Here is a 144179-nt window from a genome sequence, read left to right as displayed (position 1 = left end):
CAAACGCAAGTCGTTCATCACTTGGGGAGGAACAACATCACCTGCCTCGCGCTCCACATTGCCGTCCTCCTCTCCTCTTGGTCCTCCGTGTTGCACCTCCTCTCTCCGTCCTCGTTCTTGCGTGGCTTCGAGCACGCACACCTTCCTCTCCAGCATGGTCATTCTCGCCTCGAGTGTTGTGATCACTGCCCTAGTGTCTCTGGCCTCCTCCCGAAGCCTGGCGTTCTCCGCTATCAGGTCCATGTTCTGTTGGAGGGTAGGGTTGCCTGGGTCATGCCCGTAGGTAGAGCGAAGCTTGGTGTGTCCATCGTCAAGTTGCCGCTCGAGGGTGACGTGTCCCTCTGTCAATTCCTCCGGGGTGATCGGAAGAAGCTGGCTGGTTGGAATGTCGCCTTGAAGGTTGGCCGGATCTGCCTCGGCAATGATAACTGCAGCCTACATAGATATACACAAGAAACAAAGGGGAAGGTACACTCAAGACACGCAAAAGGATGGGTAAACATTTTACATTTTGCCAGCACTCTTCTTGCATGCTTCAATGAATTCGAAACCAATTTCTTATCACTGCCAAAGGATTTTTTTTTTCTAATTATTTTGTCATAGCTTCTTGCAGAATAGAATGTAAATACTATATTTGTGGAATTACGTGTCGTGATCGAGTGGTGGACGCCCGCGCCTTCATCTCTTGTCGTGCATTTGCAATTTCAGCACCGACTAGGTCTACATCATGGTTATGTGGGTTGCCTGGGCGCGGTTGGGCCAGGTTGAGATCAGTTTTGATAGTTCCCTTACATCCATGTGTACGCCGTACCCATATCCAAATGACTGAATTCTTGCCCTCAACTTGTTTCGTATGTGCATTTGTCCGACATGAATGATTTTCAATTGCATCCAATAAGGGTCGCTTAATAAGGGTCGCTTAAGCGACCATTATTGGATGCAATGACTTCCATGTTATTTTCCTTCCTCTGTATCAGCTGGAAATCACCTGACGGTGTATTGATCGCATGCAGTAATGAGCTCAGATTGACGTTTTGCATTGAAAAATCGAGGAACACGAATAGCGCGAATTCTCCGGAATTCGATTATGTGGTAACGTTTGATATGCATGTAGTACATATGGACGGCTAGTTCGTCGGCATGTTTTGTTACGACAGTCACCACTCGAAGCGTTGGACGGCCCGCGCTTCTAATGAACGTGACTAATTATGTGCGGTAATCCTCTGATGTTATGTGCGGCTGGTTGCTCGGCGTACATTTTTGTTTTTGTTTTTTTCGTAGTCAATTGAAGAGCGTCGGAAATCCATAATCATATATGCGGATTATAACGGCTAAACAACAATGACCTACGCACTTTAAAGAGGGAACAATTAGGAAGGGGGGATGAGAAATTCCCAGCAATTTTGCCACTACATAATTTCCATTATTCATCAGTACAACACAGCATAAGAGCAAATGTCCATTGCGACTCATCGTTTTGTATATGAGTCATTAATGATTATGCGTCAGCGAGCGAAGCGGCCAGCGCTTTATTAGTATAATATAAAAATCATCGTAAATGGTCAATGTCAGAGGGAGAAATATATAATTGTCTTAATCATAATTACCCTAGGGGTGCGTGTCCTGGCCAAGGTACCTGTGCGTGAGCGAACACACCAGAATAGATTTTTAAGACAAATACTTTCCCCCTAAAACTAGATATAAATGATTTCTTCTAAATTATATTCTTGCAGGTTACTTTGTTACGTCTTAACATTCGGTGTAGTTTCCCCTCTAGAACTTATTGCGTGATAATCATCTTCTCTAGAACCAGAAGTGAGGAGCTAAGATAATATACTATGAGTAATTGCATTGATAACAGTAGTTTCAAGTTTGTTCATGGCGGAATCAGGGGTGTCCCCCTTGGGACCCAGCGAGAGTAGTGGGGAGGGATCCTAATGGGGCCTAAGTTGTACCTTTTCAGCTTCTTCTTGAGAATCCCATGACCGATTTTTACCAAACTTGGCAGGTATAGTATCCCTAGGGGCAAGGGATCTCAATTTGTTCAAATGGGCACCGAGTCCAACCTGGAGGGGCCCCAAGGGGCCCAAACCTCCCAAAAGTAAGGAATCTTCTCTAAAATCAGAAGTGATAGAGCTACGATAATACTATGAGTTTAATACATTGATTACTGTAATTTCAAGTTTGTTCATAGCAGATCCAGGGGTGCCCCTCTTACGGGTAGGGAGGGGTAGGGAGGTCCAAATGGGGGCCTAAATTGTACAATCATCTTCTTCTTGAAAACCTCATGGATTGGCAGGTATAGCATCCCTTGGGGGTTAGGATCTCAATTTGTTAAAATGGGCACCTATCCCACCCCCGAGGCCCCGGGGGGGGGGGGGGGGGGGGCTCAATCTCCTAAAATTTACAAATTTTCATCATTGATACATTTTCATCTTCTACTTGAGAATGCTTGGTCAAATTTTGGTAGAGCTGTGAATAATTGAGATTAATGACTGCGTGAAAGGCGAACTTGCGATACTCGGGTGAGCGCTAGACCCGCGGGTCTCTTGTTCAATTCACGATCACAAACATCTTTAACCTTTCGACCGGTGTGAAGGCATCTGCGCCTCCCCAGAACTGTTTTGCGTCGTCTTACAGCAACTGGCTGAACCTTGATGGCCACTCCCTTCCTTCGACCTTGTTTCATTTTGTGTGTGTGTGTGTGGAAGAGGACATATCCAGGGAAGCACCAGTGTATTTCCCGAAGGTCTTCAGGACACAGGTTCCCCTGTCACAAAGGACAATACCGTGCGGTCTTGATGCTTTCTCGTCTGTGCATGAAAATATGTCAATTTTCATATCCAGGCGCGTCAAGTTTTTGTCCAGGCGCTAATCTGGTTTTTCAAATTTTACCCGGGCAGAGCCCCCGGATAGAACCGCTAGTGGAGAACTCTCCTACACTACGCGGAAGCAGGCAATACAGGTGATCAATGAGAGTTAGACGAGCGTGAGTCAAATGTTTACAACACAGTTCAGCTGAGCTCCCAGGCCTGCCAGCTGACATTTGGCACAGCGGAAGTCATTCTTGTCGTGGTGAAATACCAGAGTGCAGCTATCAGATTTTTGATACGATTTTGACACTGCAGCTTTCTGAATACAAAGATTAATTTGTGGATTGTGGAAGGCATACTTTGTAAGTGATGTATGAGGAGGGATCCTTTTTCACCTGACCCCTGTTTGCTGCTGGCTTCAATCCAAAGATAGTGGTGCCCTAATAGCCAGTTCCCTCGTCATGTAAAGCGAAATTGTATGGAGAAAGCTTCCTCTTGTAGTACAGAAAAGATACATTTCCAGGGGCAGTTGAAAGAACCTGTTGTAAGTCTATTTTATCCTATATCTTGTAAAATCTTCCTCTTAATAGCTCTTGCCTTCTTGCAACTTTTTTTTTTCTCTACATGGCAATGTTTCTGATGTTCCTGATGTTTTTTTTCTTTCTAATTGGATTCTCTTGACTTGGGTTTCTTGTACTTCTTCGTTTCTGCAGCCATTTGAAATGGGTTGTGAGGAAAAGAATTCAAAATTTGATAATGAGTGTAGCAACGTACAACTTTTCATTACCATGCTGCTTTCCAGGAAAAGTGGTGATGGTGTTCACATGACCCCTCTGCGCACCCACTTTTGATTTCTCAGGTTCTTTTGTTGTGTAACGACACTGTACTAAAACCTGAACTGGATGGAACACCTAATTGAACATGTTGTGATTTTCACTTCAATGCAAAGATTAATTGACAAGAGAAAAATGAAGACTTGAGGTCATTAAGAAATGCACGATAGAATCAAAGAGTGTATACATATCTATCACTAAGGACACATAAGTGCCATTACACGTGTACTTATATGTATTACTAGAATTTGGTGATAGAATTATCTAAAGAGGGGGATGATGTGTTATTTGTTTATTGCTATAAATTAATATTTGCCATAATGGATTTTATGAAATCCTGGGGTACTTGCACTTCTTTATAAACTGAGTGGGAGGCAGGTCATCATCACTGTCTGGTTGCTGTCCCTTGTGCAGGTCCTTATCACTCTCTGCATGGTTGATCAGATGAAGGCTCATATGAAACGCTGTCAATATCAAGAATTCCTATACACATGTATTTTCCACCATCCTGTCGTCGCTACAACACCACTTACACCACTTACCTGTACAACTACAGTTGCTTTCACTACATTATTTTCTTCTGGAAGTCTTCTGTCTTACTAGAAGGATGTATTTGAGTCGCTATAAAATGGGAGCTTTTGTATTAAACAGCTTTTGCATTGTCAGTGTATAAACTTTTCATTGGAGCTGTACAGTTTCTTAGAAACACCCACACACATAATGGACGTCCACTGATTTCATATGGCACAGCATAAGGCTAATCTTTCTTCACAGACTTTTTGCAACACGTACATGGATAATTATGTGCCATTTTTTACATTGACCATTACTATAAATACAAAGTAGTCGTCGGTTCACAGTTTGTTGTTGATGCCTGCGAGGGAGGTAATGGTGATCTTCTTTATGCTTAGGACTGTGTAATTCTGCTGTAAAGAGTCTATGCCTTCCTTACTTTGTCATGAGATCACAGTTTGACAATGGTTTGTCTCTTTGCTGTGGGGTCTTCGTGCACAAAGATGTTAGTGCCTCTCAGCTTTGGTCTTGTCTTGTAGATGTCCTGCCACGTGTAGTATCGTGAGAACTTGATGATCGGTTTTGGCTTGTGCTCCATGTTCCATGATCTCAGGATTACAGGATGGCTGTGATTGACGTGCACAGGGTCAAGTGTGATGCCAAGATGACGATGCGCCACGTCAGTGATTCTATGGAAATGTAGGCATTGTCTCCGGAAATATAGCTGTATCACCGTACAATCTCTGCATTTCACTCAGCTACCTTGACATTTCCTGCACCAAGGACGTCAGCACTGCAAATTCCTCTCTGTATTTGTGGAGATCTAGTTGAATGGCCTCATGCACTTGTTGCATAACCACCTTGACTGCATCAACAATAGCTTCAACAAGTCATAAATGAGTCTCTTCGTTGATAACTTTGTTGATGTGCATATGAATGTTACTGATCAGGTGGTGGTCTTCTAGGGTGCCATCAGTTGACTGACCATCTAGACTTCATTGAAGGCGGTTTCCTGACCAAGACTGGTTGGCACACTCTAACCAAGGGCTGTTGATGTCAGCAATCTTTGCTCTTCCCTTCAATCCATGTCCTCTCACTAGAACATACCAGTTGTCAAACACAAAGAGGCCTCTCAAAAGCCTTTTGGGCCTCTGCTGCTTGTCTTGCGATGGCTGCTGCCTCTGCATTCTTCACTGCCACTGCTCTTGCAGTCTTCAGCTGCTGCTGGTGCTGAGGAAAGTAGGACTCGATACCTCTGTGCAGTTTGGTCTGCCCTTCCCCACTTAAGACCTGACTGTCTGGGAGCACAACATCCTCTGTATTCTCATTGCAGACAATTGGGAAATGCCCTTCCTTTACTCCAATGATGGAAGACTGGGTTGTAACTCCTGCAGGTATGATGACATTCTGCTTAGGTTCCAGGAGTTCATCAGACGGCTGCGTTCCCGGTTCAGTTGGGCTGCAGGTCTCAAGTGACACTGCCTGCTGAGCAGACAGCACAAGACAGCTACTGTGTTAAAGGTTTGCCTCTACAAAAGCATCTTTGTGACGCCACTGAGGCTGTTCCATAACAGATGATGCAAGGTGACCAAAGACTCCACAATGTAAACATAGACCTCTATTTGGATTACCAGCAGTTAGTGGCTGTCTCAGTTGTCCTTTCCAGTCAAGGGGGTGGGCACATTGATTTGGTCAGACCATTAACATCTCCTACATATCGGTCAGCCATGTTTCTAACAAAATTTAGGACATCTAAACCTGCATGGGTGGGGAGGTTGAACTTTCATCTGAACTGCAGCCTGGTGGGCGGCACCTAACGAGCTGGATTTAGACCTTGCCTTTTCTTGCTGCTCCCTCTTTCTCACAAACTTCCTTATCTTTCTGAACGGCTTGAGCTCATGTATGTCTCCCAGGGTATAATTAAGGTACAGATCAATGCCCTTAAAGGACTGTTCCACCAGGGTGGCCTCTGGGTTTACACATTGCTTGCTTTCCTTCATCATAAGCCATTGGAACCTTCTCTCCAGGTCCACTGCGTAGTCCCTGACAGTGCAGCTCTCCAACCTGCACGTGGTCTGTGTACGACATCTCCAGGGATGTAAAGAGTTCCTTAATCGTTTTGCTTTCTTCAATGAGAGACTTCACTTCTGAATTGGGGTAATCCCTTAGATTGTCTATGAGAAATGTGCCTTGTTTGTCTTCTGGGGCAGCGTACCTTACGAAAGCATTTCTCTTAGCACTGACAAAAACTGTAACTTCTCCTTGTTCAGTGAAGCTAGGCAGCCTCTTCTCAGGTGCCATAACCAGCTGCGTTTGGGGAGGAGATAAGAGATCTTCCAATGTGGCCTGGACTCTGCTACTCTCTGGGCTCCTTTCCTCTGGTTGGATAAGATGATGGTATTCAACTTCAGCCCACTTCCATATGGGGGAAAACAGTATATATGTTACATACACTCAATCATTTACTTGATTTTCAGTCGAGCAAAAACTTACAAATTTCAATGCAAATTTGATACAAAGTGCAAAACTACAAGCTTGCTCGCTCATAGTAACCGCCTCTTGTCCAGTCGTCTGAAGCTGAATTCCCATCCTCGCCGCCAGTTGTAAGGGAGGGCATTATGAAGTTGTGTTGGTAGTGTAGTTTGTGGGAAGGCACTTATGTCCTGCAGGTCTCTTACTATATAGACAATGGCACACACGGATCAATACACACCAGTTCCCGCACCATGGTTTTCAATTACGACGTGTCTGTAGAGGTAATGCAGAGAGGTGCTCTACATCAAAGCACTCTGCTCTGAGCACGCCCCTTAAGGCCGATAAAGAGTCATACGTTGACTGTGTACCTCTTAAATTTTCATAGTAAATGTTCATATCCATATTTTCTTCACAAGTTTCTTCTTGACCATTTCTTCGTGGGTCAGTGTCTGGCCCTTTCCTTGCCACCGTTCTTTTGGATTTCCTAACCTCACCGGTTCCTGTCCTTTTACCTTTCCTGGATAAGCAATAGTAATGCTGACAGTATGTCCACAATCTTTGCTTGCGCCTTTAATAAGTGGCCAATAAAATGGAGTCAGGTTGGTGTTGCCGAGCTATAAAATGCTGGATGTCATCCTATTGAGCTCTTGTACAACTCTTTCAATGGATGAGCCTAACTGTTCAAAGTTAACATCTTAAAATTATTCATTTATGTATTCATTTCACATCTTTAAAAAGAATGGCCCAAGTCAGCATTGGCTGGTTTACATCGCGGCGCTTTAAAACACAACACATAAAATACTGCAGAATTACAGTTAACAATAAAAAGAAAAAAAGAAAAAGAAATATATATACACTATAAAAAGAAACCTATAACGCTGATACAACAATTTCAGGACATGTAAATACTACAACAGTTTCTAAATTAAGAAAAAATGAGATTATTTCGGGAAAACAATGAACAATAACATCTATTGCACAAATTAAACAACTGATATAACTGTGTGGATTTAGTCATTGATTAAAATATTTCTTGATATGAAACACACATATCATAAACTATACTTTACAACAATCCTAAATTAGGGGAACAGCGTGTCTCTAAAGGCGAATCATTCCAATAAGATACTGCTGAGTATACAGATGATCGCCTGTAAAATTCCATAATCTATAAGGGGCTCAAGTGTGAATTGATGTGAGTTACGTGTTATGCGTTATGCTATATCATCATGCAAAGCAAAATTGTTTACTAATAAGGAGGGTGCAAGGTGGTACACACATTTAAATTATTTTTCTTATTGATCATAAAAGCCATCATGTTGATAGACATTATTGCAGCTGTGGCTGTGGAACCATCCCTTAAAAGGTTCATTTGATGGATTGGATGCCATACCCGTTGAACATTAGGGTTCCATCTCTTGGCACTTCTTCATACCTCTGTTTTGCTGGGCCGGTTGACCTCGTGTACATTCTCCCTTCTTTTCAGGCAGATCATGACTGCCAACTGATATCTCAGTATTGTCCTGTCTTCAGTTGGGTCTTTGCCCTCTGCTGTTCTACTTATAGCTGATGTCCCAATTCTATAGCATCTGCTGATGTCTCCTCAATCTGTTTATTTTCTCATGTGCCCGCTTGAATGTTCTCTTCCTCTTCTAGCTATAATTGCCTTTTTTTTGTTTAGTTTGTATTTATTTCCATCCATCCAAAAAGCCGTAACAGAATACAGAGTACAGTGTATACATTGCACAATTATGATGAGAGATTTTGTAGAAACAATTTCGTTTCTTCCAGTTTGTATGTCTCTGCTGGTGTCGGCAGTTTCACATATAACTCCAGTGTTTTTTTGTTTTTTTGTTTTAAATTTCATGTTGTCCTCTGTAGATGAGGGTGAGTTACTGTATCCAGAGAAAGGATCTGATGCTTTTATGATTTCAATCAGTTGAACTACCAAAATCAAAAGAGAGAGAGAAAAAAATAATTCCATTAGTAGAACTACAGTATATAATACAAAAACATTCAGCGTCATGTTCAGACGTGGATGCGGTTTACGGAAGTAACTCATTTTTTATACCCCCGCCAAACGAAGTTTGAAGGGGGTATATAGGAATCAGCGGACGGTCGGGCGGTCGGGCGGTCGGTCCGTTGCAAATCTTGCGTCGCGAACTACTTCCTCAGTTTTCAACCGATTCCCATAAAACTTGGCACAGATGTGTGCCTTGGGTTGTAGATGTCCAAGACGTATTTTTTGACAGTACCCAAAAGTACGTTGCCATGGTAACGGCATATTATGGGCAAAAATGGGTACAAATCTTGCGTCGCGAACTCCTCCCACAGTTTTTGATCAATTTTTATGAAATTAGGTACAGATGTTCGTCTTAATATGTTAATGTGCAAGACACATATTTCCGCAGTGGCAAAAAGTGCGTTGCCATGGTAACGGCATGTTATTGGTAAAATAGGGCAAAATGCTTCATGGCAAAACTGCTTCATCAGTGTTCTTCCAATTCTCATGGAATTCATATTGAATGTTTGTCTTAGGATATAGGTCAGCATGACACATTTCTTGACAGTGACAAAAAGTATGTTGCCATGGTAACAGCTCACATATTATGAGCCAAAATGATGGAAAATTTTGTGTTGCAAACTACTTCCTCAGTTTTTGCCCAATTTCCATGAAACGTGGTACAGATGTGTGCCTTTGGTTGTAAATGTGCAAGACGCATTTTTTGACAGTACCCGAAAGTACGTTGCCATGGTAACGGCATATTAATGGCAGAAGATCAAGGAAAGATCTTGCGGATTTAACTACTTCCTCAGTTTTTTGACCAAAGCTTATGAAATGTGGCACACACCTTGATCTTGGTGGGAAGATGTGGAAGACATATTTTTCGGACGTGTCGGAAGCTGCGTTGCCATGGTAACGGCATATAAATGGCAGAAGATCAAGGAAAGATCTTGCGGATTGAACTACTTCCTCTGTATTCGACTGAAGCTCATGAAATGTGGCACACACATTGGTCTTGGTGGGAAGATGTGCAAGACATATTTTTTGGACGTGTCGGAAGCTGCGTTGCCATGGTAACGGCATATTAATGGTGGAAGATCAAGGAAAGATCTTGTGGATTGAACTACTTCCTCAGTTTTTGACAAAAGCTTATGAAATGTGGCACACACAATAGTCTTGGTGGGAAGATGTGCAAGACATATTTTTCAGACGTGTCGGAAGCTGCGTTGCCATGGTAACGGCATTTAAATGGCAGAAGATCAAGGAAAGATCATTCCTTGGGTAAGACTGTCGTCACGGGGCGGGGGTATTAGTCACCTTAAGTGATATTTCTAGTTTTTTTCTGAATCACCACTATATCCCGCATGTGTCAAATCTTACATTAACTCTTCTCATTCAAGTAGCTCATGTGCTGTAGTTAAATTTCCCGAGAGTTATAGATGAAAAAGCGGACAAATTGTTATATTCAAATTTTATTCAGCCTTTAGTTCAGCGCAGATTTTGATATCAGCTTGTTGAACTCTCTTCAGTTTTCTCGTGATTATTCATAGTCGTCAATGGCTTGGTGACCTGCAGCCCAAGCTCATATTATCGTTTCACCCTGAATTGTGCAATAACAGTTTTAGCATTTTCATTTTGAATGACATGTTTCTCATCATTCAGCGAACATTCACGATCCCGAGTAACCATGATTGCCTTATTTGAGGTCATATTTTCTGTTTAATGTTCGTCACGTACTCTACATTTCAGTGTCATGTCTGTTCTTTGTTGAGACAGTTATATGATTGAAATTTATTTTATAGTGTAAGAAAATACATGTATAGGACCTACAGTATAATGTGAATCTCATGCAGTTTTGCTGTAGTGCTCACATATCAGTCGTGTTAGCATTTTATCATATTTATAGAAATAAAAGATGTTTGTGTGTAAATGTACTTGAATATACATGTATGTATTTGTGTAAATGTCAATTCTGGTGCATGGACCGGGTCCACTGTATTTCTTTCCTTGTACGTAACTGCCTGTGGGCAGGTAGTATCCTAGGATTATTTATCACATGCTTTGATTTGCAAAGGAAATAAAGTATGTTATATATATAATAATTTTGAATTTAAGGTTTACCTGCATAAATATATTTCATTTATCCAAACATCAAGTGAATGATCGTACATGAATAATCGAATGATACCTGTGACTGATAATGATAACTCCAGTTCCGTGCATTAATATATGCACTAAGTCACGTTAAGATAAAATCAGAGCAGGTGCTTTCAGGCTGTGTGGTATGTCGTCACTTCATTTAATATCCTACATGCTGTCTAAGACGGAACATTTCTCAAACTTACTTTTACAACTATTATGTGTATACGTGTTGAATTAATTGTTACTGCTGTGTGAAAAGATAAAAAATGGAAAAATACAGAGATTGTTTTCGCTTTGCCATTATTGTAATAAAAAAAAATATTGTCAAGTTTGCTTTACTTTACACCTTTATTGAAGTCAACACGAACAAGTTCTTAGTTTCCCCGTTCTATATACTTCCTTTGAACGTTGACCCTTCAACTGTTTCATGGTCGTAAAATGATTTTTGTATGTGTATTTTCAAATTGATATAGCAATGTCAGTTTGCTTTCGAACACGTCCTATGTTTGCTTGACGGAAATAATGCCACTTTATTAACACGCTATATGCCTCGGTTTGTATGTTCTTTGCGGTGAATCAGTAAAAGCTATTCTGGAAAATGAAGTCATTGTATAAACGCGGTGATAATATTGATGGGAATATACACATTGATGGTCGAAGAAACATTGCATACCTCTCTATTTCCTTTCGTTCCATTTTCTGGTTCATGATGTTCTTTTTTGCAAAGACTGATCTCATAATACGCGAAATAAGTCTACTTGCTGTCCACTGACAGTAACGTGTTGTACATGTCATTTGAATTATATATATATATATATATATATATATATATATATATATTATATACATATATATTGCATGTTGGTTACATTGTACAGGAGGACAGGCTTAATCACGTCAGACATTGTCGAGAATCAAATCTTTATTTCAAAAACAGACACAGAACCTGCATACTTAAGATTGAAATTTCTAGAGTAGTACTACAATGCATTTGAATTTCGCCAGAAATATTGGCCAGGAACTCGGTGCATTTCAGATTGTGGCAAGAGTACATTTCCACACCATTTAAACAGTTTGATTGAACGGAGTAAAATGAAATAGAATGAAGATAATAATTGGACGTACATGAGTTAAAATCTTTTTTTTTAAGGAATCACGGAAGGTTAACGTTTCACATAGTGAGTATAATATCAATAGTCTTGTGTGAAGGAAGACTCTTCAGTGTATCGAACTTATCACTACTCCCCAGGGGGCTCTTTCGAACTACAAATGTATTTCTACTACAACGTTGTTGTCTATATGATACCCATTACATCTGGGCGAGAGGGACCATGATATAGTAATACACAATGACCCTATAAATAATATCGAATTCAAATGCTAATTTTGTAAGACTCTCCATGTATCCACGTACAGAATTGTCACAGAAAACTGTTGCTATTCATTCCATGCAGGATATTATGAGTTCAGTATGTCAGTTTTTATGACTGCATTGACCCCATATACCATGCCCACGACCTAATTCTGCAATCATGCATAGTGCATGAAATCAGCAAAATCCCGCGAAGATGATTCTCCTCTTGACATTTTTCATGCTTCAGATTCATTTTAAGATATCAACTTAGATTGGCTGATTGACTAATTGACTGATTGATGGATGGATGGATGGATGGATGGATTACTTTATAGTCCACAGTGTAATTTTTTTATACTGGATAATATCACAATAAAAGAAATATCATATACATGTACATCACAGGTACATCACAGACATATCGCATGCAGAATACGACTGAAACTCATTTGAATATACAAATGATGCACAGGATAGAGTGTGTTAGTGTAGGCGTGGTGCACTCGAGGGCATTTACAATTGTGAAACATGCACGAGGCGAAGCCGAGTGCATGTTGCACTACATTGTAAATACCCGAGAGTGAGCTACGCCTCCACTAACGCCACGAAATAATCCTGTGCATCATTTGTTTTATAAAATGGGTCGAAAATTCGAAAACTGACATCATTTTTCAGCGTTTTTCACGTACCTTTGTGGGTCAAGACGTCCGAAGATGTTCGTCCCAAACATTTACGCACGTCGCACTCGCGGAAGTCCCGCACGTGCACATACAGTATAAGTATAATGGGGGGTTGGGTTTCCGGACACTTAAGTTCCCGCATGAAAACTTACTTATTTTACATAGAATATGCACCCTTTACCTTAAAGACTTGATATAGACTCCTCATATAGGCCTACTAGACAACATACTCTGAAAACGGCGTGAGAATTAACCTGCTAAATCGTTGGATTTGCTCTTCAAAGTGACTCCATGTACGCGCCCGGTCCCATAACGCTTGGTCTACTGTACTGTACAAAGTGTACGTATAGAGTATACGTACGTACGCGCAACGCCACATGCACAAGGGAAGACAGGCCGGCCGGCCGGCAGCCCGAACTAGAAGTTGTTTACAGGATTGACAGCGCGTATGCATGCAATTCATCAAAGGAGCCGCCGCGCGCACAGACGATCGGCAATCTACCATAGGATTACAGGCAGTGCAATTGTACTGAAGTAAAGGAAGGAGGTGTGTCTCATTTCAGCGCTTCCTATTGGCTACATTCTTGAACCCATTTTATAACATACAATATCACATACACCATAACAACATGATACATTAAACCGAAGTTTACAACTATACAAAAGCTATCAACATGAATACATTAATCAACTCATAAATGTATACTCATTAATATCCATCCCTGAATCATCACTATAATACACTAAAAGATATCTCACCTCTATGCACATCTCATTTTATTATTGTATTTTCCAATATATAAAACTCATTAGAAGCCTCATAACTTTTAACCTTATCTATAACTTCACCAAATACCCAAACTTATCTGGCATCTTTTGATAAAACACCATATTTATATAATTTCATTAAGATAATCACTGAATTAACAAGAAAAAGTGAAAATAGACTTTGTTGTCCCCGCCGAACGAGTTCGAGCAGGGGACTTTGAAACGGGCTCCGTACGTGTGTGTGTCCGTGTGTCCGTCCGTCCGTCCGTCCGTCCGTCCGTCCGTCCGTGTGTCCGTCCGTCCGTGTGTCCGTTTGTGCGTCCGTTTGTGATCAAAATCTTCAATTTGCTACTTCTCTGTCATTTATGAGCCAATTTTGATTCTGTTTGCTTTATATGATAGCACTACATGGGAGCTTTGAAACTTCTACACAGAATTTCAGTCGTGACCTTTGACCTTGACCTTTGACCTATATTGTACATTTTGCTACAAAATGCTAGGCCTACTCCTTCGCCATTTCTAACCCGATTTCGATTCCGTTTGCTTTATATGATGGCACTAGGTGAGGGCTTCAAAACTTCTACACAGAATTTTGACCTTTGACTTCTTTGACCTTTGACCTTGATTTTTTACCTATATTGTACATTTTGCTACAAAATGCTACTCCTTCACCATTTCTAACCCGATTTCGATTCCGTTTGCTTTATGTGATGGCACTAGGTGAGGGCTTCAAAACTTCTACACAGAATTTTGACCTTTGCCTTCTTTGACCTTTGACCTTGATTTTTGACCTATATTGTACATTTTGCTACAAAATGCTACTCCTTCGCCATTTCTAACCCGATTTCGATTCCGTTTGCTTTATGTGATGGCACTAGGTGAGGGCTTCAAAACCTCTACACAGAATTTTGACCTTTGCCTTCTTTGACCTTTGACCTTGATTTTTGACCTATATTGTACATTTTGCTACAAAATGCTACTCCTTCGCCATTTCTAACCCGATTTCGATTCCGTTTGCTTTATGTGATGGCACTAGGTGAGGGCTTCAAAACTTCTACACAGAATTTTGACCTTTGCCTTCTTTGACCTTTGACCTTGATTTTTGACCTGTATTGTACATTGGCTACAAAATGCTACTCCTTCGCCATTTCTAACCCGATTTCGATTCCGTTTGCTTTATGTGATGGCACTAGGTGAGGGCTTCAAAACTTTACACAGAATTTTGACCTTTGCCTTCTTTGACCTTTGACCTTGATTTTTGACCTGTATTGTACATTGGCTATAAAATGCTACTCCTTCGCCATTTCTAACCCGATTTCGATTCCGTTTGCTTTATGTGATGGCACTAGGTGAGGGCTTCAAAACTTTTACACAGAATTTTGACCTTTGACCTCTTTGACCTTTGACCTTGATTTTTTACCTATATTGCACATTTTGCTACAAAATGCTACTTCCGGCGGGGACATATATTACGCACCGCGTAATTTCTACTTTTCCTTGTTTATCTTCGAACGCGCCAGGCTGTGCAATACTCACGATACACATTGTTTCTATTACCAGATTTTCTTATATTCTTACAGTGCTCATCAGTGCCTCACAAAAACGATGAGCCTTTAAGTTATGCCCGAATGAGACATTTTTATATGGCACGTATTATTACATGACACGTGATAAAAAGCAAACTGAATGGTTACACAAAATGCAATAACCTCACTTTATGAAATGTATGTATGATAAATGCTATCACATCATGCGACCATGCATGTACACTGCGCATGTAAGTTTCTTTTGTTGACAATGGAAATTAGCTAAAAAGTTATCGATAAGTTCTGGTTACTTAGTACATGCATCGGAATAGTTTTCTTGTTGCTTTCAGGCGAGTGGTTAAGATACTATACTTGTATATCCCAAACAATCGTCTATATCTGCATTGTGCATGTGTGCTCTTGTCTCCAAAGGGGAGACCTGTGTATATAAATACATGTACATTGCTTAACTGCACGCAGGGATGCAGACACAACTCAAGACTAGTTATGCATACTCTTATACAATTTGAATTAATGATATGAATATACATTGTACTACGTAATACATGCCATCGTTTGATAAGCTAACTGGGTTTTACATGTCGTGGTGTCTTTGCAATTGGCTCACAAATTGCATGTATAGCCAACCCCCATTATAAAAGACTGCCTGTAAATACGTATATAAAGAAATTTGAAAAGCTAATTAAGGCCCGGCATAAAAAACAGAATCAGCGAGAGTTACAAACTTAACAGCGTTCAGTGGATCGACTCTATCGTAATACATGTATCGTTATCAATGTTTATTGCATTATCAAATGCCATCGCGTCTTCATATGTCGGTGGCTGGAGTTCTGGACCGGTGTCTGCGAGTGCATTGTTGATAGCAGTCGATCCATTCCCTTGCACTGCAATGGCAGAGGTATGTGTCGGCGGAGGGCACTTACGGCAGCATGATATACAGCAGCAGAAGAGGATCAGTGCTTGTCCACATCCCACTACGATATATACGGCAGTGAAAAGGGGGGCTGTCGACTTTCCAACATCCGTGTTACCGAATCCAGACCGTGCTCCACTGCGAGCTGAACACAGAAACATTGGTAACCGACCTGATAGGCAGATATCCTCTACTTTCATATTCAACCTCGGTGACGAAGTTTGATAAGTACAGGGCTTAGTGTGTGAAAAGGCGTGTGTGTTGTTCGTGTGTGAGGGTGTGTGTATTACAAAGTAACTATGCTACAAGAACAGAGAAAATTGTAACACAAAAAACCCAAAACATTCATACAGCGCACATAAGAGCTTGAATTTTAGGAAATGGACAATAATACTTGTAGTACCTATAGCCTCCTTGAGGGAGAACTGTCCTTCTCGGACAGCATTCAGCTTGGTTACCACCATAGCAACATTCGGCAATTATTTTCTTAGCCTGATTAGCATAATTATGTCATTAGCATGTGTGCAATATGTAGGCCTTAATATTATTGCTAATCTTAATAAAGGAAGCCAGGAAACATGGATGATACATCTTTCCATAAAAGGGTTTTTGTATGAAGAAGAATCCATTCATCATGTTCATAACAAGTTTTCATTTGAAAATAATTCAAGTGTCTTAATAAAATATCATTACTAGCAAAATGAGCTAATTTGCATATTCAGTAGAAGGTACAAGATATACATTACTAATTATGACATTGAAAAGTTGTTAAGAGTTCTTCGCTGATTTGTGTTCTAGACAATGCATATATATATATGGATACTGCAAAATAAAAAGTTTGTTTGCCACCTTTTCAACCTTAGGCAGTTATCTTTAATAGCCTAATTAGCATATTCTGCTGATAAGCATAATATTTTCATGATTTTAAACCTGGCAGCCTGAAAACACAGATAAATCAAATTTCAAGGGGTTTCTATCATGACAAATCCATTTGTAGCGCAGATTTCCATACAGAGATGCTGCGAGTATCTTAAATGTCATATCTAGCAAAATGATGAGCTTATTTGCATATTATGTACAACAGTCCATCAGATGCTCATTCCATACATTGTACAACAGTAACTGTAATACGATGTGCATGACTTAGAAAAGTTGTTTAGTACAAGGATTTTTAGTTCATTCGCGTTTAAGATTGGTATTGAAGTAAATTAAGCTCGGTTGCCACCTTTGCAACCTTGAGCAATTATTCTACTAGCCTAATTAGGATAAATTATTCAACTTAGTATAATGTGTAAGATTTAACTTTTAATAGCTCAATGCATGCAGGAAGCCTGAAAATAAGGATAACACAACCTTTTCAAGCGTTCTCTATGATGAAGAATCCATTTCTGAAACCAGTTTTGATTACTATAATAATGTATAAATGTAAGAGCATGATTCAATAATGAGCAGGGTAGCATATCACAATATTTTAATTTCATTTTATTTGTTTATTTTAACTGACAACAAAACGAAATTTTAAATGAAACATACTCCATATTATTATGGTACCGCCACGTACCATAGATTATGCGCATGAAATGTCTGTGGCAAAAATGTTTTCTACAACATAGGCCTACATTGATTCGAATAGATGCAGGACTCGCGGAACCAGGGTAGGGCAGGGGATTGCAGCCCCCCCCCCCCCCCCATTCCTTTTTGGCTTATCAAAAAGGAGACCCCCCCCCCCCCCAAGGAAAACAAAAAGAATTTCCGGAATTTCCGCCATTGACCTTGAATTCCCTCCCCCCCCCCCCTCGTCCTGCAACCTGTCCACCCTAAAAAAAAAAGACCTTCCGCGGCCCCTTAGATGAGTAGTTTTGTTACTATCCATGCACATCATCGTGCAATCTTATGCCATTATTATGTATTGAAAATTAGACATTACTGTATTTTTCTAATTCTAATTCTAATCCACGAACAAGCTTGAAAATACTGATTTATACGATTTTGTTATTGCGTATCGATATGTTGGCGTGCTTTTGCACTTTTTGAACAATGTGGTGAACATATTGACATAATATCTGGAAATTTTAATTGATTTCATTTTTCATATACATTGCTTATCTAATCAAATTGCCAACACGCAGGGGGGAGGGAGCTTTTGTATCGTTAGAATTTAAAATCCAGTTTTAAAGCTTATAGAAATCAAGCTTCATTACTCTAATACCATCTAAAACTCGAATCTTTACAAAAACTGTACTAAACAACTTTCCAGGTCATGCACATACTAAATAGCATCATATAATACTGGACTATGCAAATTTGCTCATTACGCTAATTATATCCAAGACACAAGCGCATTTCCAAAAGAAATTTAATGTTATAAATGCATTTATTTGTCCTTTTATAGAAATCCTCTCAAAGTCACTTTATCCTTGCTTTCATTCTTCCTGGATTGAAACCAGCAACATATAATGTTACATATTACGCTAATTCTGATTTCAATTTGAATTTACTTTCGTATTTCTCTATGGAAAATACCATAAAGTATGACAAAATATGAAAATACATAATTTCCTGCTTGGATGAGATACAAAAATGATACAAACATAAAACAGCAGTCGATGTGTCAGTTTCAATCAATGTAAAAGAATGTTGTAGAGAAAACGGTGGAACCTACTTAAACCAAGCTTGTTGAGTGTATAGGTCCCAACAGATAAGTGAAGAACATGTTGAGGAGCACTGGTACAAACTTAAGTTCAAACTAAACAAAATAATGATAATAATAATACTCAAGGGTACAGAAGATTCTTCTCAAATACAATCAAAAGAGAACAAGTAACCACATGTTGCACACAAATAACCCAAACTATATAGTAAAGTATACTGGTATTTATTAAACTAATAAAGATAATTGCAAGGGTTATGTGTAACAACAACAACTTTCCGCATAATGGTGCCATGTATATAGGGCTACTGTTGAATAATGATATCAGTATATTACGCAAATTCGCTCATTATGCAAAAATTCTACTTAAGACACTTGCATATCAAAATGAAAGCTGTTCTGAATTGATTCCTTGTCATAGAAAACATTTGAAAATTGGTTTTATCCGTGTTTTAATGCTCCCTGGATTAAAAATAGCAACACAATGCAAATCAATGCCTATACAATAGAATGTATATAACACTGCTTAGCAAAATATGCTGATTAGGCTGATAGAGGTACTTCCCAAGGCTGCCAAACAGGCAAACAAGCATGATATTCTTCTTGTATGTCCATCTAAAACACGAGTCAATCAAATCGATCAAAATAATTTTCCACGTCATGATACATATTATTCTCATTATGGTACTGTCTACTGGATCACGAACGAAATGTTATGCAGACTAAACTCATCATATTACTAATTATAACTTTTAGACACCTGCGTCATTCCAGAATTAAAACTGTTGTAATATATCAATTCCTCGTCATAGAAAACCCTTGAAAAGTTGTATCACTCATGTTTTCTCTCTTCCTGGAATGGGATTAGCAATATGCCTCTGTTGATTACATGATTATGCTAATTAGTTAAAAAAAATGTGCCTATAAGATTGCAAAGGTTGCAACCATGACTAAATTTACCTCAATACGCTCCTACAGCACGAATCAATAGAAAAAAAAAAAACCTTTATTACACTATTAATACCAACTTTTCAAGGTCATGTAGTTGGTCTATGTGACCGTCTACTGGATTATAACCTATTTAACTGTGGTCTGGTATTGACAACTCCTTAATATAGGGATGATGAACATTTCAATTTCTTTTTACTCCGGTAACTACATATTGCTGTTCACAAAATGATACTCACTCTCAGACCGAGCAAGATCCAGGTGTGACACCATTAACAGAATTGCAGTACCCAGCAAATGATTCTGTATTTGAGAGCGCATCAAAGCATTCATCATGAAAGATTACGATCGTCACAGGCAGTTTGTGCAGGATGGTGACTTTCCACAAACGTGAGACAAAACAGTAACCGTTTCACCGCAATTATACACTGTTTTGACAACGAATAACTACGTGCAGTCTCGACCTGCTTGCATTGCAATTGCAATAATTTCTTTTCCAAAGGTAGCTTTTATTCCATTTCTATATCTATTGCACATTGACCCGCCTCCGATCATAAATGAAGAGTTCATGGAGCTATAGTGAAAACATCAAACAACAATATTGATAAAATACACTTTACGATAATGATGTGTAAGTCTAAGTATATAGTGCTTGATGTAATGAATGCCGCACTATCCGATTCGAGTTTACGTGTTCAATAAATTGGAAAACATCATAACCCCAAACCCCGGCAGCTCATGAAAGTGAGTTCAAAGGCTATCAACATAAAATAAGACTTGATCATAATTTCAAAAGAAAATGTATCATTGCCACAGGGCCTATGCATCTTGTATAACAGTAATAATCATTACACATCTAAAACACGTAGGAATTAATATCTAGCTTAAAATGAGATACAACTTAGGATTGAAGTAGACAACACTAGAAGTTTGCAACAAAGAGACAATGACAAAAATGCTTGCTCTTGCTATAATGATTGCCTTCAGAACAATGAGGGCATAGATAGGCAGGTCTCAATGTGTTATCAATGATTTCCAATCGTACAACATACCAGACAAACTCAAATAATTACGGGCATGCTGATATCGATAGTTATGGTATTCTATTGTTTATGTGTATTGATATAAAATAGTCATGATTATTGAATTTATCGCAGATAAAACATGTGTGATATAGGGCTACTCAATCTACTCTCCCTCTCCGTAAAACTCCTCTTTTTTTTCCCATTTATTAACACGTTAATTACGATCTCCCATAGCGTAAACCATATTTTTGCGCTCGAAATTTACATCAATTTTTATAAGCACCATGAGATGTGTAATCCCTGATATATGCACACAATGAATCGGTGATTAAACATTATTTATTAAAGGAAACCAAAGCCGAAATATTAATTTGGATATGGAGCAAAAAGCAATATTAGTAGAGCACAACAGAGTAGAAACATGATGTATGCAAGTATAGGAGTTGTAGGCCCCACCTGATATTGTAAAAGGCTATAATATTATAATATACATATATGTATATATGTATATATATATATATATATATATGTATATATATATATATATATATATATATATATGGCGGTTCGTGAAACGACCGACAATTTAATTATATATATATAATGAATTATATATACATTATATATATATATATATATATATATATATATATATATACATACAATACCATACATGATTCTTTTTACATGTAAATGTGAAACCAAGCGGATGTTCTATCCAGACGCCCCATAGAGGTTCTTCCACAGATTAATAGCACCTATAACATTCAGTAATTATTATCACAGTCATCTATAAGATATGCATGTACTTGATTAATGTAGATCAGTTTAAGAGTGCTCACCGCAACACCATACCTTTGATAGGTCAAATCTTCACTTGCGAAAATGAAAAGCAAGTTTTCACTTCTTTTTTTTCTTCCATAAACGATAACCACCCAATTTCTTACACGCCTTTGATGCTTGAATTCAGAAGGGCCAATACTCCTAAGGTCATAGTTTTTCCCTGATATTCATTTATGTATTGATATCAGGGAAAATTATCGTCTTCTACCCCCCCCCCCCCCAAAAAAAAAAAGATATTCACATTCTTTTTATTATTTGATTTATTGTATATAACATCTTACGCCATTACTTTTTACTTTTACATAGTGACATTCACACAGGATGTCAATTTCCTGGATTATGTGACAGAATGTGCAGATGGGGGAATCCATTCTCTTAATCAAGTTGTGCCAGAAACCAATTCGTGCAATAACTTCGAAATAGCTTAGAATAGAAAGAACGAACTGAGCATCAATAGAACTTCTACAGTTTCCACAAATGGATGTGTAGCTGCTCAACTTTTCTTTGTTTTTGTCTCCTCCACATGCAATCACTCACTCCCTCCCTCCCTCTCTGTGGGTCTTTGATCCTCTCCGCTTGCTCTTCTCAAGCAGTCAGTTTCCCTGTTGATTGTATTATTTCAGCAAACTCTCAAAAAATGGTAATTTGCGATTATAGTGAGAAGGTTTTACTGTGGAGTGTATACTTGCAGTGCAACTAACAATACACAAACACTTAATCAAATCTTTCATCACTGAAGATGTTATCCCACAATGTTGAGTAAGGATCGACATCAGTCTTCCCCAAAGCAAATTTGTTTTGATGGAACACAACTTTCAGCCATAATTGACTAGACATATAGAAGAATTGTCTTTGCTTGACACAAGTTATTTGCTAGCAATAACTTATTTGCTTATTCTTTATAGACTGTTCAGAACTTCTCCGTGACAAATTAGCAACACTTCAATATCGTATTAACTAATCTAATTTTTATCTGACATTTATCAAATCTTAACAGATGTACTTGTAAAATATTACTACCGGTTTATCTTTTCAAACTAACTTTTAACTCGTCTAGATTTTCTTTCTTTTTTAAGCCTATGTAGAATGATCTAAAAAATCACACGTATATATACTGTCAACATAAAAAATTTACAGCTATTCAGCCAGTTTGTCATGAAGTCAAATGCAATAATAAACTTGAAGTGACTGGAACTGAGCCTAACGGCGCTGTTCGCGACCGACCGCGACCGACCCATCCCACGTACGTACAATGTACAGCGCTCGATTCAAATCAGACAAGATCGCCATATCGTGTTCTAAAACCAGGGCAAAATTACATTTTCTATGATGTAGTGAGCGATATTTTGTCTTCTTCATTCTTGGTTTAGACCCACTTGGCGCAAATAGCACTGTCGAACTGAGGTAGCAAATCACGAAAGTGTGATAAAGCAAGGAGCCAGCACAAGTTATAGTCTCTATCAGTCTCATCGCAGCAGCAGCCTCCGTGCTCTACCCGTAAGGACAGCGTCGGACCGGCGGCCCGGGCAGGAGAGCGGCTATTACCATACCAGTGCACTGGCTACACGGGTAAGCGCATTCGACTTGACCGAATGAGCCGAAAGATTGTAAAATAGCTAACTAGTACATCTGTATCTTGTTGTCGAGGATATGTTCCGCGGAGACTAGGCCTACCTCTGGCTTCACGGAATCCCCTCGGAGAGCCGTAAAAGTTAAAAAAATGGGTAATCATATAGAAATGCACACCATGCACACCTACCATTTCCTTCCTTAATTTGTCGATAAAAACTTCTCGTGGCTATCAGAAATGTCAAGATGAACCATATCTGATGGTTTCATGAAATTTCATAGCCAATTACAGAAGAAAAGTAGCTAATTTTGACTCAAAAGTACGCCGATCGACGGCTGTATCAGCGTAGCATGATTGATGATCGATTATGGGGAAAAGCGATATAATGATGATGATCGATCGTTATAGTCTGTGATACAGCCGCTTGTTTGGTGTTTAACCACAATAATTACGTCGGCTTAACAGTAAAAAGTTTAATAAAGAAAGTGATCTCGATGCGTCTGTTTTTTGTTGTTTTAGTTAATTTTCTCCAGCGTGCTGCATTTGACTGTATACAAACATTGTATCTGTCAACTTATTTTGCTGACTGAATGATGGGAGGATAATGTGTGTACAAAACAATAAAAGATAATAAAATGGACCTTACTACGAAACAAAAGCAAATATTGGGGTTGCAGTTCTTGTATACATAATTAATAAAATGAAATGGAATAATGAATAGCGTTACTATAATAAAAACAATAATTTATACTATAAATTGAACTTATCAATTAAAAACATAAATTTAATACCATTTACCATCACCAGAAACAAACAACAAATCCCCTTCGAATTCAACTTCCTCCTCATCTTCTTTTCTCTCTCTTTCTCTCTCTCCCTCCTTCTAATAGCCTTACTCTTTTCTTCCACTTTTCCTTCAACCTCATTCTTTTCCCTTCAACATTATTCAAATTAAATCATTAACTTTTGTCATGATAAAATTAATACTTGCCACAATTTCTAAAGGAAGGACGTCTAAATCCTGGTATGAATAATCTGTATCAATAATTTAAGTAGTGATAATCATGATAGTGGCAATGAAAAGAATGAGAAAAAATACGAAAATGAAAATAGATCTAGGGCCCACACGTATTGCACAAGTCGTGTTAATATTGTTAGTAAGCGGCTAATTAGAGACTACCAGAATCGATTATAATCGTTGACATCGTTCTCTGTGAAATCGATGCACTGCTTACTACGTCGGAACTATGATCGCGACCGACGTACTTTTCAACTCCGATTTCTCATTTTTCTTCCCTTTTCGGCTTTCTAATTCTATGAAAACTCTCTGATATGGTTGAATTTAGCATCTCCAAGAGCTGCACAAAATTTGATTGACAAACGGCGAAGCGAACGGTAGGTGTGCATTTCTACATGATTACCAAAAAATGATTTTAAAAAAAAGACAAACTCCTCCGGGCAGACGGATTTTTCTTCTGAATCTTGCTTTATTATTAAATTTGACGTCAGATTCAGACGTGTGTGCCATGACATGGGCATGGCCTTCACCACTCACAGTTCAAACAAAGTTGCATTTGTCATCGTCTGACCATGTCAACATGAGCAGTCATACATGTATTTCCTGAGTCTGCAATTTAATAAACCATCTTCTATATGGGCACCCTACATGTAGCCCCGGAGACCCGCCGCTCTGCACGTTGGGGCTGGTCGCAGTTGGGCACCCATAAGAGTGAGACTAATGATAATCCTGGGACACTCCTTGTACACAGTTACGCTTCGCGTTGGGGCTGGTCGCAGTTAGACTAATGAGTACTTTACCAGAATAGCCTGTGAATCAAATCCTGCAATATTCCATAGTAATGGCCACAGTCAAGCTCAGTCATGACATGATCCCCTATTCCCATTTGATTCGTATTTAAATCCTTCAAAATTCTTTTTTTAGATTATATGGCAGAGCCTTAGTGAGAGAGTGGATGAAGAAACTTTCCATCATTCAAATTAATGATTCTTGCATTGATTGAGTCATTCTTATTGCAACTGACCAACAAATTGCCCTTTGTGGATGTACTGTACTGTAGATAAACACTGAATACTGATTCTCTATTAGTGTCCTTATCAGAATTCTATTCAGTGTATTACTACCAGTGGCAGTGATAGCCATGATAAAAATCATGATATTTATGGGCATACCCACCTGATTTGATAGTAATATGTGCAGTGCCAGTGGGCCAGTGTTTGTCCATTTAAGTTTTTTTAATCTTGTCATGGCTGTTGTGTTACTCAAATGCTGTACTGATGAAACATGGATGGTATGAAGGGCAATTTGTCAATCAGTTGTAATATCCTTGCTCTACTACATGGACTATCAAAAGCATTCAAACCTGCCCCATGCAAAGTCACTTGCAGCCAGCCATAGAATTAGAAGGAGGAACCTCACAGCTCCCTTCTGGGTTCTGAGTGATTGATGCTCAAGTTGTAATTTACCGGTAATAAGTATCTACATTCTATTCAGGTCTTCATCTAGTTTTACCTGGAAATGTATACCATATTAAAGTCAGACAGTCAAAATCCATTTGTCAAGACCACGACCAGTGCATCATTGTCAAGGTACTTAGAGTACTAAGTACAGTAAGTACAGTAAGTGGATATATTTCATGTGACTAATTTTTCGTGCTCAGCCGGGAAAGAAGAGTTTTGAATGTCTTTAATCCTGCAGAATCAATACATCAACTACTGAAACGTACATTTGGCAAGGAAAAATATTTGCATGCTTTTATTTTTCGCGGTAATGTCTGGTTGCGCGCAATACGCGAAAATTTCAACACCACAATTTCCACTTTTACAGTAAAGGATGTATGCAAAGTTTTCTACTACAATACCAATGTGCCTTGTTTCATTTTCTATTTCATTTATATCATTTCAGAAATTGATGAAACTGTGGAGCTCACAAGAGGACACTTGGGACTTGAAGAAGCAGTATGGCAGCTGGGAGACATCTTGTACTTGCCACAGTTGCCTGTGTCAACCCTGGTGATGTTACTTACCAAGCATGCACTGCCTGTTACACCAAGCTTGTAAAGATTAGCGAGCCAGAGAAGTAAGTTTCCAATAACTGTGTTATGTTGGATAAGAAGAATACTGAATGTAAACAGTTGAAGTGCAACATACACTGTTCTTTCAATTCATCATACATTTATGTACTATCAAAAGGAAAAACATTGACTGTGCATAGATTTGATGCAGATCTTAATGACATCTGTGTGCTGTCATAAAATACTATGCGGTATGTTGGTGCCAATATGTGTACATTGGATTCAACAAAGTCACAACTATTTATTATTTATTATACATGTACTCCTAAGTGAGTAGCTGTGAAACAAAAGCAGCAATAAGATTCAAAAGAATGATGCTTGTGCAGGCTCCTAGTGTGCATACATATACACTAAATGTAATTTCATGTATATAATGAATGTGAAATACAAATATCACTCTACCAATATACCACCAAACTGTATATTTGTCCAGATTACAGTGTGCAAGATGTGGCAAAGTGTACACAGATCATGAAACAACTCACCGCTACAGACTGGGACTGAGTGTCGTGGATCGTATTGTGTGTAGAGAGATTACAGTCTTTGGCTCCTGTTTGGATGCTGTCTTCGGGATAGATGCTACCAGTCTGTCAAGGTAAAACTGGAGAAAAATATCAAATCAAAGTCCTAGAGCTGGTTAATGTTGCATAAATTGTACAGTTATACTGATGAGTCATTTCAAAGAAATACATGTAGATTCTTTGTCCAGAGGAAATACTTTCTGAAAATCCAGACATGTTCTTGTTAAACATGTGTAAGTCAACCCTGGTCAACGGGGTAGAATGTGGTAATGTTCGAGCTGATTCATACAAAATGACTTCACTATCGTCGGATGTTAATCAATGCATCAGTAGGTCACGGTGATCAGTGTACACAGGCATTGTCTTGAAATCAGAGCATGGGATTGTTCTTTCAAAATCAAAATAATATCAGGCAAATTGGCAACAATAATTACAATTTTGCTAGTTTGCAGAACAAACAAACATTTTGTTACTACTGTTCGCATTATTACTGGAGTGCACTGTATTCAACTTTGTTGTGTGTTTATTACACAACTCACACTTAAAGACCCTTTTTTGGCTGATGTTATCAGACCCTATGATGCACTTTAACTGCTAATACTGTAAATCATAGTTGAATTATGTATATAGTGCTTTTTTTCATTGGCACAGAGCTTTGAACCAAGAGACACTGAATGATGTTAAGTACACCAGTTTCCTGGTTATGAAGGAGATTGCTTCAAGCATTACTATTTCCTCATCAATCATCAAAGGACAAAAAAAAATCCCAAATGTAATTGTTGTTTTCATTCAGGTACTTGAAGCACATTGAAGAGCACCATCTATCAAGAGAAAATATGACTGATCTCCTGCAAGGAACTGTGCATGCTACTTTGACAGGATTGCCCTTTTACTTCGGATTCAAATCATCATGTCTTCTGCCAACACTCAGGACGAAAGCCTCAGTGACAACTCATATGTCTCTCGCAGACGTGGGCGCCATTGACGAGAACTTAGTTGCACTTCAAATATTTCCTCCCTCTTGCAAATGGAATATCCCAACAGTGATGCAGAGATTTGCACTTTCCCTTACCAAGGCAGTCAGCCCAGTTGGTGTCATGGGTGAAAAAGCCACGGGTATATGTGAGGGTGATGATGCTTGTCCCCTGCAACTCTATCACACATCTAGTGACAGTGACAAACTTGTTGGGGATGCTATCATCATGCAAGAAGAGCAGATAGATAGACAAAGCTCTGTGGATGATGCTTCTGTGCTCACATCTCAGCAGAGTGTGAGAAGCCACAGTGGCATGTCACACGAGGAGTCTTCCATTGCTGGTCTTTCCATCAGTCTAAGCGTGCCAAGTTTGCGACTCAGCTGCGATGGAGTGTCACTTTTAGGGAGCAGGAGAGATTCAAGTCAACAGCATACAAATATTACCACCATTTCAGAAAGTGATTGCAAGTTGGAAAGCGATTCAGGTAATCATATTGTGATGCCAAGTGTAGTGGTGGCTCGACAGTCAAGAAAGGACATCAAATCTGCAGGCAGCAAAGCATGGGATAAGGGAAGTGTGAAAGCTCCAGTATACAACCATGATGAAGGAATGAAAGTTAACTCACAAAATATAGAAAACATTCCATCATGTGCAGCAGAAAGGGTAAGAGATGTCAGTAGGACTTTCTCTGAAGACAAAGATTTGCTTCATGGCACTCCCAGAGCATCAACCAGAGACGTTCCAAAATGTGTGAATGCTACAGTACATTGTAGTGCTACTCATGGTCATAGGTCTGATGCAGTTCCTGCTAATGCTCTTGATGGCTCCTTTGAGTATGACACCAACTACTGGCTTGAGGAGAGCAGTTTGGATCGATGGTCCTTCTGTGAGCACATAGAGGAAACGTCAAAATGTTTCCTCATGCAAAGTGATAACTCTAAAAGCATGTCGAACAATCCTGCCGAAGAAGTATCTGTGGCAAATTGGTCCAAGTATGATTTCCCTGAGGATCTACCCTTCTCAGAAGATTTAGACCAGTTCTTGCAAGATGTTGAAGAAGAATATGCTCTCACAAAGAAATTTGACCCTGAATCACTAAAAGATGCTAGTCTATGTAAACGAAGTGATGCAAGTGTAGAAAGGCAGGCTAAAAAGTGCAAGGAGTGTGTTGCAATGAAATGTCACAGACAAAATTTATCTGAAAGTGAGTCTTGTCAAGGGACAGTTAATGGAGATTGTGTGGAAAATTCCAAAAGTCTGTCTAGGAAGGACTCAAGAAAAGATATCACTGCCAGAGTTCGTGTTATGTCAGAACATCAGTTGCTTGCATCACATGACAGAACTAGAGGAGAATTCAGTCTTCAAGAAAGGGAATGCAGCACTGTGAACACGTGTGAACATTCTTCAAAATGCAAGGACTATCCTTTATTATGTGACATTAGGAGCTGTTCAGATCTAATAGTAACTGATAAGGAAGTCCACGCAGCAGAAAAAGACAGACTTATGTCACCCATCACAGATCCTAGTGCTGCAGGAACAGCAAGCAATGCTTCAGAGAGAAGAGACGGGGTAGAAAGGACAGGTGGAGAAATGCCTTATCTTGCACAAAGTACCAAGGAACCAACTCTGTGCTCTCCTGGTGAAGTGAATGATTACACTGATGAAAGAGGTGATCGTGAGGATGATTTCAACTCATATGGTTTTCCAGGTTGCAGCCAGAGTCCAGTACTATTTTCACAGTCACAATCCCCTGTTGCCTCATCACCTTTACCAAGACACTTCTCAGCCTCTGGTCAAGTCAAAATTCCTGTATCAGGAGCTGGCATCCTGGGGAAAACAAAACCTATCAAAGACCAACTTAGCGACAGTCCAAGAACTTGCCGAGCCAACACCTCCCAAGAGCATTGCCTAAAAGTCCAGTCTAGTGTGCAACCATCCATAACAGGACAATGCCAAATGGAATCTTTCAAAAGAAATTGTCACATGCAAAATAAAGAAAATATGCTGAAAGATGGCGATTGTTCATTTGAAGGAACCCCAAATTTGTTCTCCCAGGTTTTGTCAGGTGAAACCTCATTTTGCAACTCACCTGTTCTTCGAAGCAGATTATCCAAACTGACTTGTAAGAAGAGGTCAATTCCACTCAGGGAGGTGTGTCTGCAGAAAACAAGAGCCTGGAAAATGTCCAGCACTCCCCGCGAGAGGAAGATCGATGCACGTGAGAGAATGTTTGATAGTCCATCAGTCTGTGGCACTCCAGACTTGTTTTCGGACGGTGGTAGTCCAGTCAGGATGGATGGGTTTGATGAGTCCTTGCAAAAAGATGAAGTTTGTCTGGACAAATCTCTATTCACAGATGTTGAGGAGTGTTTTGAATGTACCCCAGATTTGTTCTGAGCTAAGGAATGAAATGATGTAAATAAGAACTCTGTCTCTTTGTTTAAGAGCTGCGTACCTTCAGGTGCTATAGCCAACAATGAACACGGTATCTGCAGGTTGAAAGAGAAGGGCAGATGCACTGATGAGTAATGTAATCCTCTATCTCCCCCCAAGTCTTTGGCGTGAAGAAAATGTCAAGAGTCCAAAACGTGACAAAGACTGATCCAGTAATACCGCGGTGTGGTAATAATAACGCTGGGAATACAAATGTAGGTCCATAAAGTTCCGTAGGCAAAAGAGTGAAATCCATAATAACAACACTGAACGTAGGAACGCGAAAACAAACCAAAGTTAGAACAATGTTCAGAATCCAAAACTGCTGGTAAGCACAACTATAACACAGGAACACAACAACAATTTCAAGGGAACTGCATGGCTGAAATCACATGGAGTAATCCGCGTGCCAAGCAGGCTGTCTGGTGCGACGGGCAGAGCGTCGGGGTGCAGCAGGGGTGCCAGGCGAGGGGGAAGCGACGAGTGCAGGAGCTGGAAGCGGGTCAGGAGGTGTGGGAGGTGTCTCGCGTGGCGTCCCTGGGCAGTCAGCAGTAGGGGGGATGGCCGTATGGAGATGACGCCGTCTAGGAGAAGCATCACTGGTTGTCATCTGAAGTGGAGGATCACTGGGAACTGGTTCAGGGTTGCAGTGGGGAACATCAGCAGCGCCGGTTGGGTGTGGTGAGGGTGGTACGCATCTCGCAGGGTTGGAGAGGGGTATGGGTGCTGGCCGGTGAGGAGCAGAGATGTCGACCTCCATAGTCAGTGGGGGTGGGCGCTGTTGAACAGGGACATACTTCCGAAGGAATTTCCTGTTACGGAGGGTGACCCTCCCAGAACCGTCAACCCGAATGACGTATTGGTCATACTGTCGGACCTCAACTACAGTCCCGGTCCTGTCCCACTTAAGTGGATGTGGTCCTGTCTGATTCTGAATCCGGACATGGTCTCCAACAGCAAGGGGGAGGTGTCGTTTGGTATGCTCAGCCCAACGTTCCGCATCTCTCATGTGGCGGGTGCGAAGTGCCTCTTCCCGAGCTACCAGGGTTTCACGCCATGCCTGGTGCGGTAAGTATTTGCCAGGAGCAACAGGGATGAAGTCTTGGATGGCATGGCCAAAGACACACATAGCCGGAGACAACTTGGTGTCCCTATCGGGCGTGTTTCGGTACTGTAGCATGGCACGTTGGAAGGCGTCAGTGTCCAGGGCACCTGTAGGGCTGGTGTTGGACATGATAAGGCGCTTCACAGATTTGACGGCTACCTCAGCCCGACAGTTGCTATGTGGATATGCGACAGAAGAAAGTCTGTGATGAACACCCCAGTCCTTGAGGAAGCAGCGCGTGGTAACTGCCGTGAATTCAGGTCCACCATCTGATGCTAATTCGTCTGGAATCCCAAAGGTGGCGAATGTCCGTCGCAGGCAAGAAATGAGTCCAGGTGCTCCCTGAGTGGATCGCTCAACGATTGGCCAATTGGAGTAGCGGTCTACAATGACCAAGTAGTTGCAGCCTTTGTAGTGAAAGTAGTCTGCGCAGACACATTGGAAGGGGTAGGCCGGAGACAGCAGAGGAGTTGGTGGTGCGCTCGGGTTGGAGGGTGCAATCCTGTTGCATTGGTGACACTGTGCACGGAGGGCCGCGATGGCTGGAGTGATCCCAGGCCAAAAGACGGAGGACTCCGCTCTGGCAGTCATGGAGGTGACACCTTGGTGTGCAGCATGCAGATGAGCCAGGACTTCCTCCCGGAGAGATGGTGGAATGACAATGCGATCCTTGTAGAGGATGATACCATCAACTGCAGAAAGTGCATCACGGAAAGGGAAGTATTCCCGGATAGTTGTGGGGAGCTCATGACGAAATTCCGGCATGCCAGCTTCGATAGCATTGAGGAGCGCCTGCATGTTGTCATCACTGGCTGTGGCAGTACGGACCCTGTCCCACGTGACTGATTTCAAGTGGAGTGATTCCAGGGCACATGTGACAGAGGAGAGCATGCAAACCTCGACAGAGTTGTCGTGGGGGGTCATGGTGCGGAGACCCGTCATGAGGGTTGCGGAATGCAGGAACGTGGCGGGGGTCAATGCGATCGTGGCAATGTCGTCAGGCAGGTGCAGTTTTTCAGGTTCACCAGTTGGGTGGCGAGAAAGACAGTCTGTGGCACGGTGCCTGACGCCGGGAATATGAACCATGCGGAACCTGTAGCGCAGGGTTTTCTCCTTCAAATTCCTCAGGCGGGGATTGGGGATGTCCTGAAGGGCACGGTCTGCGAAGATCTTGAGGAGGGGTTTATGATCAACCGCTATGATGAGGTCCTCACAGCCCAAGACAAAATATCTCGCCTTGTCCAGGGCGTCAGCGACAGCAAGGGCTTCGCCTTCCACTGGAGCATAGCGTGTCTCAGCGGCATGAGTGAACGTGCTGCCGACGAGGGTGATCTTCCAGCCCGAATTGCAGCAGAAGGGTTCAACGTCGTTGCAGCTGCAGTGTTTTTGCAGGAGCCAGAAGCCAATGCCATCCTTGGACCAATCCGTGGCAAGACAGGTGGGTTTGCTTGGGTCAAAAATGCGCACACCTTCTTCAATCTCACTGGCAATAGCAGCTTTGGACTCGTCGAATGCTCTCTGGAGGGCTGCAGTCCACACGAAGGGTGTTTTAGGCTTCAACAGTTCACGGAATGGTAGCATCTTCTCAGCCATACTGAAGGCATAGGACACTTGATTGACAAGACCAAACCAGGAGCGCACGTCCGTGATGTCAGTAGGCGTAGGGAAGTCAAGGATTGCCTGTAAGTACTTCTGGCATGGGCGAACACTGTCTGGAGTAATCTCAAATCCAGCGAATTCCACGACATCTGCACCAAATGTGAACTTCTTGGGATTGAGGGTGATCCCATTGCGGCCGCAGATATCCAGCCATTCGACAGCCTGGAAGAAACTGTCCCGCAGCGTGTCAGCCCACAGGAGGACGTCGTCGACACATTTCGTCCTGTTGTGGATGCTGGAGACAATCTCATCATACCGCCTGGTGTATCCGTCTCCAGAGGCAATATACCCTTGAGGGGCTGTCTTGTAGCGGTACCTGCCCCACGGAGTAATGAAGGTGGTGAGGTGTCGGTCCTCGGGACATAAGGGGACACTGTGATAACCGTTCCATGCATCAAGTACGGTCTTTTTCTTGCCATGAGGAACGGATCATGCCTGGATGAAGGGCGATGGTGTGTGATGTGTTTCACGAGTAGCGTGTGCGTTGAGAGCCTGGAGGTCAACTGTTCGACGTGGTTTACCATCCTTCTTAGCACACACCACCATCCTGTGGCACCAGGTAACGGGCTCTCCAATGGGGACGGGTTCCAGTACACCCAACTGTACATCGTGATCTAAGCCAGCCTTGACGGCATCCCGCCAATGGAGCGGGACTGGCACAGGCGTGTGATGGGCGACTGGCTCCGCATCTGGGTCCACCATCAATTTCATAGGGGGGCTGTCCATGAGCGGCAGGGGTTGATGCTCGCACGTGTTGAATGTGCTGGACTGGTAATAGTCAAGGAGATATTGTTGGAGCTTCACCCGGTTTGCCTCAGTTGCAGGGAATGGCAGTTCGGTAGGAGGCGGTGGGGGCAGTTGGCGTCGAGGGCAGGTACAGGCGATCCGTTCGGGGGCCTCCTTAAGGGTGGCGGCCTTGTCCAATTGGGGTGCACCTGGTGCCATGCCAAGAGTGGGGAAGCTGTCAGGGATGATCCCCAAATCGATGCAGGCCTCTTTGATGAGGAAGAGCTTGTCAGAATTGTCTGTGATGTAAGTCAGTTGCCGAGACTCGACGACGTGGCCAAGGGGATTCCTGCCCGATAGGCGTAGAGGAACAGCACCAAGGATCGTAATGCCACCATTAGTTGCAGTGTGCATCTCCATGGTAACTGGAATGAGATCTTGCTGGCGTAGCCCGAGGCGGTGGAGGACCTTCAGACCGGCGAGGCAGCTCTGGCACCCAGTGTCTGCCATGGCTGGGATGGCACTGGTTTGCGAGGGGGATGAGAGGTTAAATCCGAGAGCTTGGTAGTCCCCTGGGACAGCCTGCACGGTCACGTTGAGGTAAGGTTGAGGTTTCGATCTCTTCCTGTGCCATGCTTTGGAAATGTCGTCATATACATGGTGGTCAATGGGGAGGCCAGGTGGGTGTCCAACATCGCGAATGGTGCACAGGGCGTCAAAGATGGCCCCTTCCTGCTCGCCCAATGAGGGCGACTGTGGGACCTTTGGCTTGCCTTTGCTGCGGCAGACATCCTCGACATGATGAAACTTGTCGCAGTGTCCGCATTTATGTCCGTATGCTGGGCACTGCGACTTGCGGACTCGAGTGGGAGCGCTCCGTCCGTGCCCCTTCTTTCCGCAGTAGGCGCATAGTTCTTGCCGTTCCTTGGGATGTGCCTGCTTTGCTTTCCTATAGGAACTGCTGGCTGCTTCCACCGTGTGCGAGTCAAGGAGTGAGGAGGCAGAGCGTTTACCGGCCTCTTTCGCTTCAATGAACTGGAAGACTTCTTCTAGGCCCATATCTTGTTTTTTGTCGCCTAGGAGATCGAGTTGGATTTCAGAGTCGGCGATTCCCCTGGTTAGCACATCCCGCATAATTGTGTCAGTGTAATTAACATCTGCACCACAGGAGGGGCAGGCTATGATGAATTTGCAAATGTCTGCCTGACCTCGTAGGCGAGCTCCGAAGCTGCGAACTGTCTCGTCTCTATCTTGACGCATGTTGTGGAGCGTTACACGGGCAACCATGGTGTTCTCCTCACGAACCGCAAGCTTCTTGATGGCTGCCAGCACCTCGTCCTCAGTTTTGTTGGTGAGGCTGCCACCAGCGGCTCTTGTGAGGTCCTTCCGGAGGGGTTCATCGCAACATTCAAGGAGCTGTACGACCCTGTCTTTCCCTGTGATCTTGGTGGCATCCACATAGTCGGACCACCTTGACGTGAAGTAGTTCCATTCCTCGCTGGTACCAGCAGCAGCAACCGTTGGCCTCTTAACCTTCTCTACCTTGGCAACTTGTCCAGAGGTGTGAATGGCAGTGTGGGCGGTGAGGAGGGCAGCTACGATGGCGGCGTCAAGGTCTGGTGTGGTGTAGTCACAGTTGGGTATGGGGCAGCTAACCGCAGGCATGTTGGCGAGTTGATCGAATTAAGTTCACAATACCGTGTTCATAAATAAGAACTCTGTCTCTTTGTTTAAGAGCTGCGTACCTTCAGGTGCTATAGCCAACAATGAACACGGTATCTGCAGGTTGAAAGAGAAGGGCAGATGCACTGATGAGTAATGTAATCCTCTATGATGCACGTATAGTAAAACATAAGGTGATTAAAGCCACAACTCAACGGAGGCTTTCAGTTATCAAATCAGTGAGTGGATAGTAATGTGGACACTAAATTACTGGTAGAACAGCACTTTTGTTGGCTAGATAACTTATTTGAATTTTATTTTGCGAGTTTTAAGATTTGCCATGCCAAAGAATAAGACTTGCATTTAACAGTGGCTAACTGTAGTCCTGGGTGGATCTGTTTGCTTTTCCACTCACATTCATTGTAAAAGAAACAAGAAAGCTGTATTTAAAAGTTTCTGTGTCTGTTATTGTGTGTGAGAAGAAGGAGAAGAAACACTTTATGCATTGTAACTGCATTTGCGCCAAAAGACATACAATGTACATGCAATTAGCAAGCAACTGGTATTTTAACAATGTACAAATCCTAGTAAATGATGACCATGAATTCTCAGATTGACATACCCGGGTTCATGCATTCTACAGTGCACTCCCGTTATAACGAAATGCTCGGGACCGGCAGTTTTCTTTGGTTATAACAAAATTTCATTATAACCGAACAAATACAATATACGGCTATAACGAAAACAAGGAAACCACGTATATATATCATATTTTGTTTGCTGAATACTCATCATACACTGGAAAGCTATGTGAAATGTGATGGGATAACTGTATTACATTAATAAACGCAAGTTCCCCTCAGAAACTGTGCGTGACACAAGGAGCAAACACACAGTGGTGTGAAGCGTGCACCCATGCAGAGATGCTATAAATGCTTGTTTTGCTACGTGTTTTTGAAAGCAATTCGCATTTCGTTATAATGGAGCACATTTCTTTTATTTTTGTTTGTCTGTGGCGCTCGGAAAAGACTTCGTTATAACGGAAATTTCGCTAATGATATGTAACCATGTCCGTTATAAGCGAATTTTGTACCATAGACTTTAATGGTAATAATTTTGGGACCAGAAGATTTACTTCGTTATAACGAAATTTCGTTATAACTGTGTTCGTTGTAATGGGAGTGCACTGTAATATCAAGTACTTGTAGTTGGCGTGAAGGAGTATGAGGGATGAGCAATTTGAAGGTACAAGACGACATCCTCAGAGCACTGGACAACAAGCTCATTACCTTCATCGTCTTCTTAGACATGTCTGCCGCATTTGACTGTGTTTACCATGATATTATGCTGGCTCGCTTAACGAGCCACTTTGGCATCTTTGGGAGTGTGAAATCTTGGTTCACCTTTTACCTCTCCGACCGCAGCTTCAGGTTGAAGGTTACAAGTGAGCTTTCGGAACCAGCGTCTCTTGCTTTCGGAGTTCCTCGAGGTTCCGTACTAGGCCCGCAACTTTTCAGTCTATATACTCAACCCATGGCTGACATCAATCACCATGAGGGCATACGGCACCATAGCTATGCTGATGATGTGCAACTCTACACCTCTGCAGACCCGAAGGACAGTCGAGCAATTGAACTTGCTCTCACCACATTATCTACATGTGTCAGGGACCTACAGCTGTGGATGGAGGGTAATCTGTTATAACTGAACTGTGACAAAACTGAATTCCTTGCTGTTGCTAATCCACGGCTCCATCCCTTGATATCTGATGTCACCCTGACCGTTGGTAATGTCGTCATTCATCCATCAAGTTCAGTTAGAAGCCTGAGTGTCGAAATTAACTGCTCCATGAAGCTGAATCACCATGTTTCTTTTCTAAGCAGTTCACTTCATTTCCATCTCTCAAATACAGTGTATTGCATGTATCAGGCCTTTCCTCGATCAGAAAGCTTGTGAGCATGCTGTGAGAGCTCTCATTGCCTCACGAATAGACTACGCATACTCCATGCTGTCTGGTACTTCTTCAAGTAATGTCCAGCACCTTCAACATGCTCAAAACTGAGCTGCACCCTTACAAAAAAGAACCATGGTTTTACCATGGTAATACCATGGTATGGTAATGAACCATGGAAACCTGGTAATTTTGCCCTGGTAAAACCATGGTACATTACCATGGTATTACCATGGGAAAATACCATGGTATTACTGCTCTTACCATGTACCATGGTATATTACCATGGTATTACTGTGCTTACCAAATACCATGGTACCGGTACCATGGTACAATACCATGGTATTTCTGAGGTGATTTTACCATGGTATTACCATGGTATTACCCTGGTATTACCATGGTATTTACAATTTGAAAAGAAAAATAACATTAATGGTCGTGTATTTACAGCTTGCAGTACGTACTAGTATGTTGCCTACATAACCTGGCCTCGAATCACATACACCTGTTCCTACACTATTGTACAAGACCTACATCCTAATCTATACAGGTCTACCTATCTGTATACCTAGAGTATACATCCTATTCCTAGATACATTGCTAGTGTATCAGTTCTTTATATATGGGCTGATATCTGAAAAGGTTTAAGGCATGGTTACTAACTACATGTCATGCATAATATTAGTCCTATCAAAATATGAATATGCATTGTTATAACACAAGTTAAAATAGTTGGTAACAAAAGAGAAATTTCCCAACATACTTCAAAGTTTAAACCCAGAATATATACTTTGGGTTTTTATGTCTTTTATCTATTTTCTCACCTTTTGCATGTTAGATGCTCTCTCATGAATATTCATGAGCGATACAGAAACCAAGTCAAAACATGGTTCGTGCAACTTGAATCAACTTGTGTTACATTTTCCAGTTGGGTTAATGAGGTTTAAACTGCATGGGAAGAAGTCAGTTCTTGGTACCATGGATATATTAGTACTAACCGGGTGTTTGCACTCACCCACACCCCCCCCCCACACACACACAAGCACACACATACACACATACACACACTACACACATTCACACATATACTAAATACAGGCTGTAGTACATTTATTACATGAACATACCGGTATAATATTTTGGGTCGTAATTGGAATTTGTATGAGATAACACACAATGTGAATTAGTTCCAAAACTTTGCTTATCTTTAACGGGCCAGGCTTATTTGGCTATAAATGCTAAAAATTGCATTTTGGGAGGGAATTTCGCCTCCCCCCCCCCCCCTCCACAAGATCTCGACCATTAGTATTACGATCGTAGCGAAATTTGGCCCAAGTTACAACCACATTGTAATCTACAAAATTATGTGTTATATATCTTATAATATTTTTTTTATTGTCAATTTCTAATCTTAATTCATCAATTAATTATTTGTGCAAATTAGGCCCATCATCTTATTTTAGCCTAATTAAAAGCATTAAGAGTCTATTTCTTAATCATTTGTAAGTCTGTTTTTACATGTTTAAAGACCATGCATCAGACATTAAAGGACTTCCAAAAGCCAATTTATTATGTATATGATTTTTTTTTTAGTTTGAAATGTATTTCTTTGTTTTTTTATTGTTTCCTTTGTTTTCTTATGAGATTCTCATTGACCACTTTTATACCATAATTAGCATAAGATCAATCAATCGCAGTGATTAATGTTACAGCAGTGACAGCTCCAGGGGGCCCCTTCTTTAATTTTTGATAAGATAAAAATAAATAAATAAAAAGAAAACAAAATGAAAATGGGCGTGTCTGCCCCCTTTAATTGCGGAAGTGGCACCATGACAGATCCCTCCCCCATCCCCACCCCCACCCCATTTACGGAATTCCTGGATCTGCTCCGATAAAGAATAGTCAGATTTTTAAAGAGTTTCTTTGTTGCTGTTTTCAATCAATCTTTGCGTCGATTTTTTTTTGTCAATCGGAGAAGGGACCGTACTTCACAAGCTTTGTCTTTTTAGTGGGTCCCTGCTTTTTTCACACAATGCATATTTCATTTATTTCACTTTTGTTACCTCAGCAACCACTGCATTGTACCCCTACTTTAGGTTTTCAATTATTGCTTTCTCTGTACAAATTACATGCATTCTACTTTCATTGAAGAAAGCGAGATTTATGTTCACCAAATAGATTATTTTGCTGTGGAAAAAACAACAATGAATTTGAAGTTGAACTTGAAAAAAAGTCAGGAAAATGTCTCATGACAGGGTCTCTTCCATCGCAGACTCGAAACATCGAGGGTGGATTCCGCCCTTCCCTCTCCTGCCACGTCCCTTAGAGTTTAAGGGGTTTACCTTTAGAATCGGTTGATATATATTTTGATTTTTCCCATTCGTTGCAAGTATACTCATAATGGTCCAATAGTTTTGACTGTAATGTATTGGTACGTTTATAATCGTTTAAAAAGTGGAATCAATTGGTAAAACTGCCAGATTTGATGAACTGGTATGAACTTCCCCAGTCATGCCAGTTTGATACATTACCCGGCTGGGTTCTACTAACTGTTACAGCCTAAACTTTATCAAAGTGCATGTAGGTTAAATCTGCATTGCGTTGAAGTTGAATAAATCTATCAGTTGTGTAAAGTCATTTGCAACAGGTATACAAGAGCCTGGTTCAAAAAAGTTGAATCTGCTGGAATCATGGAGTTGATGTTTTAGTTTGCCAGTTCTTACTGGTAAATCTGCCAGTTGTGTCCAGTCGATTCAACCTGCACCAAATTGGTCCAATTTTGTCGGGGTCATCCCACAAGTCATACGGCCCACAAGCTCGACATTGCATCATGGGGCTTATTGTAAAAGTGTCGTGGGCCTTATTTACCTAGTGTCGCAGTCATGTGGGCCTTGTTCGCTAGGTGTCAAATTCATGGGTTGTTTGATTTGTTGGCTGTATGATTTGTGGGTGTCGAACTCGAATGTGCACTCATTGTTTCTACTGTAATCAACTGGTTGTTGTATGCCATTTCACACAATTTCTTTCAAGTGGATCATCAACTGAAAAATCTGCTTGTTGTGTCCAGTTGATCCCACTTTGTCTAAGGGCATACTTTGGTCTATTTCTTCCTACTGGAATCAACCAATAGGCTTTAATGTTCCAGTTTACACAATAGATCTAATTTTTTTAATCTGTCATTTTCATTAGAACAGTTCAACTGTTAGTAGTATGGCAGGGCCCTGTGGTATAGAGCAGCGACAACACTGGAGAGGCTCTCCTGGATAAGACCTTCTTATTATTATTATTACTATTATTATTATTATTATTATTATTATTATTATCATTATTATTATTATTATTATTATTATTATTATTATTATCATCATCATTATTATCACCAGTACCACTATGCTACTACTATTAGGTATGTTGTTATTACACACATGTAACTCACTCATCACAGTTTGATCCATTTGTTCAAACTGGAGTCATCTATGTTTTCTCAGTGTACCAGTCCATTCCATCGCTTTCAAGTGGAATCAACTGGTAAATCTGCCAGTTGTGTCTAGTCAAGTTCAATACAATTATTGTATCTATACAGGAATCGGGTAGTTGATATTTCAGTATGACACTTTATTCCGTTTCTTGCAATTGGAATCCAGTGGTGAATCTGTAGGTTATGTCAATGAATTCTAATTGGTAGACAATTGCCTAGTTTATTTCATTTGTTTCAGTCTGTCAGTTGGAATGAAATGTTAGTTTGGAGTCAACTTGTCTAAGTGGAGTCAACTAGTGAGTCTGCCAGTTGAACGACATGTTTTCCAGTTGGTACAAAAAAAACTTCATAATCAATGATTTAGAGCCAGGCCATAATATTCAGCTGGAATTGATTGGGGTTTTTTTTCAGAGTGTGCCAGCTCATTCAATTTAGTGTCAGCTGGAATGGCGTGAGTTGGTATTAATTTTCATCTTTAATTGTATGGTAATTCACACATGGTAATGTGAACGAGTATCGGCCTACTTCCAGTTTGCAACTATTTGAACAAGTTGGGTCAAACGGATAGCTATAATGGGACCATTTTTTCAGCTTGTAACATTTTGCGAGATATTTAGAAACCACTCTTTGAAATGATAAAGAGCAGAAGAGGACTCAAACGTTTATTTAATGAAAACAGGCTGAGAAATGACTGAGATATCTAAAAACAAATTAAAACAAAGAGCTCCTAATGAAAGATGGGGCCTGTCAATTTCATTTTGATTTTTTTTTTTTGGGGGGGGGGGGTTGGTAATCTCAGCCATTTCAAGACGAATTTTCTTCAAAACGTTGAATCCTTCTTGAAATTACAGCTGTATATGCTCTTTCATACACTTTATTTCATGAGAGGTTTATCATCTAACAGAAAAAAATAAGTTGTAAATCTGAATCCTCATCTCAACCAGTACCTACTGTACAGTCCCTTTCAGCTATAAGAATATCATAATTGATATGTTGTTGTTGAACCATGGTATCACCATGGCTATTTTTGTGTACCCTTAGAAATACAGAAGATGACAAAAAGACTATGGTTATATATGCTGCGGTACGATTAAAGACCCTGTGGTTGTAGTACATGGTATGATGGTTATCATATGGTATCTCCGTGGTTATTCTATGGTACAAGTAGGCCTAGTAGTGCCAGAACCGTGCCATGGTATGATGGTTATTACATGGTATATCCATGGTTAATTAGTGCAGCGATACTGGGGAAATTCCTTATATACCATGGTTATTTTATGGTACAAGTGGTAATACCGTGGTGATGCCATGGTATGATGGCCATAACCCGGCATCACCATAGTTATTTTATTGTACCTGTATAGTTATACCAGGCAAATACAGTAGATGGCATGGTTTTTCCATGGTACTGGTAGTAATACCATGGTAGTGCTATGGTATAAAAATTATAACATACTATTACCATGGTTATTTTGTGTCGCCTATGGTAAAACCATGGAAATACCATAGACTTCACAGTTATTCTATAGTATACGTATCAGTACCATGGTCGTGTCATGGTATTGATAGTTTACCATGGTTTTTCTGTGGTATCACCGTGCATCACCATGGTTTTTCTGTGGTACTCGTAGCAATACCATTGATACCATGGTTTTACTATGGCAATTGAGGTTTTACCATGGTTTTTCTGTGGTATCACCATGCATCACCATGGTTTTTCTGTGGTACTCGTAGTAATACCATCGATACCATGGTTTTACTATGGCAATTGAGGTTTTACCATGGTAATACCGTAAATTTCATGGTTATTTTTTGTAAGGGCAAAGCTGGTTTTTCTAGCCAAAAAGCGTGACCATGCCTCTCCTCTTCTTCAGCAATTGCACTGGCTCCCTGTGCAAAAGCGAATCATCTACAAAATCTTGTCAATTACGTACAAATGCCTTCAGAATTGTACTCCATCTTACCTCCTGAAACTACTTTCACATCACCAATCTGAAAGACAAGGAATGCGGTCAGGCCAAGACCCAACCCGGCTATCTGTCCCTAGGACTCTCACTTGGACAGGAGACAGATCTTTTCTCAGCAGCTGCCCCGCGCCTATGGACTCAGATCCCTCAAAGTATCAGGGAATCACCATCTCTGTCAGTGTTCCAGAAATCATTGAAGACTTTCCTTTTCAATAACTGATTGATTCATTATGTACTTTTTTTTTCGCTTTGTCTGTTGTATTTTTTTTCTCCTACCTCCCAAGTGTAAGATGGATATTCTGTGAACTTGTGAAGCGCTGTGATACATGTTCACTCATTGTAAGAGCGCTATATACAACGTAAATACCAATATTGTATTGTATTGTATTCATTTCTTCTTCAGATCAGGTACATTTAGTTTGTAATGATATGAGTAGCCAAAACTGTTAATAACTAAAGAACACCATATTAACGTTTCATAGAATCAAACATAAAAAGGAATTTGCTACTTTGGGTACATTTACATCATGATTTGTAATTTCATCTCTCTGTATGATTTATAGGCCAGTTCGCGATTACATCATGCACATATTTCAGAAAATTACAACGTACCTGTATTTTTTTCAGTTGGCTAGGCACTTCATTTGTTTTTTAGAGCGACACTTAACAAGGCACTTCACTTTTTTTAAGCGACGTACAATTGTATGGCGTAAGCTTGCCTGATATTTAGCAGTTAGAGAATTTATGTTCCAACAAAAATGAACTTGCATGCACCGGGACAGTGACCCAAATGACTTGCCAATGAACACTTGAGGGCATATCTATTTCATACATTGTTTTGCATTGAATGAATTGAACTTTTTCTATTGTCAAATACATGTAGGGGTACTAGGATTTGATAAGCACTTCGTTTTGCTCGGGAGCATCTGCTGGCAAGGCTGACAAGCTTCCATTCTACTAGTTTGACCAAGCACTTAGCTAAAGAGATACATGTAGCTTCTAAAATCTTGATTTTATGCTTGAGTCAAATTCAGTAATTTCAGCCTTCTTGTGCAATATTAAGTTTCAAGTGTGTGTGCCCAATTCATGCAAGGTTGATTCCATGCATGTACTCTACATCCACTGAGAGAATGTTTGACTCTACAGTCAACCCTGCTTAAGTCAACCTTGCATAAGTCAAATAATCACCTAAGTGGAAGTCTTCTCGAGTCCTCTTCTCTTTATACAGGGACTCCCGTTATAACGATGTCCTCAGGTCCGGCAATTTTCTTTCGTTATATCAAAATTTCGTCATAACTGAACAAATAAGCAATAAAGAAGAAAGAGCGGATAATTTTGCGGCTGAATTTTTACTTCGTTGCAACCAGAATTTCGTTGTAACCGTGTTGTTGTTACCTGATTGCACTGTATTCTATTGATTTTAATCCCTCATAAGTCAGATTTTCTCTAAGTCGAAGCTGTTTCTTCAATCCAAACAAATTTGACTTAGGCAAGGTTGACTCTATATTGCATAATGGATAGGAGAGGTCAGTTCATGAAATAATGCAGCAGGTGATGTGGCACACAGAGTGTTTTGGGATGACTACTTCATCTTTACAACAAATCTATGTGCATGAATTGCCTGTTTGTGCAGCTGACTCCCGTTACAATGAAGTCCTTTGGACTGGCAGTTTTCTTTTGTTAAACTGAAATCTCATTATAACCAATCAAATAAACTATATATAAAGGTATGTGGCTGATAATTTGGGGACCTAAATTTTAATTTTGTTGTAATTGGAATTTGTTACAACCGGAAGTCTGTTATAGCCGTGTTCATTATAATGGGAGTGCACTGTAAGAGAGGTATGCTGTCCTATAGTCATCTTGACAGACATTAGCCAAAATTAATTCTGTTATACATACACTGTATATAATACTTTTATGTATATGTATACAGACTTTTACTGATATACATGTACGTGTATGTTTGACTACAGTCCTATGAATGAAAGAGAATATATTTGATCAAAGCAATTAGATTTGAACCTAACACAGGATCTCTGGACAGTCTGATTTTGTCTATTATGTATAAAAGTGTGTGCTTTCTGGTTTGTTTGTGGGTATGTGTGTAGATGTGTGTGAGCGTATGACTTATTAATACAGTGGAAACATGATATAAAGAGATCTGATATAACAAAATATGTTGTACTGTACCTGATATAACAAACTAATTTCTCTGGTCCCAATGAATGTATTTCCTTTGTTTTGTATTGTTTATTGACTACTAATATAACAAAATATCTGATAAAAAGAACAAAATGTCTTGGTCCCAAGGATCTCGTTATACTGGAGTTTCCACTGTATCTGCACTTCCATCAGTTTTTGTTTTGTTTTGTTTTGTTTTGTTTTGTTTTGTTTTTCTGGTCTGAAAGTGACCCTTTTTAGCCTCTCAAGCTGAGTGTATATGTGTATATATATATATACAATTGTATTATATATACAGTTAACAACAAAATTATTCATACCCCTGGGAAATTTTTAGTTTTGAGCAGATTTCTCACAAGTAAAGGATGGAGTGATGGTGATTGGGTGTTATATCTTGACATTTCTATTCTTATGCAAATGAGGTGAAACTGGAATTAATGTCAATTTATAGAGGTCGAATAAGAGTAAAAAGTTAACACCCCATCACCAGCACTCCATCCTTCACTTGTAAGAAATCTGCTCAAAACTAATTTCTCAGGGGTATGAATAATTTTGTTGTTAACTATATATATAGGCCTACAGTGAATTTTTGAAATTGACTACAACGTTGAACTGAATATTGTAACGAAATGTACAATGTAGTTCTGAAGCATTGTTGAATTTCCCTTATTTGTGCTCATGCACAGATCAATAGTATCTCCAGTATGCACGAACTATGAGATATAGCAAACCCACACTTGTAGATATGCACACATTTTGCTTTTCACAGTAAGACCTGCATTAAACTTAATTTGCTCTGAGTAAACAGAATTAAAGTGGAGAGAATTTATACAGTTTACATTTGCAAAGATTTTGAAAAGAAAATTCCTATACAATGTACTGTATTGTACTGTGGATGCAATTAATAACAATGCATTTAGTTTTACCCTGACTTCATGAGGGACTTCTTACAGTAATATTCGTATAAATCGTATGTAACTAGTGAACCTTCGGAATATTAACAAACTTCATTTATTTATTTTTTATTTTTTATCTTTATTTATTTTTATTATTTTTATTTTTATTTATTAAACGAACCTTTGGAGTAACGATTGTGTACATATATTCTGTACCTTCGGAATACAACTACAAGTATACCCTGTAATTTAATTGCCTTTGAAATGAAGCCTCAAATGTTCGGATCAACGAACCCTATTTCATTTTCGGATTTATACAGTGGAAATTTGTGTTTAAACGAACATCACCCCAAAAAGAAAAAGAAATACATGTAGATCGTGTATTGTCCAATAAATGATAAAGAAACAGCGTATCCTATACGCTAACAAAAGTTTCACTTCGCCTTCGGTACAGTATTACAATTGCGAAATTCGGTGAATGTTTATGTACTGGTGTCAAAGAGGTTTGATAATTACAGAACCTCCTTGACTGGTGTGGTGCCCCATCGCCTCCCACGTAACTCGCCGCCTACCATAGACGACTTTGCGTTTGGTTTCACGCCACGTGCGTGTGTGTGCAATGAATGCAGTAAAAGCGTACTATTGCGAAACACTTCAACCCCCAGCACACACGACACGACCAGTTCACTATCAGCGTGTAGCAGTTCACACTGAAATGCTGTGTTTGCTGTCAGCATGAGTGATAAAAACAGAAATCAACTCCCCGATAATTTGCCTCAGCTGCAAAATGTCATCAAGCGAGATCCAGAGTCGTACGTTGAAGAAGTAAGTATTTTTCAGTACTTCTTTTGGCGACGAGTTCGGGATGACGATTGTGTTGTCCCATCCATAAACGTTGGTGTGTGTGATGTGTGCATGTCCCAAATATGGCATATCAACCAGTTTGTACATGTACAATGTATGTATAGAGAACTAGAATCTACATTCAGATTCAGGCAGATACGCTCTCCATATAGTATACGAATAATTTATGAGTTGTGAGTGCATAGGGCACGAATATCGCACGAGGCGCGAGATGAGCCACTGGTCTATTCAACAAGGCGCGTAGCGCCGCGTTGAATAGACCAGTGGCGAATCTCGCGCCGAGTGCGGTATTACGTGCCCCAATGCACGAACAAAATCATAAATTATTCGTTTTATACAACACCTTGTCCACAATCACAATACAAAATTAGTGACCGCCAACTCAGGAAGGCCCAAAAATAAATGTAACAATTAGGCAGAGAATTGTAAACCACCCTGTGTACTGCTTTCAAACACTCGTCATGATTCGACCACACAGTCACAGGAATCACGAACTCCGCAGGGTCTATACCCATTCTACGCTAACGTTAGATCGAGTTAGGCCTGGCTGTTAGGTCGATCTGAGATGTCGGTAGATCTAGTAGTAGGTCTAGACTTTATCTATTTCCGAAAATGATTTTGTATAAAAACACAGAAAAATAATCAAATTACGGTTTCTCAACTTGAAATGAAGTCTTGATGTTGGGATCACTGTGGTCCACGTAGCAGATCAGAGTCAAAAGTAAAAACACAGCAGTACCGCTAGGTGTATACAGGCCGCGATACATGCAACTAGCTAGGTAAAGTAACTGCGCGTACACGTTAACGTTGCAGTACTCCGCCGCGCCTGGTCTGTGAGACTTACCGGCAGCGCAGCGCAGCCGGCCAGCACGTACACTGTACAATGTAGTACGGGTGTGAGCCACAGAACTCTGTGAGCGGCCATGCATTAGTAGCCCCCCGCGAAGCCGTGCTATAGTACCTTCGAGCCGTGCTATAGGCCCATGCCAGGGGCCTATTGTATGGCTGTCACTCTCAATGAGTTTGATAGGTATTTTCTATTGAATGTCATGTGACATGTTCTTGGCCAATCACAATTCGACATCATTCTGAGGTGTTGTATAAATATATCTAGTAGTTATGGATAGTGGCTCTATATTATGGAATAGGGTCTACTAGTATCATATTCAAACTGAACATGTCGTTTGACATGCATCCATGGCCATAATATGGGTCCATGTCTCTGCATCTGTAATTTGCTGCATTGACATTGTGTAAATTTATCTCACTGTGTAATTTTGTTTGAGTTTGATTCTATTTTACGTGTAGCATGTAGGTCTTCTTCTTCTACTACTACTACTACTACTTCTTCTTCTTCTTCTTCTTCTTTTCTTTATCTTCTTTTTCTTCTTCTTTTTCTTCTGTGAGAGTGACCACAATCAACTTGACTATTCTGTTACTTTCAGGGGGGTCTGAGTTGTACGAGTCTTTGAAGGGTTCAAGTAGTTGCATGAATTATCATCATCCCAATAAGCAAACAAATAGATAATCAGTAAACTGGCAAGTCCAGTAATGATTACAATAATGATTATTGATAATGATAACAATCTTGACTCTAGTGAAGAATAATGATTAAAATCTAATTTGCTAGATTGCTGGTCAAAAAATAAAATGCTGCTAAAAAATGAGTTGCAAATGCATTTATTTTTATCTTGAATACAGTTTCTTCAACAGTACCGACACTACCAGTCCACCCTGCAAGTTTTTCAGATGAAGCCATCTGTGTACTCCAAGAGTTTGGATGAGTTGATCATGTTTTTATGCCAGGTATTGTAATACAGTACCAGCAGTGGTCCATCAGTGTCTTTTATATTGTGTGAAAATAAAGCTGTTGAATTGATATTACACATGATTTATGATTGTTCAATGCTTTTCCAGAGGGACAGTCTGAGTGAAGAGATCTATTTATCAGACTCCACTCAAGTTATCCCACAGACGGTAATGTTACTTGTACTACATATATTTCTGAAATGCTTCGTTCATAGATGTTTTGATGATGAATGCCTTTTTTCAGGACTTTCTTCATCCATCTACAAGTGTAAACACCATTGATACAGCTCAGTCAGCAGAGTTTGAAATTTTTAAATTGAATCCTCGCATTGATTAGCAATCAAATGTAAGGCATATCCCAGTCTACACACGATCATATCAGATACTCCACTCGCAAGTTTGGTGATAACTCATATATATATATGGGTAATTCCGTGAAGTTGGGGCACAAAGTGTTACATTTTAGCATAACTCAATACTAATTATGCTATACATATATTGTTTATAGGCTTTACATTTGTATTGAGACCATACATTTTCCTGGAAATTTTGTGCCATTCAGACTCAATTTTGATGAAGTTATCTTAAAAAAATGTAACGGTGTCCTGTAGCGTCGTGACGTGTCCATGTAGCATCGTGATAGTTAAAATCTGGTCCTAAAAGACAAATTAATGCAATTAGCTTGACCAAAATTTGATATAATATGCATAATTACTAGATTAGTCAGATAGCTAAATATCTTAACTTTCCTTTCCACAGTTTTACTTTTACAAGAAAATTTACACAATGTGTCACTATGCTACGCGGTGTCCACCAAATGTAACAAAAAAGGACACCGCGTAGCATCGTGATACATTTTGTAATTTTCTTTTAAAATTAAAACTGTGTACAGGAAATTTGAGATATTTAGCTATCTGACTAATCTAGTAAATATGCATATTGCATCAAATTTTGGTCAAGCTAATTGCCATAATTTGTCTCTTAGGACCAAATTTTAAAATATCACGATGCTACATGGACACGTCCCGATGCTACAGGACACCGTTACATATTGTTTAATAACTTCATCAAAATTGAGTCTGAATGGCACAAAATTTCCAGGAAAATGTGTGGCCTCAATGCAAATGTAAAGCCTACAAACAATAAATGTATAGCATCATTAATATTGAGTTATGCTGAAATGTATTTTTCAAATATCACGATGCTACATGGACACTGCCCCAACTTCATGGAATTACCCATATGTAACTTGTATATGTGACTATGTAAAAATCAGAAAATTGGAATCCAATGTACAACTATGAATTATTTTCTGTTCATATATGATTAATGCTTGTACTGCATATAATAGAATGATGTTGTAGATAATGCCCCCAGTTTATGAATTCATGTCTTTCTTTTAATTCCACTCATGTTACAGGTTGCACATTGCTATCCCGAACATTTGTCCGAATATCCCCAACAGCTGAAAGACCTCCTCCAAACATACAGCACAGTACTTAATCCTGACATGAGAATGGTAAGTGTATGCCTGTAGGCAAAATATATTCATGCTGTCATGAAGGATTTGTCCATGCCCTTTGTATTCAGGTGTGATAAATGGTTAAATCTGCATACAAGTCACACAAATCTGCATTAAAGTCACACAAGTTGAACTTTGCCTAAGTTGAATTATTTGTTGTTGTTTTTTAATGCAAAATATGTACTGGCCGTATTTCACAAATAAGAGTTTTACATAAGTCTTTACACTAGTTTTGGTCTTTTAGTGGTCCCAACAGATTTGACTTGTGCAGATTTACAGTATTTATTCTGCTGATGATGAGGCTGCTGAAATCTTACTAAAATATTCTCACGACTGGCCATCTCTTTTTTCCTTTTCTTTTTTTTATTCTTTTGATATGTTTGCAAAAAGAAGGGTATGTTAATAACCATAACACCTGCTCTGTTGAACGCTAGTTGCAAATTGTTAAATGTGGATATTTTTTTTTGTCTGTGAAATCGTTTGCTCTTGAAGGCATAAGGAGTTATGACTGTTTTTATACACAAATGTTCAAAGATTACCAAGACTCCTTTCTTCATTTAACAGTGAACCTTTATTTCATCCACATTTTTGTGATATCTTGACACCTTGCTTCTTTATTTGACCCTTAGACACTGTGCAAAGGACTCATATTGCTCAGGAATAGAGGCTTAGTCTCCCCCACCAGTCTGCTGAGTTTATTCTTTGAGCTGTTCCGCTGCCAAGACAAAGTACTGCGCAAGACTCTGTACCAGCACATTGTGAATGACATCAAACGCACTAATGCAAAGCGCAAGGACAACAAGTTGAACACAGTGAGTCCAAGCTTTCTCTTTGTCTCAGGAATTTCTGTGTGCATCCAATTTGGCAAAGTCAAAGTGTACTCTTCACGTTCTCCGTTTATTCATATAACTGTAAAGTCTGTCTTAGATCAATTGAGAAATATTAAGTGTATTGACATTTACACTTTTTGTCCACTATATTTACTCTATATCCAAATGATTACTTTCCAATGCAGCTTACTGAAGGGGAAAAGGAAGCCAAAAGCAATATCTGATATTATGACAATACAGGGTACAATGTTTTCACTTGTTTAGGGCTATTGATCGTCACATCAATGAAAAAGACAAATCAATGGATAAAGGATCGATGAAAGTTTGCCTGTAAAATTGAATGTAATGCAGAGTTTTGATGAAGAAACTTTCATAGTCAAGTACTTTCAGGGGAAAAATTATGTGTAAGAGCATGCAGATATGTGTTTACATGATTGTCATAATCCTGGCTTTGTCTTGGACAGACTCTACAAAGCTTCATGTACACCATGCTTAGGGACAGCAATACTGTGGCAGCCAAAATGTCGCTTGATGTCATGATCGAACTGTACAAGAAGAACATATGGTGAGAATTGTGACGCACTGGTGTTCTCTGTCTGATACTTCTTTTGCACTATGTTTAGTATTCAAAGACCAAGTGAATGGTAATGTCCACTGGTTAAAGTGATTGCAAAGATAGGATCGTGTTCAAGCAGACACACTTTCCGCAATTAACATGAGTTTCCAAATACAAGTTTTCAAGTAGTACACAATCATACATACAGCTGTATGTAGTAACTAGTTCGAGTATCAAAATTGTATGTTTCAGTGCTGTAGTTATTAAGAATAAAAAATGTAAAAAGTGTTCATTATAAATGTACATATTGAAGCATTGACTGGTCTGGATTAGTCACCCACTATTGGGGAGGAGTACCATGTATTGCTGATATTGAATAAAGATATGTGTAGATAGATTGTGGCTTATGCTCAGGTTGCTCTACATGTATATCTTCTCAGTTATTCTCAGGATAGAGCTTGCTTTTCAATCACCTTCAAGACTTGTCAGTAGTTCCTACTGTGCCCTCATTTCTTCATCAAATTTTCCAAAATTTCCAAGTTGTATTTGTGTTTTGCACCCTAATCAGGAACGATGCCAAGACAGTGAATGTCATAGTGACAGCATGCTTCTCCAAAGTGACAAAGGTAGTGTTCATAATGTTATGTAATTCCCTCATTACACTTTGCTGAAAATATCACTGTATGGGATTGCACATAGATATGTACTATAATATAGGATGTAAGGATTGTGTTTATATAGTATAGATGTGCAGACTTAGAATTCCTGATGAAATGAATATCATTTTTGGTGTACATATATACAAAATGACTGCTTTTTCTTAACTTTTTTTTTTAAAGTGAAAGAGAAATGTAATGCATAGCAGCTACATCAAAGTATTTAATAATCAAATGAAAAAGTAATTATGAAATGAAAAATCGAGGTGACAGGTGTTGCCATGCAGATTGCTGTGAACTGATAATATATAATAGTATATAATTTGTTATAATGATTTATTTTGAATTGAGATTGGAGGCTATGCAGATATTTTTTTTTTCACTTAAGTATGAAATGGTTGTTTAATCACAGAAAAAAAAAAATTCCCATCAGATTTGTCAGACTTACTGACATGCCTTTGGCTTGCAAAGATTGCCTGTCAGGTTATTGATATAATTATAAAGGTTGATTCGAGGGAAATATTGAAGCTATGAATTGATATTGAATTAGATTGTACATTCCTTTTTTTTTTACTTACGCCATGTAAAAGATCAGTATGCAATATTATAAATAATTTAGGATGCTGCCTGAATATATCTCAGAGCTGATGAGGTTTTGTTTTTTTTTTTCTTCTTCATTTTGCTCTTGCCTCTCACAGATAATGGTCACAGCACTTCAATTCTTTCTTGGGACAGATGAAGATGAGGAAAATGACAGTGACAGTGAATCTGAGGTACATGCCTGCTCTTGACATCAATTCATTGCTTTCTTATCAAGCACTTCATGGTAGAATGTCACAAATAGCACAGTGTCTGTAATAGATCCACCAATTTCTGATCTTTGTAGCTGAAACAAAGTGGCTAACCTTATCAATAGTCCAAGGACTAACCAAGACCACAATTTGATAGGGTTTGCATGGCAGTTTGCATATCTGAACAACAACAAGAAACATTCCAAATAAAAAGACACATAATTAACACTGTTTTCATAAAGCATTATGCACACGGACTATGAAATCCGTGAGTGTTGTCATACTCATAGTTTAAAGTGCTATGTCAGATGACCGACTTTGTCTCTCGTCGTTGTATTGGCCACTGCAGGATGAAGGCCCATCAGCCAAGCAACTCTTGATCGCTGAGAAGGTCAACAAGAAGTCCCGGAAGAGAAAGAAGAAAACACAGAGGGCGTTGCAGGTTCTGCGAGTGAGTATACCTGTCATGAACTACCAGTTTTTATTATAGTACAGTTTGAAATGACCTAACAATTGTAGTGAGGTACTATACTTGTTGTATCAATAGTCTAAATTTATATGTCCCCCATTTATAATTCTGTAAAAGTACCCAGACATACTGCAGTTTACAGAAAACAGCTGCCACAAAACAAAACAAAAAGTATTTGTATGAATCAGTGGAAATACGAGATGTGTTTTGAGTACATAATAGCTCAACAAGACTTTGCAGTCATTTTTCACATTGGTTTCTAGCATATACATGTAGTGTATGTTTTAGATTCTGATAATGATGGCTACTGTGGAAGAGGTTGAAAAATTAAATTCAAACTTGTGTAGGAACACAACCTACCCAGCCATAATTTTCTGTGGCAACGTATGGTGGTGGTTATGGAATTGAATGTAAATAGTATAAAATGAAGATAGAAACGATGAAAAAATCAAGTAGAAATTCTTTGTATATTCACTCGCTTACGAAGATTCGTGTCTTGAAAATTTTGGGACATGAGACAAGCTACATCATACACCTGCACATATTCAATGCATTTAAATACTTCAAATTCTTTTTGTTTGCATTTCTTGATACCATGTCAGGCCTGCTTTGGGCAAGCTGTCTTGTCAGAAACAACATCTATTATTATTTTTCGCATATGATTTGAATATGCTTGTAAACCAAGCAGTCATATTTTACTTTTGGACGAGTCATTCTTCACAAACATGCTGCATGTGATCATATACAGAGTATGTTCATCAGTTGCATGCTTTTGCTCCTCCAGAAACACAAAAAGAAGAGGAAGAAGAAGGATGCCTTCAACTTCTCTGCCCTTCATCTCGTGCACGATGCTCAAGGTAATTCAAACTGCAGCTTTTCATCTTGAGTTGTCCTTGTCCCCTTACATGGCATACAGGTTGTATTACTGTGTGCCTTGAAGTAGTTCAGTGAACTCCATTATAACCAACATGGTTATAATGAAATTCTGGTGACAAGGAAGTAAAAATTCAGGCCCCAATAATCATTGTCTGCTTGTTGTTATTTATTGCTTACATTTGTTCATTTATACCAAAATTTCAATTAAACGAAAGAAAACTGCTGGTCCTGAGGACTTTGTTTTAAGGGGAGTCCACTGTATGCTATACTGTATATTGATGGTCTATCTTATGTAATGATATCAATGCAGACATCATCCTGTTATTAGTCTTTGGTCTGTGTGGTATGTTTAGGTGTATTAAAAGGCTTTGATTATTACAGAAATACTGTACATTCATATTTGTATTATAATTGTAATGCTTCAGGCATATATTTGATATTTGGGACTTTCTATGTGTGTCCTTTGCGTAATTCTACCTCGGCCTGTACTGGAAGATAACTCTGATGCATCACTACTATTAAAAGAAATCTTCCACATTTTTTCCCCATGGAAAGATTCTACCAAAGGAGACTCTACTGTTACTTTACTGGAGACATTTTCTTACTATTTCACAGATTTTGCCGAGCGACTGTTCAAGCAGCTTGAGAAGACCACAGAGAGGTTTGAGGTGAAGCTGATGATGATCAACCTCATCTCCAGGCTGGTCGGCATCCACCATCTGTTCCTCTTTAACTTCTACCCCTTCCTCCAGAGGTTCATGCAGCCTCATCAGCGAGGTAGGCCATTCACACCTATGCCCATGTGTTTGCAAGTTCCATTACTGTAAAACCAGAAATTTTCGCCTGCATGAAATTTTCGCAAGGAGCCAAGATTTGCCAAATTAAAATGCATGCTAAAGTTGTTGTCTATACACTTATGCATTCAATGCCAGTGGCAATATGTGGAAATTTCATGCCGCAAAAAAGGCCGTCTGCTCCAATTTGTGAAAATTTCATTACGCGAATATTTCTTGTTTTCCAGTACTTTCAGGGTGGCAGATTGTTAAGTTTTTGTGGATTCTTCCTGCATCATGACAGTTCAGACAGCAGTACTTAGCTCCTTTGGAGTATCTCTTTTGGAGTTTGGAGAATAGTGCTTATTTAAAGTGCACCTGTAGCCATTAGTTAACTTTTTGTTTATGGCAACTTGATGTGTCCTATACAACATCTATGAGAATTTCTGAATCTAGCAGGGAATGGCTTAGGTTTGCAAATTTTAAGGCCCATTGTATTGTAGTTTTCTTGGTCCGCATGTGTCTGACATGCACAAACGGGTATTTCAGGTTTGTATTGATATTGTGATACTTTTGCTTGCATAAAAGTGATGTTTTGAAGATGGGTAATGTAGACCGCCTGAAATATACATCATGCTCCTTTTAACCCTTTGAAGATGAGTCCAGACCCACTGGGGCAGGTGTCTAGAGAAAATGCATGTTGTAGCAGTATCAACTGTCCTCAATGGGTTAATATTTCTTTTCAGAGCTCTCTACAAGAATACTCTTCCCTTTCTCTCACCCTCCTCTCACCTTTACGCTGTAGTTCTGCCTTGAACTAGATTTTGAGCCAAAGATTACCCTCATTCTCAGCTTTCCACTCATCTGTCCTCATCCATTTCCAGCAATCATTTTTAATAACAACTAATACCACATGGGGCGACAAAAAAAAAAAAGAACAAAAGAAAACTCCTGATAAAGTATTTCCATGCCACACTTACAGCTGTATACCCACATGTTCCATTACTGTAAAACCAGAAGTTTTCGCTTGCATGACATTTCTGCGAATTTCACAAAGAGCCAAGAGTTGCGTAATTAGAATGCATGCGAAAGCTCTTGTCTATACACTTATGCATTGAATGCCAACAACTGATACCACATGGGGTGACAAAAAACAGAACAAAAGAAAACTCTCAGCATAGAGTATTTCCATCTGTTCTTTTTCTGATTATATTTATTCAGAGGTTACAAAGATTCTGCTGTTTGCTGCCCAAGCAACCCATGACCTTGTTCCACCAGACATCATTTCATCAGTTCTCAGGACTCTCGTTAACAACTTTGTGACTGAGAGAAACTCCAGTGAAGTCATGGCAGTTGGGTAAGGGTTATTTTCTTTCATCATCTATCTCCAAAGTGCTTATGTTATATCCATAATTTTCCCTGTTTTTTGGCCATTAGTAATCAGGGTCGAGTGACAGTTAGCAATGTGTACTAACAAGCTTTCCTTTTTGTGCCACAGTAAAAGAAAAACCACTGATAATTAGTGTCATCTTCATAATATGTTCACATCTTGGATATATTTTGGTGACAAATCATGCTGAGCATGTCAGTTGCATTGCTGGAAGGATTGGTTGGCATGTCTGAACAGCAGCTTCAGTGTGCTGTGTGTTATAATCTTGACTCGGACAAAAATATGAAGAAAGAAAACAAATCAAATCAGTGTTATGCAAGATATGAGGAAATACCTTTAGTACTGCTGTGAATTTAAAATGATGAACATTTACTTGTGCATTTTTTTATTTCAAATTGTTTGATTCGTGTCTATAAGGGCAAATGTGAGGGATATTAGTATGTACTCTAGTAGCCTTTTTTTTTTTTGTATTCCTTCATTCCTTCTGAAGAGGAGGGGAGATTATTGTGACGTGAGAGATATATTAAATTTAATGTTCTCCTCTGTTTGTTGGCAGGCTGAACGCAGTGCGAGAGATCTGCATCCGGTGCCCGCTGGCCATCAGCCCAGACCTGCTTCAGGACCTGGCCCAGTATAAGACCTACCGCAACAAGGCCGTCATGGCCGCCTCACGCTCTCTCATCCAGCTCTTCCGAAATATCAACCCTGAGCTGCTTCATCGGAAGGACAGGGTGAGGACCCAGATTGAGGAACTGGGCCCCTGTGACACGTTGTCCGCGGGGTCACAAGACCTAATATCTCCTTTAGCATGTATATAGAAAAAAACGCTGGATCAATTTTGAATATCGAAAAATACTGATTTGAGTTCCAGAACGTTCACCTATAAAATGTAATCTGTAACAATGCTTCTATCTTATTTGATGTCAACACTGATGTTATTTTGTGAAAATGAAAGCATTTCCTGCTCTCCTGAAAATTAATATAAATAATACTTTAGATAAAGGTCATGTCACCTCAGGGATACTATGCTTCCTATCAACGTTTTCTTGATCAGGACAGTATATTCTCCAAACAAACAATAGAAAACGTGTCTACGTAGATGAATAGTTCCTGCAAACATAGAAGAAATATTTGGAACAAACTATTCTTGATTAAGAATATGTTAATCAATCATCTATCAAACTCTCTTTTTGTTTAAAAGTAGAATTTCACAATATGGATGAGGCTAGATAAAAAGATGTAGTACAGTGTATTTCAGAACCTTCTTCAGTCTATATATCAGACTATTCATGAATCTCCATTTATGTAGACATTGGCCAGTTATTGCAGAGAGGGTACAGATGTAGTTTAGGTCATACCACAGCTTCAGAGGGAAGTTATGAAGCCCTTTGGCTTTGTTGCCGGGTCGGTGATGGTGTTGCAGATGAATACAACCTTTTTCATGCATCACAAATAGTATAGGCATTATGCTTTATTTCTGGCTGAAATAAGAAGTACAAACAACTCAGTACATCATCAGTGTGTTTTGTTATTATTTTATTGAAACAAATCATTGTCTATACAAGCTTGTAAAGAACATGAAAGAATTCCCATTAGTCAGTTTCTGCTTTTATTTTGCACCAAATACTACAAAGTTATTTCATCTTGATCCTATCCTGTGCAGGGCAAACCCACTGAGCAGTCTACAGATGTTAGAGCTAAGGACTACGGAGAGCTGGTTGCACCTGATTTCATTTCAGGGGCTGAAGTCTTGCAAAATCCTGCAGAAGGGGAACAGGAGGAAGCTGACCAGAAAAAGAAAGGTACAGAGAAATATGACTCTACAAGTCCTGGACTACCAACATTTATAAATATGTGATATGGATGCTGGTCAAACGATTGGCTGAGAACTATTATTTGCCCAAAATATCCAATGTTTACTGGTATCACTGTCCATTATGTTCCTAATTGTATATTGTCAGATTGTTATGTGGTATGCTGTGTGATGGGTCAGCACTATACATGTCATAACAGTGTGTCATGTCAAACAATGTTTGATGTACCAATCTGATATATTGGTAACAGGGAAAATTCTGTCATTGTATATTCAATATTTTCCAGGAGTATTTTACATAGGATGAGTATATACACAGCATTACTGCAGAAGAGTATTGTTGCAAGACCTCCTACAGTTGGTATTGTTTTGGACAGGATATTTATGAGAGTAGATTGTTTTCTCTCTGCATGGGATGGCTGGATGTCTTGAGAAAGAAAGAATGTGGAATTCATTCATATCTCATATCCAGCCTGTAATACATGAATTTGGATACCACTGCTTCTAGTAGAAAACAACATTATCATGTCCAAATTTAGTTTGTATGTCTTGTAGAAACTTTGAAGGTAGATATAGGAAGCAAGTGCTGTGTATGGATGAATCAACTGTGTCTCCTGGATTATATTGTACATTTAAAAGTGCTTATCATGCTTGCAAGCTATGCCTCATTTTCAGAGTTGGGTCTTATGAAATTCTGTATGTGTGTTTGTGAAATGTGCCTGCAGATGGATGGGAGACGGCCAGCGACTCCGACGATGATGGCAGCGATGGGAGCTGGCACGATGTGGTGCACTCGTCAGACGAGGAGGTCATCGAGAGGGAGGGGGCGGAGAATCCAGCCGCCAGCCTGACCGCAGAGGAGAGACTGCAGAGGGCAGCAGCCATCAGCCAGACGAAGATTCTGACACAAGAAGACTTTCAGGTATGCTTACTACTTTTAGAGTAGATTGCTTGGAAATGTGGGCAGTGGATGTATTGATTTACTATCCTGACATAAACCATGGGGTAGCTCATCAATTCTCGGTATCGCCCCCAAAAAAAACTTTCTGCGCACACTGAAGAGCCCTGTCACAGATGCACTGTGGGATTCCTTGGTGCCATTGTTCGCTTCTGGTTGTCTTGCGTAAGTCTCAGTTCCCATATGATTCAATGGAGTTTAATATTTGTCTACTTTTCCATTGTTATCCCCTTTTTTTCTTGGCTATAATTCAGCTTAAAAGAGTTGAAAGTTTCTACAATGTACGTTACCAATTTGTGGTCACTAGAGTCATGGTTCACTACTGCAGGGCTTCAATGTGCTGGTCACTTGATGAAAAGCGAAGAAATCTTCAACAAAAAATACCCCTGGATAAAGACAGAGTGTGATCTTAGTGCATGTGCAGCCAAAACCGGGGCAAGTTTTTCTCCGGAGCTATCCCATAATGCATCTAAAACGCTGCTCTGCGCAGAGCTCCTAGGTATTGGCGATACCAAGAATACCGGTTATGTGGTGCTGAGTCTGTGAAGAAGTCAGAGTGTAATTACCAATGCCTTCAAGTCTTTGATGTGGTATGGAGTGCAGTGATAGATGGTCTCTTTTTAAAGTGTCAGTTATGCTCCCAATTTTGTCTCTTTTTTTTTAGGGGGTGGGGAGGAGTCAGTACTTACTGAAAATGTATTAAGCGTCTTCCACTTCTGTGTACATTCTCCCGTCCTTCCCATCCATCCCTTCTGTTCTTTTTTCCCTTCTCTTTTTTTCTGTCCTTTCCTTTTCTTCGTCCCTTTATCTTTCATTCTCTTTCCTTTTAATTCCCTTCTTCTCTTCTTTTCTTCACTTCCTGTATTCCAACCCATATGTCAGAACAAACTTCAGGGGGAAAACGGTAAAGTGATAGATGAATCATCATATGATTACATAACATAAGGAATAAATGAGTGGAGATAATTGTCTGCTCTGTTTGAAAAAAATAAATTGACAAATGAAATTCTTCACAGGCCATTCGGACAGAACAGATGAGGAAGGAGGTGGCGTTTTCCAACAAAGTCAAGTCCGGTCGAAAACGGAAACATGTCGAGATCAGCACGGATGACAGAGAAGGAGGGGAATTGCTGCCGTTGAGGAAGATTGAGTCGATCCAGTCTAAACCCAGACATGACAAGGAGACCAGGATGGCTACCATTATGGCAAGCAATATTCTTTCTCTCTTATATCACTATAGCGGGGGACAAAACCTCGTATCTCAAATATGTAAAATGCTCAGGAGAGCGAAAAAAACATGGCAGCCAAAGCACTACAGTATGTCCCCAAAAAAATTACAACGGGACCCCCCGCAATGATATCTTTAGAAATAGTGAATCAATCTAAATACAAATTCAGGGTATGAAACTATAAATCATTGCCCACATCTTACAGAAAACCCCATTCGATTTGCTTCAGTGGTCAAAGAGAAATGAGGAATTTTGTAGAGGATGTCGGGAATCTCTTTTGTCCAAGTTCTGTCTATTATTCACGCACTAGAGCATTGAATTGCTCAAATTGGAAAAATTAGACTCATGACATGCTTTACAACAATCTACATTTCTCTGTGACCGCTTAACCAAATTGAATGAGGTTTTCTGCAAAATAGAGCTAAGATGTAATATTTTAAGACCCCGAAGTAACACTCAGACAGGTCGATCATTTTGGATGTTATAAATTCGAAAATTTGATTGTAATTTTTGAGGGACATACTGCAGTATGTCCCACAGAAATTACAATCAGATTTTCGCATTGATAACATCCAATATGATTATTTTTTTTTTTCAATGCTACTTCAGGGTCTTTAAATATAACATCTTAGCTCTATTTTGCAGAAATCCCCATTCGATTTGGTTAAGCGGTCACAGAAAAATGGGGATTGTAGTAAAGCATGTCATGAGTCTGATTCTTCCAAGTTTAGCACTTCGATGATTTTGTGTGTGAACAATAGACAGAACTTGGACAAAAGAGATTCCCGACATCCTCTACAAAATTCCTCATTTCTCTTTTGACCACTGAAGCAAATCGAATGGGGTTTTCTGTAAGATGTGGACAATGAGTTATAGTTTCATACCCTGAATTTGTATTTAGATTGATGCAACATTTTTAAAGATATCATGGCGTAGGGCCCCATTGTAATTTTTTTTGGGACATACGGTATAATGGATAGGATTGGCTTTCCTTCATCATACTCTGGTGGCTTCATTTTTGGAGTAAGACAATTAGGGTTTGGACAGGACATTATATAAGTGATTATCAGATAATCCATCAAAAAAAAAGCGATTTCTCACCCAAATTTGACATAACAAGGTCTTGCCGCCTCACCAATCATATACAATTGTACTTTGAGCGTGCTCCAGTTACATGTAAGCCCAGTTCAGTTCATCATGAAATGTATGGGAGAGTCAAAAGTGATACTTTGAGAAATTTATGTTGCTGAAGAATAAATCTTTCAATGTCAAACAAAAACCACAACTTGCTCATAACATTGTCATAGGTTTGAAGAAATTTACTTGAGTGAGGGGATTACAGTTTCTGTTTTATGCTCATTTTTCTGCACTTTCCTTTAATATGCTCTTTTGCAAGCTGTGCAGGGTGAAAACTTTGTCAAAACTTGCTGCTGTTTGCAGTTTGTATATTCCTTGCACACAGGATAATAGTTCAGGAACGTCAGATGTTTGTAATGCGGCTAGACATGGATTGTATTATGCCATTTGATTTCTTATTTCCTCCACGTGTTTTCATTAGATCTTTGTTTCTTGTTTGGAAATCTTTTTTGCTTTGTTCTGTTCATGTTTTTTTTTTATGTTTGTTTTCCAGGCTGGCAGGGAAGGGCGAGAAAAGTTTGGCCCCAAGAAGCAGAAGATGAACCCCCATGCTAGCACCACCAACAAGCAGAAAAAGAAGAACAAGCCCTACATGATGATGAAGCAGAAATTCAACATCAAGTCCAAGCACAAACGATCATTCAAAGAAAAACAGGTATGTTTGTAGCATCAGAAATTTAGAAAAATTATGAATGTGCATAGAGACATGTATCACGAGTGAGACAAGAAAAGGGTGCATTATTCTAGGATGAACATATTTTGAGCACCTTTTTGTTTACCTCTTTTTTTGTGCATGATGGGCAATTGCTTACAAAAGCACTTTCCTGCTACATACAAATAACATACATATTGTAGCAAAGTGTGGAAAACATGTCAGAACAGAGCATAGCAATATAATTTTTGCCCAACATGTTTCAGACAGGTTGATGATTCGAAGAATTGAAGTTGATGACTTCATGAATTGAAGAATAGAAGACATGGATAATCTATGTTTTTGGAGCGTATGTGTCTATCCGAGTGTACTTAGGCACAAGTGTGGGATTCCCTTGGAAACAGATTTGTCTCTTTACTCGATCTGCTTCTACAGATTTTTCTATATTAACCTAAGAAAAAACTTGTTTGTACCACCATGTATTTGTCTGTCATCCATATATATTGTCATCTACAATAGCTCCATCTATTTACTACCTCCCCTGAAATTTATCCAGAAATAGGTTTATAAATTACTTCGTCTGTATTTATATCCGTAAGTCTATTACATTTTTGTTGTCAGTGATGTTGTTCACATTTACGGAACAGACACTAAAAATGATCCAACAATCTGATGCTCTCATGTTTGGTTGTTGTTCTGTGCCATGTCATTCTCGTAACACCTTTAACTATACCTATCTCTATTCTAGATTGCACTGAGAGACTCACTGTTGAAGAGAGCAAAGAAACTCAAACACTGAAGACATGGCCTTCCATGTACCACAAACTTGCGGTTGAACAATGCGTACTCCTCATCCTGAGAACACAAGCCTTAGTGCAGAGGGCTGGTGATCTTTCCATGCATCATCTTCAGATTCCTCAGGGAAGGAGGGGCGTATCCTTGATGTCCAGCCCCAAGGGCAGCCAGAGGCCACCACGATCCGGTCTCCGAACCCGGACTGGACTCCTGGGACATTACTTGCCTTGGCAATATGAAAGACTATGGGAAGGAATTATAATTTGATAATTTAAAGCAGAGCTGTGCATTGGCATTTGTTTATTCATTTATCTGATTATTTTCGCAATATTTTTGCTCAGCAACTGTGCCCAACTGTATGACCATGACCAATATAAAAGACTGCATGGATACATGGGCCAGGGTATGGACCAGGCAGACATTTATAATGATTATCCTTGCGCTCATCCATCACTCATCTTCCTACAGAGTTATAGCTGATTTCACACAGCCCAGTAACACAATCAAAATGGGGAGTTTTCAGCAGGATTAATGTTGCAGTAGACAGACAGGAGTAGTGCCCTTGAGGAAATGTGAAGACAGGACTATGCCAGAAAATGCCAAAGTGACTTAACCCTAATCAGGCTAGGCTTTTTTTTGGCTTTGCTAATTTCAATTAAGTAATTATGCAGATTAAGCTCAAGATCATATTTTAGCCCAATTTAAAGCGTTGAGAATCTTTTTTTTTTTTTTTTGGTCTGTAAATCTGTTTTATCATATTCAACAATTGTACACAAAAACTTCCAAAACCCATTTCAATTCTTACACTATGTATTTTATTGTTTTCAGAATTTCTTATGTATTTTGTTGTTTTTCAACTTTTGTTTATTCTTTTTTTTTATTAGAAATTGCCACTGACCACTTTTCTACCATAATCAGCATAAAGTTAATCAATGAAAGTGATTAATTGTAAAAATAATCAGGTTTTTATGACTTTCATGACAGAGCACTGTTTTCCATAGAAAATGTACACAAAATCACAAAATTGTGCCTGTTTTGGGGCGACATGCCGTTAAAAAAAAAAACATGCGTGGACGTTGCAAATTTGGTCTCAAAAGTTGTACGTTACAGAATTATAGCATGAAACATCGAGGGGGGGGGGGGGGGAGCCGGATTCTGAGAACTTACAAGAACTTTTGCATGCATTTTTAACATGACAAATCTTGGCTCATGAAAAATTTGCAAAATTATTATGCATGCGAAATTTCCTGGTTTTACAATAATATCCCATGCCAGTGGGTATACAGCTTAATTTATGAAGTAAAAAACCAACAACAACCTGCCAAAGCGGCTTCAAATTTCATATGTCAATGTGAAGATTACTAGAGTTAAGACACATTGCTATAGGGGATTCTCGTGATGTCATCATGCTGTGGCATTTTAATGTTCTTCTTTTTTTTATTTAAAGGGATTCCCCCCCCCCCCCCCCCCCCCCCATGCAGGTCAACCCTATGAACTGATGAAGTGAAAACAAATTGCATTAGTGAATGATGCAGCTTCACTGCCCAACCTGTCAGGGTTTTGATGCAGCATGGATTTTAGACATGTTACAATAACTTTTTTTTTTGTTTCATGTATGATGCAGTTCAGTATGTACTGATGCACTGTGAGGGCATAGAGAATTTCTTCTCCATTTTTGTGAAATGTATTGTGATGACTGAGCACAGTGATGCCGAAAATGAATCTTTATTAAAATCAAAGTGTATTGAAATGACCATGTACAGTGGACTCTCAACTTTTGTGTTATTGGTTGTTGCCTACATGGAGTTACACATATGTGACCAGCTACAACAAAAGGATCCTAAAGTCGCTAGCGGGTGAGCCGAGAAAATCGAGTGTGAAGTCAGATCATCAAAATCCGTCAAAATGTTCGGATTTCTGTTTTTGACTTGATTTTGTAGCTTAGTGTATCTTCTATTATATGCTGAAATTTCGAAGCTAAATAATCAATGCAAAGACAAGAAAAATAGTGTTTTTTGGGCAATGATTTTCCGACTTTCAACGGAACAGAAACGTGTCCGCAGATTTGGATTTAGCGCCGCTGATAGACTCCACCCCTAACAACGAGGGAGTGATCTCATCGGTCAGTGCGTGACATCCTTGTCACTGATTGGTAGTGCGTAGACCACTGGCGCTAAGCTTGAATGAACATCAGGGAGGTTGCTGGGAGCGTACCTTCCATTGTCAGTCGGTGAAAACTGTCTTGCTTCCCCCTGATCATGATAGCGTCGGTAGGAAAACTTTGAAGGCGCTTTTCTCGAAACGCTGATTTCCTAAACCACTCGACATGTGCTAATGAAATTATTGATATCTCCGCAACCAAGTACTTTTGAGAGTCATGTTATATATGGCATTAAAGTGGAAGAGTAAAGGAATAATGTCATGTCATTTTCAGAAAATTGTCCTTCCCCGACCTTCGGATCTTTTGTTGCAGCGGGTCACATATTATTTGCCAACATACATGTACAAATGAAACATTAATATAATTATGTACTGTGAAAGAGCCAGAGCCCTCTTGCTAGAAAATGAATTTGCGATTGTTTCCAGCATCAAGGCGCAGGTGTGACATCAAGCAGAAAATTCCCCTCTCCTAAAAATTACACATGTACACTTTGTATGGCTGTTACACTGGTACCTAAATTTAAAGACGTCAGATGTAACAAAACGGTAGGACCCTACTTATGTTGTATAACAAGGTGCTTATGCAGGTCTGTTTGGGGTATGCGGCAGGGTTGACGTCACCCTCGTACTCAAGTTTGAATCTCTCAATAAAAAGAATCCTTCACCCACACAAACTGCCGTTCACAGTCACTCTAGTAAACTGGGGTCTCCCCCATGCAAACTAATTTTTACAGTACGTATAGAAATATGTTGTTTTCGGAGAAGGCATTGAAAGAGAAGTCACATGGCCCAGTGAAAGGTTATAGACATGATGCAGGCTTGAAGGAAGATTCAGTGGTATGGCCAAATGTTCTTTTTAACCCTCCAAGCTGTGATACAGATATACACGTACTGTCACATGCAGATCAGAGACACTGTCAAGAGGCAAAGAGGGACATACATCTGTACAATGTTCTGTAAAGCAAGATATTGGGTAGCTTTAGATTTTGACGCGCGGATGTTCAGAGGAAAAAAAACATGTTCTGAGCATGGGCAGAAGCGCGCGTCAAGTCGGTTTATTTTTAGCTTGCATCGCCCAAGTTTTTCCACTACAAGTATTGGGCTATTTTTACGTCCACACAGTTTGCAACGTAGAGAACTACTTCATGTACCGATCGTATGGGGGCACCATTTTATTTTTTTATACGTTGTGTCCCAGCATAATGTAAAGCTACATTTCAGCACAACGCAGGGGAGAGGAGAACGTCCAGCGCAAGCGTCGTCTCAAACATCCGTGGGTCAAAATCTAAAGCTCTCTATTTTCACGATTTAGGAGCCGACAGCCTTTTTGGCAAATTGCCACTGACATTCAATGCATATCGCATAGACAAGAACTTCTGCATGCATTTTGATTTCACAAATCCTGGTTCTCATGAAAATTTGCGCAATTAAAATGCATGTGAACATTTCCGGTTTTACGGTATGCGAAAGGACAAGTCCACCCTCATATACATGTGGATTGAGTGAATGCAACAATATCAGTAGAACACATCAGTGAAAGTTTGGGGGAAATCTGACAATCCGTTCCAAAGTTATTAATTTTTGAAGTATCTGCGCAGTCACTGCTGGATGAGAAGACTACTACAGTGCATGATGTCACATGCGTACAACTGTATAATGAAAATAAAAAGAGAATTTCACAAAACTTTACTTTTTGAATAAAGTGCCCATTTCTCTGACTTGTTCCTGATGTATCTTGAGGGTAATATTATTCTCCCTGCCTTCAGAAAGAGAGAAGTCAAGCGTTCTTTTGTTATGGGAGAAAAATGAAAATATGTTGAATTTTCTTTTATTCTTTCTTTATATCGTTGTACACATGTGACATTACAAGCTATAGTAGTCTTCTCATCCAGCCATGACTGAGCAGAAACTTCAAAAATTCATAACTTTTGAATGGATTGTCCGATTTTCCTCAAACTCTCACTGATGTGTTCTACTAATATTGCTGCATTTACTCAACCCACATGTCTATGAAGGTGAACTCGTCCTTTAAGTAATGCAGAAAAACTCAGGTTTGTGCTTCTGTACATGAAACGTTTGGGGAACATTTTACAGAGTGTGTTTGTGTGTAGGGGCAAGATTGGGTGTGCTGTTGGTTGATTGGGTCAAGGGTCACACACACACGCACACACACACTAGCAGCTTATCACAGGAAAAAAATACAGGGTGTAGCCCTCCCAAGTCATATGTTCTCATGCATTTTAGTTGTTTATTCGCCCATATATATATTTTTTTTTTTTTTTTTTTTTTTTTTTTTGGGGGGGGGGGGGGGGGGGGCAGAGGGGTCCAGAACCCTTGCATGAAATTTTTGTGATGATTAACCCCTGAATCTTGGCCACAGGAAGTGGTAGGTATACTCTGAGGCTTTGTCTTATTGTGATTGTCAGCCTCCTAGAGTCTCACATAAAACAAGAACAGAAAATACCCCCCCCCCCAAAAAAAAAAAAAACAACAACAACACAACAACAACAACAACAAAACAAAAACAAAAATGAAACAATAAATAAGGCTCAGGTGGTATAGAATTCACTGACTGAAGATATCTTTTATTATTTGTGCAATACAACTAACATGTACAAAACATGTCTCAAATGGCAGAAATGCACAATATCCCATTCATAATGCCTCTTCAGTCTCGCACACTCTTCAAAAATATCTCTTTTTTCCACATCCTCTTTTCCTTCTGCCTTGCTTGTCCAACACTACAGAAAATATTTCATAGCTGATGAATGTCAGATGAGCATTCACAAAATAGATTCAAATGAAGAAGATATCAGATATAGCTGCATAACCGCAGGAACGGTGTTTAAATAGACAGTTTTGGAGTCGAAACCCTCCCTGTCATTGATGAATTCTTTGCATTAAGTCCCAACTTCAATTCAGAACAAGTTTGACTTTTGCCAACGTCAACATGCTATGCTGTACATCTGATACGAGGCCCTGTAAGTATTGCAATGTGACTAAACACAAAAATTCAAAGGCCTACATTCAGATAGAAATACATTTTACATGTTAATAGGCTGTAGTACGGAATGTTGGCTCCTGTTCATAGGAACACATTGCAACACACACAAAGAGATGTTTCTCACAAAGAAATACATAGTTCTCTCTTGAAGTTCATACAATAAGGGCAATAGAATAAATTTTTCACTACATGAGAAATTCTAAATGCATATATTTCATTTCCAAACTAAATAGAACATGGTGAGAAAAATGGGTCCAAAAATTTAAAGTATAAGAATCAAAGGAAAAAAAAAAGCATGCTTTTTTTAAGAGGACAGGACAGTCAAAACTGAGCGTTTAAATTTCTATCACAAGTACAGGAGGCATTAATTGAATGCATGGTTACTGTAAAACCAGAAATTATCACATGCATGAAACTTTCACTAACTTGGTGAGCCACATTTTGTAAACGTTTCTGTCCACACAATCCAGCAGATTTGATATTCTGGTAATACTTTCATGGTCTGCAATACATGAAAGTTTCGTGCACTAATGTTTTTGGTTTTACAGTATTTTCAAATTGTTTGTTTGCATTGTCATAGTGAAGAAACGAGAAACATGGATATCAATTATAATAAATTCTGATGCTGTTGTACTGACTTATCTCTCAAAATCTATCAACTTTTGATATAACTGAAATGCTTGAAGAAAAATGTTAATTTTATGCATATTAGCCAAGCTCTTGTGACCAGCAACATCACTTTAAGATCTCTTATGTGCCACAAGCCACAAAAACTGCATCTACGTATGAATGACAGGACAAGTAAAAATTGATGAAATACTCAACTTGGCTGATGTATTCAAATCTTAAGGTTCTCCCAAACAGCAAAAGATGTTGAAAATTTTGGAGTGTCACTCCTTGTTCATGGTTTGTATCTGTCATCATTACTCATTATTCCCCTGGAAATTTTTTCGCCATGTAGTACAACAGCTAAGCCTGATGGATTTTGTTGAAATTGAACGTTGTGGCAGGGTGTTAATGAAAGGATTACGAGTATGTGCATCGGCTAATATCGCCTTATTGCCTTCTGCACAACACTCATCCACAATAAGCTGTACCACCAGTCAGTGGCGGGGAGTGGGTGATGGGGACAGGGGTGAAAACCTGGACTCCTTAATATGTCAGTGCTTGCATAACAATTCAAAATGTCAGCTAGCATGGTAAAGGAAAGGCACATGCAACATACAGACATTCCTCACATTCAATGAATGGAGTTAGGGGAGAAATAAATCATTTTCATTTGGCTTTGTCCTTCTATCAAAGCCACGCAGTAGAATAGCACACCTGAACTAAACTCCATCCCACCAACAAAAAACCCAAAAAGTTTCATTCCTGTTGGCTGCCGTCGATAAGATCGAGCTTTTTAGTGGCTGTCAATATTCCTGTCACAAGCGACTTAATCGTACAGCTGAGGAAATATTAATCAGGGCTCGAGGGTATTCATGCCTATCTCAATGTGATGAAGTTCATTTATCAGTGCAATGCACTTTTGGAAGGAAATCCAGATATCACCAATTGCAGCTGTCCTTTCCTTTGGCACTGTGCATGACAACTTCCATTCTGATGGAAAACCCTGTCATGCATATTTATGAGTTCAAGTAGCTCCATACTATCAACAATGACATCACAAAGGTACTTTAGGTAGAGTCATCAGCACATAATTCATAACATCACAACATGGTGCTGCAATGATTTCAAACTGGCATGTTGGGAGTCAGAACGGGGCAGAAAAAAAGCGATATTGCCTCTGCAATGATTACATCACAGACTGGTACGCTGTAGGTATTTCTCAGCCATGCATGTCCAGATTGCAAACTCTCCTGAATGGATAGTGACAGACTGGAAGTAACCACATCGCATCAGCACAACCTGCTTCATATCGTGAAATCTTGCCGCTTTCAGGCAATGGTGTCCAACTGCTGTGGCCTTCCAAGTTTTCAATAGGTTGGATTGAATTGTCCAAGCTCGTGCAGACGAGAAGAGCACTGTCTCTCTTATTTTCTTTTCTCACAATATCTGGAGGATTTTCTTCAGTTCGATCATGACCTGCCAGTCCTGTTTCTCCAGATCTTCCCGGAAGTGATCTTTGACAGCGTCTATCGACTCGCGGCTGATCTGTTTGGGTTTAGATAATGATAACACAAAGAATTACCATGATGGATGTATGAGGGATTTATCTGACAGATCAAGACAGCATCGGCAGCTTTCTGCCAACTACAGCTCCCGACTTTGAGGTTTTGTACACATGATTATTGGCTTTTTCTTCTAACATAAATGCATACAGTATATCTAATTACCCATTGAAAGCACCATACAGAAGTTCAATGAACAGACGTCTGTTTTCTTGCTCAGGTCAGTTTCGAAAGATGTTTTTGTTTGTTTTATTTCTACACTTTTCAAAAAGATATGTTGGTATTAACATAGGCACAGATGTCATATCTAGTACAACCTTACTGCATTATTGCATAATACCCTCTAAACAATGAAAGTCTTGATGAAGTGTCATACAAAGAGGGCATGACTAAATCTCAGCTACGTTAACTTGCAAGGAATAGATATCTAATACAAAAGGACTGCTTTCCCATATGTGGATCTCACTGCAAACATCTGAATGGTACTGCATCCCAGAGTAACTGGTTCACAATCATACTGGTGTACATACACTAAGATTTATATTAGACTACTTCCATCTCTGGATGAAAATATTCCCTTCATCTGTTACCTTGCTAATTAACATGTCGTTGTGGTCAAAGTGTCTGCCGTACATCTTGGGGGCGTCGCCGGACACGTTTTCGATCTTGATGCAGATCTCCTGCCCCTTACGGGCCGTCTCCAGCGGCTTGTGGTTCAGCTCCAGACTGCTGACCACACCCAGCTCGCAATTCTGGAAGGAAAATAAGAAGAAACTTTACACAGCCTCACACTACATGAGAAATGAGCAGTACGCGTCCAACCAAACACCTGTTTTACACAAGTGCTGTCTCTAGGTGCATGACGTGAAGATTGGCAATAATCATCATGGCAATGAAGAAAGCCCTCACATACATGCTCCTGCTCGATAAGCTTTCATTTGTAGCCAGGAGAAAGGGTGGTGGCATACTCATCGCTATTCAATTTATCTTTTTTTTTTTTTCCTTTTATTTATTTTTTTTTTTGTGAGGGACTGCCTTTCATGAAGGAAGATAGGCCCCAACACCTTTTTTTCTTTTAATTTGTTCCATAGTATTATGGTAGAGAAAATCAGTTTAAGTGATTCATCAAAATAAAGGCTCTGCTTTCTTTTCTCCAAACTTGCATATTCCCTGTATTTCTGAAGTTAAATGAAACGAGGTGTTGAAGACTTATTACTACTCCCTTCATCCCCTAAAAATGACAGATCATGGAAATAATCTGAACTTTTATATACTAGAGTTCTGCAGAACCACTGAAAACAGAGGGCTAACAATGCAACACAATGTGAGAAGAGATCAATGACGCTGATACTAGCAACTATTCTATTAAGCATATCATGAAAGCAAAAATAAAATCCTCCAGTGAAATACAATTGTCATTCTTACAATACTGTGTTCAATCAGCTTTAACTAGCTGTTCCTAAGAAACACCAAACTAAAACTCCAAACAGTAAGTCTGATCAAGTGTACGTGTAGGTCTCATTTGCACATGTGAGTTTCATCTTTTTGACCACTGCCGTAAAGTCTTCCTGAATATAACAACTACACAGACATGCAATAAAAGAGCTATAGCATGCACGATGTTCGTTTCATCACCTTTATTTTTTTTTAGCTTTTTTTTTTTTTTTTTGGGGGGGGGGGGGGGTCACTGGCCTTTCTCTTTCTTTATATATATTTTAAAACAGTCTTTACCCCTTTTCAGATATGAAAGGGAAAAATATTCCACATCATCCAATTTTTCATGGCTTCCAACTAACCTCTCTGCTTGGCACGATAATGGGAGTGCCTTGCTTCACGATACCCCCTTCCACCACCACGCCCATGACGATGGGGTTGCGGGCATTGAAGATGCACTGCGGCATGATGCGTAGCTTGCAGGGGAAGATGGCGATGTGCTTGTATTGCTCGCGGTTGCGCTTCTTCACCTCGTCGCGGTAGGCCATGAAGCTGTCGAAGAGGTGGTAGATGATGTCGGCCTGGAAGATGCGGATGTTCTCGCGGTCGGCGAGCTCCTGGGCGTCTCGCTCCACCTTGACGTCAAAGGCTAGGATGACTGCGTACCTTGGTGTACGTTGAGAAAAGATTATTTCTAGCAAGACAGGTTCTCTTGGTGGAAAAGTACATACTGGTGCCTGGAAATGAATACTAACTAGCTCTCTTTCATTTCTACAGTCTGCACACAGATTAAAACATTTAAATTTCTTGGGCATGGTTGCAATGACTGTTTTTGTCCATATACTGTATTGCAACAGAGCCTTTTAAGATGCTTACTCCAGTACATCAAAAAGTGCTTTCATGGGGCTTGCATGATAATATAAAGGAAAAATAATAACAATTTTGCTGAAAACAGTTTTCTCCCGGTGCATTTTAATGTATTAATTTGATTTGTACTGATGTCAGATAATGCCTTCTGTCATAATGTTATGACAAAATTGATCTAAAAAAAAAATAAAAAATCACCAGAGTGTTTGTTACAACACTATACTTTACAGAGTGCATGGAGCTACTGATTTGAGGACTAAACAAATTTGAAGAAAATTTGAAACAAAGTGTTACAACACTATAATTTACAGAATGCATAGAGAGACTGACCTTCTTCTGCTTTACAATATCAGAATGCTTGTACATTGAGAAATTGAAATAAATTCATTGGCAAGTTAAATTCTTATTGCCAAACCTACAAGTTTTTTTTATCTGACTTTTGATGCATCCTAACTGGGTTTATGCTGCAATTTTGAAGGAGCAAAAAGAGCTTGCAAAACAGTTTGGATACTGAACATGTACGCTCAACTCATGAAATATCTAGGACAACATTCTTGTGCATATACTGCCTCAAAGAAAAGGTTTGAAGAAATTCCCATGAATCAGTAACTCAGCATCTTATTTCAGTGAAGAATAGCAGACTTACTGGCTGTCGTGTTCCAGCATGACAGAGGCCTTCATTACATCCTTCTTGTGCACTGGCCCAATGTTGATACCCGAATACTGTGGATTTAAATGTGAACATCCTTGTTAAACAGTGAAAAGATATCACAGACATGCGACTAAATCAACATTTTTTGAACACATAAACCAACTAACACCAGCTTACATCATTCATCCAATGACCTTATCAGTAATTGGCTTCATCAAGGAGATTTAAGACTTTCTGCTAGCTGTTATTATTCAAACAGTTGTAAGTTTTCTATTGATGTACAAAAGAATTCCACAGGTGCATTTGTGCCTTTGACGATTGATATTCAATGCTGCCGTCTTGCTGAACAATCTGCAGATTTATTCTGTCTACTAACATAATGTTGGCTATATTTTGCTTGTTTATCTAGTAACTCACTTGAAGGCTATTTGAGACCAAGCTGTTTTACTATTCTAACCCCCCCCCCCCCCCCCCCCCCCTTGATCTCGGCCGCTGATGGCGCGATTGCCGCAAAATTTTGCCTGAACATAGAGCCGGATGTCAACTACAAGATTACACAGTCATACAATCCAAAAATATTGATTTTCTATTTTTGGTAAATTAATTATGCAAATTTATGCATGAAATCATATTCTCCCCTGTAACTCCATTAAAAAGAATTAAGGATTTCTAAATTTTTATGTCAGAATTCCTCAAGACACATTAAACAATTTTCTTGTAAAAAAATAGCACAATGAAAATCAATTTCTTTTGTTTTTTATTGTTTTAATTTCTTATGTATTTCATTGTTTTTTCCAACCCTTTGTTTTCTATTGTTGTTTTCCCAAAATTTATTGCAGGCACTCTCTCAAGCTTATCTACATTAGAATTTATTAATTTCAATGATTTAAAGTTGAAATAATCTAATTTATGTCAATTTAACAAAAAAACACAATTTGCATTGGATTTGCACACGATATCATGAATTAGAGCCGTTTTCGGGTTGACATGCATATGCAAAACATTACGTAACATCAGAACGAAGTACCCGGACGTCGCAAATTTGGTCTCAAAATATGCGGGAGACTTCAATAAAAAAAGTCATGAAACGACGTGGCAAAATCTTTGCGCGTTGCGGAATCGTGGTGCGAAACAAAAATTGACCCCCCCCCCCCCCCGTTGTTAGAATAGGGTTAAAGCTGTGACATCATGCAAAGCCCGTTTTATCACTCTTCCACTTAATTCCCACAAATAAAACTTATTTGGAATTATCTTCCGGTATAATTCTTTATTGACAGATATGTCAAATTACTGACATAGCAGGCTCAAACACGTTATTTTCATTATCATTACATCATTATTTGCATAATTTCTATTCGCGCATCCCCGTGTCTTTACCATTTTATATCACCTATCTTTTGTAAGTAGGGATAGCGAAGAGTAATTACCATCACAAAAACACATCTTTCCTAGAAAGTGGCTGGTGATAATGCAATGAGACATGAGTCAATTGTCTTCCTATCTGCAGGCCAGATCGAGTTTGGCACATGCTTCAAATATATTTTAGTGGCAGCATCGAACATCTAGCAAAGGAAATAAGACGGTTATGATTCCATTCTCTTGAACCTCCTTAGCTTAATTCACATAATGACCTCATCAGTAGTTGGTTTAATTCACCTAATGGCCTTATCAGAAGTCAAAATGTTCTTATCATTCTTCTTTGATATTACTTGATTGTACATTATTGTATCATATATTGTTGCTTTCATGTCTCTGGCAATCAAAATAACCCATCTTCTGGGAGCAACTGCTATAGACAATGGAGATATTGCGATGTGAACTCACTGGAATTTTTGATGTCCTAAGGAATTCGAGGAGAGCCTCCAGGGAGCCCAGGGTGGACGCCTGGACGTAGACACCTCTCTCGGAGAGCTTGATGCTGGTGAGAACAGTCTTCAGGAGTTGAGAAACCTCTTCCTGCAGAGGAGGAAGCAACAAACACATGGCACAGAGGATTAGGGATAGGTATGCGGATCCAGAGAGGGAACATTGGTATACAAATGAGGCATAAGTCTGAGAGCGTCAGTCAGAATTGTGTGCATAAGGTTAACTATGGAATGCTTAACCAACAAGGCAAAGCCAAGTGGGTTTAGGCTGATGCACAAAAACATGTGTGCACCATCTGTTTTATAGAATGTGGAAGAATTTTCTTGCCAGAAATCCATTTTGTGATTTATGTTACCCGATGGTAAATTTACTGGATGCATTTCCTTTTGGCTTGCCATAGATGAAAACCATGCATCTAGTACTTCAAAACCATGCATCCAGTAAATACTGGACGCATGGTTTCCAGCCAATAGGTGTCTCTCACTGAGTGCGGGAACGTTTGCTAAGTGTGCGAACCTTTGCGACAAGAGCACATGTTTGCAATGGTTGTCCTCTCTGAGGCAGTGTGCGGCCAGTAGAAATCAACACACAGCTATCAACCAATAAGATCGCAGGATTTTTGCTACCCATGCTATAACGTGTGATAATCATGCAAGAGTTGGGGGGGGGGGGGATAAAGATACCAGGGCTAAACTATGCACAGGAGTGGACAGAAAAAACTGACAGAGGAACACAGGCTGGAGAAGAATAATGTAAACTAAAAACCAAACAAAAACACACCACACAAAATGGACTCTCTACATTATTGATGTAGAAAGCTGCAGTATATTGTAGGGAAACTCTTTAAAAATTCCTGCATCAGCAATATTTGATAACCATGCACCAAGGGTTATCTTGAGGATCTCTACACTATCCTTGCTTACAGTATCACACTATGGGAAAGAGCTCCCCAATTCCTGCATCGGTAATACAGTCAAACCTGTCTATAAAAACCACTGTCTATAGTGACCACCTGCCCTATGCGACCACTAAACACAATTCCCCCCCCCCCCCCAGAGAAGAGCCATGTTAACAACCCTGTCTATAGCAGCCACCTGTCTACAACGGCCACTTTTTTTCGTCCCCCTTGGGGTGGCCGCTATAGACAGATTTGACTGTACTTGCATTACCAATGCACACTGGATTACCTTGAGAATCTCGACCTCGTCTTGCTCCTCTGCAACCAACATTGGCAGTCCAGCTAGTGCTTTCTCCAGATCCTTGGCAGCCACCTTCACTCCCTGGGCACCGGCGATCTCCTTGTGACTCTCATACTGGTTCTACAAACACAAAGGGCATTAAAGAAGGTTACAAGTGGTAGACCGAGGGACAGAATTGGACCACATGTAAAGAGCTTCTATCCCACTGTCCTCGGGAGTACAGCTGCATTGTACACACTGTTTTCATTGAATATCCCTGCATCATAGAAATTTCATCAGACATGGACATTAAATAAGAAAGTTTGGAAATTTCAAAACTTTAGCAACGATACCTTCAAATGGCAATCCTCACATTAGTACACTGACAATTAAAAAATCTAAAATTCATACCTACTTCTGAGGCTTGGGTATGACGAAACCTGTAATCTCAACCCTAAAACAGCTGGAGGGGGTTGAATCAAACCCCCGCTCAACATTTTCCACGACCATTCTGTCATGCAAAGTTTTTTGTCCAAGCCGCTCGCTGACTTCTTACTTTCAAGTCTCACACATCTTATGACAACATTTTTGCAAAAATTGGGCATGCTGATACGACACTGCACAACCTTTTATACATGCTCATCAGACCGGAAATGGCTCAAAAACGTGATTTTGTGTACAAAGTCAAATTAATGCAAATGGGGTTTTCTCACCTTTATATTTAAGGAAGGTATATGATTATTTTCATGTTCATTGGCTGTGATCAATTCATTTTTGATAGCCTTACCTTAACTCGTAGCTCCTTCAGGGGCTGGGGCATGAGGAGGCTCCTGACCTGGGACACGATGGGTCCCTCCTGGCCTGCTATCACGATGGTGTCCCCCTCCCGCAGTCTGCCATTCACCAGCACCACGTCGATGGTCGTGCCAAGTCCAGGGAGAGATTTCACCTGGTTGCAAACAAATAACAGAGTGATAGCTTGCTTTAACACTCGGCATACTGCAGGTTGAATACACTCACTAAGTTGATGTAAAGTGTCAAGTTTCCTGATAGGGCCTCTTGACCACATTTCATAAAGTGCTTCCCAGTGATTGTGACCTCACATGCAGTTACTATGACAGCAGCTAGCCAGCAACCAAGCAGCTGTGAGCACTGAAGTTGGTGTTACGAATCCAAAGATACAAATTTATGACAAATCAAATACTTTTTGTCCATATATCTGTACATCCCTTTTCATGCATGGAAATGTCATGACAATTTTTTTAGTGAATTAGTAGAAAACAGCATGAAGACAATTGTGGTGTACAAATCTAAGAGCCTGCAAATATGTCTTTGAACTGCCCATTGTGAAAATTTATTATAAAATGGGTTCAAAAATGTAGCCAATTGGAAGTACTGAAATGAGTCACGTGTGCGCTCATGATTTTCTTACTAACATGCACAGCCGTGCAAAAAGTGTGCAATGAAAAGTCATAACAGCACGACGTGTTATCCTATGGGACATTGCAGAGAAAGTGTAACAGCTCAGTCACTGACATCACAATGTTTACACTAGCAGTGCACATTCAATCAGTTGTTACAAGTGCGACGCGCGCTACTATACGCGCTGTCAATCCTGTAAACAACTTCTAGTTCGGGCTGCCAGCCGGCCTTTCTTGTGCATAACATGTGGCGTGTGTATACTCTTATACGTACTTATATGTCCGGGATTTCCGAGTGCGACGTGCGTAAATGTTTGGGACGAACATCTTCGGACATCTTGACTTTTGAGCGAGTGCTACATGTAGCTGACTGGTATTGACCCACAAAGGTACATGAAAAATGCTGTTAGTTTTCGACCCATTTTATAAATCAAATTACACACAGGTTTAAGTTCGTGACATTAGTGGAGATGCAGCTCACTCTCACCTGTGCATTATTTGTATAATAACATTTACACAGTAGTCTGAGGGACTGTTCAGTGTGTGGCCTCTTACCTCCAGGGTGGTACACTGCAGCTGCTGGGAGAAGGCCAGCCGCTTGGCCAGCAGCGTCTGGCTGAGGGTGATGATGAGTGCAATGAGATTACCCATCCCGTCGCCTGAATGGGCCGATGTCGGCACCAGCGAGATGTACGTCTTGACGTCCGGGTTGTCGTAAAAGAGGGCAGCATTCAAGCTCTGGCGAAAAGTCAAACCAGGGTATAAAAGCACGTATACATCAGTGGGGACCCGCAACTGCTGCTAAGCTCACGCAACAGATTCAAGTTTATGCCAATAGTAACTGCCCACTAAAAAATGTGATGATGACTAATACAGTATATCGGTTCAGTTGACCAAAAACAAATTTAAAATTCAGTGATTTTAGGAAGGCAATGTGTGTTGTCATCATCTCTTCACTTCCGGGCATGACTCCTGTCCTGGGTTGAGAATGGAAACCTGTGAAGTTTGATCTGTTTTTGAGCATTCAAAAGTGAGCCTCACTGTTTTGGTGTCCAACAGAATGGACTATCCACATGAACCATAAATCAATGACAATAGCCAAAATAGAATGGATAATATGAGCCTGTTGATGCAAAATTTTATCATGTGATCTTTTGCAATCTTTTGCAATCTGGGTTTACCAAAATAGAAAGTATTTGTTTCATTTAATTGTGCCAAAAGCTAACGATGTACAAAAATATCCACACAATGGAATGTTCAATGTTAACAGCGTATGGTTTGAGTTCTGATCTGACGATTAAACAATGTGTCTACTGTCTTGGTGCAATGACACGCGAAAATGTATGACACAATGGAATTTCCCAGACATAGGTCAAAGGATATCCAGTATGTGTAGAATCACATCACATTAGAGTTTTCTATACATACCACAGTGAGATGATTAATTAAAAATAAGAAGGGAAATGGTACAAGGTGCAGTGAAAAGACAGTGCTTGCTTACTATGGAAACATTGAATTAGTTAGAAAGAATGACGAAAACTTAACCCACTTCTGTGGAAGAGTGCATGCCACTTCAACACTGACCTGTTCCGCAAACTCTGTGATGATGTTTCGCGTCCTCTCTTCAAATTCGTCCTTCGTGTGCCGCTTCTGCTTCTTGATGGTGTTGACAACGTCTGTTTGTGGACTCGGCTTCCACTCAAATAACCTATCGATCTGTGATGGTCCACAACAGGAGAATGTGTAAACAAGAAGTCAAAAAAAAAAAAAAATCACCAACAATGCCATCCGTAAGCAGGCAACACCAGTAGCTTGTAATCACCATTTACAAGTTGAGAGAATGAAATTACAAAAGTATAAATCAAACTGCACTTACCATTTACGTTTCTACATGTTTCAAGAAACACACAAAGGACAAAGAGGTGCAGATGCAAATTGAGCTATCAAGATTATTCATAAGTTTTAGTGAACCGTCTTATTCAGATTGATAAAAGCATTTCTGACATCTGGTCATCTCTTTTAACAGCGTTTTCAGAAACTATCTTATGCATAAGGTGGAGAAAAAAAGCACAGACTCCAACTCTCCCGCTTTTAAGCCATTTTCTTACAATCTGTAATGCTCTCATGTTTGAGTTTGATTTCTCTTGCTTTGGCTATGTGTCTCCCACTTCTCCTGCTTTAAGTTAAGCTTTCTCCCACAACTTCAGTTTTGCTGTATGTGTTAAAAATCAGGCTAAGATAGCACAACAGAGCAGCTACAACCTCGCAATCGGCCACAAGGAATGTCACTCTTTGCTCTCATAATGTGCGCTACATGCACATACAGTAATAATCATGGTGTGCATTGCACGATAAGAGTCTTGCTTGCGAGGGGGTCCAGGCAGAAGAGATTTCCTGTTTAGGAGCTTAGGGTTGGAGTCTCAGCAAAAGGTGGCACAGACAGAAATAACTTCTTGATTTCATGAATATGTGCTTACCCATCATCACCTAAATGGAGACACCATGATTAACTGAAATGGGGTTTCTTGATGAAGTCGAGTAATACTATGCAATAACTCTCAAAATCTTTCATGCTCAACTGGTATAGCACAAAATGGATATACACTATAATCACTATGAAATTCATAGGGTTCTGATGTTCATTTTCTCCTTCCGTGACAATAAGTCCCACCTTGTTAAGGGCGACCACAAAAGGTGTCTTCCGTTTGCTTCAATAAGTTGATGGATTCTATGGTCTGCGGCTCCAGACCGTGCATGATGTCGACAACTAAGATGGCAATGTCGCACAGTGATGAGCCCCTTGACCTCAGGTTGCTGAAGGATTCGTGACCCGGGGTATCGATGATCAGAAGACCGGGGATTTTCAGCTCCTCTTTGGCAAACTGTCGCAACACAATCCACAAATATTTCATATTATTAATAGAGCCATATGGCTACCTTTTCAGCAACTCTTGTTACACACATGCACAATGCAATAGTTTATGGTGCCAGTTATACATGGGATTTGTCTAGGCAAATAAAACACAGAATATTCTGTACAAGTACGATAAACTTTAATGTCTTCCATCCAATATAGGTGAGTTTCCATTTTATACCCAGCACATTCCCACTTGATTCCAAAAGTAATCAATAATAATGAACAAATATCAACTATCTAAAGATAAACGCACTGTGCATGAAATATGCTAGTAGAACAAAGTCCTACATTTTGCCTTTTCAATTCTCTAATGAAACAGCTTGTGTGTACTACACACAAGATATCATAGTGCATTCTTTTGCATTGTACACTTATATGCCCCCAGCATTTGTAAGTCATATGCTTGATTAAAGAGGGGCACCACAAGTTTTGAGGTTAAGCTGCTAACACCGACTGATCTCAGGTTTGGAATGGCTGCCCCGTGGTAGTGTGTTCAAAATAGCACTGACATTTGCACAAACACAGAACTTGACGTCCCTCAATTTTTTGTGTGCTGTCCTCACCTCTCTGCACATCTTGGTTTGGTCCTTGATGGCCGGCCGAGGGACCATGGTAGCACCAATCTGTTGAGTGATACCTCCAGCCTCACCATCCTGGACGTTGCTGTGTCGGATCTGTGTCGGGGCGAAACATGATGTTGTAGTACAGTGTACTCCCGTTATAAACGAAATGCTCGGGACCGGCAGTTTTCTTTCGTTATAACCGAACAAATACAATATATAACAAAAACAAGGAAACCACGTATATATATCATATTCTGTTTGCGGAACACTCATCATACACTGGAAAGCTATGTGAAATGTGATGGGATAACTGTATTACAATAGCAAACGCAAGTTCCCCTCAGAAACTATGCGTGACACAAGGGAGCGAACACACAGTGGTGTCAAGCGTTTCACCCATGCAGAGACGCTATAAAATGCTTGTTCCACTACGTACTTTCGAAAGCAATTCGCCATTTTGTTATAACGGAGAACATTTCTTTTTTTTTTCTTTGTCTGTGGCGCTCGGAAAAGACTTCGTTATAACAGAAATTTCGCTATTAACCGTGTTCGTTATAAGCGAATTTTGTACCATAGACTTTAATGGCAATAATTTTGGGACCAGAAGATTTACTTCGTTATAACGAAATTTCGTTATAACCTGGTTCGTTGTAACGGGAGTGCACTGTACAAAAAATGTCCCGCTCGTGGCTTTTATTAGGCACATTGACATTGAGAGCCAATGTCTAGTCACGACCCCCAGAAACCTCTCCTGATTACGTACCTGGCTTTACATTTATCACTGGTGTTCATCATTCTAACTTTGTAACCATAAACTGCCAAAATTGTCATTAAGTAACATCAATGTAACTCCCCATTTTGGTTTAAAAAAAGAAAAAAAAAGAGGGGGCTGATGAAATATGTGTATTAAATGTTTCATTACACATTTCATTTCATGCATTTTATCTCACATTCAACAAATAAGTAATCTTGCTAAACTAAATCTTAATCCCATAATAAACTAGATATATCGCTACGGCTACTGATATGCCTCCGCCATAATGCATGGTTCTCCTAATAGGTCTATAGTACAATGTCTTGACAATGTGTGATGACAGTTTCACACAATTGGCAAAATATTAAAATGACAGGTTTGACACAAATGTGCTGAATGTTCACTTTCCTAGAACTAGGTTCAATTGGATGAATGATTAAAATGTAAGAGTGCAAGGTATTTGGGGAATTGATGATTTTTACTTGACTTTTGACCCTTTTATAAGTTTATGCATTGAGTAATTTTCAAGGTATTGAGAAAAAGTATAATTTCAGTATCAAATGGGAAAATAGCATTATCTAAACCTGGTCTTTGACCTTTGACCTCACAGTTCCAAAGAGAATCACTGTTAGGTTGAACATGCATAAATATGTAAGTTTCATGATGATACCTTGAGTTACTTTCGAGATGTGGAAGAAAAAGTGCAATTTAGCACTTTCACTTGACCTTTTACCTTTTGACCTTTGACCTTTAGGCAAGAAACTTCCCCAAAAATATATATTGGGTAATACATGCCATTACATCAAGTTTTTTTTTAAAAAAACCTTCAGGCATATTGCATTTTAAGGAAAGTAGTGATATTTTGAGGAGTTGACCGCGACCTTTGACCCCCTGACCTTTGACCCATGACCCCCAACTTCCCTAGATAATCACTGCCCATCGGTAAAAAGCATATATACTAAGTTCCATGAAGATACCTTGAACCATTTGCGAGATATGGAGAAAAACATGAAATTTCAAATTTTTTTTTTCACAAAATAACCTGTGACCTTTGACCTTTGACCCTGTGACCCTAAAATCCACACAAAGTATTATCCCCCCAAAGGATATACCCTCATACCAAGTTTGATGTAAAACCACCACACGGTTCTTGAGATATCGACAAAAACAAAACGGGACGGACGGACGGACGGACGGACGACGACCCGAAAACATAATGCCTCCGGCCACTTCGTTGCGGAGGCATAATAAAATGACCCCAAACACTTTTTCACCATCTGCATGCTCCAGAGAATTCTACGAGTTTCAAATTGGATCATTATGATTTTCAACTCCTTCTCTTCAAATCTTGTTGGGGAGTGTTGTCATCAACCCCAGCAACATGTTTGAGTATAAAAATCTCTTTTTCATCATTAAAAATCAAAGATGAATGGTCAGACATCAGTCCTTCAACATGGACAGATGGGATGGACTGGTGTACAACAAAGCTAGCAACGTGTCTTTAAAAGACTCTACAAAACAGAGGTACACAAAATCAATCCTAGCTTATTTTTGTAAAGCACTAAGTGGCAGAATGGCATATTATAGAATTCTACAAATGTGTTTCTTTCCAGGCAATAAGATAAAACATTCTTGTCAGACTCTCCTGCTAAGAAGCTAGTACTGATGACCGTATATCAACATGTCTGGAGAGTAAAGTAAGGATGGAAACCAAGATGCAGTATGCATTATATTATGAGTTTGTTTGGACGACGATTGGAAATAGTATGGGCTTATTTCTGGTAGTAATTTCTTTTGTGTGTGTGTGATTAGTTTGAAAAATTAAACTGCAAAAACATGGAAATTACTTATTGTACATACAGACCAGCACAAATAAATGGGAAGAAAAGAATACAAAACCACTTCTCTCATATGTCATCAAATTTGGGTCAAGGCCCATTTTTTTTTAGGGGGCACAAATCCATTCAAAGGGCCAAAAATGAGTAATAAAATAACACGTAATGTGGCCATGAACGGTTTGCTTTTGTAAAGGGGCATTCCAGCCAGCGGGAGGAGCATGGCAGCAAATTGCCTCTGGCCGGTGGGTATTTCGAGTAGTACTGCAAAACATATTTCCTGACAGCAATGAATGGTTCAGATTTCAGATCAGATTTCAGATCTGCGAGGTTCCAAAGTCTACCTAGACATACCTTATCAAGAATCTTGGTCTTTCCTGTGTCAACGTGACCCAAGACACAGACAACTGGTGACCTCAGGTGATCCGTGGACTTCTTGGCTTCAGCCTGTTCCTTGCGTTTCTGTCAATGGCACAAGATAACGAGGCAAAAGTTGGCATACTGGGAATGCATATTTATATTTTAAGAGGTCACCCTTTCAGTTGTTTATGTCTGCACTTTTGGCAACTCAGAATTACTGTGCAGCATGCACTGCCACAGTGCATATGTGGTAATCCATCTACTTTTTTTCCCTTTTTATCATGACTAAAACATTGTCAGTTCACAACAGAAACTATGCATTTTCAGAGCTTACAACTTTTAATTATGCATTTTCAGAGGTCATCAACATGTAAAAACTGCTGAGAAAATCTACAAAACTATGTTGGTTTGGAGGTAGACATAGTGCTCAACATTTATAATGTTGGATCAAGTAGAGCTCGTAATGTGTAAAGGCACTGAGTTGACGACACATTGTTATGGAAATTAAAGGGGCATTCCAGACGATTTTCATAATTTCACATCATGCAGTACATAAATCGACAGCTCCATGTATAGATTTGTGGAATTTATTTTGGTCCTTGGGCAGAGAAACTAATAAACTTCATTCTTAAACAAACTACACTGAACAGTGTTGATGACATCAGAGCCTCACATATTTCAGAAATGTTGCAGTGTAATTCCATTACAATACTGCTAGCTCAACCAGTTCACCTATGAAGAATCTATGCATGCCTTCTTCTTTTGTTCTGCTTCCTTGAGCCCTAACTCATTGCATTCTTATGGTGAGGCTGTAATATCATCATCCTTGTTCATTGCAATTTGTTATAAATTTTGAAAACATTCTCATTCTCATTCCTCATCCCAATCATTATAAATTCTGAAACTCTGTACTCAGTTTAACTAATTTAAAGTTGTTCAAATGTAAAAGTCTGGAAATCATCCGGAGGTCCCCCCCCCCCCCCCCCCCCCCTTTAAACAGCGCCGTTTTCGTTTTTACACTTGTATACCATATGGAGTAGAGTTTGGCCTTCTACAGCAGAGTGTTGGTCTCACCTGTATCCTCTGCAACACCCTCTGCCTGGTTTTCTCCTCCTTTGTCAGTTCCTCATCACTGGAAAACTCATCACTATCTGATTCCTCATCTTCGTCATCATCATCCTCATCATCATCTTCCTCATCCTCATCCTCCTTACTCTCCTGCGTTTTGATGGTAATCTGAGCTTTGGGCATTTTGTCCTCGACAGCTCCTCCCTCTTCACTCTCTTCCTCTTCATCCTCCTCCTCATCATCATCATCTTCATCTCCATCATCCGCGCTCCCTTCTGTTTTTGCTGTTACTGCTGCAAAATAGTAGCATGGCCACAAGGCATAAGATAAATATCAAAATAAGTAGTTTCGCATCAAAGAGTTTTTGACCATGAAAACAACTGCAGCAGAGTTCTCTTTCACACCATATCTTTATTTCTAAAGCCTTGTCTTACCCAAACACTTTCTAAATAAACAACTGTAGAAATACATGTATAAGACTTTTAAAGCTGACAGGCCTTTTTAGTTTTATCAATCAAACGAAGCAGTGAATACATCATATAAAATTCAGTACATCATTTCATTATTTAAGAACATTGTTTCAGTATGTGCATTTCAGTACATAAAAATGTGTACGGAATAAATAAAAAATAACTGAGCGAGAAAAAACAAAACAAAATGCTGCCAATCTAGGCTCTGGTTGATTGCACAGAGAGCATACGTATGGTCACTGAATTTTCTGAAGATATTAGGGTATACACAATTATGGCCTTTGAGGTTTCTGGTCTTGCAATTTTGCCTCACAAAATGCACAGCACTATGACACACACACGTTTAAATCAACTACAGAATTTAGAAAATCAGCTTTGATCTCGCAATTCTTTAAATCAAAGGAAAAACATACACTAATTAAAAGCATTCGGTATCATTTTGAGTAATCCTCTTAAACCACTGTGTCGAACAGGTGAGTACTGTCAAACTAGAAACATCCGTGGCATGACTGAAACTTTCCCAAATTGCCACTGGCATTCAATGCATTGTGTAGACAAAATCTTTGGCATTTATTTTCCTTTCATAAATCCTGGCTCCTCGTGAAAGTTTCATGCACGTGAAAATTTATGGTTTTACATTAAACTGACGGTGATCCAAGTCATCAGCCACTGTAATACAACAGCACAAACTTTGAAACAAACTGAGGGAAGATTTGACTGTATTTTTTTTTTTTTGTTACACCCTTCACGAATCTCACCATTTTCGCCCTGGTCATCTTCCTCCTCGTCCGACATGTCATCCCAGTTGTCTGCGACATCCTCCTCGGCGTCCACTGCGTTCTTGACATCGTCTTCTTTGGTCTCCGTGGTCTCGGCTTCCATGGAGACCGTTTCACTCGCCGTCTCTGCTACTTCACTGTTCACAGCACTCTCCTCCGCAGCTTCAGTAGCCTCTGTATCCACATTAGGAGGTCAAGGGCAATGTTAAATAGCATTTCCAGTTCTAAGAAATCTAAGCTCCATGGTCCTGCACGTAAGCAGTCTCCAGGATATATCGCTAATGCAGCGACAAAACCTCGTATCTTAAAAATGTCAAATGTTCAGGAGAGTGAAAAGACAAAGTCAGCACAAGCATTATAATAAATGCAGTCGCCTTTCCTTTGACATGCCATGGTGACTTTATTTTGCAATGTTAGAAAAAAATCATTTTGGACATCTTATAATACCAAGGCCACATTTGGGGGAGTGTTTCTCTATCAATGTAATCATCATTAGTCAGTTCAGTCAGCTGGGTTCAACAATGATAAACACTGAGCCACTAAGGTAAATAGCACGCAATGCAAGCAATTGTATGCCATCATAGGTTAAAATTTGATAATTTCTCCTCATGTACAGAATGATATGCAACAACAGCACAAAAAAATCTGTGGTGTAATGAAATGAAGAAAAAATGAAGAACTTTTCAAGTTAATGATGCTATGTCATTTTTTCCCTTTCTAAATCCTCTGCCAATTCTTCTATGGGATATGCTAAAGACATAGTAGCATGATGCACGGGTATCCAAACTGTAAAATTCAGAAACTTTCCTAAGTCATCAGAAACCGGTCACACTTTCGTCTTGCATGCACTGCATGATTCGCAAGATTGAATATCGTCAATATGATTGTGAATCCACTCCAAATGAAGTGTACACTTTAGGTCTCTTTTTGCTGACTCATACCTCAGTTTTATAACATAGGTAGTTGACGGTGTTTTGTAAAAGATATTGAAATTTAGCCAACAGGTATCAATTTATCACCAATGAACAATTTCTTTAACTATGGGGTCTTTAAATATGTCTTACCGACTGACTGGGTCCTGTTCTTGTTTTTCCTTTCCCTCTTCCCGTACACGACCCTCTTTGGTTTGCTCTCTTCGCTGGTCGCTTCCTTCATGGGGACCTCCACACCCTGTTCCCGCAGAGCGTTCAGCATGGCCTCTTTCCGTGCCTTGGCTTCTTTCTGGGCTTTGGTCAGGTACGTGCCTTCCTGCTTCATCCTCTCAACTCTTTCCTGTGTGCAGAGATTGGGCAACAGGGGAACGACTTACTGCAAAGGTTTGCTGTTTTGTCATGCACATGTTCGCTAATGACAAATGTGGCCCCCTGGGATTACCCTCTTTTATTCATGAACTCTTGACGGTAATGACTTACAAAATGAGAATGGCTTTATAACCTCTCGATCTAGACTTAGTAGAATTGTGAAAATAAACATGATTTCGTCACTGATCCTCCCTCCCCCCCCCCCCCCCCCAGAAAAAAGAGGGGAAACAAGAGAAAAAAGGCATCTGATGGATCAAACAAGGACATTTTGTGACCTTTGACTCAAATGAGCTAAACAAGAGCTGGGCAGTTGAAGGAGTTGGTTGCTTACTTCACTGTCACCTTTCAAAAACCACCGACCATTTCTTGCTTGATCAATTCACCTCAGTGTCACCAGTTTGGAATACTGCAGTGAACCAGGTTAATCAAAGGCTTTTTTGTGCAAGGCATTTTTGCCAAGGATTAGTTTCAATAAATGATAGGTTTGATTCTGAAGCCTGATAAAAGTTATAATTCTGAAGTGAGGTTCTTGAAAGGGAGATGCCTGCAGTGACCACTGCATAGAAGAGGGAGGTCACCATTTTGCAAACAAACCTTTTTCTTGAGTTTAGCCTGGGCTTTCCTCTCCTGCTCCTTCCGAAGCTTCTCCAGCCTTTCCTCCTCGGCCTTCTCAGCAGCTTTCTGCTTAGCCTCCTCCTCAGCCTTCAATCTCTCCTCTTCCTCCTTCATCTTCTTCAGCGCCTCCTGCATAGCCTTCAGCTGGCCTGGTGGAGCAAGCCAGACAAAGAACATGGGGGCACTTCATGAAGCGTTTTGGTTGGACGTTTTTTCTGACAAACTGTTATAAGCTACCAATATCCTTGCATCTCATTGGCTGAGACCAACTTTGTCTGACCAATTTGTCAGATAAATGCCTAATGAAATGCCCATGATGTGCACGTACACATCCCAGGGTGCCACAAACCCACTTGCCTGCTTGCCCAGGGACACTAAAACCCAATGTCAGGCAAGTGAAATCTACGTGCACGAAGTTGTGTCAAGTTTGTTTGTTTGTCTGTTTGTTTGTTTGTTTGTTTGTTTGTTTGTTTATTTGTTTGTTTGTTTGTTTTTGCCACAATGGCTATATTTGCAGGTGAAAGAAATATCTTTGGTCACATTTTGCATATATGGTACAAGGTGTGGACGCCTGAGCTTTCTAGGCTGTGTAACCTCTAGCAAGTTGTGTATCATAGCAATAAACTAGAGTCAATAGTGCTCTACATATATTTCACTCGGTGCATTGGTAAATTTAGAAAAGAGATTGGCAAGCCCTCAACATGGAAGCACTGTGGTAGTGTATATAGGGTACTGGATTCCTAAACCAGAAAATTTCGAGAGAAAATCACACCCCATATATAAATTCTTGGATGATATGTCTGACACAAAGTGTCTCTCGTTTAGATGATCAACTGACTGTACAGTGTACTAGTCAGCTATTAATGTCTTCCTTTGGTTATGGCAGGTGCATAATCCTTTCATGGGCATGTTTCAATACCCTTTGAGTGCTGCAATCTGATAGCTTGATTCATATTATATCAACATTTCACTTCATTGATTCCATGTATCAGTTTTATGATTATTAAGGGTGTTTATCACTGGTAAACTTTTCGTTTTATGCCTCAATTAACCATACAGATACTTATAACTGTTCAAGAGCTTATAAAATGTGAAAATGAAGAAGAGCTGGGAAAAAAAATGACAGGAAATACATCAGCATGTCAACTTTCAAAAAGGACTTACATCATAGTTAATACTCTGACAGCATGTTAACAGATTGAACATAAGAGCATCACAGGGATATTCAAAAGAAGACACAAAGAGGCAGAGCAATCCTGACTGGGCTTCATTTGCAGATTGGGAAAGGTGTATGGAAACTAATTGTCAAAGAATAGGGATTACTTTATCCCCTTAATACCTATTGTGTCACCATGGGCTTCCTGTTGGACTGAGGCACATTGCTACACTTGAGTGGGCTTGTTAATACTTACAACTACGTCATGTTTAGATGGATTACAGAATGCTGATGTAAAAAATTGACAACAGGGTTCAGAATTCCCCAGAATCCCAGCGACAAGATCATTTGAGGCGCATTCCTACCTTTGTTTGGTTTCCGCTTCTTTTCATCATCCTCTCCTTTCGCTCCCTTCTTGCCTTTCTTTTTCTTCTTTCCGGTCTCTTCCTCAGCTTCCCCTTCCTCACCAGCTCCACCTTCTCCTGGAAGAGAGTAGAACATGTAACCAAGGTAACAACTTAAAACAATAGATTTCGTCGTGTGCGTACATCTCAGAATGTATATCAATCACCTTTGTCAGAGCTTTATGCAACAACGTCAGCAGACCAACAGATAATTCTGGGCCCTGTTTTATGAAGAGTTAAAATTGATTATATAGTTGATTTCACCTGTAAGTCTATGTCAGCCTGTGTAGTAAGGCCATATAAAATTGATTTTATCTTTTGATAAAACGCGGCCCTGGACCGTTACAATCACCAAGCAGACATTTGTGACAACTGTCACATTCTACAGGGGGAAAAGGGAGGAGGAAATGATTCCTTCTGCACTGACAAGTCTGAAAATCAAACAGTTATCCTCATTCTTCTATCTTAATTGCATATAAATAATAGAATATCTCCAAACAGATTTCAAAACACTCCAGAAGAAATATATATTGTAAGAAAGCTACTAATCATATGAACACAGTTTTGAAAAGAGAGAGGAAAAAAATGGCTTTGAAATTTAGATGCAGTGTCACATGCAAGAATTAGATATTCCAAAACAATAGACCAATTTAAACATCCGAGTACCATGCATAATGAGAAACAAAAGAACTGTTGAATTTCAAAACAGTCACTGACTTAAATTCAAGACTGGAGGTAGTCCAGATATGATGATCTCTAACATTTTTTTTTTTTTTTTTTTAGCTGCTTTCAAATTTCTTGCTAGCCCCATCATCTCATCTTTTGCTTTCTTGACTTAATCAATGGGGTAACACAATCAAATCTCCCACCTCATTTTCTTGTGTTTATGGCACACTCTTTTTTTCAACTCAAGTACTTGAGAAAATGTGAAAATTTGGGGATGCATTTTACACACTAAAACAAGAAGATGTATTTAAGTATTGAGCCATAGTCGATAAAAATGGCAGCGGTGACATGACATTTGCTCCTACGACAACCACAGAGTCTTTTCTCCAAGGACATAGGTTAGGTTTAGGGTTGTGTACTAGGGTTTTACGTTGGTTTGATGTGAGGATTAGGATTAGGTTGAGGGCTATGTTTGTGGGTAGAAAAGTATGTTTGGCTTAGCGTGCAGATATTTCCTAGGAGCAATTGTCGCAGGTGAGAAAATGTCACGGAATCGGCTAAGCATCTACCACTTGTAGCACCCATCAAATTCTCACTTCATTTGAGCATACCTGGTTTTGCAGCCTCCGTTACATCCTCCTTCATACTCTCTGTCTTCTCTTCCTTCTCCTTCTCCTGCTGGTCCTTTCCCCCGCTCTCGGCAGACTTTGCCTGCTCCTTCTGCTTCTTCCTCTTCGCCTCCTCCCGCTGGGCTTCTTTCTTCTTCCGCTCTCGCTCCTTCTTCTCGGCCTTCTTCTGTGCCGCCGTCTTCATGGTCGGCCCAGCATCCTCCGCCTCCTCATCATCTACTGCATCCTGCAATTCCAACAAGGGAAACAGTTGCTCCAGAATACAGAAAACAGGAGGAAATAAGGAAAAATTTTAGCCATCCTCCCCCTCCTTTTTTTAACAAAAACTCACATATCTGGTATCCCTAGAAATGCCAAAGGACATATACTGATGCCAAACAATATCATCCTTGTCCTGAATTTGTTTTGAAGTTTACTTTTACCATTGGACTATTCATGATTTCAAGCAGTTTGAATGAAAAAAAATAAATAATTGAGCCATTTAACAGTTTGAGTGAACGGGGTAGTTGTACACTCCTGTTGATACTTCTTTTTTTATTCTAAATCAAACTATTGCATACAAATGCTGTATTTCTGCATGCTTGTCAACACTTAATCTTCAAAGCCAATTTTTCTCAAAATCGTGTTGGTCTATTGACTCTTACCTTACTGGGTCTGCAGTAGGACTTAAACAATTATGTGTTGTTGTTTTTTTTTTCATAGAAAGCATGTTAAATCATGTACACTGTATACGCCGAATATTTCGCGGTTTTTATTTTTGCAAATTTCGCAAGTCAGGTGCTATTCGCGAAATTAAAGACACGCGAAAATATTGATTCTGATCCCGATGTGAATGTGACGTACACATATACATTTCTCCGTTCACTTCAGTACTCCACAATCACAAATTCAACCACTCGCAAAATTGTCGGGAAGTCCCGATTCGCGAAAATTTAAACTCGCTAAATATATGGCGTATACAGTATTATAGTGAGCATCTGCAGAAATAGGAAATCACTGCAAGCAGTGCATCAATGATCGGCAACTCTATCAGGCTTTTTGTGGTAACAGGTCATACATGTATCCCACCTTCTTGCTCTTATCACTCTGGGCAGTTTGGTCCTGCTTTGGCTCTGGATCAGCCTTGGGCGTCTCCTTGGCAGAGGGGGGTTCCCCTGGGGCTGCCTCTTTGCCCCCCTCCTCGTTGCCTTTCTCCTTCTTCTTGCCCTTGCCCCCGCCCCCGTCTTTCCCAGCCGCCTCAATGGCAGCCACCTCGGCCAGGAGTTCATCTTCGTCACTGCACAGACAAGGAGGAACGTTACAAAATTGGGATAGGGGAATTGCTTGTCACTTGGTTTTGTTGGCCAGACTCTAATAAAGATTATGATGATCATGATACAACTACTCTTGTTTCACTTATTACTGCTAAAACTACTACTACTACTACTACTACTACTACTACTACTACTACTACTACTACTACTACTACTACTATGTGTACTACTACTACTACTACGTGTACTACTACTACTACTACTACTACTACTGCTACTACTACTACTCAACTATCTATGACAATAGCAATCATAACAATGATGATGATGATACTACTTATACTTCTACTCCCATAATAATCATAAGATACACAACAGCATATATAATAATAACACTAAGAATCATAGTTCTCTATCAACTAAACATAATACCATGGAGTCAACCCTGCACCAATGGCATGATCACCCCATTCCCTATCCAGCATCCAAGTTAGACAGCAAAGTCCTGTTTAAAACATGCTACTCATTTACACAAATTCCTGCCTAGAGAGACGCATTGTTGATATGGTGTCTCATTCAACAACACAAGTACAAATGCACCTCAGCAGAGTTTGAACCGTGAACTACCAAACATAGGGTACACACTTCAATAGTTAATTACATCTTCATGGCACTACATGTCATTGCAGGAGGCTACTTTTGTAGATTTAGTTCATAATACATGAAATGTGGTATTGTAATGAAAATGCCCTATTCACACAGATGCTAAGATACAATGTAGGCTAACATTGGGGTGCATGAACAGGGGGAGGCGCCTTTTATGCATTACACAAATTTGGTGAACTTTGAATAAAAGCACTTAATGAGTTTTGAAGGATGGTTGGTGATATTAGTTCCCTTTATATATTGGATATGCACGTTTTATAAAGAGGACATCACCAACATTGATCACTGTAGTAAACAAATAGCAGAACTGCTTCATATCACCCTGTTGGCAGACCCATCATTTTGGCAGTACAAAAAGATAATGATGATAAACATGACACATATGTTCATTTTCCACATGAGCACAGATGAAAGTCAAACATTCCCACTGGAGGGCCAAATCTGCAGATGAAGTGCATGATTGACCATATTCTTTACAGAAACTCTTTTAAGTTGTCTGGGCCTAAGCATCAAACTTATCACTGGTTTAAGTCAAATTATCTTCTTTAAAATCGGAAAGCTGCTTTACTTACAAGTCTTTTCTTCCTTTCTTGCCACCTTTCTGTAAAGACAAGCAACAAGAGGGAAGGAAAAGGGAGAGACAGGGGGACAGAAGGGGGTATAAGGGGAGGGAAAGAGGTGAGGGGATGAAAATCATAAATAAGGTAACAATAAACATATCACAGATTTTTTGGACACAGTGTTTTGTTCCTCTGAGACAGCAAGTGGCATACAGGAAGTCTTAGATGGTTACTTTCATATATGCATAAGGCCAAGTAAAAAAAAAAAGAAAAGAAAAAGGTGGTTTCAACAGAGAGCAGTAAACAACAAAACAATCCCCAGTTATCCTGCTCATGACCCATAAATGATGTCATGTTCCTGCACATACTCTTAGATATACAGATGTAATTATGTCAATGTGATGGTAAAAAAATCCTACAAGTTGGTCCTTTCGTGTTCCAAACATAATCAATTCAGAGAGCTCAGCTAGAAGCATCACAAGTACGATCATCGAGTATGACATGCATTTTTGCACAGAACACTCTGCTACATGATGATACTCCAAAATTCAGAGTCACACCTTATTCATTTGTCTGCCTTGTTGCAGACCTTTTCCGAATCATATCAATCCTGCTCTTCACTATGGCTCTCAGTCAAATAAACTGCCTTTTTTGCACAAATTCTTTGCAAGGTGAGATGAGACTTTGCTAGAAATTTTCTGCAACAACTTCAAATAGAGCAGATATGCTGAAGTTGGAGGTTTTAAATGACCAACAAATAAATGACCTAATCAATTAATAACAATAACAATAACAATGATAATAACAATAATAACAATAATAATAATAATTGTTATTATTATTATTATTACAATTATAATATTGATTATGTGAATAATAATAATAATAATAATAATAATAATAATAATAATAATAATAATAATAATAATAATAATAATAATAATATATAATAATAATAATAATAATAATAATAATAATAATAATAATAATAATAATAATAATAATAATGTGCCTGATCGAGTGCAAACGCTCCAAAAAGCAGCATTGCTGGGGACGGAGCGAATCCTGAGAAAAGTACTAGACAATAATAACTACAAATAAAGCAATTCATGTCTCTATCTTGGTAAGGATTCTACCACCTTCTTCTTTCCAGCAGGCTGCTGAGCAGGTTCTGCACTTGGGGCAGGAGGTTCCTGGGCAGTCTGCCCTCCAGCAGACTCCAGCTCAAGGGCAGCAAAATCCTCCAGCAGATCATCCTCATTCCTGGGAAAGAAAATTGTAAAATGTCAGAAAAGGGGCTTATGATCTTTAACCACAAAACAAACAAACAAACAAAACAAAACAGATACGAGCAGAAACTGCTTGAGATATGCAAGAATGACTGCAGGCATAAAAATATGGATGAGGATGGAACAAATGGGTACATGGGTTTATTGAGAGAATGTATGCAGCTATAAATACATGGATATCTCTTGCACATAGAAATGTTAGCTACAAGAGAAGGGGGCTACATGAAAACAACACAGCTTCAATAATCATTTATATGTTCTTATTCTGTTACATGTACATTCAAAGTTATTTTTCTTATGTGTGCAATTTTGAAACAAGTATTTTCAAACACTATTACACTATGAGATGCAAAAATGCACACTCAATAACAGCTCAAATTGTAAACTTTAGTCTTTGAACAGAAAACTAAATTATCACCATAAAAATGATTGCTGACAGCTTTACAACACAAACATTAAAATGAAGTTTCATTTCTTTCTGCCAGTTCAGTAGGTACTCTGATTGCACACTTGCATACAATTCAATTCTGCACAAAAATGCTGAATCACTCATAATTTTTTCACCTGTAGTTTTCCTCAAGCACTGGTGTCAGTTCACTGTTTTCATCCAAAACTACTCCTCATCAGGGTTAACTACACGTACACTGTCCTGTGCAAGAAATTATTGCTACACTGCATCTGCATTTCATGCATACAGTTTAAGGAATCATGAAATGTTCACTTACAGCTTGTTTTTCCTGCCTTTGCCCTTTTCTTTACCCTGGAAAAGGCAAAACAAACAACAACAAAAGAGTATGATTCAATAACATTCTTTACAGTACACAGAATTTGAGATGTCAATGCAGGCAAAATTCACTGGGTGTGACTTTGCAGCCACACACTCACTGATGACTAAGAATCAATCACATTACAGGCGCAGTGGATCCGATCATTGCCCTGGACAGGAGGGGATGCCCCATTTGCTGAAGAGTGGTTTCATTTATAAATGTTCATCTTGACACAAGAGTGAAGCATCCGTGATAGAGAACACATTCATATGGCTCACTTTATATTTCAAAAGCAAAACAGAGCAATGATTCACAAAACATCAACTTTTTAAAGATAATAAAAAGTTTTGGTACCTCAAAAGCTTCCCTGAATTTCCTTGTCTTGGTTTGTGTTTCGGGTTAAAGTACGTTGTCTGTGAGAATTACTCGCCCCAAAGTGCTCTCATGTCTTAGTAATCATGCAATAATGGTTTCATACCAGAGCCGACGCTGACCAGCGTCGATAAATATTGTACGAAACCACTGACTGCGACCAGCAGCGTGCAGCCCATTGTACGCATAGCTAACTGCGACCAGCAGCCCCATACGCAGAGCGTAATGGGGCTTCGCATTGTAGCATTCAGGATCATGACAGATTTAGTATCGCGGGTAAATGTCAACTTAAAATCCAAAAATTTCTTCGATTTGAAGACTTACCAATTAAGTTGAAGTATTGAAAACAGGCTTCGAACAACGTTTGGTTCTGCCAATAGTCCCTTTCTGTTCGAATTGATGACTGAATGTGACTCGGTCGAGAGGACCTTGGGAGAGCTACATACACTGGATACTATGGCCAGCGCATGCGCACACAAACATCTTATCCGTTCATGGATTTGACATTTGTGTGCGGGCTGCATATGATGTGTTCGCAGGCACTGGCTGTAGTATTCAGTGTACTGTACGTAGCTCTCCTAAGGTCCTGTCGACCGAGTCACATTCAGTCATCAATTCGAACAGAAAGGGACTATAGGCAGAACCAAACGTTGCCCGAAGCCTGTTTTCAATACTTCAACTTAATTGGTAAGTCTTCAAATTGAAGAATTTATGGGATTTGAAGTTGACATTTACCCTGCGATACTAAATCTGTCATGATCCTGAATGCTACAATGCGAAGCCCGATTACGCTATGCGTATGGGACTGCTGGTCGCTATGCGTATGGGGCTGCTGGTCGCAGTTAATTGCATGATTACTAAGACATGAGAGCACTTTGGGGCGAGTAAGTCTCACAGTGTTAGTTATATGAAAGGTACTTTAACCTGAAACACAAACTAAGGCAAGGAAATTCAAGGACACTTTTGAGGTACCAAAACTTTTTATTATCTTTAAAACATATTAACATTGAATCTGATTTTTACTCATCATTTGGATCTTTTTTTTTTCTCCAGACAGGAAGTGATTGTTTTTCTAGCCTTTCATTACACAACTTACACGTACACTACAATGTACAGTTGTACATGTATGTAGGTTATCAACTGCCTGCAACACAAATTTCATCTGAAGATCGCCTACAATCTACTGTATAATACAATTTGGGGGGATAAATGGTAACATCTGCATCAAATTGTTATTACAATGTACATGGGCAATAGCACAATATAAGAGTGTAACAGTTCTCAAAGTAGATTTTTATTAAAGGGATGATATAGTATTGGCGGAGATGAGAATTGGGCTTTTAATCCTTTTGCGAGACACCTAGAAACCTCTAATGAAAAACTACAGAGCATACCATTCTAAGGGGAATTCAAAGGTTATTTGATAACAATCAGTTTTGGAATGGCTGAGACATCCAAAAACAAAGTACATGTAAAACAAAGCAATTGTACGTTAGTCCCACCTTTTATTAGGTTTTCTCTGTTTTGGGTATCACTGCCATTTCAAAACCAATTTTTATCAAATTAACTTTGAATTTCTATTGGAATTACATGCTCTTTTACATTTCGTAAGTGGTTTCTTATTATCTCACGCAAAAGTGTGAGTTAGGTCTCAACCAAAACTATACAATCCCTTTAAACTTCTACTGTGTACCACTCTCTTAAAGACTATTCTATTCAAAGTTGTGTTTCCCTTTACGCTACATGGGATGTGAGACTGGTGGATCATACCTTCTTTGGCCCTGAGATCTCAGCACCTGGCTCCTCGGCCATCTCTTCCAATGCACCATTCTCTTCATTTCTACACAAAATGGCAATCGATAAAAAGAAAAAAAAATGTGTCAGTGTGCAAGGTCCAAAGCAAACCTTCATTCTTCTTGACAAACTTATAAACACACCAAAATGGGTTAAGATGCGATCATGCTTGTGCCTCCAAGATACCCAATATTGCAGCACTAAATATTGGGATTTCTTTTGTTGTTTTGCTTTTCAAAAAGGATTTTATCTACCATCTTCTTGTTACAGAAGAAAATTGTTGAATACCACACCTGTGAAGTTATGCAATAAAACAAATGGTAAAAATCAGTGTCATCAATATGTTTATTACAGATGTACATGGAACTGAACTGATCCAAAAGAATACCATGGGTATTTGTATAATCCTCCCATGAGAATATAAAGACAGAAAATATTCTATATATGGATACAGTATATGGATGTGTAGATATCTCTAGATCAATTTGTTTTCACAGGATTTGTAGAATTAATACAGTTGTCTGTGACAGTGTGATTGACCGTATGTATCCATACTCATCTGACAAGTAGATGTTCTACACATCCTCAGTATGATTTACAAAATATCTAAAAATACTTATTTAAAAAAAATGTACATATGTGACCGTGCATCACAAAATGAACAAAAAGTCTCACACACTGATTTTGCGTGAGGACTGAAAATAAGTGAATGGGTCAACCTAGCCGATCTTGACTTTTTCATATTTTCTGAAAGAGCAAGTCTTCTTTTACATTCTGCTAAAATTTGGGATCATAAAACGGGCAGGAAAGTGTGTTTTTTAGCAGTTTATCTCGAACATTTTCGGTAGAATAGTGTCATTAGGTGTGTCCTTAGAGTCCCCTCTTCATTTCTGAAAAACCTTGTACACACTCTTCACTTTCAACTCTAATAACTTTTGAAAGGATAATGCTACTGCCTTGAAAGTTGGCATTGATTCTGGACAGAATGTGTTAATGAGGCATGCTTAATATCAGTTTAATCATATAATCCCTTCATTGTTGTTACTCTGGTGGATTACTTCCTGTTTTTTTGTCCCATTCATCGCACAGCCAGCGTGGTTAGGTAAAGATTAAGCACTTGAATAGACACTCTACTTCAGAGCCTCTTTTCTCAGTTCACACTTTTCCCGAGTTTGTGCTTTCTGTCCAATATTTAGATAGGTAAGGAGAGTCCATTTGATTTGAGTTATACATCATTTTAAAGCTTAAAGTCTGCTCTTTCAGAATATGGTCTTAACTAAAAATTCATGTCTGGTAACTTTCTGTTTGTTTTGTGATGCTGGGTCACATATATCATTCAGGGCCAGAGCAGCTCTCAACTTTGACCGAAAGATCGGTCTGTATCTGTCCGTCGGGGAATGTTCCGCAGAGACTGCGTCTGGCTTCACGGATCCCCTCCGTATACAGACCGAAGTCAATGATTGCGGCTCCTGTGTGGAGCAGTCGCGCACAGATCAAACGTTACGATAAACTAAATTTCAGACAGCTTTTTTACATTCAAACAAGTTTGACATGACATGACACATTATGCAGCAATATTTGGGATAAATTTCTCAATTGTGCAATCGAAATACTCACATAAACTCGGTAAAAACGCAGACATTTTATCGATATCGCAACATCGCCGTTCGCAAGGTGTAAGTCGCCATCTTGAATCTGTAAGCCAATCACATGCGAGGTACGTGTTTTAGTAAAACAAACACGTAGAAACTACCTCGCATGTGATTGGCTAATAGATTCATAGTGTGTGTTTCTGCAGTTTGAACGTAACGACGCGACAGGCTGTGTTTTACGTTGAAAATTCTACTAAAATTTTGGATTATTCATTAATCTGGTGAGTTTAATGTATTCTTAAAAAGCTAATTTCACTATACAAGCTTAAATTTGCCGACCTAGGGCCGTGAATTAGACGCAATCGAGAAGGGTGAGGTACCTCACCCAATTTTCCATAGAGACAGTGGTTAAGAACATCCACACAGCAATGGGTACTGCAAACCTTCCATCTGTCTACGGAGGACAGCGTTAATGGCAAAATGTAAAAAGAGTCCTCCGGCAGACAGACGGATCTTTCTGTCTACTCTCAACTTAGACAGAAAGATCCATCTGTCCGGAGGAGTCTTTCATTTTTTTGACGTTATATCGTTCTCCTCCTCCGGAGAGGATCCGTGAAGCCAGACGCAGTCTCTGCGGAACATACATGCCCGACGACCAGATACAGACCAATCTTTCAGTCAACTCTCAACTCTACCTCCATGAAACTTGTCAGAGGTGAGGTGTAAATTACCTGTTCAAGTAGTGTGATAGTGGTATTGATACTCGCCACTGCACTGAACTCGTGTAACTTTAGATATTTTCTCACACTTTTATAAGCCAAAATTTGATATGGCGTCCATTTCTATTTTAAAGCCAAGGGTCTTTCTTAGCAACCCAGCATGGCCATGGGCAGTGAGACAAGTTCATATGATGAGATGAATCCAAGTGTCAAATGGGCGAGTTTGTTAACTACATGTAGATCTACGTTGTATAGGGCCTACCCTTCGGCCGGAAGAAAATCTCGAAGTCATAAACAATTACCAGTAGGCCTACTCTTACGAAAGTATGCCCTAATGGTCATGGTAAATGCTAATAAAAACTGAAGCTGTATTCCTTTAGGCCTAATTTAACTTAATTTATTATAAATAGGCCTATATAGACTATTTATATACATTTTTGTGTCAACGTGCCACTTTGCACTTTGTCTTGTGACTTGTCAAGAATTACAAGGTCAAGAGCTGGTGAAATATGGTGGAGCATTTGAAGCATTAAATTAACTTTACGTAGCCTATAGACCTAGATTAGGTACCTGGATGTCATGGGTACTTCTAACGTTAATCGAATGAAGAGATAGAAACTCTAGTCTAGGGCCTAATGGTTAGACAGCATTTCTACATGTCCACTAATGCAGATGCAACATACGCAAGCATGAATGACTGAGGAAACAAGAACTTGGGGCTTCTTTATCCAGGCAGATAATGATAGAGGTGTCTAAATGCAAGCGCTGAATAAAAACTTACGAATTCAAATGAGCGTCCTGTTTACTCTTTCCTTTCTTCGATTTACCCATTTCCGTACTATTGCGTTAACAGCTGTCTGATGTGGTTAGAACTGGTCATCGGGCACGGATTGAACTTCATTCGTGGATCGTGTGCTTTTGCCCAGTAGCGTACTGTGTGGAAGTGCCTACAGTATATCATCGCACAGCAAGCATTTTGAACGCATGCATGGCACTAGCAGCCCCGTGCATGCATGTACACTTTGCTCCCTCCTCGTACAACATGCATCATGCACACCGTGAATCCGCCGTGAATGGGAAATAGAGTGGTTCGTGTCACACGACGTCCATACGGCAGTGCCAGGGCATTCTCGGCACTCACCTTGCACAAGTACAACGAACGTACACCGCGTGTACTGTGCTGTAAAGCCAAAGTAGGCCTAGTAGTATATTTATTTCGCAATTTTTTGCTTGCATTGCACTCACATTTCGTAATGTGCATAGCTGTGTATCATTGCGAAATGTGCAGTATTTTCAGGAAGAGCGAAATATCTGTGCAATGATTTCTCAACACCCAATTCCGAAAACTGTGATAAAAATGCACTCACAAGACACTGAATTTTTTTCCGTTTGTTTGTTTATTTCCAATTCTTATTACATATGTATAGACCTACTTCACAGAAAAATACAATAAAATTCTTAAGAGGTATAGTCCTCACTATACGCGGACTGGGATGTACATGAAACGGAAACTTACTCCTTGCATATGGTGTCACTGTTATGATTTTTCTTGTCTCTTGCTCGAGGAACATCACAAAGAAACTGCATCTATACAGGTCTACTATTTTTCTGATGGCCTCAAAGAGTCCGCAAACCCTAGCCTGCATAAAGAAAATAGCACTGTTAAGTTATCGAAGGTAATTCAGAAATCAATGAGTCTGTGAGGACATAGTTCCATTGAAATCATCAATATTTGGCTCATACTCTAGGCCTATATAGGCCTAAAAAGTATTAAAAACAAGAAAAATTAGAGAACTTCACTTGGTGTTAGCGCAAAATATCAAGAGTGATTTATAAAGTCATTTTGATTGACACACCGAAAATCAGCCAAAACGTTTCCAAGCATTCAAGTCTTGTCTGTAAAGTGAGAACCAGTAAAAATAACAATACAGAATTCTCAAGGCCAAACTAGTGCTTTAATCACCAAACCGTGATTGTACCAAGTCACTGCCAGCTATAGTATACATGGGGGGGGGGGGGGGGGGTGCTGTCAGACAAACAAATTAATGTGCTACCAGGGAGGTGAGCTCTCACCTCCCTGGTGCTACCCACCCGCGTCCAAAAACCTCAAAAATCTCTTCTTTAAAAATTTTTGTGCCAATGAGTCCAATGTGCACATTTTTTTCTCTCTCTTTTTTAATCAATGTGGCACGCAAAGGGTTTATGGCGTAAAGGGCACGTCAAAATATCATCCCTAGATGGCGTCACACCGGGTAAAATTGGGCTCACGTTATGACGGCGTCACCAGGGGCATCATGTAAGTGTATATGTCCCCCCCCAAAAAAAAATACAACGGGGTCCTATGCAATGATATCTTTAAAAATATTGCAACAATCTAAATACAAATTCAGGGTATGAAGCAATAACTCATTGCCCACATCTTACAGAAAACCCCATTCGATTTGCTTCAGTGGTCAAAGAGAAATGAGGAATTTTGTAGAGGATGTCGGGAATCTCATTTGTCCAAGTTCTGTCTATTGTTCACCCGCAAAATCATCGAAGTACTAAACTTGGAAAAATCAGACTCATGACACGCTTTACAACAATCTACATTTCTCTGTGACCGCTTAACCAAATTGAATGGGGTTTTCTGCAAAATAGAGCTAAGATGTTATATTTTAAGACCCTGAAGTAGCACTTAGACAGGTGGATCATTTTGGATGTGCGCTGCAAAAACATCGGTGTTAGATTTAACACCATGTGTGTTAAATCTAACAGCGATCAAGTGTCAATAGAGTACCACACCCACATCGCAGGTGTATAGAAAGTATACTACGTATGTTGTGATGGTGTTGAAAAGTGTTCACCTGGCACTTCGTGGTGTTAATTTGACACTGTAGCTGGTGATATTTTTGACACTGCGCTGATGTTAATTCAACAATGACGCGGCATGGTGTTGAATTGATATTGCTGGTGTTAATGTCAACGGTATAACACCCGTCCAGCTTCAATATGAGACCACACCAACTGGTGTTACTATGGTGTATAAATTGTGTTCACAAAAATCAACAAGAATAGCGACTAAGAAACTATTCAAAAACAATTTTATATTTTTTAAATGACACCCGGAGGTGTTAATCTAACACAATAAATGAGCACCGGAAATTTAACACCAGCTCGGTGTTTCATATTTAACACCGGACTTTTTGCAGTGTATAACTGCCCTATAAACGATAAACCCCAGCGCATGGCGACAATTTCGCGTGTTGTTTAAGTCGCGATTCAACAATGATTCGCGAAATTCGCGAAAATTAGACCCTCACGAAAATAACAGCTTATACAATGATTTTCAAGGAAAACATCGACGTGACCTTTTTTTTCCAGGGGGGGGGGGGGGACGGGCGTAATGTATAGAAAGCGACCCCTCCCCTCCCAGCTGTCACAAGAGCTATCTGTGTAAATCGTACCACACAAAATGGTTGCCTATTAGTAGCTTTTATCAAATGAGTTATTATAGGCTATCATAGGAAGTGTGACGTCAGGATATTCTAAAATATCGCAAGTTCGTAAAATCATGAGACCAGGTCAAACGATTTCACAGAGGAGCGCTATTTTGGAAAATTCTGACGTCACACATGAAGTGGTGGAATTATTTTAAGTCACGTGAGCAATTCTTGGCCAATATTTTGACAAAATGTTATTACTTATTTGTTTATTTATTTTGAAAAGGCAAACAAAACAAGATTCTGAACATCAGCCCACACTTAACAAACATATCGGAGCAATTTCTTGGAAGAAGACTCTTTTATAGCATTTCTAGATGTAGGCCTTTTAATTCTTGAAGAATCTCCTCCTTTACAGGTTTCACGAAAAACTACCTTCTTGTCTTTGTATGATATATTATGATATATAATTATATGCATTAATATATCATGTACATGACACGTTTTATATTATGTGTGTGGAGGGGCCGGGCAATCTAGGTGTGGTCTTCAACAATGACCGGTGTTTTATTTCCAAATTTCATCGATTACGGCGACGAAGTAACTGTGGACTAAGGATTTATGATGATTAAAGTGTTGTATGAATAAGATATTAACAAAATGAAACAAAATTGATATTGAACATGGGATGTGCTGTTGTAACGAAAACAAAGAAATAGACAATATTTGTAATTTTGTTCGTATATTTGTTTGAATTTATGTTTATTTGTTTGTTTGTTTGTTTGTTTGTTTGTTTGTTTGTTTGCTTGTTTGTTTGTTTGTTTGTTGAGCGATTGGATGGTTTTTATGGGTGGGATGAGTATAGGCGCTGTGGTGTAGTGGCTACGACTCTAGAAGTCGACATGGAGGTCACGAATTCGAGTCCTACCGGATGCCTGGTGCTCCCTTTGACTAGATTTTGTCATCCATTCCGTGATGTCCCTCTCGACCCAGAAGCATAATAATGGCTATAATCACCTGGTAACGGTAGCATGGTAATGGCAGAGCCCTTTTGAAGAACAATGCTTACACTAAACGGGCTATATACCTTGGGGAGAGGACCTGATCAAAGGCTGTGTCGTGTACATACAGGTCTCATAATGTTTCTTTTTTTTGTCCGATTAAGTTAATTTACCTTGTTTCGATAAAATTTAGCTTTCACACAACATTTTCAGGAATTTGTCGGAATGTATGATATTCTAGCAATTTTCTATTGTTATTGTTGTTATTGGTGGTGGTGGTGGTGATGGTGGTAGTGGTGGTGGTGGTGGTGGTGGTGGTGGTGTGTGTGTGTGTGTGTGTGTGTGTGTGTGTGTTTACGAGGTCGCATCGTTACGACATCGATGTGTGAAGGCGGACAGAATGCAGTGGTGTGATCCCTTGTACCCCGATCGAGCTCGGGAAGAGTCGCAACCGGGATTGTGGCCTTCTCAAACTTGTCGGAAGCAACGCCAGAGTCGTCATCTACCTCAACGGCATCGGGACAAACAGCTCGCATTATTGTCGTCACAAATCCGTGGGTTATACACTTGTTTGTTTATTCTGTGTCCATTTCTCCCTCCCCCGCTTTTTTTTTTAATTAAAACGGAGGCGGCGTTCATTCCTTCATCTCTTTTGTGGAGAGACAACTATAAAAAAGTGATCAAACCCGTTTGGGAGGTTAAGTGCGATGTGAGATGCGGTGCGCTATTGGTGTGTTTCAGGTATCGCTAAACAATGATTTCGTGATTTCGGCGCCGGAGGAATGCAGGCAAGAACGTGGTAAGTTTGACATCTTCATCAGATACTAAAATTGTTCATTTCACTTGGTATTTTGTTGGTATTTCGTTGGTATTTATTTGTGCCATGAGTTTAGGAGGTGAAAAAAAAGTGAGGTGCACACATGCAAATTATAATGTGCAGTATGTGCAACACGAAACATTTACTTCAGTCAGAGTAACGTTAGCCACAGCAGCTGTACGACAAGTGTTGTCTGCTGATGATATACGGCTGGCTGCTGAGGATGACCAAACAAGAGACGAACGGTAACGTCCCAATGCAATATGGTAGCCCCAAGCATGAAAGCTATCCGAATGCACTGTCGTAAATTTGAAGCACAGTTTCTCATGTCAGTGTTAATATACGATTCATTTTGTTCTTCTTCATTATTTTTATATACTTATGTATAATCAAGTTGTCTGTATAGAATTATTGTCATTGATCTCTACCTGCATATGTATCTATCTATCTATCTATCTATCTATCTATCTATCTATCTATATCTATCTATCTATCTATCTATCTATCTATCTATCTATCAACTACCTTGTGTGTCTACAGCCAGAAAAATTATATTCATGTTAACTCAATTCTGTCTATTACTACTTTGCTCCATTTTGATATACTCAGATGCTTTCTATAGTCTTGTTCAGATGATATGCGCTTCTGAAGTGCGTGCACCCCTTACACAATTACTTTTTCATTGTAGGGAAAAGAACCACCAAGGCTATTAGAAAACTATATCTCTCTGGAGGAAAATAGTGATTGAAAAGCCAGACAAGGATATTGTGCTCAAGTTAGATACTCGTCCTGAATCGAGTGGAAGTGAATTAACGTTTGACCACAACGATTTATTAATGATTCACCATAAATAATTCATAACGTCATATGATGATTTAGTGTAAATCGATTCTTCACACATTGACAGTAGAGTTGCCAAAACGAATGCGCGAAAACTTACACATTCAACAGTAAGGGATAATAATGACGTAATATCATCATTGTTACAATCATCATTGCCACAGTCACTGTGTCTGTGAATTTAATCATACACTACTTTCTTCTTCTTCTTCTTCTTCTTCTTCTTCTTTTTGATAATATTATCATTATCAGTGGCGGATCCGGAGGGGGGCGTAACCGGCGCACGCTCCCTTTATTTTTTGCTAAAAAAAAAAAAAATAAGAAGAAAAAAATGAAATGAAACCCGGAAGTGGCACCAGATTTATTAGTTGCGCTCCCCTTTACAGAATTCCTGGATCCGCCCCTGATTATCATCATCATAGTGATATCTGTTTCTGTCATAATGATGATTGTGGTATACTTTATCCCTGGTAGATATAGTATACACAGTTGCAGTAGTAGTAGAAGTATGTAGTAGTAGTAGTAGTAGTAGTAGTAGTAGTAGTAGTAGTAGTAGTAGTAGTAGTATAGTAGTAGTAGTATAGTAGTAGTAGTAGTAGTAGTACCATAATCAGTCAACATTTTTATTATCACAGAAAATGTACTATGCATCGTCTTAATTGCCCTATTGGCACTGATTGGACAGGAACAAGGTATATGAGCCGTAGATTTTTATATTTGTCGAGCTAATTTGATTTTAAAAAGAAAAACGAGATGTCTTAATTTTTCAATAACAAAAAAAAACTAGACTTGGAATTTGTCAAGACTGACAAATTAGGTGATCCGATTTGTTTTAATCGATGATTCGAGTCCTGATCGCAATAGGCATGACCATATAGGTTTCATCTGTGTTTAGAGACATTGGCCGTGTGATGTTTGGATTCCCATTTAGAAAAGAGAGTCAGGTCTGCCATCTTTGGTACCAAATTCGGTATACACTATAACGAAGATACAGAATGAAGTATATTTGACCATTGACCCAACTTTGCGCAGCCAAGATGGCATCTGAGCAAAAAGTGGTTATTTTGTGAAATGATTCTTGTAACATGGTCTTTGCGTGTGGAAAATACGGGAAAGATAGGACATGTATTCACCAAGATACAGGTTGAAACATTTATGACCTTTGACCCTAATTTACATACCCAAGATGGTGTCTGATCAAGTAGTTGTTATTTTATGAAATAAAGTACGTGACATGACCTAAACATGTGCAAAATATGGGCGTGATAGGGGCTGGTTTTTTTAACTTATTGCAAAGAAAGTGGCATAAAGAAAGAAATATCTCAATACATCGAAGATAAGTATAATTTCAACCAAGTTTTTTGACGTGATATCGGCGCCGTATGAAAAAATGGAGGGTATAGTCGCGATAGCCCAAAGTCTGAGCTACAACATATTAAAATCTGGGAGAAATTCACGAAAGAGTAAGTGAGCTAGTGTTCGATAAAGACCGTCATGTCAATTTTCATTTCCAGAAAAATTCCCTCCCGTAGAGATAACACGTAAACTGGTTAAATTTGACAAGGTTACATTATATCTATTTTCACGAGGTGAAGACATCATCCGATTAAAACTTTGATTGAACAAAACTTAAAGAGTATTACATTGGCTACAACATACTGAAATCTGGAAGAAATTCACCGAAGGGTAATTGAGCTAGTCGTCGATAAAGACAATCATGTCAATTTTCACATCTAGACAAATTCCCTCCCATAGAGATAACACGTCATAATGAAGATAAAGAAAGAAGTACATATGACCTTTGACCCTACTTTGCACAGACAAGATGGCGTCTGAGCAAAAAGTAGTTACTTTGTGAAATGATTCTTGTAACATGGTCTTTAAGTATGCAAAATATGGGAAAGATAAGACATGTATTCACCAAGATACAGGATGAAACATTTTTGACCTTTGACCCTAATTTACATACCCAAGAAGGTACCCGATCAAGTAGTTGTTATTTTATGAAATAATGTACGTGACATAAACTAAACATGTGCAAAATATTGGGCTGATAGAGCTTGTTTTTCTTGAGTTATTGCAAAGAAAGTTGCAGAAAGAAAGGAATATGAAAATACATGGAAGATAAGCTTTAATTTCAACCAAGTTTTTGGGCATGATGCCGACTCCGTATGAAAAAACAAAGGGCACATTTACGATAGCCCAAAGTCTCAGCTACAACATACTAAAATATGGGAGAAATTCACCGAAGCATAAGTGAGCTAGTGCTCGATAAAGATAGTCATGTCAGTTTTCATTTCCAGAAAAACTGCACTCCCATAGAGATAACACGTAAACTGGTCAAATTTAACAATGTTACTTTTAATCCCTTTTTACGAGGTGATGCCGTCATCCAATCAAATTGTTGTTATTATATATCTGAAAGACCATTTAATAAGCTACAACATATTGAAATTTGGACGAAAATCAACTAAAGAATAAGTGAGATATGCTTGAATGAACTTGAAATTTGATGACGTCATTTTGAAAATTTACTTTTTTAACTTTATTAAGAAATTTGATATATTTTAATCATTTTTCCAGCATTGCCAACCCATGAAATGACATGTACAACTCATCAGCTTTCAGAATATGTAAAAAAAAATGGGGGGTCACCGTCCATCCTGACGAGTAAAATTGGATTTAAAATTGGCAGTTTTTTGGCATTGTTGCACTGTATATCGCCATTGACGCGCGCGCGGAATTTCAACTTTGACGGACCCGTATGACGTCATCTTGAGTCGGATTGACTTGAAACTTGGTAGAAATATTCCTTGACATTTCACACATCCGATCAAAGTGAAAAAACGGGAAATTTTCATTGCATATGAGCTGTGCGTGCGTATATGTGCGCGCGCGTACGCGTCCGTCCGATTTTTTCAATTTTTCAAAAAATGCTCCAAATGGTCTGAAACGTATGCAAAAAAAATTTGAGCTTGATTGGAGCATACAAATATTTCAACGCGCGCGTACGCGCACGTCTTTACGATGCGAGGAATTTTGAAAATATGGGTAGAATTCCCTTGAATTGAAATTTATGTGACGTAAATTTCATTGAGAAATTCCACTCCATTAATGAGATATGATTGAAAATGTGTTTTCATATAATGACGTCATAGTGACGTCACGGTCGACTGATCACTACGATTTTACTTGACATGTCGTCTTTGGGACATGATACACATATGGTATAAGTTTGACATTCATAGGCAATGCACTTTCTGAGCTCATCTCTACACAACTTTTGCGGAGAAATAAAGAAGAAGAAGAAGAAGAAGAAGAAGAACAAAGAATCAGTACAGATACAGAAGGTGATCCGAGAGGATTCTCGGATCACCTAAAAAAGATTTTTTTTTCCGTGCTTTGTTGCCAATCAAACATTTTAGCTCTTCCAAGCTTTGGAACTGTACTGTGCATAACACTGAGGAGAAATAATTAAGAGAACAATTATTTTGAGGTATATCATTTAATGTATCCTTATTCTTAAAGTATTATTGATATTATAATTTATGCTTGATATTTGATTTGTAATTTACCTTGGTATTTTACTGGAGACCATGACGTATCAAAGAGAAAAAAATACATGAAATACCTATAATTTATATTCACGAGTATACATTATCTTTTTCTTCCACATGCATTCCTCTTGAAACCATGTTTATTGGTACACCTATATCCTGTTCTGTTCTCTTTGTCGATACATGGCAATGCATGAGAGTAATATCATTATGGTCAGTGGAAATCTCTTGTAACTTTGGTTACGCAGGAGTGTCGGGGTCATCCCACGAGATACGCCACTGCCCAGGAGTCATAAAGCCCACGAGTTCGACATTGAAACAAGTCCATGAGTCGTACAGCTCACGAGTCGTACAGCCCATGAGTTCCACACTAGGCAAATAAAGCCCATGAGTTCGACAATAGGTAAATAAAGCCCATGAGTTCGACACTAGGTAAAAACAGCCCATGAGTTCGACAGATACATCACGAGGCCTAATGTGTCGGTCTCGTGGGCCTTTTTTGCTTAGAGTCGAACTCATGGGCTGTATGACTGGTGGGCTGTATGACTCGTGGGTGTCGGTCTCGTGACGTGCACCCATAATGTCGAGGCCACAAATGCTCGCGTACATACTGACAACTCAACCACGTAGCAAGGCACCTTTACTTGCCATCATCGTCCAGTGCATCTGTTTCTCTTCACATTTTCATTCACACAATAACTGAAATGCAGGACAACTATAATGTTCACGGAAATTCTCGTTAAAAGGACTACTAACGAAAAAGTAAGGATAAGAGGCGCTTCATCTAAATCAGAAAAAAAAGAAAATTGACGAATTTTGATCTATCCTCATGATTTACAGTATAGCAGTAATATTCGACTCATGTGCAAAATGCTTGAAGAGACAATGATGTCACTGTAACTCTCCCGTTGTAAATTTCAGGTTTGTGGTCCATACGTGGCTTATACTGTAACCCACTTTTCCCATACAACATTACACTACAATGATTTGATGCGAAACCAACAATTCAAATTGATTTGTTGGTTGTTGTTTTTTTATTTCATGATAGTACAAATTGAAAGTTATCGTAAGATTTGTCTACAGTCATGGGGAAACTTGTCAAGTAATTATGATATCATCATCTTTACTAATATGCATAGCACCGAAACATTCGAAATTTTGAAATCCCATGATTTTCTTCTACTGTGTCTGATTCTAACAAAACGTCTACCACTCTGTTTGCTTGTTCCTGTTTTACTCGGTTTAAGTCAACTTTAATACGGAGTGGAATTCCACTTGCAATTCATGTAACCACTCTGCCTCCACTCTATAACTGTAAAAGAAAAAGAAAAGTGAGGAGAAGAAAAGGGAGAGAGGAGGAGCAGGTCGGGAAGAGGGCGGAGAAGTGAGATTTCAAATGAGAACCAGATTCGTGAGTATGCATCTAATTAGTTTATTACACCTTCGGCTGTTTTACGGCTGGTAACATGCTACTCTCTCTCTCCCCCCTCCCTTGCTCTATCTGTCTGTCTATTCCACCCCCTATATTCCTGCCTTCCGTCCCTCTCCATCAATTTTCCCTCCCACGTTCCCCCGCCCCTCTTTCTCTCTCCCATCTGCCGACATATCGCTATTTGAAAGCCGACAACCGCCTTCCATTCACAGTGTGTCCTGCCGAGCCTTCCAGGAGTGATGGGTCAGCTTCTGAGGGAATTCGGATACGGCTGGGTGGTAGTGGCGGGCCGTTTCATCAGCGGCTTTCTGGAGGTAGGCACTGTGAAGAGCTTCGGGGTTCTGCTTCCCGACATGGTGACCGAGTTGGGCACGTCATCTGGCAAAATTGGGCTCGCTTTTGGACTTTGTCATGGACTTACGTTTGGTCTCGGTAAGCGTATTGTATTTCTAATTAATTGCATTTGGGTTCCGTGTGTGGTTGCTTATTGCCTATTTATTATAGCTTTTGCTGCTTTCGTAGCGGCCACGTAAAACAGTAATGATACAAACAATAATCTTCAAATGAAATGTTTTGCATGTCTTCGATAAAAATGAGTACCGATGTAGGTCTTTACAAGAACTGTGCTTTGGTTTCACATGTATTGGAAAATATTTGACTAAAGAGACAAATGTAAAGTTGATTTTATTTTAAGTAATAATTCTATCACCGAAGATTCCACTTAAAGGAAACGAAAGCCCAAAATGTATGTTCATAATTTGAATGTGGATTGAGTGACAGCAGCAATGCTAGTGATAAATATTTGTGAAAGTTTGAGGAAAATCGAACAATCCGTTTAAAAGTTAAATTACATTGAATTTCGATGCCGTCATCGCTGGATAAGGATGCCACTATACTTAATGACATCATTATGTACAACAGTATAACGAAAATAATCTCAATAAATGAAATTTAACAATTCTCTCTATATAGAGCTTTTGACCTCTTTCGGAAAGCAGGGGGATATATTACATGTAATATGATTATGTCAGTAACAAGTCGATGGAATGTGTGCATTTTTTATGAAAGAAAAAATAGATTTTGTGGAGTTCTCCTTTCTTAAAATTTTCTTTATAATATTGTTCTTCACAATGATGCCATGAAGTGTAGTAGTGTTCTTACCCAGGGATTTATAACTGCATCGTAACTAAATATAGCTTTTGTCCAAGGATTGTCCATCATTTCTCAATAACTTTCACTGACGTGTGTTCTATTGATATTGCTGCTTTCACTCAATCCACATTTACATTTGGGTTTTTATTCCTTTAAAAGACACCAAGATTTTTAGTATTTGTTAAACTAGTTATTTGCAGAGAAGACGAGAGTCTCTAGAAAATGCTCCCTATGTTAATCGTTCATATTTCTGCCAAAAAGTCCATACCACTGGCTAGTTATTGTTTCAACAGAGACATTTAATAAAGGGGATAAAGCGTCCGTTTAAATCTGAGGTTTAGTAAATGTTTGCTTCATTCCGCGTTTTAATTGTAGGACTTCAGATAAAGGTTTTTTGTGTTGTTTTTGTGTTGTTTTTATTGTTGTCGACACCACTCTATTGTTGTTCACAGGGCCACTAACGAGCGCCCTCTATAGAGTAACACGAAGCCGACTTGTTATGGTGCTTGGATCGTGTATATCAACGGTATCTCTTGCTCTGGCATCCTTCGCGGCGAATGGAGACGAAATGGTGGGAGCCCTAAGTTTCACTGGTGAGTGAATCTAGAAGGTATCCTATACAAAGTACACATTCACACATAAACAACACACGCACGCACGCACACACACACACACACACACACACACACGAGTGATATGAAAAGCCTGCTTATGACAATTGGATGGTGCTCAGAACATCAATGATGTAAACATGAAGTACAGCAGAGTATTAAAAAAAATGTGCCATTTCAAACTACCGTCTGCTAGATTTATCATCAGTGTGTAAATCTTAATCCATTTCCTTCATGAAGTGTTCTCATCCATGCACTGACGAGTCGTAATGTTCATTATCATTGAAATAATTTTGTCATGTTCTTTCCTTTTCTTATTTCTTTCTTTGTTTTCTTTCTTTCTTCCAGGACTCGGGTACTCTTTGATGAGTCTGCCAACCATTATGGCTCTCAACAAGATCTTTGGGTCCCGATTTGCCCTGGCATACGGCATAGCTCAGATAGGGCCGGCAGTGGGTATGATCACTCTTCCCGTCATTACGGAACAAATGTTGGGACTGTATGGCTGGAGAGGGGGGCTCCTTCTCCTCGCAGCCATCAACTTCCATCTGATGATTACGGCAGTGGTGACCCGTGAACCGCAAGACGATCAGGGGATGGAACAACCCCTCGTGAGGGAAGGTAACGACTCGATTCACCTAGAAGAGAGCAATGGTGGAACGCATGTTGTCTCAGACATCGAGCAACACCATCCCACTGAAGAAGGCGCGAAAGCTGAGCCGACAACGTCGTCTGCTCTTCGTGCCGATTCCCAACAGCCGGAAGGAAGCATGCCGGATGAAGAAAAACTCAGGGCTGCGTCGAAAATGTCGATGAAAAGACGAACATACAAATCATGTGACGACGAGAACAAGGAAATTTTAGGAAGCTTTTGCGAAGACAACGGTTATTTTACGTTTAATAATAGCGATTCACTCGTGAAGGACGAACATGCACACGTCCTGAACGACAGAGCGCCATACTCAACCGATACAAACATTGAAAGAACTCGACTTCTCAGTTCAGTATCCAGTGGGACATCACCACAAGATTTTCTATCGTATGTATGCCGTCCCTGTACGACCGTCACGTCGCACGTTCTCACTCTTTGTAAGTCAGCCCTGCTTTGCGTCGTGCGGTTCCTGGACCTCTCCTTGATGAGAGACGAACCCGCCATTGTGTTCCTACAGCTCTCGTTCATGTTGCTGGCTACCGTACACGTCGGCTGGATGATCTTTCTAGTCCCACACGCAGTGGTCAAGGGAATCCCACTTCACAAGGCTGTGCTGCTATCGTCCATCGGCGGAGTCGGTAACCTGATCGGCCGCATCTTTCAGGGGCCCGTTGTCGACAGGAATCTGATGACCGGTGTGCAGCTGTCCATTCTGCTATCCGTGGTCAACGCGCTGACATTCGCCGTCGACCCTCTGCTGACCAGTATGCCTGTCCTGAGCGCGAGTGCCTTCGTGGGCGGTATGTGTGCCGGAGCATCGAGTCCACTCATGGTGATCTGTGTCAACGAGACTGTACCAGTGGACAGGTTTGCGAGCGCGGTAGGGTTGATAGCCCTCATGTACGGCATCGGTGAACCACTTGGCGGCTACCTAACAGGTTTCTTTCTCGATACACTTCGGACTGAAATAAAAAACCCTACATGTGTACATATTAAAGTTTGCAAAAATACATAATGACACCAGTTTTGCTTTTAAATATACTATTAACCCTTCATGACATTAAAAAAATATATACTGTATGAATGGCTTTGATTGGCTAACGTGAGCTTTCGTAATATGAGAAAATGAACGATGGAAGATAAAAGTAAGCCCTGCTATACATTTTATAATAAAAAGTAGTCGAGGTGCGGCTTAAAAATCATCTCCTTGCAAATGACGTTGAGTTTTGCTACTACGCGCATGGAGTGCATGAATCACTAAATTGCTTATGCAGACAAATTAGTATATTCACACAATCATTCTGGGTTTTTTCATCTTTACCTATCTCAAGAGTTATCAGCTGCATCTGTTTCACAAAGTGATTTCCTCCGTCCAAATATCATGCCTTTCAGTCGTGAACTTCACTCTCAATAACTGTTTTAATCCGAGAATAACTGAAAATGATATACAGTAGATGCGTTTGGCATGGGCAATTAGTATTCTTTTTTTATACGGAGAGATGTCTGTTCTTATTTCTATTATGATGTATTGCTGATCAGTTTGTACAAAGATAACCGACCGAGAGGACGGGAAAAGAAACTCCCACTATTTTACCATAAAGAATCAAACAAAAAACTCCCAAGCAAACCCACATTCACCTTTGCAAGAATGTTAGGCTTACCCATCTGATTGTGTGGAAAAAAAAACACAAAACATCGTGAATACTGAGTTAGTTTTCATAATTACATTTACATTTGCTCATTTGAGAATATTGGGATTATTTATTCCTTAATATTCATTCATATCTGTCTAAGTTTACTTCTTTCGTTGATCACGTGATGATATCACTCTCTGGTCACAGAAACTTGCATTTTGATATGCTTCATTACTGATTACGCATGCTTATCATACATTATGTAAAATGGAGTAAAATATTGATGTAATATCGCAGACAAAAATGCACTTGGAGGCAATAAACTGCATAGACCCACATTATTTTCTTAGTTGGGTGACTATCACCTACCACTGGTGATTTAAATGTAATACTATAGACATAGAGAGCATGATATAAGATTCTGGTTGTCAGAACTGCGTGGTCAGTACATTATGTACTTTAATATTGACTCTCTTTTTTTCCCTTTGTGTGTTTACTTTTCTTTGAAGGAATGCTTTCTGACGTTACTCACTCGTACGAGTCTGTCTTTGTGGCGTTCGGCGGCCTGGAGTTTCTTAAAGCATTGCTGCTCGTCATCGTAGCTGTCATGAACCGGAAGAAGAATGGAAAAACCAGAAGTTGACGATTCACTTCCTGTGCGATCATCCGGTACTCTATACACTTGATATCCTCAGGGCTCTTGAAATAGTTTGATTTGGATGAGCAACGCTTTATAAAAAAAAATTAGAATCTGCCGCAGTCACCTAATAACAATTTGCCTGAACTGTATTTAATTCCTGTAAAGTGCATTTGTTTAATATTGCATCACAGATTAAAAAAACAAACATTATCTTTTACGTTCTGTTTTTTTTTTCATTTCTCATTAATAAAACATTTGGAATGAGCTTCCTGAATCTGTGCTAAAATCCATGACAATGTCAATGGCATCTAAGATTGTGCTCCTTAGACATTGTTAGAGGAATGACCTTAGCGTGTAGGCAGTACCCTATGTACCGTGATGCAGTGCTGGGTTTCCATTACTATGTTACGACTAATGCCAAACTATTTGCAGTCTTCTGTCTCATAGATCTTCATGGAAAATTAACATAATAACATGATATCTATATTTTTTAAAGACGTCTATATATTTTACCGTATAGGTTGACTGGTAATAATTATGCCAAATTAACAGAAATCAGTCATATGACGATGGTGAAATTCAGTGCGGTTCATGAACTAATTCCTACTTTCGTGTAATCAGCCATTATTATGTCTTCGTAAGTTCATAGGAAGTAAAAATGCCCATCATAGGTTTTCATTATTGAATTTTAGAATAAATGACGTGCCGCCAGCAAACCTCCTAAACATCGGATGAATTTTGCTTGTGTGAAGAAACTCTGATCGACAGTACATTCAGCATTTGTTGATACTGTGAAATCTTCGTATGTAGAATGATACAATCTTGTGCTACAAGAATTGTCCTTTTATAACAGAGTATGATTTCCAAAAGTCCAAACACAAGCCTGATGAAAGCGCCATTTCAGAAAAGCATGACAAAATGATTTTATGTAATGGCATGACCTGTGGAGTGAGTAAGACTCATATTTATTTCGACGATTAATATTTTAATTCTTAAACGACATAAAGGTGATAATGTAGCATCGATATCCACTGGTTTAATGGAAACTGAAGGAGTTTGCCATGGCTTCTTGTAAAGCATCTGCTTCATCTAGCTCGCTTACGGTATCGTGTTTTCACGAAGCAGTTTGTTCAAGGACGAGTATATCACATCGATGGTGAAACCCCCGTATCATAAATTCTCGAGTGGATTACACACCTAATAAAAGTGGACACGAATGCATAGAAAAAAAAGGAAACAAAACTTGTTGAAAAATGGCCTTTCATATCTCATATTTCCTTGCAAGGGAAATGCAATATGCTGTGAATAACGTCGTTTCATCCTATCATTAACCCCAAGGGAATTATATGCACATGGTACAAGGGTGAGAATCTGAACACCTTGCCCCCCTCCCTTGGAGAAGGGAACGCCAGCTCGCCCAGGTTAGGTGTTATCACTGTCATGGACCTGCGTTCACATTATAAAAACAATGGCGGCAGGTGCATTTCTTTGTGCTCTAGCACCCACGCTGTTGACGAGTCGAGCAATAAACAGAGACCTACTTATTACAGTCTTAAACATAGTTATAAAACGGATGGACGTCCGTAGAAACCGGTGCAAGGAAGATATGTACGGTGTTAAGCTTTGCGCGTGTGTATGTGATGATTGTGTGTAACTTTAGTCGTCGCTTCCTCTTTCAGTGTAACATAACTAAATTATTTCGCTTGCAACATGCTCTTACATAGCTGAAGTTGTCAAACTTTAAGTCCATTATTTTCTTTAACATAAAATCCTTGTTTGTGGGGAGAAAGATGCGAGATAGGAGAAAGTGAAAAATATGATACAAAGAGAGAATTATTAGTGTCAAAATGGTAGTAGCCATCCGCTTGAAAAAAACAACTCAGCTCTCATAACATGATACTATCATGACGCAGCTTCATGATTTCTCCATAATGCTGTTGCTCTTTTATGTTCTCATATATATATATATATATATATATATATACATATATATATATAAAGTATATATATATATATATATGTTATATTTATACATATGTATATGGATGTGTGTGTGTGTGTGTACGTGTGTGCGTTTGTGTGTATGTGGAAGAAATCAAGTTTGAGGCGGCCTTTCCTTTCTCTCGCATTTTTATGTCTGCATAATCATGTATATATAAAATTAATGTGTGTGTATACATATATATGTGTGTGTGTGTGTGTGTGTGTGTGTGTGTGTGTGTGTGTGTGTGGTGTGTATGTGTCTGTGTGTGTGTGTCTGTATCAAGAATTAAGGCGGGGTCAACGCAAGCCTGGCATTAAGAGTAATAACTGACGGCTGAATGACAAATGAGGACATAATAAAGTGTTTTGACATTTACAAGTATATTTAGAAAGAAACGGCGGTTAATGATGACTTACATAGAGAAAATGCAGTCCAAATATTGCAAGCATCATGACAAAAACACGACAAGGAGAACCTGCAAGGTACGTCCAGCAGATAATTTCAGGAAACTCGAAAACGCATAGTTTCATACACAATTTCTATCTTTGTTGGTACATAATTCCTTGGTGGATTTTCAAAATGACATGCTTTGTCTAAATAGACATCTTGGCATCACTTCTTTCCGAGAAGATCGGAACCAAATACTGTAAGAAAAAAAAAAACACTGGCGCTGTTTTATTGTAACCACGTCTTTGTGCCAAATTAGCATCAATATATGAACAAATGCAAGAACAATTGTACAAATTCACTCAACGACAGGCGTTACATGGTTACATGGCGGGTGATAGATGCTCACATGTGTTTATCTAAAATACGTCATTATAGAAAGTGTTATATTCGGATTCTAATACGCAGCTCTTCAGCATTAATTGATCTCTTCTACATGAGCATTACAGTGTGTTAGGATCTATTTCCCGGGATCTACCATGAATTTCTATCAGCCTTTGGTAACAATGAAGATATGGTTCTATCCAACAAAGAGAGAACATGATCGAGCTAGAATATTATACTTGTCAAATGAGACAGAAATATTAGCGCGCACCAAAATCTAATGCCACAAACGTACAACAATGATATCATTCACTTTGACCACAACGGTACAAACTCTCGCACTGTTCCTGTGTATGTTCCGTGTTGTTATGTGCATACGGTGCCGAATAGGTGCCGAATAGGGACATACCACAGTACTTGTATGATGATGATTATCTAAACATTAATGTGTATTTCAGTAAACTAGTCCGTCTGCGACTCTTTCGAACTGTCATATGCTGTCCAAAATATGTTATCATTTCATTAGTTCCAAAACTCAAGGAAAGATACTATTTCAGAGGCGTAGATGGCTTTAAGCCACCGCTCATTGAAACTAAACAACACATAAAAGATGATTCATTTTTCGTAGTGATTAATTCGTGACATATTGCGCAATAAACTAGTTCACACCACAGTTCCAATCTGAGCATGTGCAGATAGAGGCCATTGCAGATCATCTCTTAAAATGGATTTTTGCAACTGAGGTATTAGCGAGTTTCCGTGTGCACGACGCAGCCGGTAGTTGAGCGTGCCGTGTGCAAAATTTGCTTCTGTGCAAATGCAAATCCGAGAAACGTCCCGTCCTGGGGAAAACGAGTACGGTACTCGGCCAAAATAGCGTTTGGTCCCGATGCTAGGCAGGAGTGAGCCAGCAGCCAGCATTCAGCCAATCAGCGACCCTGTCCCCACGCCACCGTCCTAACAGGAAAGCGAAACTGCTTATATAGATATGGGGACGGAAGTCCGAGTACGGGGACTGTCACAAATGATTGCTTCCGCGTATTCTCGGTCTTCCCATCGTGTAGCGAAAACTCCCTATTCAAAACCTTGCTTCATGACAACTGTGTTATAAATGAAGCAGGTGCAGATTGGAATTTACAGGGGAATGTGCATTCTTTTCAGCAACATTAACAGCAAAAGCCATTAAGGCAGCACTGATGATTAATTACCACTTCCTGCATGGCTGTTTTCAACTGTTCTTCTTGAAGACTATTCCATGTTTTGCAAAGTCTGTGGTTGGAGAGGTCACTGCAGACTAGTGCTAACTGTGAACTGGCTTATCCTCAAACTCAAGAGTACTCCAAAATAACAATATTGAAGTTGAAGGCATACAGTGCTGTGCTACAACATGTAAATGTTGGTGGGGGAGAGGGTGAAGCGGAATTGAAACACTGTCTACGCCAAACTGGCCTGCCTTGTGGAATACAATACCGAAACATATACACGTATGACTGATTTAAATGCTTTAGCTATCCATATCATGGGCAAGTGATAACGAATATAACACAAGATACATATAGACTAAGTACTCAAACATATTGCTTTGAATACGTAGCAGTAATTTACGAAGATGAGACTTCCAGATTTCAGATGAAATGGGGCAGCTTTACAATCAAAGAGATTTAAAATCTCTTTGCATACAATAAAGGTTGGTATGACGCCAGATATACTAGATGGTCATGTCAACTATGACGAATATCACTCTGGGCCTTTAATCAAGGTGCGCCATAGCATCTTAATCGGTGATGAGCTCCCTTACGTGGAGTGTTATCACACTAACCTGTTAAGGATCAGCCAATCACTATCATCTTTTTCTTCATGTGCATTGTTGTTTAGTTTGCCCATTGTAGTCAGTCTTTATGAGCATATATGCGACATATTTTACATTGCAAGGAAAAAAAATGTTAAAAAAAAACATGTACCTTCAACAACGCAGATTAAAATTTCATTCTGAATGAGAAACAAACCTGCCAAACAACACAACGTTAAAGACACATCTAAAGTGTAAAAAATATAAATATCAACATTCGTAACATTTGTACATTTGTAAACGATTTGTTTAACGTAACTTTGATATTTTCTAATATTGTTCAACCATTTACAAACATAAATGTTACTACACTTGATGTCATATATTGCCTTCACCGTTCTTACACAATGATTTATGACGTTGTATGAGACAAAATAGTAATGAGATAATTCTTTGACACCTATATTCAATAAACAGTATGTTCATCAAAGAAAATACTCTTCATAATTCTATTATATTTTGCATGTTAGGCAACTACATTATGCTGTAACCTGATGTAAAATAGATTACATTGTACTTTTATATGCCAGATGACATTGTCAGTTATATCGATATAATATAAAAGTGGGTAAAGACCCCCATTTTCAATCCTTCGTATCACAAAATACATATAGTGAAAGACCACAAGGCTTAATTGGAATGAAGGGTCAAACATAACTGTATTTCTGTTAACATACTATCCTATACTGAAGGCACTTTATCTGCAAGGACGACTGACAACAATCGTAACGTTTGCTGTGCTCCACACGTAGCCGAGACCTACATGTAATCCACGTTCGTATAAATGTCGTTTCTATGCAGACACAATACAGTACTAGTAAAATGTACACGTATACACCCAGTAAATGTACCTTTTCTAGTTTCTTCCTGGCACTTTGAAAGTCCTTTCTTAATTGGTTCTTACATCTTTACCATTTACCTACTACATTGCACTTCCTGAGTGTAAATGGAAAAGACAAAGGGTATGCATAAATTTGTATGCGTTTGCCGGGATTTGATACACGATGATTTCAAACTGTCAAGTGTTTACGTTTACTGCATGACAGGCTACAACTCACGGGACTAGAAATATCCAACAAGGGCTACAGACTTACCTCTAAACATTAAGATTTGCGTAAGGAGATTGTATGTAACCAATACGATTGCGTCTCATCCATGGCCACGCGCATTTTCAGAACTCCAGCTCCGTCGGAGTAGCTATATCGATAGGGCCTACCTTTAGAGGGCCAAGTCTGTTAGATACGATGAGGGGGGGGGGGGGGGGGGGGGGTATCAAAGGGCCAGTGTACTGGTACTGACAAACTAGTAAACCTTCAGAAATGACTGCTGGGCCGTTCTGCACAGTTCCTCCACTTCCTGGTCTTCTGGCAGGCAGTTACCGGCAACCCTAAAAAAAGAGGAGGAAAACCATCGAAGCTCAAAGGTGGTTTGTCTTCCTGGTTCTGAACTACTCATAATAATCATTTACCGTACACATCAATATCGTACCTTTAAAGCTCCTTTAAAACTTTAAATATTTCATACTTCCACTTTGTATATTCTAAAGGTGAAGTAATTTCGTGTGAAAATTGGGAAATTGCTTACTGCTGTGAAAATGAACTTAACTGCGTCTTAGAACAAGTTATTTAGTAAATGGTATCATATTACAACTATGAAGAATCACACTATCGACCTTTTTTTTTCTGCCTGAGACTTAAATTCAGTCCTCACATTGTCAAAATACAAACTTGATTTCTAGGACGATTTGAACAGGATACCTCACCTCCATAGAACACTTTCAGGGAAGTATAGTGCAACTTTGAGGATAAAAAAGAAAAATCAATTCGAAGAATTTATTAATAGTGACACGTACTGCGTAATCAGGTTTGGTTACGAAGCGCCAGACAGAAACTTGTCATATTTTAAAAGGTCAATATAAATCTGCCGTCAATCTCAATTATATGATTCGAATTCAAGGGGACCAAAAAAAAAAGTACTCCTACTTAAACGTGAATTTCTACTTATACAGTAGAATTGATATCATGTTCATATCCCCCTGGGGTAGAGTATTTCTGCGACCTAGGCAATTGTTCGACTTATGCAGGGCTGATTTTTGGAGAGGTTGGCAATATATTATATTCACATAGACAGGATACATTTATTTCCTTCACCAAGTAACATGCATTCAACACGTATTTGTGGTATTCATGACGACGTATCCAAGATCTGTAGATCTGAAGAGTACAATATATACATGTAAGTATACCTGAATTCTCTGAGAGACGTCACTCCCTCAAGTGCTGACAGGAGCGCCATGAAACCTTTGCCGCAGGGCTTTAGGTGAAACAGTTCAATGACCTCTATATGTTGCAAGGATGTGACGGCTCGTGTGAATGACTGGATAGTCGCTAAGCGCACAGACAGGGCGTCTTCGGCTATTTAGACATTGAGGTAGAAAAGAAAAGCAGGCGGACATTTGCAACCTGATGTCAGGAAACACGATTGATATGTCTTTCTAAGAAAAAAAAAACATATAAAATTGAGACATCTTTGAATCACTTAGACTAGCAAACTTCAAGCCAGATTCTACAAAGTACAGCCCAGAAATTGGTTAAAGACAAAAACAATAACATATACTGGTACACTAAAATCTACTTTACTGCTCTGAAGGTAACTCTTTTATCAAACTGCATTTCGTTAACGAAAGTAACCACTCATTCTTTCCGAACAGGATATGCCTCTACGTATTAAACAATAGAAAGGAATATGACCAACGGACTACATACATAATGCAATCAATTTGCATCAGTTGGAATCAGTATGAATCATTTGAAAAATAATGTTATGTCAGTACCAGTTCAAGGGAAGGTACAGTATTGGTGGAGATGAGAATTTCGCTTTTAACTTTTTGCGAGATACCAAGAAAACACTTATGGTATAGTACAGAGCATACCATTTTAAGAGGAATTCAAAGTTTATTTGATGAAAATCGGGTTTGGAATGACTGAAACATCCAAAAACAAAGAAAAGCAAAGAGATCGTAATAAAGTGTGGGTCCCACACTTCATAAGAATCGCTCTTTTTTGGATATCTCAGCCATTTCAAAACCAATTTTCATCAAATAAACATTGAACTCCTCATAGAATTTCATGCTCTTTCATATTTCATAAGAGGTTTCTCATTATCTCACCAAAAAATGTTAGAAACCTGAAATTAGGTCTCAACCAAAACTTTACGACCCCTTTAACCTTAATCTTTGCATATAAAACTGTCTTTCAGAGTCCAAGGGTACTTATAGAGGTCAAAGGTTCAGACTCTTTGCTTTTCGGAAGAAAAACTGATTCAACCATGAATGCCTTAAAGTTTCTGCTGATGCTGTATAAATGACTTCATATACATACTTACTGGGATCCTCATCAACTTTGCCAGTGAGTGAAAGTGAGATCAGTTTTGGTAGATGTGCCAGTGTTGATGTGATGCTCTTGACGAGCTCATCCCCATTCCGATGCTTGTATAGGCCCAGGTGTGTCAGTGATCGTACAAACTTGATCTTTGCGGCCAAGCGTTTTATGCCACCATCACTGACTCCACGCAGATCGAGTCGGAGGCGGCCTAAATGAGGACAGGAGAGAAGTCCATCACCTATCTCAGCAGCAGCGGAGTCATCCAGGGGGTTGTCGTTGAGGTCAATAACCTCCATCATAGGAAATCCAGAAAGTCGCGCGCCGAAGTCAGCCAGCGTCTGTGGCTCCATTTGCTCGGAGTTCAGGTAGATGCGACGAAGATTTGGGAGATCTGGCAGGATGGAAACGAAACTGCTGTTCACCACATTGCCGCTGACGTCGAGATGTTTCAGATTGGGCTTGTCATGGAGCACTCTGGCAAGAAGACTCATATGGCTCGACGGAATGTTGTTGCGACTGAGATCCAGCTTCACCAGCTTCCTCCAGTCCGGCGACTCCATCGATTCAAAGAGATCTCTCCACTTCTTACATTCTTGAGAAATGCCAGTGATAACAAGCGTTTTCACAGAACAGTACCTTAGTCCATTAAGCACCACATTAAGGTAAATTGAGTTAACTTGCCACTTTTTCAACTCTTCTTTCAATGGGAGGTAGGCCAAAAACTGATTATCAGACAGGTGATCAATGTACTCAAACTCATCTGGATTCCGCTTTGTCAGCTTCTGTCGAATTGTCGACCAACTTGTCTCATTTAACGACAGATGATTGACCTTCTGAAAGAAGTCTCTCTTTGCCTGGGGTAAGAAGTCTCTGAGCAGCCGAAATTGGTCGTCAAACATTTTGTTCATGTGTATGATTTCCAATGCGTCCACATTAAGACGAGCGTTCGTCGAGAGTTGGGCCTCAGCAGGATTATCGCGGCATGTGCTCCTGCTGTCCACTTCATCGCGCGATGACGGTTGGACATCTGTGCTCGTGGTCTCCGGAAAGAGGGTTCCTCTACTGGGACGCCTGTCTGGGCTGTCCTTGCTGATAATCTTAGTTGGGTCAGAGTGCTGAAGGAGGTAACCTAGCGTCTTGGCTGTACGTTGCGTGGGAGAGAACAGACGAATATTACTGAACAGCGGTTGCAGGCATTCGTTGAATTTCCCTTCGCACTGGCTCTCATAATTGAGATTCAAACAGAGTTCCGCTATTTCCTGGACCCTTCTACATTCATGGATGTGCAGTTGCCCATTCCAGTATTTCTGAAAAGATTGTCCCTCCTCGTCGACTATCAATCTTACAACACGGGGAATGACTTCGTTCGCTGTTTCCATCGACTGGCCACATGCAAACATAAGGACATTGCCTAGATCGCAGACTCGTTGGACGGAATTCGCCATTTCCAGGTAATATTGGACTATATCCAGTTCTCCCTGCTTCACAAGTCTCGCCAAATATCTTCCAGCAAACATTTCCTGCACAGTCTTGAGAACAAAGGATATCAGTCTTAGTTCAGCCTCATCTTCCCACGGATCCGCATTGACATCATCATCTCTAGTCAGCAACCCAGCCAAGCATCCTTTCTCAATCACCTCACGAGGAGACTTGCAACATTTGGTGAAATCGTCTTCACTGAAGAGCAGTTCCCCGTCCATTTCTCTGAAGAAACCCATCAAAGCAACCTTCCCCAGTTGGTCGAAGAGAAACTCCTCACTCATGATTGAGATACGATCATTGCTTGAATCGCTGAGAGGAGAATGGGCACCTCCAACTACTTTTGGTTTTGCAAGTTCATGCTGGAAGAAGCACTTCACTAGTCTTTCGAACAGAGCTGTGTATGTAGAAAGCTTGCCAAAGTCGATTCCATCCGTTCGTTTTGCCACTTGACAAAAAGCACAAAGAAGCAATGGAACAGAGGCGACTTCACTCAGCAGGTTATTTCCATCCAGATACGCATAAAGGTTGGTGCCAATCTGTTGCCGCGTTCCTGTGAAGGTGTTGTGGATATACTCCTCCACATGCTTCTGTGTGAACCCGGTGACTTCTAAGTGCTTAAACTCGCCAAACTCCTGGAAGTCGTCCAGCCTCCCAGGACGAGTTGTAACTAGCACCGGAAGCTCGATGAACTCCTCATTGCGGAGCATGCCGACGATATTTCCAGCATCATCGCCTTCGAGACCCTTTCCTGGGAACTCGTCGTAGCCGTCTAGAAGAACAAAGACGCTCTCGGCATTATTGTGGCAAATCTGCTCAACTTCTTGGGCACTTATCCTAGCATCTCGAGGAAGACAATGTTTCACAATGGACTCCCCGAGGTTACTTTGGAAAGTCAGTTTCCGCATCGGCAAGTAGAAAACCAACTTGTATTTGGCTAGAACAGAACCTGCTATCTGCCTACACCAGTCAGAGAGGAGCTTAATCATGAGTGTGGTTTTCCCACTACCGGCTTTGCCTCTCACGACGAAGCGAGTTGAAGATAACTCCCAGGACCCATCGGAAACGGTTTCCGTCAGAATGTCGTTGTAGGAGTCAAGAGGATACCTGACTGGTATGTCCGGACCACTGACGTGAAGGACGAGTTGGACAGATATGAAAATTGCATCGATCTGAATGTAGCTTGTCTTCGCCCATGGGATTAGTGGAACTCGTAATAGCTTCGACTTAGCGTACGAGATCAGTTGGTTTCTGATGGGTGCTATTTCAGGTCCATAAATTCCTCGAGGTGCTGTTTGAAAGCCAAAGACAGTGCAAGGGTGGTAATGCTAATAATATTCCATTCTTAGAAACGCATAATGTCACAAGATTTGTCACAAGATTTTGCAATCAATTCAACAAATGTCAATATGTATATACAACATAATCAATAGTTATCAAAAGATCAATTTTAATACAGACTTGAATTTATCGAAATTTGTAATACATCTAATGTCTAGAGGGAGTTTGTTCAATAATAATGGTGCCATGTTTCCAAAAGCCTTATCATCGAATGTCTTGAATTCCACACTTATTTTTTAGAGAGGAGATAGTTTGACTTTGATTACGACCAGGCTTATACGGCGTGATGAGTTCACTGATATAGGCAGGGGTATTGCTATGAAGATATTTGCCAACAGATGTTATAGCCTTAAACTTGGTGCTAACATATGAATATTCTTCTACGTGATTATAGTTTTGGTATATGAGAGCGTAATGTTATACGTACAGTTAAGATATCAAGTTTCTTTAGTTATGATGGAACTTTTTTTTATTTAGAGTCGCAATGATGTGAACATTGCAAACTATTTTTTTCACGTAAACAGCCAACATAATTCCTGGAACACTTCATTTATGATATAACCACAGAGTATTTGATTTTAAAAAGTCTGAATATTACTCTTCTGGATATTTCTGAATTTCAACATGAATTAGTTTAGTACACTGTACTACATGACAAAACCACTGACAACTTACATTCTTTCAGAACCTCCCTGGCTAAATGGCCCAATTCACATCTTTGGAGGGCGGTGGTCAGAGCTTGCCTTTGGTCGGCTTCCGGGCAGTTTTTCTTCCAGTCACAAAGCATCTTGTATGTTCCCGTGCTGGCAGCACCCGAGAACCAGTTCTCCCGCTCATACTTGGACAGTGCCGCCTCGCGGATGTCCAGCCACAGCCCGAGCTTCCGCCATCCATCCACGTCAATCTTCTCCGCAAGGTCCGAGAGCTCGAGTTCAGTGACTTGACGTCCATTCTCTGACGACGTCATCTCGGCCTGCAATAAGACATCAGATATTATAGTACATAATTTATTATTAAAAATCTCAGAAGTGTTGGATATGTTGGAATCTTGATAGGGTTCCTCTTGAGAGTGTTCATTGCAGAGTTGGTCAACAATGAATAGTCAGCCATTGACACCTGCAGTGACTATGGTTAGAAATGGTACCCTACATCGCTGGGTGGCTTAAAACATACACACTAATTACCTTTCAAAGCTTTCAAAAAAGGTCAATAAGGGCTCTGAGACCTTATTTTCCTGTTGAACATTTGACGTCTCACCGCACAGATTAAAAAAAGTAGGGATTAGCGTCCACTTTTCTTTTTGCACTCAGGTTTGGCGCTAAACCCTTGTTGAATTTTAATCTGGTACATAAAATTAGTGTTTACGGCATATTCAAGCACTTTCCGGTATTACTTCTCGAAAAACATCTTTTTAAGTGGAGCCATATACAATATGAAAGAGCTAATCAAATTAAGAATTATTCGACGGTCAAGCAGCGACGTCAGCTAATCAAAACAACTTCGGCAACACATCACAGATGCAGGGAGCGCAAGGAATACATACACTTCTTCTCATATCACAGATCACGACTGTGATTTTCTTCCTCTTATCTATCTTTTGTTCTGTTTTTGTTTTTGAGATACAGTCAACCTCACCTAAGTCGAATCCAAAGGGACAGGAGAACATCCTTCAGCTTACATAGATGAGAATTTCAACTTACACAATATGATTTACACATGTCTACATAATCTATCCGAGGTAGAAGCTTTCTTCACTTTAGCTGATACATCGCCACGTGCGGAGACGAATTAGGCAGGTTTGACTGTATGTCAACAGCTACACACAATGCCTTTATACTCATAGATGTGTTTAACAGGATAATACAATATTATTCAACAGAAATGATGATGTTACTACATTACTTACATTATCATAATGATGACCTACAGTCAATTCCAAAGAAGACTACGAGAATATCAAAGATGCAGCAGCAACACGATGACAGGGCAATATTTTGGGTATATTGTACCTCTACCAAAGATTAATTATCAAACGTTAAAACTCTACACAATAGCAACGACGAACGTACACTGTAAGATAAATCATACTTTTTTTTAGCTCAAAACATTTTGATACACTTATCGATATCAAATCCAAATGAATAACATCAGTGTAGAAATTTATCGAGCACATTTTTCGTCGATTGAATATATTCAATTACATTTTATTTTAGTTACGGATGTCATTTGAAGTTAGAGGTTTTCCTCCATCGATTTCACTTCAAGCCTTAAAATGACTGACAGGAATTGTGTACATACACGAAGACAAATATTCATGCATGCTATCATCTAAACTCACTGTTAGATAGGTAGGGACCTACCCTCAATTATTAAAAGGATTAAAGTCGAAACGTAGGTAAACAACCAAGTGAGTGGCAGTCAATCATGCTACCACAGATCACTGTAAACTATGGCTGCAATAAACCGTTGTTTGCATGCCGCATTTTGTCATAACGTGTACGAAGCAGACACTCATTGCTAACGTCATAATTGTCATAATGACGTGAAAAAAGTGTAAGTGGTGAAAACTGTTCTTGCATTTTTGCTAACCCATCTGATATCTAATTAGTTGGGGTTATAAAACAGGTGGTGGCTGTATACGAGCTACAGGCGTAGTCTCGTGCTCCGCGTATTCTAATCTTTGTGACCGACAGAATTGAAATTGCGAGTAACCGTAAATTTTTCTGTCTTTATGTATTGTGTACACGATATGCCTGGTCGGTGGCATTTTCAAAAGATGGTCCTTAGAGCGGTGTATAGACAAAATCAGTAATGGAAGTCTCCGGTTAGGGGCCTACATGTGAGGCAGAAGTGTGTCCGGCCTCCCGCGTATCAGGGATGCAATTTTCAATCCCAAGGACAACCGTTATCGTTCATACATCTAAGCTTCAAGACAATTTACTTCCTCTAAATTATATGATTAGCGGCGTCCAGGCAACAGCGGCTAAGATCTGAGGAGCGCGACTTTGAGGGCGTGTCGAATTGATTCCGCGGGGGACTTGAAACCTCAAGTCGCAACTATCACTTTAATACGTCAAGATCACTGAGCCGCGAGAAGGAGACATACGTAACTCATTCGTGTAATTGTGTCGAAATATAGTGCATGGTGTTATTCCAGCAACTTTGGAAAAGTAACAGGGCGTGATTCAAAAGAAATATCCGGAAAGCCGCCAGATTTCCGCGACTAAATAAAGGCAACACCTCTCATCTTTCACCATTATCATATACTGAATGATCACTAGATGACTAGGCCCATCATTACCCATCGCAACTGCTCCCACATCACACGCAGGATTGTAGCCAAATTAGCCCCGACCGTGTTAAGCTCTTACATAACTTGTAAAGAAACAGGTCGAGAAAATAATTGCCTTTCCGCCCATCAGTGACTGAGGTTCTTAGCGTTTTGTATTTTGGCGTTTTCTTCCAGTGTATCAAAATGCACGAATCATTTAATTTTAAAATTTGATATGGAGGTAAGAATTGTGCCTCATTGCATTAGTATGTAAACATGACATGCATACATGTATAGCGCCCTACGACAAACTATAAGGACTGCATGTCACAATACGTGAGTGGTAGGCCTACTCTCAATTTGTTTGAATATGAAATGCTGTGAATGTACTGGCGTGATCATGAAAATGCGTCTGTGAGGGCATGGGAGAAAAGTAAACTTTGTCCCTACGTGTACTTACGTGAGACCCAAGTGTTATAATTTTTTTTGTCAATGCCGGATGACTTTTGTGTCCGTGCAGTGGTCGATTATGACACTGAGTTGTCTTAGATTTTAAATTTTCTATCACAAAGATCATTCTCAAATCATTTTGCAAAGGCAGACAGTGGAAGGTCACGGCAACTGAGTTATTTTTAATGTTTTCCCACGTACAAAACAAAGGGAAACATTGATGATACAAGTATGTTCACTGCCGGCATTATCCACTCCTACAATTAAGTATAAACGATACACGTAGGCGTACTGTCCGCCTCATACAGCATTGTAGACACCAACCCCTTAACTGAAATCTGACGAGACTGCCGAGATGACGCGGAAGTGTTAATTTTGGATGAAATGCATGTTAGAAATCCATTATCATTCACTTTTAACGTGATGATGAAAGCAGGCGTGGAATTGAATTATATCTGACCCTTCACGGCCCATTTCTTCCCCGTAGGACACGGAGCGGATACAGGCATACCGCCGTTGTGCGGGTAAAGCGTGCTGCACACTTCCGGGTGCAAAGCGAATGCAAACATGGTGAACAGCCCCGCACGTCCTGAATGGAATGGGTGACTATTATAGCAAAGGGTCCATGTAGAGAGACTTAATGCATGTATAATACATTGGATAGCTGCAAATTGTCACAAATGAGTAACTGGGAATACCTGATAACGTGACTCTTACATGATAATTCTGCATGAAAACAATCACAAATATTGCCACAGCAGGGGTTTATATTCCCAAATGCACTACAGACCTACAACGTCCGGAAGGTGTGTACAGTATCATTGTACTACCACGCTGCAAGCAGGGATCACTTTCAACCAACTTATCTTTTGGATGTGATCATCAGGAGATTTATAGGTCTAAAATACGAGTTTCACACTCACTCAGTCATTTCCACGATGTTTGGTCACGTCCATTCGGCGACAAACACCACAGGATCGGACGCTCAAGAGCAACAGTTAGCCCCTCATAACGTCGAAACTTAACAGGAGTTACTGTAAGTGTCATGCATTCCAAATGCTGTATACACGCACACGAATGCACCATACACATTATGCACATACACACTAACTACACAAACACACGCTGGAGAGGGCTCGCAGCCCTTTGAACAGCGCACCGCACCTGCGAAAGAGGCAGGAAAGGGGTAAGAGTGGACTGTCCTATTATTCAAACGCGGCTTTGTAGACAAAAAGCCCGAGAATCAATGAACAGACTGTGGTGATGTCATTAGTAATTGACGGCAGAAAACGGCTTAAAGAGTCGCGTAAAAATACCTGTAACTGCTCACGCACAATCTCTCCCCGGCCAACAGAAAAGAGCTACGGAGCCAGAGAGAGAGGGAGAAGTATAAAGATTCTGAACTTTTTTACGCATTATACAGAGATATCATGTGTGATATTGTTGGTATATCTTGTTATTGATCATTTTTATTTATTTTTCAGTTTAACCCAAGAACAAAAAAAAACCCACAAAATCAGATGAACATCAAAAGATGATATACAATAACATAAAATGTATCATAATCAGTAGTAAATCAGTCACTTAACATATCATTTCACTCACTTCATTTCATTTATTTCATTTCCATTTACACATACATTTACGCATGGTACCAATACAATGTGTTTATATAGGCCCTATATATGAATATGATATAGGCATACAGAAATCCCCTGCCAGATACTTGCTAAGAGAGGGCTATCAAGGAATTATCAGGTGACAATAATTGTCTTTCCTAAAGTGTTTTATGATTCTAAAAAGTGAGGGAAACATTTAGCAGGTTATCATTTAGACTTTGTAATATTTGGTTCATGATACTTTGTTCCCCCCCCCCCCCAAAAAAAGGAAGATAACAACAACAACAACAACAAGGTTACACATGGGAGTATTTGCTTATTCATAGCATTATGCATACATCCACGAAAACACGGTCTACAAGTTTGAGCTGTAAAGAAAAGTAACTAGTTCAATGTATGTACACGGGCAATTTGACAGAAGTACCGTAATCATATTCCGGCAGAGACTACTTGTAGGTTTTGAGAACAGAATATAGTAAAATTTGCGAAATAGAGAGTCGCAGCGCTTGTCACTTGTACATCACAATTAACTACTCCCACGATTGTGTGGTCAAAGAAACTGTCCTTATGATGAAACTGCATGGCATACAAGATAAATATTGATGGACACGACAATCCGTGCGTGGGTCTACGGGAAGAGATGATTGACATGCGGTATAAACTATATTCTTCCGAATTTAGCTGACATTTTACGAAGCGCCATCTCCCTCATATCCAGAGCTCGGATGTGGTTTTCTTTCATGAGAGAAAGCGAGAGCAATTCTAGTGGTTCTCATATATTGTATGTCTGGGGATTCCATCGGGTGGCTGCTTGTTGTTTAATATCCATCTTCGACAATACTGTCATCATTAATTAGAAAACAGGGAAAGTACTTTCTCGTGATCATCTGTGGAAACCATAATGATTGCATCACAGGAAATTCGTTGTCATGTTGTTTGACTTGTGGCGTTGACTTAGCAACGCAAACTAGCAAATGACCTGAGAATCCCGTTAGAAAAAAAGCACCATAATAATGATAATTATTTTTTTTTAATGAGGCGATTCATGGAAAGCCGTATTAACGACTTAACTGAAGCATATACGCAGTCATATCCAGAACAGATATTATTATGTTTGAGTTTGTTTGAAGATGCCATTATTTATGAATATTTTCCCGCAGACACCCTGTCAGTGTGGGTTGTGCAAGGCGCCAGACGGATTTTATCTTTCATCTATAAAGTAAATGGAACAGCAGTTGATGACGTCGTGGTATTTGTAGAGAGACTGAGTTATCCCAAGAACCCGTGACTGAAAAAAAATCCTCTAAGCTGAACACAACGCCAGTGCCCCATTTTAATGTTGTAAGTACCGTTTTTCGATGATGTAAAAAATCAAAAGGCCCTTACTGGTCAAATTATCAACTGTTTAGTATCACAATACAATAACTTGTAGCGGTGCTCTTGCAGTACAGATGAATGTCACTTGGATTTTTTTCAGGCAGTGAGTGTATTGTAACTTTATGCTGTATAACAACATGACCGCGCAAATAATTTGTGAAATAAAGGCAAATGGCACCAAAGTTCTAATCATCTGCAGTGTACTTTAATGGTTATACATTTGTTCTGTCTTTGACTAAAAAAATGGAAGCAATGTAAATATCGCGCGAGTAGGGCAAAGGATTTCAAACACGCCCTTCAAAGAGAGTGTCAACTCCGTACACTCACTGTATCTCCTTGGTGTCACGCTATTTATCTAATATATCTCATTGATGATTATGTGCATACACTGATGTGTTTTATGCATTCATGATTTGACATTTCTTCCCTCTCTCTCTCTCTCTCTCTCTCTTTCTTTCTTTCTCTCTCTCTCTCTCTCATCAAACATACATATATCATATGTATATATATATATATATGTGTGTGTATATATGTACGTATATATATTATATATACGTATATATATATATATATATATATGTATGTGTGTGTGTGTGTGTGTGTGTGTGTGTGTGTGTTTGTGAGTTACTAATTCGCAACTCTATTTTTCGATAAGTTATCATTCTTTTTTTTTCCTTATGGGGTTTCTCTGAGAGCTTGAGGTGTCTTCATAAAACATATAAACACAACATCAACAAAATATATATTTCTTGATGTTATGAAATGTATTGCGAATGTCCCCGCGCTGAGAAAGTTTTACTTTAAAAATCTAAAGTGATGAGATAAGAATCATATTTTAAAATACAAGACGTCGATGTTTGTTAACTTCTTTGTATTCTTAGGCTAAGCTCACTCTCAGTGGACAAATTATGACGACATTACTTACATGACGTACTTAGTTATCCATAACTATCTTATATTGCTGATTTACTACGAACACTCCAAGTAAAGAACCTGACGTATTCAAGGGCATTATGGCCAACGTAATTAGCAGACAAGTGGTGCGTACTTTGTTGATTGGATAGGACTGAGGTGTAAGGTTAGCTGCCGATTGACACGACCCGACATCGGTAGCAACCTGGTGTTATTCGAACGCCTTCGCTTCAGGCAGTAGATGGACAGGACGGTGCAGCTGCTCGAAAGACGTCACTTCGATGGGGTGGACAAACGCAAAAGGGCGCGAAAACGCACAGGTGATGGTAAGACGCTCCGTTCCCAAGACGTGCTGTTCGCACCCCTCCAAGAGTTGGTATTTTGAGTATCTTCTGTTGGTGATTCCTTGAGCTTTGTTTTTAATATTTTCTCTTTGTGTGTTTTAAGAAAGTATGCAGGAAATAGCAAATAAATGATATGAATGAACTTTGAAAGACAACCTCCTTGTGCAAAATGAAGCATTGTCTCTGCCCGGTCGAAACCAAAATGTTCATATCGATAGTAATATATTCTGGTGCTAAGTGAAGAGCAAAGAACAAATCACTTATTTACATGGGATGTTGAGCAGAAAGCACATATATCAGCAGAACACATTTGACCTATCCCATATAACGTTTTAAAACACACACTTAGAGGACTGTGGGCACAACATTCTTATTTGATTGTCAGTACTTCAAACATAACTCTTCATCTTAGATGGCAGTCACAGACCGATGTGGTTTTATTATTTTTATATTTTCTATCATCAGAATTCAATGTGATATATATATTGATTTCATGTATATTTATTTAGAACGGAAAAAAATATTCTCTTTAGATTAAAGAAGAGCGCAATCCTGTTAATCTGAATTGGAAATCATTAACTACATTAGGCCTACTCGTTAAACACAGCGCAGCGCAGACCTACTAAATAACTCGACATATGTATTCTTTCGTCCCTCTTTCATCGTCACTCTTTGCTCTGTCTTCGTACTTTCATTGCTGTTCCATTTTGTGGTGCACATCGCGCTTGCAAAACTGGTGATATATAATACCACTCACTTGTAATTTATTCAGAATTATTCTCATATGGTTGTCATGGTATTTGTTTCCGTCAAATGAACGAGGTAGTGTTTCAAATGCAACTCTCGAAACTTCAGAATTGCGACAATATTGTGATCGTTACTGTGATAATGACTGATTGCATCCATGATATCCAAACGAGTTAAACACATACGAACAACTATAGATATCTGACGTTTATTATTTGCCGTCTTATTTCTCTACTATCTATATTGTGACAAGTTTGTTTCGAATTTTACAAAGCGTAAGACACAATTATAATGAGTAAATAACAACAATCATTACCACCAGCGTTACAAACACCAAAATCTGAAGAATTTAAAACATTTTATGTCATCATCAAGAAAAAAAAGAACCTTGTCAATACAAGAAGGAAGAACGAAAGAAATTAATATAGGAACTTACAAGAACAGGACAGAAAAGGGTCAGGTAAGACGAAAGAATGAGAACAAGAACAGTGACTGAAGCAAAATGATACATTTTCTTTGATATCCGACGTTAAAATCCCTTCATCTGATCAAATTGGAAGGTTTCAGACAAAAACATGCCGACTGTTTTTTTTTTTTTGCCAAAATAGTTAAGGAATGATTGAAACAGATTTCAGAAATTTCAAGGAAACTATTTCGATTCAAAAGGAAGTAATAAAACCGTTTAATTGTTCTAATTGCTTTGGAAAATGTTTTCAGCTTTTGATTAGGACCACTCTCGTTCGTTTTATTAATCATGCATCTACTGAGTACCAGAAATACTGCTATACAGTGTTTGAGCACCAATAATTAAGGAGATATGTGGGGGTTTACATGTTTTGTTCTTTCGGGAAAATACATATTATTGGAAATGCTGATTAAAGTCCCATGTTTACAATAGTTTATTGGACATGTTTTTGTGTGTTCATATAATGGAAAGTGAAAATCAAGGAATAAAAACTTGCAAAGATGAAATACTAAGTTTAACATCATACCGTACGATTTTTACATTTTTGCTACCCATCTATAAATGTGATATTACCTCTAATCACATTACGTTACATAGCATTACATTTCATTTCATTTCTCTACGGATAAAAAGCATCCTTTCAGTATAAATAGGTGGTGTGGGGCTGGGAATCTTGTTACCACTAGGAATAGGTATTCAATATATGGCATGATTTTTCACATCAAGTGACGAACAGTAACAGATTTAGTATTGTATAATGCTTGCTTACACCTCCGGATGATGTAAACAAACATTGAAAAAATATACTTATGTCGTCAATACCATACGTCTGCATTTATCCCCTGACATAGTTATAGACTCCCGCCTATTCATCTCCTTTTCGCCTAAAAGTTTTTGGTAAGTTTGATATAAATCTAACACGGTGGAGTAAATGATAAGCAATATTCTCTTTTAAGTTGAATTTTGGATTAACTCTTTGTTGCCCTTGTGTTTTTTTTTTCTAATTTTCGCAGTAATATTGAAAGTGAATCTAGATTTTTGTTTTTCTTGGAACGATATGTTAATGCTCGTCTTGTTTATACATTTTGTCCATGAAATCATACACACCTTGAATAGAGAGCATAGATCTACTACAGTATCTTGACTGAACATTTTCCGCTGTTCCCGGTCAAGCATTGTAAACGGGATGATGAATTTTGTTTGTACGTGTACTTTTTGTTCAGGACTGATGCGAAATAAGAACTAAATGGAAGATACTGAGATGCCAACATATGCTGATTATTCTCCAGTGCAGAGAATGATAAAAGAGCGAATAAACAAATATTTTCATTTTTTTCGAAATTATGGAACATTTCTGTTTTGCGCTGCGTCCACCTTTATTGTGTGTGTGTGCAGGAAGCTGACTGCCTCCTGTCCACGGATTTTCTTTGTTTTGTTTTTTTCACGGAAAAATATTTTCTACAGTGCAAAAAAAAAGAAGAAGCAAGGACCATCAGAATTATGTAGATTTGTAATTAAAGTGTTCACATGAAAATGGTGTCCAAATAAGATAATCTATTGTCCATATACACATCAAAGTGACATCGAAAATGGACCCGTTGACTAAATGTATTCAAAGTACATTTTGTATTCCCATTTAGGGTCTTGCTTGAGGTGTGCCTTCGAGTATTCCTTCATCTCATGCATCTTGAGTACGGTGAACTCCCGAACGAACTCTTCGCCGAGCGCTGCCCTCATGACGTCATCTTGGGCAAGAGCCTCTAAAGCAGCGTCCATAGTTGACGGCAGGATGGCGGTGTCACCGGGGACGTTGCCGTCCAGATATGCGTTGTTGACCACAGGTTCTGGTGGGACTAGTTCGCGTTGGATGCCGTCGATACCGGCAGCGATCGTCGCTGCGATGGTGAGGTAGGGGTTGCTTCCGCTGGCTCCCATTCTGTTCTCGAGGTAGGTGTCAGGGCCACAAACTTTGGCGCGAATGGCGCACGTACGATTATCAATTCCCCACGTGGCATTGTAAGGCGCAAATGAGTTTGCTTGGAACCTTTTCAGGCAGTTGACTGTTGGAGCCATGATAACGCTAAGGGCTGGAGCATGGGCTAGCAATCCAGCTATCCAATGGCGTCCGATCTTTGATATACCGGTGGGATGGTTGGCATCATATAGCAAGGGGGTCTGCCGATTAGCATCCCACAACGAGTGACAAATGTGGGCAGAGCTCCCGTTCAGCTCCGGCCACGGTTTGCTCATGAAGCTCGCTACGTATCCCCTTTGCATGGCAACCTCCTTGATGGTTGTTTTGTACGTATGTGCAACATCTCCGGCCTCTATGCCAAATCTTGGCTTGTATGTGATCTCGACTTGGCCGGGACTCTTTTCCGTGTCTATCATTTCAGAGTCAACGCCCACGGCAGGCAGGGCCCGCATCAGGGAACTAATGAGAAGGGGGTCGGTGTAGTTCCGCACGGTGGCGCGAAGGTTGAAGTCCTGCGTCAAAGGCTGTCCGGTCTGACGATTCACGACATAAAATTCGTGTTCGTGCGCGGTCAAAAGGGACAGCCCCATGTTGTACAGTCTCTTCACTTGGTTCCTGGCTAGAGTTCTAGGAAACAGACCCACCGGCTTTCCATCCAAGACTGGCTCAATGATGACCCTGGCCGTATTATCACACCATGGCAGTAAGCGAAAGGTTGACAAGTCGGGTAGCCACAAGGCGTCCGAATACTTGCCGTCAGAGATATACATGGCGTCGGGGACTGGAATACCTTTGCTATCAAGGCCCATGTGAGCAATGGGTATTCCGATGCCTCGAGTTGCTTTGTCCCGGAAGTGACGAGCGGGTACGATCTTTGACCTAGCAATGCCGTGTAGATCGCCAAACTCAAAGCGGACGAATTCGACGTCCTTGTCGTCGATCTCCTTCATTATGTCTTCCAAGCTGACTCCCGCACGGTTTACATCGAGACAAGCCATCTGCACGACAAATAGAAAAGAATGTAAAGATATTAATATGATAATATCTGGCACAACTGATTAACTGTCGGCTGGAGATGAGTAAAAACAACGTTTGGCTACCTTGAAAATGAGCTGTAATTCACTTCAGCTTTCTTTCTATATCAGCAAAATACATTGTTCAAATTGACGAATTCTTGCGTTGCGTTATTCTCTCTTTTTTTATCGCAACTGATTGACGAATTTTCCTTCGTAGACGTAACTAAACACCAGTTATTCGGCGTTTAAGTAGTATTCATGATAAAAGCGTACATACTTGGATTGGACTGCGTTGATGAATACGTCAGTTAGTTGCAATTAAAAAAAAATAATATATTGTACCTGCAAAATAATCTTAAAAAAAAATAAAGAATTCCTTCGATTTCCTGACCCCAGAACGGTCATCGTGTAGTCACATTTTTTAAAGCAAGAAATGGGAAAACGATGCAATAAAAACAAACATTATTTTACAACAATGATACGCATGCCGCTTTTGCTTGTTAAAGAACAAATACTAAAGGATATCACAATGCAACGTTTTAACTTTCATTAACGAACCACTCTCGGAGAGATTAAGCCACACAGAACATTACTGTAAACAGAATATATCTATAGTGTGATTAAGTATATGATTCGAATAGTTTAACAAACAAATTTAGTTTGGAGCATTTGGGTCTTCAACCTAAGAATCGTTAGATAGTTATAGTAATATTTTTTTTTATTAAGGTTTGATCACCACGTAAAAATGTTTTTGATGTTGATGTTTCTATTTCACACAGAATGTTTATAGTGTGAAAGGCTTTGTAGTGTACATTGCACGACAAGTCTATTGACAGCACCAAAAGGAGAAAATGAATGAATAAACACACAGATACAACTTTCTGGTCAGAGAAAGGTAAAGACACGCATTAAAGGGATGGTACGGTATTGGTGGAAATGAAAATTGGGCTTTTAACTTTTTGCGACATACCAAGAAAACACTTCTGATATAGTACAGAACATACCATTTTAAGAGGAATTCAAAATTTATTGGATGAAAATCGGGTTTGGAATGACTGAAACATCAAAAAAAAAAGTAAAACAAAGCGATCGTAATAACGGTATGGGTCCCACACTTTATTAGAATCGCTCTTTTTTGGATATATCAGCCATTTCAAAACCAATTTTCATCAAATAAACGTTGAATTCCTCATAGAATTACATGTTCTTTCATATTTCATAGAGGTTTCTCATTATCTCACCAAAAAATGTTAGAAACCTGAAATTAGGTCTCAACCAAAACTATACAATTCCTTTAAGCTTAAAGCAATCACATGAATGAGCACGAAGAAAGTATAATGTTAAAAAAAATGAATTATCCACATTTGCACACTATCTCTCCCTTGACATATGAGTCCTTTCCCACGCTATAATTATGGTAACGCATATTTCTTGGAAAGCATTAGCATCAGCAGGGGCAACGACATCACATGGATGGCATCGAATTTCATGCCGTTTTCTTAATTTACACGGCCAGAATATTCGACTGCACAACTAATAAACATTGATGCAAAATACATACAGAAGTTAAATTGCTGATCGCTGTAGCATTTTCTTTGCCTTTTTTTTTCGGATGGGGGGGGGGGGGGTATATGAAGTGTATCACATGATCTCAAGAAGCTATTTTACAAATGCCATGGAGTATACAGAGAGAAACGCAATCAAAATGTCCATATAATTCTAGCTGTCATTGCTTTAATCGAAGTGTTTTGCTAGCACACATACAGAAGCTAACACGTCTATATCGAGAATAAGTTATCAAAAATTAAAGATAATTATCGTTTAATGGTGATCCATGCGTTATCTGAAAAAAAAGATACACAGAGTTGGAGACCTTGCCATTGCAACTCACAGGGTCAATTGCTCTCACACAGACAGTTTTCAATTGAAATTAAGGGGAGATGTCAGATCTGAAATTCAATAAACAAGGAAACAAAGAAACAAAAGTAAAGGAAGAACGTCAGTTTCAACGACGACTTCTCGTTCTCAGTATAGCCATCTTCACTTGAAAATGGCGTCCGGGCCTTGCCTAAAACTCCTTTTCACTGAGTACTCACAATGACCAAAATATGATTGTTCTCTTTACGGAGCCACCCCTTTTTGGGGATGCATGTTTTACAGTGTTAGATTTCCTATGCTCAGTTCCAAGTCATTATGAAGCTGATGAGCAAGTTTTTAAATCTTTTTAATGAAAATGAATAATGTTTCTATGAATTATCCCGAAAGGATCAAATGAACGGGGGAAAAATAACCGCAGATTTGACTTACCATTAAATTGATCAAAAAGCACAATTAGAAGAGAACAAGGATTTAATGCAACAATCGAATGAAGAATGAAGATGTGAAGCTGTAAGAGTGAATCAAGCTCCTTCTCGTTCCCCGCAGAATCGTCACCTTTTTCAAGGCGCAGTATCTCCTCGCATTTATAGCTGACTGATGTTGTTACAGCTCATCACAAATATGGAAGTATTGAGACGTGCAAAAAATTAGCCTCCTAGAAAATTGGCGATCTTTGCTTTCCCAGCTGTTTGGTGCCCCCAGAAAAGTTGTCTTTCAAGTTTAGTTCCGTTGCAAGTGATTGGTTGTTTATATTGATCCGCCATCGCCATGTCGACGGAATTCAAAGATGATATTCATTCACGAGAACTAACCACTGCGGTCAGCTGTGACTTTTCCACCGGAAGAGAATGATCGTCCTCGGTGCCCACGGAGGGCGGTAGACAAAGAGATAGAGAAAGAGAGAGAGGGGGGAAAAGAAGATGTTGAAAGATTGAGAGAGAGAGAAAAAAAAAAGAAAGAAAGAGAGAGGGGGGGGGGAGAGAGGGGGCGGAGCATAGAAGAGGTTGTGACTCTAGAATTGTATAAGATTCAGTGGACAATTACACACTTGCGCACGCGCACATATATTCGGACAAGGAATCATACAGGTAAAATAAAAGGTTGAGAGAAAGGACTGGTAAAAGAGAAATGGGAATAAAGAGTCAAGCGAGGAAGAGGAGGAAACAGACAGCAGAAAGGAAAAGAAAGGAGAAAGTGCAGAGGAGTAGGGAGAGAAAGAAAAATAAAAGCATAACAGAATTGTATGTAGAGCTGTTGATGTATATAATAAAGTTATCTGAATAGCCTCACTAAACAGCGTGTCAGCGCTGATAGACAATACTACATGTTCATTGACGTTAGGAACAGTAAACAAACAAACAAACATTGATTATTAGGTAACTCAACGACAGAGTAAATTGGATAGAAAAGGGAAGTACCAGTATAAAAAAAGGCACTAGAATAAAAAGAAAAGATACGAATCCGGAAACTCAAAACATGGAAGAACTGAAATAATTATGTAATAAAGAGAAACAAAAAGTGCGAGAGAAATTTCTCCTCAGGGACGTTATGCTAATAAACGATGATCGCCATAACTAATATAATACATTGAGGACTATCATAGGTTTCAGTCATCTTTAATAATCTCAAAAGAAGCGAAACCAATCGGCCGGAAAATGATTCCGGCAGATGTGACAGTTCACACTCTCCTATTCCTTCTCCACTGATGAAATACCGTCCCTATTTCACATCTGCCCTCACGCGGAGATAGTGTTACTGCGCCAGACACCGTGGATGGGTGCTTCCAAGAATGAACGTGTTGCCTGCATCGGTTGGGTGTTTAAGGGGGCGTGACGTTGGCGATGGCATTTAAAGCATAACGTTTGATTCCAATAATGCACATGAACACGCACACACACACACACACACACACACACACACACATATATATATATATATATATATATATATATATATATATATATATATATATATATTTATTTATTTATTTATATTTATATAAGTATTTTGCTTCGTGCTCTAGTGGGGTTCGAACCCGCACGTGTGCAACCTCACGGCGCCAGAGACGTCGCCTTTAAGCTCTCAGCCATACGTCTCGACAAAAACAAAATACAAAAAGCAAAATACATGTACTTATATATATATATATATATATATATATATATATATATATATAAACACATAAAATATGTAGGCCTGAACACTTATAAAGATAGTGCGCAGTACAATGTGTATCATAATGTTTGATGAAACTGCAAAGCAATGTCATACATAGAATAAATAGATAAAGTCGATCAAAACCAAATCATGAATATATATACATATATATATATATATATATATATATATATATATGATATATATTACAGATGATATTATGATAAAGGTGATTTATGATAACAATAATAATACCAGTACTTATATAGCGCCTTTGCAAAATAGATGAAAACACTCTCACAACTACAACAAAATACAAGAAATCAACAATATATTTACTAAACTAAACAAAAGAGCAAAAACAAAACAAAACAAATGATAACATTTAGCTTGATGTGATCACTAACCTCTGGAATTGAATAAAAACTAAAAAGAAGTTTTACTTCTGGAATATTTGGGTGTTGTTTTTTCACTTTTTATTTATCTAGATATGAATTTCAAATTGATTTTTTTTTCTTTACTTGATCTGTGTTAACTGTTGACTGGATATTGAGATATGGGAGGGGAGAGACGGTTCCAGGACTATGGTGCTGCAACAGTGAAGGCGCGATGTCTGGCTGTTGTTCCGGCTCACAATATACAATTTGGTATAATCATTTACAACACAAAATTTTGATGTTGGAATCAATGAAGCGCTCGATGACTCATTCACAACTGATTCAGAATCTTAATACGTTGATGGAAAGGGCGTATAATTACTTTAGAGGCAGAGATTGAAATGGGCACGGAGGTGGAATCGCTCCTTATATCTTATTTTAACTGCGAGAAAGTATGCATGATTGATTCCTGCGATTCTCTGAAAAGCGTATCAAAATTTGTTCTAATTTCTGCTTAGTGGTAATAATACTCTGAGGAGAGTTCATTCTACTATTTGTCTGTGTGTAATTACAGATGAAGAAGTGTGGTCGTCCAGTTATGAAAAAAAAAGAATATGGTTAAAGCAGCATGACGAAATGTTAAAAGAGAAAGCACTCTTTGCCGCAGAAGTCTCTATTATTCCATACAACCCATACCAGGGCTTCCTCAGTTTGAAAATTAACGTTCTGTTGTTTGATCGCATCAGTTTTAATATCAAACGAACACTACAAAGTGAACACCAATGGTTATTATGAATCATAATTTTGATACTTCATTATGCTGAATTATCCGATAATTTGGAATGGTAGACCTCAGATTAGTGGTTTAGAATCTAATGGCATTATTTAATGTA

General features: G+C 39.4%; 5 protein-coding genes and 1 pseudogene across 5 annotated transcripts; 2 read left to right on the top strand and 4 right to left on the bottom strand.

Moving 5' to 3' along the window:
• Window positions 1-30490: 30490 nt before the first annotated feature.
• LOC139709457 (uncharacterized) lies at window positions 30491-35257 on the bottom strand. Its single transcript, XM_071621423.1, has 2 exons — window positions 33302-35257; window positions 30491-33220 (listed from the first exon to the last, which is right to left on the bottom strand). Exons 1-2 carry the CDS (start codon window positions 35255-35257, stop codon window positions 30491-30493), a joined length of 4686 nt encoding a protein of 1561 aa, XP_071477524.1.
• Window positions 35258-46413: 11156 nt separating this feature from the next.
• Window positions 46414-63097, top strand: LOC139709468 (protein SDA1 homolog). The gene is made up of 17 exons (XM_071621429.1): window positions 46414-46555; window positions 48296-48400; window positions 49824-49922; window positions 50555-50737; window positions 51220-51320; window positions 51880-51937; window positions 52666-52740; window positions 53108-53209; window positions 54012-54084; window positions 54719-54880; window positions 56098-56233; window positions 56823-56997; window positions 57930-58068; window positions 58805-59001; window positions 60054-60242; window positions 61897-62058; window positions 62804-63097. Exons 1-17 carry the CDS (start codon window positions 46466-46468, stop codon window positions 62852-62854), a joined length of 2097 nt encoding a protein of 698 aa, XP_071477530.1. The 5' UTR covers window positions 46414-46465; the 3' UTR covers window positions 62855-63097.
• Window positions 63098-70036: 6939 nt separating this feature from the next.
• On the bottom strand, window positions 70037-101048 carry LOC139709467 (eukaryotic translation initiation factor 5B-like; annotated as a pseudogene).
• A 10392-nt stretch (window positions 101049-111440) lies between these two features.
• LOC139709456 (monocarboxylate transporter 12-like) lies at window positions 111441-115893 on the top strand. Its single transcript, XM_071621422.1, has 4 exons — window positions 111441-111633; window positions 112806-112946; window positions 113313-114554; window positions 115760-115893. Exons 1-4 carry the CDS (start codon window positions 111441-111443, stop codon window positions 115891-115893), a joined length of 1710 nt encoding a protein of 569 aa, XP_071477523.1.
• Window positions 115894-121796: 5903 nt separating this feature from the next.
• LOC139709455 (uncharacterized) lies at window positions 121797-131363 on the bottom strand. Its single transcript, XM_071621421.1, has 5 exons — window positions 131342-131363; window positions 127373-127670; window positions 123879-126647; window positions 122740-122908; window positions 121797-121881 (listed from the first exon to the last, which is right to left on the bottom strand). The coding sequence occupies exons 2-5, from the start codon at window positions 127662-127664 to the stop codon at window positions 121797-121799; spliced, it is 3315 nt and encodes a 1104-aa protein (XP_071477522.1). The 5' UTR covers window positions 127665-127670; window positions 131342-131363.
• Window positions 131364-137485: 6122 nt separating this feature from the next.
• LOC139709453 (lengsin-like) lies at window positions 137486-138856 on the bottom strand. Its single transcript, XM_071621420.1, has one exon. It carries the CDS (start codon window positions 138854-138856, stop codon window positions 137486-137488), a length of 1371 nt encoding a protein of 456 aa, XP_071477521.1.
• Between the last annotated feature and the right edge of the window lie 5323 nt (window positions 138857-144179).

This window comes from Diadema antillarum, unplaced genomic scaffold, assembly GCF_040938485.1.
Source record: "Diadema antillarum isolate AM-2024a unplaced genomic scaffold, OU_Dant_1.0 seq00001437_RagTag, whole genome shotgun sequence".
In the NCBI taxonomy this organism is placed as follows: domain Eukaryota; kingdom Metazoa; phylum Echinodermata; class Echinoidea; order Diadematoida; family Diadematidae; genus Diadema; species Diadema antillarum.
This window is presented reverse-complemented; position numbering and strand designations above follow the sequence as displayed.

Bases quoted from the DNA above. Each gene is read 5' to 3' on its own strand.
- LOC139709457 (XM_071621423.1), bottom strand. From the start codon at position 35,257: ATGCCTGCGGTTAGCTGCCCCATACCCAACTGTGACTACACCACACCA. The intron at 33,221-33,301 runs GCATGATCCGTT...TTATGTCCCGAG, and splicing joins CACCATCGCCCTTCATCCAG to GACCGACACCTCACCACCTT.
- LOC139709453 (XM_071621420.1), bottom strand. From the start codon at position 138,856: ATGGCTTGTCTCGATGTAAACCGTGCGGGAGTCAGCTTGGAAGACATA.
- LOC139709456 (XM_071621422.1), top strand. From the start codon at position 111,441: ATGGGTCAGCTTCTGAGGGAATTCGGATACGGCTGGGTGGTAGTGGCG. The intron at 112,947-113,312 runs GTGAGTGAATCT...TCTTTCTTCCAG, and splicing joins GGGAGCCCTAAGTTTCACTG to GACTCGGGTACTCTTTGATG. The intron at 114,555-115,759 runs GTTTCTTTCTCG...TTTTCTTTGAAG, and splicing joins ACTTGGCGGCTACCTAACAG to GAATGCTTTCTGACGTTACT.
- LOC139709455 (XM_071621421.1), bottom strand. From the start codon at position 127,664: ATGACGTCGTCAGAGAATGGACGTCAAGTCACTGAACTCGAGCTCTCG. The intron at 126,648-127,372 runs GTAAGTTGTCAG...GCTTTCAAACAG, and splicing joins CAGGGAGGTTCTGAAAGAAT to CACCTCGAGGAATTTATGGA. The intron at 121,882-122,739 runs GTATACTTACAT...CTCTTTTTTTAG, and splicing joins ACGTCTCTCAGAGAATTCAG to GGTTGCCGGTAACTGCCTGC.
- LOC139709468 (XM_071621429.1), top strand. From the start codon at position 46,466: ATGAGTGATAAAAACAGAAATCAACTCCCCGATAATTTGCCTCAGCTG. The intron at 51,321-51,879 runs GTGAGAATTGTG...CACCCTAATCAG, and splicing joins CTGTACAAGAAGAACATATG to GAACGATGCCAAGACAGTGA. The intron at 53,210-54,011 runs GTGAGTATACCT...TTGCTCCTCCAG, and splicing joins GGGCGTTGCAGGTTCTGCGA to AAACACAAAAAGAAGAGGAA.